General features: G+C 40.2%; 4 protein-coding genes across 7 annotated transcripts; 2 read left to right on the top strand and 2 right to left on the bottom strand.

Annotated features, from left to right (window-relative positions):
- The first annotated feature begins 17,799 nt into the window (after window positions 1–17,799).
- On the top strand, window positions 17,800–42,702 carry DYNC1LI1 (dynein cytoplasmic 1 light intermediate chain 1). Of its 2 annotated transcripts, none has more exons than XM_030445375.1 (13): window positions 17,800–18,303; window positions 18,622–18,695; window positions 29,070–29,186; window positions 30,789–31,019; window positions 34,270–34,439; window positions 35,682–35,775; window positions 36,652–36,787; window positions 37,157–37,268; window positions 38,703–38,762; window positions 38,876–38,920; window positions 39,869–39,989; window positions 40,163–40,321; window positions 41,772–42,702. In XM_030445375.1, the coding sequence occupies exons 1-13, from the start codon at window positions 18,131–18,133 to the stop codon at window positions 41,882–41,884; spliced, it is 1,605 nt and encodes a 534-aa protein (XP_030301235.1). In that variant the 5' UTR covers window positions 17,800–18,130; the 3' UTR covers window positions 41,885–42,702. The 2 variants fall into 2 exon arrangements, with proteins under 2 accessions (XP_030301235.1, XP_030301236.1); XM_030445376.1 differs by lacking the exon at window positions 17,800–18,303 and adding an exon at window positions 18,506–18,541.
- Window positions 42,703–48,408: 5,706 nt separating this feature from the next.
- On the top strand, window positions 48,409–62,382 carry CMTM6 (CKLF like MARVEL transmembrane domain containing 6). Of its 3 annotated transcripts, XR_003987274.1 has the most exons (6): window positions 48,409–48,562; window positions 54,706–54,882; window positions 55,958–56,053; window positions 57,888–58,099; window positions 59,056–59,158; window positions 60,006–62,380. XR_003987274.1 is itself a non-coding variant. In XM_030446154.1 (4 exons), exons 1-4 carry the CDS (start codon window positions 48,440–48,442, stop codon window positions 58,035–58,037), a joined length of 546 nt encoding a protein of 181 aa, XP_030302014.1. In that variant the 5' UTR covers window positions 48,409–48,439; the 3' UTR covers window positions 58,038–59,039. The 3 variants fall into 3 exon arrangements, 1 of the variants encoding a protein (XP_030302014.1); XR_003987273.1 differs by having other exon boundaries at window positions 59,056–62,382; XM_030446154.1 differs by lacking the exons at window positions 59,056–59,158; window positions 60,006–62,380 and having other exon boundaries at window positions 57,888–59,039.
- Window positions 62,383–70,833: 8,451 nt separating this feature from the next.
- CMTM7 (CKLF like MARVEL transmembrane domain containing 7) lies at window positions 70,834–95,961 on the bottom strand. The gene is made up of 5 exons (XM_008504374.2): window positions 95,732–95,961; window positions 76,875–77,048; window positions 73,957–74,055; window positions 72,863–72,944; window positions 70,834–72,510 (listed from the first exon to the last, which is right to left on the bottom strand). The coding sequence occupies exons 1-5, from the start codon at window positions 95,888–95,890 to the stop codon at window positions 72,497–72,499; spliced, it is 528 nt and encodes a 175-aa protein (XP_008502596.2). The 5' UTR covers window positions 95,891–95,961; the 3' UTR covers window positions 70,834–72,496.
- Window positions 95,962–99,559: 3,598 nt separating this feature from the next.
- On the bottom strand, window positions 99,560–137,089 carry CMTM8 (CKLF like MARVEL transmembrane domain containing 8). Its single transcript, XM_030445566.1, has 4 exons — window positions 136,753–137,089; window positions 108,689–108,862; window positions 103,585–103,701; window positions 99,560–100,006 (listed from the first exon to the last, which is right to left on the bottom strand). Exons 1-4 carry the CDS (start codon window positions 136,924–136,926, stop codon window positions 99,923–99,925), a joined length of 549 nt encoding a protein of 182 aa, XP_030301426.1. The 5' UTR covers window positions 136,927–137,089; the 3' UTR covers window positions 99,560–99,922.
- Window positions 137,090–142,248: the final 5,159 nt, after the last annotated feature.

The following is a 142,248-nucleotide window of genomic DNA, read 5'->3' as shown; positions in this document are numbered from 1 at the left end:
AGTACTTAATGATACATGGATAAATACAAAGCTTTTATCTTTTAAAATTTTTTATTAAATTTTAATTTGACATGTTACCTACCACAAATATTGTATACAATTCTGGTTGAATCCAGGACAACAATCCCAATGAGATAATGCTTTCTTTACTTACAAAGATCAATATAGATTTTCTTTTGTTGCAATAGTTCATGTTGGCTCTTCAAGTTTCAGATATATTTGACTGTAGTAGTAAGCTCCAAAAGCTATTTTAGCTTTTTTTCTGTCAGTTCTTTCTACCTAATCTAAGTCAGTTGTAAATGAATGGGGCTTCAAAACGAGGAAAAGATATAAAGAAAATCGTTACATATTCCAAAATGTTAAAAAGATGAAAGCTATTTAAAGAACAAAACGTGTCTCAGGAGCTAGAGAATCTCTGTGGATTGACATATGGTAATCACGTCAGCATATGCCCCAGCTACATATACAGCAGAGATCCTTTTGCTAAATTGTATCCAAAGTTATAGCAAGAAGATGAAGCTTCAACCCAGTTTGGAAAATGTAAAGCCATGGTGATACGTTTATTTTTTAACTCTCTGCAGAAGCAATCTTACACATTATTTGTTCTTTCCTTGCACCTTTCCCTGACCTCTGAGGCCATCCTGAGAGTTCTAATAAATTTATCCATCTCACCCTGTATTAAAAAAGGAAAAATGGGACTGACACTATGATTAACTATAAAACAGGCACTACAGACTTTCTGAAGTTTGGACTTCTTTTGACTTCTATGCAAGAACAAAACCTCAATCTCTTCAAGCTGTAGGGTGAAAAGATTCAAAAGATGCAGTGCATACAAACACATGGAATTAGGAGAGGGGAAACAGTTTCTGTAGCAAGACGAACCTCTTTCAGGGTACGGGGCTTCAAGGTCCAACCAGGTGTTCCAGCAGAAACTCACGAATAGTGCTCTGAGTCTACTGCCCTCAGGGCTGACCAGCCTGGATCAGTGCTGTTGCTCTGAGAGCAACTGACCTCTCTGCTGGCTTGCTCAGGACTGAGCTGAGCCTGTGTCTCAGGCCTCACCTTTTATTGGCCCCCTAATCCTGCTCATGCGCAGTTGGGGCCCTGCCCTAATCAGGCACAGGTGGGCTTGACACAAGCTCATGCCCACTCCCTGGCAATTAGTGGCACCTGGTTGCCTCGTTACACTACAGTTTCAGCTCCCTACTCCAGATCTGATATTTTAATAATGTAACTACCAAGTCATTATATGTATCTACTTCTGGTTTCTAGACCAGAACCCTATCCTAAACCTGAGAAATTTCCCTTTGAAATATCTTGCTGAAGTTAACACTATTTTAGTTACAATCAAAGGGAAATAAGGAAAGTGTTGGGAAATTTCCAGTGCTAGTAAGCTAAAAACTGGCTATGACATATGAGCTAACACAAATTCTCATGTTCCCCAAAGAAGTATTCCTTCCTCCATCCCAAAGTTGAGGACAGCTGTTTGTTCCAGTTCTAGGGCCCATATTGGAGCTAATAAACTATATGATTGACTACACTGGCAAGTAGAAAAGTAGTTTATTATGAGCTGGAAATAGCATCAATGATTAATAACAGTAAGAGTGAATGTTGTGTAGTATTTGATGGGTCCAAAATGTCTTCCATTAGTCAAGTGTAAACAGAAAGTGAGCACTTTGCTTGAGGGTACTGAATGACTGTGAAGTGGGTTTGAGTGAGAAGAGAGACAGAGATGAGGAACTTCTAAGTGTAACACAGTGTTGAGTTACATGGGTAAATTAAGTGGAATTTGTACTTTCTATGCAGAAACACATAGTGAAGAATTTGTATTTCTAGCCAGAAGGTGAGAGGATGGATTCTTCTCTCAAGGTAAATCCAAAATAATTTTGGCCATAAGTGTCTCTAGATTGACACTGCTATACTGAGGATGAGAAATCCACCCACATTTTTGTGTCCCAACCAGGAATGAATGCAGCAGACCAGGGAAGTAATAATTTCATTATTCAGTTTTGTTAAATGGGGCACACAGTAAGAACCTGTGTAAGGATCTAGAAAAAGGAAAGATACTTTTAATATGCGTAGATCCTGGGATTAGACAGTCACCAAATTTCTGCCCAAGCATTGTTGCACAGACAACTATTGAGGGTTCTTATAACCAAACCTGGTGGCAGAGGAGAAGCTGTGTGATGTTAACAGCAGTTTCTACTTCACCTTGTAATGACATTAACACATATTTTACATTCTGCAAGGCAAATACTTCCCTCCTCTCTGCCACTCAGAAACAGTGAAGAGATGAGATCTGACAGATAAAATGCTATAGTGTTGTGACCTCAACAGGGTATAGGATGGTCTCAGTGGATGCAGAAAATTCAGCTGCTCAGAGTATTTTTGCTTTCTCTGTCTGGTGTTTTACCATCTCCATTAGAATCTAAAATACAAAGCTGCTTCCAGACAGCATTGCTTTGTTATTTGCTTGGCTTTCCGAGCCTTGTCAGAGTTAATTGGATTTGTCACGAGGTCAGATGTTTATTTCTTTATTCTGTTGTCCCTTACCTTACAGGAAACATATGCCAGGGGAAACTACAGCACATCTAGCAAACACAAAAAATACGAAGAGATACATGGACGTCCTATCAACATCTTTAAGAAGTGAAATTGAAGAAAACACATGCTTAAAATATGTTTTTATTCTAATTTGCACCAATATTGTCATTAAGTTCCTGATTTATCACAGTGATTAGCGTAGTTACAAATATTTTTATTTAAATATATCCATAGCTCTTTAACCAGTCTAATACCACACTGATTAGTTTGGTCAGGCATAAGCGGGTAATTAATCTCATTGTAGATGAACGCTATTTCGGGGAAGAATGCACATAAATCACAGAACTATACTGTTACACGTCCAATAAAATCCCTTAGTTTAAGTATTAGAAAAACATATTCTGATTATTAAAACCACAGCCTACTGCCAAAATTTTATTACACTCTCATTTGTGTAATAACTTCTAAGTTTTGTATGACAGTCTCAGACTATATAATAGCTCTTGTGCAATTCGTTGTCTAAATCTTTGCTACTGTTAGTAATGTAATAAAGCATGACTTTGGCAGCAGACTCACTAGAAAGACTGCATTTCATAATGAATCCTACCTGACTACAGAAGTTCTGATAGACAAGAGGGCCGTACATCACCTCTGAGAACAGATACACACAGACAGACCCACACAGATACACACACTCTGTGCTCACACGCAGAGCATACATACAAGGAAGTCACAGTAATTCATAGAACAGCTTCTCCTTTGGGCTTGGAACAAGATCAAGTCAATCACATTTTTTGGGTACAAGGAACATACTGAACATTTATTCGTATGTTGGCATGAGCTAAATTTCATGGGCATGACATTAAGAGCAACAGGAGAGGCAGACAGAGACAGATTGAGAAAGCAGCTAAGCATGGGCTTATCTTTAAGTTATTTCTAAATCCTCATGAAGTCAACAGCTATGCAGTGGGACCTATGCCAGTATGCAGCTGAAGATATGATCACCATAGTCTATTTTATATAAACATGCTGTTATTAAGTTGGTAAGGAGAAACGGAGTTGGGCAACTACTTTAATCTGTAAATGTTGTAAAAAACATGTTAGCAGAATTTTTATGTTGACTGGCACAAAAGAAAAATAAAGAAGACAAACTACTTATCCTCTCAGCAAGAAACAATGTATATGATTTATCTCTATTTCATTCTAATTTTATTATTAACATAACTCTAAAGATTTCAATACACATGGAGCTGGAGTAACACAGAGGCAAATCAGTTGTGATTGGTTTGATTTTGGATAGCTCATTGGAAGCATCTACTAAATGCACAATTTCCTTGAAGGTAATTATGAAAACATCTCCAGGAAACAGTTAATAAAATATTTGCTGTATCACAATTGCTTCATTACTTTAATGTTACTTCCAATATGATTTTTAAACTTCAGCAGAATAGATATTTATTTATATGGTATCTATTATCAACGTTCAAGCAATAGTGGAGCACAAAAAGTAGTTCTTTGACAATGCCTACTATTGACAAACTGACTTATTTTTGGAGTAGAGCTCTGTTAGGAAAGGTAAGTTTTCTAACTATCTATTTAAAAGGCAGTGAATTGTTAAAGAACAATCAGTAAAAAGAAGCAAAATTGCTTTATGTGATTTTATTATTTATTAACCTTTATTATTTTTATTATTTTAAAATTTATTATTTTTTATACAAAAGTGTAGTTACTATCTCCAAAATTTCACTAGCATTGCTCTATGCTATTAAAATTGTACTGTTCTCAGTGTTAAAGATAGGGAAAAAAATGTTATTGTCAGCATCCATGTTCATATAAAATAAATCTTATGAGCTTTTATTTATTATCACAGTCTTCCTACAGTACATTATTAATACTAAGGATGTATCAGCTACCACAAACATCTAAATGATTAAAAAATAGCATGTTAGTCCACAAGATGCTGCTGAGGTGTGATCAAATCTAAAATAAGATTAAATCTTTTTAAGAGAAACAAGAAAGTCTGATACAATAAAAAAAACCCAAAACCAACCCAAATCCCAATGCTCTAACCTAATGCTCTGTCAGAAGCCAAATTCCAACCTAAAAAAGAAACATCCCTTTAGACATGCTGTTGCACTTTGTCTAATTTCTACCAGAACCTTGGAAGCAGGAGTGTTACAGAGTGTTAAATGCATACACCCCTCTTTTCAGATACAAGGTCTTCCTTAGTGACAAGAATGGGATGCCCACTTCAAAACAATTTCTTAGAAAACTACTAAAAACTTCCACAAGATAAAAAAGTGTCCAGACCTGAAAAGTTCCTTAGCCTACCACCCTGCTGGGAGGCCATCTGCTCAGTACATCACATCACGGCGATGGGGACCTTTTGGGTGGCACCTGAGAGGGAAGTCCATCTGGTCACCTGCTCTGGAGCCTGCAGCCCTGGAAGTGCTGCCATCCTTGATGCAGAGGCAGCTGCAGCTTTTGGAAGGGCTGGGCAACCTGCCAAGTGGATGGGTAGATGAGCTTGGCAGGGAATCAGCAAGTTCCTGGCAAAAATCTGACAAGCTTGGGTTCCACAAGATTTCTTATTTAAAACCTAAGAATGGTAGTTCACATTCACACCAAAGCAGTAAATGTTTTATATTAGAAAGTGCATCTTTGTAAAAGTCCATTTTCTCCAGCCAAAATACACAATGAGCAAAAATTAACCTGATAGTTTTTCAGGAAGTTCAGATAAAAACACATACAAAGCAATATATGCCTAACTAGAAAAGATAGAAGTTAAATAAGTAGAACCATATAAGCTACCTGGTAATCTACTGCCTGCAGAGTGCAATGTAGTGATTGTAGAAATTCTGAAACTAGTTCTAAGAGACATTGCTGATATATTCACGAGCAATGAAACTGCTTGTGAACCACAGCACTTCCTTAGGTAGGTAAGGGCCATGCATAACCACAAAAATGGTTTAAAATCTTACCACTCTCCCAAATTTTTGTTGACCTCCCTTAGCTACAATTACTAAAAAGTGTAACATGATCTTCTGGTTTAGCTCAGTACAAAGTTGTATTAGCACAAACTTTAATTGGTCTTCAAAAGTATTTTAGACATAATGTAGCAGATATTAATGTTAATGGAATTAATTTACTTATTGTACCCAAGCTAGATCCTTCAGCTTGGATTGTGCAGTTTGCTAACATATTTAGAAAAGCAGGAAAACTTGCAGTCCTTCTGTTGCCAAACAGCATAATTATTAAGTAATAAAGTAACAACTACTTGGCTCTCAGAGTAGCTAAATTCTAAAAAAACTCAGCAGCCTTTCTGTTTAAAATATTATTTGGGGACTGAAGGCTGAATCCATGCTGATGAATCCAGTTTTCCTTCTGCAGTTGTGCCAATGCTTTACACTTTGACCAGGTGACTATCAAAGTTATCACCCAAGTACCTAATTCTTTACAGTCAGGAGTTTATGTTAAGGAATTCTGACAGTTCTCCCTGTGAGTACCTACATCTCTCTGCATTTGGTTTACAACATTCCTCTTCATCATCCCCGAACAAATGCAGGATTCATGCACTCACCTAAGTATTATTTACCCTAAGGCATAACACTTAGGAGCAATGTAGCTTTATGCCACATTATGTTCCTTCACCTCTTAAATTGCTAGAACCAGTTTCATCTGTTATGTATAGTCTAACTTATGATTTTATTGAGGAACTTAAAAAAAACTCTTAAGAAAGGTAGGAATCACTATAGCAAAGAAGGATCCATATCAGGTATTCTGTCCTTTGCCACCAAGAATATACCAGCATGTATGATAACCTTTTGCAACCCTGAAATTCTGCTGTACCACTACAAGACATCAGAGAGAAAATACCTGGCAAAAGACAATGAAAAGTGAAAAGCTTGTTTCAAAGTTTCCATATTCCACAATTTAACCTTTTTAACCAAGAGGAGGGTGAAGGCCAACCCTTCTTCCCTGATTGCCAGCAAGAGTAATAGACCACAGAGGGAGTTGGTACAGATTTTAACATACTGCTGTGTCATCCACTCTCTGGAGCACCAAAAGGAAATATGCATTCCTTGTAAGGTTTCCACTGTTGAGTGAGAAGATGAGTGACTCTCATTACTAGGAAAGGAGCCAAGCAGATATCTGCAGCATACATGCACATACTGTATCAGAATATAACGATAATTCTGTAAATCTGGAAAAGATCCACGTTTTCTGAAGTCAATGGCTGCAGATAGAAAAAGCTGTATCATAAAGGACTGCACTGCAGGAACTGATCAGACCACCTTGTGTTAGTCATGGCCTTTTTCTAGAGAAGGATACCTTTATTTCATGCATTGGTTTAAGCTGAATTTCGATTTCTACCCTATATGTCCTTGGACACTGGCATTTTTCATGGAAAAAAGCAAATTCTGATTCACTATGGGCAGTAAGGGAAAACAGCTGCTAGTTACAAAAGGGGTTTCTAGAGCACTTGGTCAACCTGAATCTTTATAGAAGGTTTAAGTACCTCCAGACTGTATTCCATCTGTCAAAGCAGCAGCAAATACAATATAAAATGTAGAGTAGGTCCAATTTTTAGTGTGTCAGTAGAATCAGCCTGCAGTTATTTTTAACTGCCTTGGAAAGCTTAGCAGGCAGATGCACTTAATCCTTTAAAGGATTTGCAGGTATTCATAGTGTAATAAGTAAGCATAGTGGATTAAGCCAATGGAAGATTGTAGACAAAAACAACCTTTTACATGCTAACATTAAAAAATGAAACAACAGTTTCTGTCATACACTTTTTCCTGACAACCACTCTCAACTCCTAGTATGTGCCAGAATCCCATACTCTGGTGAACAAAAATGTTAATAAGAGCCATTAAACTCAACATGTCTGATAATTAAATGATCAAATAAGAAGAGGATTTCTGTTGTCTTGTTTCCTCATTATCCTATGAATGCTTTGAAAAGCAGAACTACATACTAAAAATTAATAAAAAATGCTTCTACTTACGCAATAAATAAACAATGAAACTAAACCAGTATAAATTTATCTTAGGAAGAAGAAAAAAAGGATTAGTGATTTTTTTATAAGTCAGGTTTTAGATTCCTTGTATTATTTTCTTCTTAAAGAAATATTCATGGGATTCAGAATTTACTGACATAGGCTCATCTGATATCTGGGTCCTTCAATATATTCATAAATGATGTGAAAATGTACGGTATAGTAAGAAAAAGAAAAAACTCAGGAGTCACTAAACTATTAGGCTGAGGAATTCTAAAGCTGGCTATGAAAAGCTTCAGAGGATGGTCCAATACTGAGTGGATGATAAAATGCCCGAGGCTATTTAGTGTCAGGAAGTGTAACACACATCAAGAGAGGAAGAGAAAATACACATATATCATGGGTTGCTAGTCATTATCACCAGGAAAGAAATCTGAAAACATCTGGTATTTGAAGAAACAAAAGAAGTATCTTAAGAATTATTTAAAAATTAACAGAGAACAAACAGAAAAAATCTGCCCTCTATACATTCAGGCCATAGACACATTATGAATACTGTATGCACTTCAGGTCATTCCATTACCAAAAAGATTATGGTAGCATTAGAAGAATATCTGGAGAAGGATATGATAGAGATGTATTAAATAATTTTATGAAAAAGGTGAGCTGGAAACAGTCATTCACTAGTTTTCACAATATAAATACAGGAAGATGTGTACATTTTTTTAGCAATAAACTCATTTTCGTTAGATACTGCAAAGCCCAAACTGTAAAAGGATCCAAAAATTGTGACTTCATGAATTCAGCAGGTCTATTCAGTAGGTCAGCAGCAAGAATTAAACAAAAGAATCTCCTAGCCACTGAAGGCGAGAAGAGCACAATGGAAAAATCACTGTACGCATGGCTGCTTCTGTACAGTTTTTCCATAAGTATTTACTTACTACGACAGGATACTAGGTTGGGTGGACTTTTCATCTGGCTGAATTCAGCAGTTCACAAGTTCTCATTACCAGAATGACTGAAATCATGATGTATTTTGTTTGGCACATTTTTACAAGAGATGTGACTAGGACCTACCTAGTTCCCTCACTGTTATTTTAAAAGAATCAGGATTAAAGAACTTTGCTTCATTAGCTGTAAAGCTACACAATTTTCAAACCCCTGTTATCAGAGAAACCACCCCTTTCATCGCTCTGTTCCGTTAACTGAAACATAGGTAGATAGATAGATACAATAGTTTAAATATCTGTACAAACATAAGAGCAGATTATTACTTCACAAGGTTATAACTAGGACCCTGCTCTTCCCAGATTATTCAGTAGTGGGACTTATTGTTGACTCTGCCTCTTGAGCAGAACTGTGAGACACAAAAACATAGGACCAGAAGGAAACTCCTGAATCACTGCAAATGATCCATGCTTATACTTGCAGCCATATCACTTAATTCCTTTCAGAAACCAAACAAATCCCCTTTTATAGCTACTCAATCAGATGGCAGTCCCAAAGCATCTCTGCCCTGGCAGAAAATTCTTTTTTGATTTTCAGACTCAATGTATTCCTAGCCAGTCAATGACTTATGCTCTTCGACCAACACTGTCCCTCAGTAGCTTTTATCTCTCTGGGAGTACATACCAGGAAAGAAACCGTATCTTCTGTTAATACTCATTATACCTGGCTAATCAAGTCAAGCTCTTTTGCAGCACATTTATCTTACAATACAGTATGCAATGTGAAGAGGTTCAGTCCACTTGGGACACCTTGCTGCCAGTGCAACTGCAGATGCTATACCCACATGCTCCTATTTCCAAGAGCTGTGTACAAGTGTTAGCACATTCTTTCCAGACAGTGTGCCTTGTCACCAAGACAGCCAGTCTTCCTCAACATGTATTTAATGCCAAACAAATTTAGCTGTACTAATTAGCTTCTGAAAATAATTCAGTGGTGGTAAAATCAATTATTTCTATACCATACTTCACTGTGTAGTGCAATTATGCTCCTAGTCTCACACTACACACTTCTAATCCCATGAATCACCATACTCTTTCTTCTCACTGACTTAGTACTGATTTGCTTTTCTGGAATGCAGGATTCCTATTAAACCAACTAATTTTTTCACACTCTATGATAATTGTTGACAAGCAAACTGAAAAGGTTTTCAGAGTCTGTACAGACGTATTTGCTGGAATGCTTAGCCTTGTGACTCCAAAGCTTAGCGATGTCTCTGAGAATGACACCACTTCCTATAATTTTGGAAGAAATGTCTCTTTAATATAGTCATGGCAGATGACTGTTATCATCACCGAGTTCCTAAAAGATGCCTAAGAAGAAATGCAGTTAAAACCGTAAGAAAATAAGATTGACAGAACATTTGGCAATGGTTTTGTATTTATTCTTCCTTTTAAAGAAGTCTATCCTAATTCCTCACACCTTCCAATCTTCCCCCTAAACAATCCAGACTGCTTACCTAGCCTCGACAGCTTTCATTCTCCATGGTTTCTTTGGCTCTGTTCCACACTGCAGATTTTTTTACTGCAAGTCACTTTACTGCACAGAGAACACAGTTCCAGGAAGTCTACCACTTATCTGTCTGAATGCTTCACTGTCATATTAGTTAGCATTCCTTTTCCACTGAGAATGGGAGTGGGAATGAGAGCCATTTCTTAGACAGTGGACTCTAACCTGACACAAGCATGAAGACCAGCACAGAGATAAACATAAATCTTAAAAAAGGATTTGAGGACAGACAAGAGCTCCAAAATACAGGGATGTAGGAAAAGCATTATCACAAGCAAAACCATAAGCACCAGAACCCTAATGGCCCAGAGTGACTTGGTGGACAAGAGGAGGAGAAGAAGAATTCAAGTTTTATATATTATTTAGAAATGGTGAAAGGAAAAGGGCTGTAAAAGACATAGTGAATTAGTAGAAAATACGTACTGAAAAACATTTAAAATGGAGATTTTTTTTCAAAATACATGGTCTTCTGCACAAATTTACATTTATTGAATACAGCCACATATAATAGATATAGTATATATAATAATAGGTGTGTATATATAATAGGCATATATGCATATTTATTCTTATGAAAGCAATGCAAAATATTACTAAAGTTGAATATGCAGACTATACATATTTACTGCAGTATGAAACCACAGAATGTTTACTTTAAATTCTAATGGTTACAACTTGCAGGTTTTAACATGTATTTTTAAAATCTATAACATACCTGCAATCAGCCTGTGTAATTAGAGAGAGATCTGTATTTGCTCAGCAGAGGAAGCAGGGCATGGGCACTTCCTCATTCTCTTTCTGCCATCATGATCGATATCCTACTGGCAGTGTACTTGGCTTCTGTGTTCCTATGTGTATGACATGAATAAATAACAGGAAACAGCCTGCAAAAGGTCTCTGTGCTTGACTATCCTTTCACATCCATTTTGTGTTGCTGCAACACCTCTGGCTTAAGAGAGGTTTCACTTGATTCAGTTTGATTTCACTTGATTCAAGTCAAGGGAAGAATCAGCCCCAGAATGTGCCTCACCACCACTGAATGCCTATAGCTATGCAACAAGCTTTAATGTTCCTGATGTGCATTTTGCACCTCTGTCCAAAGGCAAACCAAAGCAATCAGAGATTTCAGATGCAATCTGAATCTGATGTGAACCAGATACATTTTTCAGTTGAAGAGACACTGTTAATACATCTGCAAAACAAGGAGCACTGCATTAATAAAGATCAATACACATTTCAAAGCCTTCAGAGTATCTAGCTAACATTCTTTTACTGTATTCCTACAGTCAAGGGTCAGCAAGTTTCTATCATAAATCATCATTTTAAAGCCAGATGCTAAATTGGCAGTTTGCAAAGATTTGGAGGAAAAAATTCAACCACACCCAGCAACCCCCAGTGAAAAACAGAAGGATGGACAAATATCAACAAACACTTTTTCTGACCAAAAAAACCAACCAAACAAACAAACAAAAAAATCTAAATTTCTTAAATAATATTTGATGTTAAATAAGAATCTTTTTTTCCTTTATTTTCCTTGGTACTTTTACTTGCCCAGTTACTCTTGTGGTGAATCAGTTTCTTAACATGGCACTTCTCTGAAAGTAAGATTCGATCCTTTTTCTTTACCTTGGAAATACACTAATGAGAAATGTTTTTATCAGCCATGAGGTACAAGATTTATTCGTTTATGATGATTAAACAAATCTACCAAATATTCTGGTTTGTTATATTATTTTATTTCATTATAAAAGCCTGAGTCACATAATTTTAAATATAGATAAAATTAACATTAATTTAAAAGACCAATTAATCTTCAGATACATCCACAGACCTACTCCAACCATGCAGAGATTAAGAATTAAAGAGATCTTTCTTTCATGTCAGTGTAGTTTCACTGAGCAAAGGGCAGGGATAACAACCTGGGAGGGTTGCTGGGACAAGATCAGAGCATCTGTTTTTGTGTGGATTTTTCTGTCCTCCCACATGTTGAAGGGAGAGATGTAAACCAAGTGTGAACAGTGTTTATTTTTAGCCAGTCAGGCAAGGGGCCATCACATGGCCCTGTCCCATTACTCTTTATCTCAAGGACAGCTACAAATGGCTGGTGCCGAGATCTGATTTTCTCCACTCATTACTTGGCAACCCCTGTTTAGAAGAGCGTGTTTACATAAATTACTGCAAGGAAGCCTGAGTACAGGTTTACACTTTTTTTAGCTACTCTGCAGTAGTTGTCTCTGTGAAGACGTGTATTGTGCAGTAAGTGGGAGAGATCCTAATTCATACTGAAGACAGAGCAAACACAAATTTCTTCACAGATACCTAGAAGCAACATGCATGAAGTAGCTACCACACCACAAACACAGATGCTTCCTTGTTTTATGGTAGTCTATCCAAGAAGCCATACCATGACAACCAAAAAAACAGTATACAGCAGGACAGCTAGCTACTTCAGCAGTCACTCAGCTCCTCGAGGTAAAGCACTGACTAAAAGAACAGAATTGAAAATGACACACAAGCAAGTGCTTGCTGCAGTAAACAGAGAAATTATTCATTCTTATAAATTTTTTTCTTGAATAGCATTGCATTTTAAAAAAAAACCAAAACCCAAGGCACTGCTTTGTTAGAGGAAATGATCCTGCTCTGAACAAAGGAACAATCATACCATGATTGGCCCTTTAAGGAGCTCAATGCCTGGAGAGAGACTCTACCTGGCCTCACGATGGAAAGTAAGGGCATTCACCTATCAGCTGATCAGATCCTGCATAGTGATCTACAAATGCATAGCAAGCACAGATTTTAAATTATCAGCTAGACATGTAAAACACATTTCAAATCCCACTGATTCCAAGCAAATTTAAGGGTGGACTTAAACACATGTTTAAAGAGCTCTGCTGCATCTGCTGCAGAATGGTAACAAATGTAAAGAAATAAAACATTATCCCTGTGAAATAAAACAGTTTTTGTCTCCTTTGCAGCAGGCCATAACACTCTGCTTCATAAAACTAGTTAGCCCTGCACATTCTTAAAAATTTGCAGTGCAGTATGTAGAAAATAAATTTAGAAGCAAGTGATACATTGCTGTATGGCCTGCAGAGCTTATATTACCAAACCACAAAAAACTTTATTGGATGAATAACAAGACTTACACTTGGTTAAATTAAAAACAGAAATGTGATATACAAAACTGGTCTTAGTTTATTATTTCTTATGAATCCATCCCACTAATTTTCCCAAGACTTGTTTGTTATTTTAAGTAGTATACATAGAGTTCATATAAACAAGTCTCAGCACACAGATTGAAACACTGTATTGATATTAAGCACTTTCAATTTGTCCTTGTCAGCTATTCAGCTGTCACACAGTATGAACTGCCATATCAACTTGAGCATAGTAAACAAAAATAATCAGTAATTCACTTTCAATATTAAGTTTCAGATGACTAGCTGTTAATACTACAAAAAAAAAAAAAGACACTTTCAAAAATCATTACCATCCTCATCAGTGCTTTTTTGAATATTAATTGGGCAAACTCAGATCTAGACATAATGGCAAATCATATTTGTCTCTCTTTTTAAGGCTTACTTTTGTACTTTTTAAAAAACTACAGCCAAGGGCCACAAGAGATCTTGCTGGAAATTCTATGTATTCTGCTTCTTCATTGCTGCCTTCCCAAAGAGATGTTTTCTGCACGGTGAACTACTACTATGTATTGAGCACTGTGACCTTTATGATTTTGCTTTCAACAAGGTCAAGGCTAAAGGCAAAATCTCTCTAACAAGCCAAAATGGATCTTTTGAATGTAATTGTACCATAACAATTCATTTCCATAGGCTTATGAAAAAAATGCCTTCTAAGTTCACAACCGATTTTATAGTATTTGGCCACTGACAATACATGCAGATAGAGAAGCTGACCCCTTACTTTTTGGGTTTCATATAACACTAACTCAAAAAATTACATGGAGACTGCCATCAAGCAGCCCCATGTCAAAAACAAGCAGAGGGATACAGAACAATCCAAACACATCAGGAACTGAAAAGGCACAGCACATGAAAGAAACAGACTGAAGTTATGGAGACTGCTAACCTGCCATGCACAGAAGGCACCTTTCCCTGTTGGTGCCTCCTTGGTCAGCATGGCAAGACCACCTCTCAGGGTCTACACTCTGGCATCACGGGGTGTCTCACAGAGAGATGTAGATCTTGCCTATATTAGGAAATGATGTTATTTTGCCAATGAAATAGCGTCATAGTTTTTTCTTACATATGCATGTAGCCAAGATATTGGCAAAGTTTTTCCATTTAAAATTGTTGCTACCAACAAACAACTGAAACAGGGATTTACTTGAGAGAGTACAATAGAGTGCTACGAGGATGATTAAGGGATGACTGGAACACGGTGCCTTATGAAAAAAGGCTGAGGGACCCGGGGCTTTTTACTCTGGAGAGGAGAAGACTGAAAGGGAATCTAATAAATGTGTATAAATAGATGAAGGCTGGGCATCAAGAAGAAGGGGAAAACCTCTTTTCACTTGTGCCCTGTGAGAGGACAAGGGGCAATGGATTTAAGATCAAGCACTGGAAGTTCCACCTTAACATGAGGAAGAATTTCTTGAATTGTTACAGCACCCTGTAATGGGCTCCCCAGAGGAGTTGTGGAGTCTCCTTCTCTGGAGGCTTTGAAGACCCATCTGGATGAATTTCTGAGTGACCTTCCATAGTTTTGGCAAGGGGGTTGGACTTGATGATCAGAAGTCCCTTCCAACCCCTGACATTCTGTGATTCTGTGAAACAATGTTCTTTCTCATTATAGTTGATAGACCTGATGATTCACTACCTTCACTTGCCTTGTATAGCCATACCCACCTCTGCAGGTATAACTGCTGGTCGTAAAATACTTATCAAGTATGAACAGTAGTTTTAAGTATGAAAACATACTTGAAACTTGTAACTTTAAACTTACAATTTGATAATCAGGGAAGACATACTTAATGTGTCTGGATAAACAAAGGTTGGGGTATGAGCAAATTAAACTTTTATGCTTGCTGGGCATAATTAACAGCAGCTCCTGTTTAGTTAGCCTTTTGGAAAAGGCTGCATATAACAGTTGTTCCCATACATTCACAAGATAATTTTGTCAGGCAGAAACTTACTACACAGGAGAGGAATGGAAATAATGTCTTATTGATCCTCCCCTGACCTTTTCTATGGTTGCTTTATCCTCCTTACAGGCTTTTCCTAAATTAGCTCCTCCTATTGTGCTGCATAGCTAACTCTATGAATAATTTAATTAAGATACAGTATCAGCATACTGCACAGTTGATGAAGATTTGATTATCTCAACATTTTTGTTTCCATCTTGACTTTTTTTTAATTTAACCTGAGAGTATGATGACCAAGCACTTCCATTTCCACCTTCTCTGCAGCTCCCGAGAGGGAAATAAAATAGAGAGGAGGCAGAATAGGAGGGAGGGATTGCTTCTGGTAAAAGTAGCAAATATACCACAATATTTATCATCAGAGCTGTCAGGTATGGCAATCTGGTATGTAAATCCTCAGAAAATCTTGACTGTACACATCTCTTTCAAAGATACAGCAAAATCCTCCATTACAAGAGGATGAGACAGCGAAAGCCACCTTAAAAAGACTCCAGAGTGAATGGATGTCAGAGGAAGGAGGCGGGGAAAAAGAAAAGAGGTGCTCTTTCACTGTGAATAATCTTTGGTACACATACAATCAACAGATGTATTTTTTTCTCTCCAGCTAGCAATATAAGCCTCTCCCTAAAAGTAGAAGAGCAGGAAAACAGCACTCCTTTCAAAAAAGTCCAAGGGGAATATCCTTTGCATACACCAATTTAACATAGTTCACATGCAAATAATATGACAAAGCATACAGTTTGAAGTAAGGAGCAACACAAAGAAGTTTAACACTCTCATGATTTTCAGTGCCTTTGTAAGGGAGTTGTTAAAAGCTAATTAATTGAATTTTAGAGATTTTTCACTTTTTAATACAGCTTCACAAAAATCAAGGCCACACACCAGGATAAATAGAAACTTACTTGTCAAATTGTGTTAAAACCAATATTACCCCTTTTGATTGAAGTAGATTGCTGAAGTTTGGACTCTTGGAAGTTGTTTCAGTTAGGAAATGTATTACAAAATCTGTTTGGGGGGTTGTTTGCTTTTGGTTTTTTCCTCTCTCAGAACTGCACTTGACCTGCAGCTGATCTGATGAAACCATTTACGGCCAGTGAAAGGGCATTCCAGTTCCAATGCTTTCACAAACTCAGACTCCTTCCTTCTGTTCCTACTCTCTAGTCAGTTTTGTTCCTGAGACTTTGTTCTTGCTCTGCCACTCATAAAACCCTCTTCATAAGCTGATTCAACTCACTAAATTAGGAGAGTTCTTCCACCACTCTAGTAATCAGTTTTCTGCTATTCTATTGCTTTAAATCAGCTGACCCAACAGTGATGAAAACCAGAGATAACAGAAGGGAATTCACAGCATGGCACATGGAGAAGGGGGAAGAGATAGGTGCAGAAACTTGCTCTTTCAACTGTGGGAAGCTAATTTGCTTTGCTGTCTTGGGAGAAGTTAGGGACAGGCAGCAAGTGTTTTCTCTTGGAGGCTTTTCAGCAGCATCCCTGTATTCAGTGGTCACTGTTTACTGGATGACATCTCCACCAAAACTGTGCTGGTTTTCTGCATTCTGTCCACAGCAAAATGCTGACCAATAACTGCATATAAGACTGGTACATATGACTGACCAATAACTTCTGACCATAATACGTTTTGGCAAGTATATGATTACCACTGTTTCATATAACTAAAGAACTCTACTTCAATTTATTTTCATACATGGTGACCTACAAGTTTCAACACACCTCTACTAAAACAACACATGAAAGGGATGTCCACAGTTTGTGTTGCAAAGCAACAGAAAGCCAGGAAAAAGAAACACATGGATTAAAAAAAATTGGGGTTTTTTTTTCAGTTTTAAAATATTATTTAAAAAGGACTCTTTGCGGAGAAAAATAAAAATTAAACACAGCAGCAAGAAAAAATTTCAGTACAAACTGCTGCCATGAGTAAGTTGCTAATACTGCCACTACCTTTCTGTATATCCAGAGGTTCTGGGGACATACACCTTTTGTTTGAAAAAGATATGTAAGGAAACATTTCCTGTGTTCGGCTCTCCTTAAATAGAAGGGAAAAAAAACCCTAATCCATTGTATTTTTAAACATCTTAAAGCTGTTCACATGCTGCCCTAGCAAACATGTTACTTCTAAAAACATGAGGGGAAAAACATGCTTACTTGCTTCTTTCGGGGACTTCTATCAAGCTGTGAAGATGACGGTATTTGACCCATTTTTTAAATATATTTTTTTCCCAACTCTAAAGCGATACTTCCGAGAAGAACAAGCACTGAGCAGGCCTGCCGGAGAACACAGGACCACCAAGTCCCCCCTGCAAACGCCATGTCTCGCCTACCAGCCGCACTTACTTTCCTTGGATGCAAGGTGCTTCCTTCAGGGCTGGGACTGCCTAGAGGGGAGCAAACGGCACTCGGGCAGCAGCGGCAGCAGCAGCTCCAGGCCCCGCACATGGCAGCACCTCTCAGCAGTCACCGCCACAAACCCAGCCGACGGCCGCTTCACCTCACACCACCGGGACAGCCCTGACGGGGCGGAGTCGGGACCCGCGATGCAGTCCCAGCGAAACGCACCTCGCTCGTCCCTCCCCATATCCCCCCTACCACCCGCTGCCTTCTCCCTTCTCCCCTCCCGGGACGACTGACAGAGAACCGGGTGGGGCAGCAGGAGCCCCCGGTTCCCCCCAGACCTCCGCTCCGGGGCGGTGGGCGCCACTCCCCGGGAACTGGGCGGCTGAGGCGGACGCGCTCCCACACGGGACCCCGGCAGGCGCCTCCGCGCGCGCGCCGGACCCGGACCCCGCCTCCCTTCTTCCCCCCCCTCCCAACATCCGGGTTCCTGTCAGCCGCCGCGGCGCCGCCGCCCGCTCCGCGTCTCTGGGGGAGGCGGCGGGGTAAGGGAGGAGGCGGCGGCGAAGATGGCGGCGGCGGTGGGGAGAGCCGGTTCTTTCGGCTCCTCTTCGTCCGGGCTCGGTTCGGCTGCCGGTTTTTCTTCTTCTTCTTCTTCTTCTTCATCTGCTGCTACGGCCACGACCAACAACAACGCGGAGCTGCGGGCAGGCGGTGATGAGGACGATGGGCAGAACCTCTGGTAACCGCCCGCCACACCCCGCAGCCGGGGACCGGGGTGTGCACTGACCGTTACCGCCCTCGCAGCGACCCCTTACCCTGTGGGGGAAGGGGGGGGGGGGGGGAAGGCGAATCCTCCCCGTCCTGGCGCTCCGTTCCTCTCAGTCAGCGGTCTGGGGGCGGAGGGGGGGGGGGGTGGGCTCCTCCCTTTGGCGGTGGCAATTCTTGCCCTGCCCCCTTCTCCCCAGGACTCACAGAAGGTGGCGAGGGTAGGGGGCCGGGAGGGAGCGGAGCCCCCACCCACCCCCCGCCTCTAAGCGTTGTCTTTTCTCCACGCCAGGTCCTGCATCCTCAGTGAGGTGTCCACACGCTCCCGCTCTAAGCTACCTTCTGGGAAGAACGTCCTCCTGCTGGGTGAGGAAAGCATTCTGATCCCTTCCCCTTCCCTGCCGCACTCGGGCTCCCTCCCCAACCCTCTCCTGGGCGCCTGGAGCTTCTCGTGTTTAAAAGGGGGCGGTGGGGGCTTTGATAGTGGCAAGGTGTTGGCTTAACGCTCGTTTCTTCCCTCATATGTTTTCGCTTAATTCTGGATACCTAATATCCAGAGATACTTTAAATAGCCCCCTCATCTTAGGTCCCTCGCCAGAATACCCTTACTGTCCTTCTCCCACCCTAGTTCCTTAGGTGGAGATGGCTTGGAAGGGTGGTTTTTTATTGTCTTGCTCCCCCGATGAATGTTGACTTCGGGTCCTTCAACCTCTTCTGCCCCCTTCGTGCAACGGGTGCTGCTCGCTGGTCCTTATGGTGTGTCATACAAACACAGAAATAGCTTCCGTGGCCCGTACGGTATCAATGACGGCTGCTCTCTGTTGGCCGAAGGGCGGGGTAGGCTCCATGGGCGTGTTGGCTCTCTCCTGCCCACATGCACCAAGCTTGTCAGCAGCAATATCATCAGCAAGTTGTGCAGCAGCAGTGGCATCCTTCACTGCTTGCTGGCTTTCATTGTGTTCTCTTATCTCCACCCCGTGCATTAGCCCAACCTTGCGTTTGGCAAGGATTAGGAGTTACAGGATGGGACTTTGATAGGGTGATAATGAGAGACCCAGCTGTTAATTCGGTGTTGAGGGAGAGGGAAGAAAAATTATGTCAAGCAAAATAAAAAACTTCAATGGGGGAGGGGGAGAAAGGCTCTCAAATGTGTGTGTGTGTGTGTGTGTGTATTTTATTGTTACTAATGGGGATTTTTGACTGAAAGACTATTAAATACCTTTACCTGTAGATAATTTAATAATTTGTAGTGGATGCATTTGTTAACTACCTGTGGCTTCCTTCCTTTGACAACCTCCCTGTCTCCAGAAAGAACTGAGTTAGTGTTTGGCAACATGGTTAAAACCCAGTAAAAATATTCATGTGGACTCATTGCACATTATGATTCCATGTAGTCTTGTGGTTTGTACTCTCTTGTGGTCTTTAAAGTTAGGATTTTTTCTCCGTAATCCCGAAGTAATCACTATGACCCTTTCTTCCTGTTTTGATGATTGAATTGTGACTTAAAACTGATTATGAAGGAAAAAATTGTGTAAAGGTGATGGGGAGGTCTGCTGGACCCGTTACAAGACCTTAATTTTGTTGTTTTTTGTGTTATATATTCAAGTAAGTTATTAAGAGTGGAAGTTCTATTGATATTAAAGAAAAGAGATTTCATAATGGTTGTCAGCTTTTTTTGTGATATTTTGAAACTAAGTTGGATGATTTGTCTTTGTTGAAGTTGGAAAATTCTTCAAGCAGTGATCTTTGTCAAGAGGCTTATGCTCTTGTTTTTCCTCTCTCTTCGTAGACAAGGCAATCCTTAGTACTCACTAATTGTAGACTGTGCTTCCTCAGAATTAGAGAGAGCACCACAGAATGTTTCCAAATGCTTGTTTAGGTTTGAATGTTTAATCTGTTGTATAGAAATTTTCTTCTTGCCTGTTATAGAGCTTATAGAATGACTTTTTTTTCCCTTTTTTGACTGATGCTTTTCTAAAAAGATGTGCAGATTTGTAGAAGACATTCTAGTTCTTTCTTAGGAGTTGTGTTCTCTAGAAGGTCATGGTCCAAGAAAAAAAAAATTGGCATGTATTTGGGAAAAATAGCATCAGATCTGAGAACTGGCCAGTGAGGACCGTGGCCATGTTCTTTGTGAGCAAACCTAATCTATGTATTAGACTTCACTGTTCACTTGCAAGTCATGATGCTGCTCCTGAAGCACACTGGCACAGGAAAGGGAGAGGTCTTCTGTAGTCTGTATGGGACTGGATGCAGCATGTGAAGTTCTGTCTCTTTAGGTTCTTGAGCTGTGTGTTTGCAGTTTCTCTGTTAACTCACATTTCCTCTATTTTTAAGTTTTGTTCCTTTAAATAATTTAGTACTAGGTTTTGTTATTAATACAGATCATTTCTTGCCATGACTATTTTCTTATAATCAGTCTTCAAATACCTTGTAAGCATGAGTTGTTAAGTTGATGAAGGTCTTGATGATTTTCACTAATTTTATGTAGGCAAATATTTTCAGTACAAACAATATGTTGGCCAAAGCTTCCTAGCTGAAACAGGATATATAGTGACAAATGAATGCTTATTTTCAATACAAACTGCATTAAAAAAAAAAAAAAATCCCCTTAGTCTTTAACCCCTGACCGCCAGCCTCCCTGTCCAGGAAAAAAAAACCAAAAACACTCAAACCAGAAAAACACAGCACTTAGTGCTCTTACTTTGCTAGGACAAGTTTTCTAATTTGCCTGAAGCATTTGTATTTTTCAAGCACTGTGTATACTTGTATGCCTAGTTTTCTGGGAACCTGGCTATGTCTGGCATGCTAATTCTGCTATTTCAGTATTTATTTTTAGCTGTGTTAACATCTCATTTTTAAGAACCTGGAAAGCAGTTCAGGACACCACAGAAATAACTAAAGAAAACTGGAGTGCCAGGTGTTAATCTCTAGATAGGGCACATGGTTTTGTGAAGTGAAGGTAAACATACTACTAGTAATTCTCTGCTCAAAATCAGCAAACAAATCGGATTACCTTACAGTTTTACTTCAAATTGTTTCACTTACAGATGCTTTTTCAATTGCTGTTTTTCTGAGAAGACTTTAATTGGCACCACATGGAGTATAAAAGCATTTATCTGTTCTTGTATTAATAAATTTTATAAATGTAAGTTTTCCTGAAAGTTTCTGTATAGTAAGTATGCTCTGATTCCTTGGCAGTTCCATATCTCACTTCGCACGCTCTATCAGCAGAAAACATAAGATGTTTCTGCTTTCTTAAGGAAATTGGGTACTGTCAGTGACATTTCTAGCCACATTTTCCAGATAGCCAGAGGAGTGTGATTTTGTTGTTGCTGGACTTGCTGGATTTGGCTTTTATGTTGTTATGGTGTTTATGTTGTTTATGGTGTTTTTTTGTTCTGAGCTGTATCTTCTGCTCACTTGTGTACTAGAGGTAGCTGATCAGAGAAGATGCTTTTTGTTGAGTGTGATGACAAAACTGATGCTTATAACTGGGAGCTCTCTTGTTCATTTCCTTCTTGATATAATTCTAGCTGAACCAGCAAGTGGAATAGAGGGAGCATCTAAATCCCTCATGCAGGTTATGGATGGAATCCATAGCAGAATGTGTGAAGGCTTGGATTCAAAGGCTCAAACTAACCAATAAGAAATTATATTAATTTAAATTTAATAAATGTATAAATATTAATATTTAAATAAATTACAATAGAATTGTAATATAACTATTATATTTGGTATATTATATAATAACAATAATAATAATATTGGTAAAATAAATTTAACCTATAAACTTCATCAGGCATTCAACCAGGGGTGTTCAAAGTCATTCCAGGATGCACAAGATAACAGCTTGCAAGTGAACCAAATAGCTGCTTTCTGTCTTTGCATTTCATACATGCCTCCTGTCTCTGAAGCACAGTAGATTCTTTGCCTGCAATGCTAATGATGTCAAACCACCCAGTGACACACATACATCTGACTCCAAGTGTTTGTACTGCACACTTATGCTTCTACTGATTCACTAGTGGGGTTTTTTTTTCTCTATGCATTTTTCCTCACTTGATGATAAAGGCTTTGAGTTTAGTGGGCAGTGAGTGTTCAGCTGCCACGTGTCCACATTTTCTCTTTACCCCAGACATCTCACTTTTCAGGGCCAGGCCTGTTTGTTTGAATCTTTGACCTCTGCTCCTGTCCAGTGGCTGTCAGGATGCTTGAGAAGAAGCTCCCACAGTCTACAGCTCATTTACAGGTACACTTTTCTGTGTGTACATGTATTGGGAATGGCTATTAATTTAGAAGATGCTGCATCTTGAAGAGCAGTTTTAGCTTTTTACTTTCTTTTCATGGACCCATGGAATATGGTGACCTGTAAAATTAATTTCTGATATAGCAAGTTGTCATAAGAGTATACATAAAGTCAGAATAAAATCTGCCTACTTTAACTTATCCTCAACACTCTAAAAATTATTTCTCCGCTTTATTTTTTCCTTTTCAGATAGCTGAAGGCTGTGATCACTTTGTCATTGCAGATGATGAAATTCTGCTTGTTTATAATGTCCTTATTGTTCATCTCAAATGTTTGTTAATTCTCTAGTGCTGCAGAAGTTATGTCAGAGAGCTTCTTTTCCTCTACTTCTTGCAAGTTCCTCACCTTTTACAGGTGATGAAAGCCTTCCAAATGTAGCCAAGTTTGATTTCAGTTAGCAAAGTTACACTTCTATGTGTCAGTTGTTTTGATGGGACATTGACTTAGATAAAATTGTAATTACTTGTTTTGCAGCTATATAATTTTAAAAACTAAGTAATACTTCTTTGTAGTATCCTTCCTCTTAGAATACCTTTAAAAAAATCCAGAATTACATGGATGCTGTATAGTAAAGCTGACTTAGAACAGCACAGGAATTTCTTGAATTTCATTTATTTTAATTTGTCTCTACTTCACCAGAGGTACAGCTGGTTGCTGGATCTGTCCATGAAATAGCTTCAAAAGCAAGGAACAGTAAAAGGAAATGGGCTTCTGGGTTTCCCAGGCAGGTTAGTGGCAGGAATACCAATAAAGATTTCCCTTTGGTAATAACATGGGATTATTCAATTTCAGTAGTGAACCTGGGTAAAATACACTAGATGACTGACTGCTATATGAAAGCTTTGACAAGGGTTGCATTGGAGGTGTTTTCTGTTCATATTCAGTATAGAATTCTCTGTGCTATTTAGCTTTTTCTGGCTGTGGGTTTCTCCTAGCATAAGTAACATTGTTACTCCTCTATCCCTTTCCACAGCCAGGGTATTTATTCTTGTGGTGCTGGACTTGATAAAAGGCATCCTGTAACAACTGTTCACAATCTACTTTCTGTTGTATTCTAACACAGAAGTACATTATGGTGCTCCTTAGAAAAAGTGAATTTTTCAGTGTTATACACATGCCAAAATGGATCAAGGGGAAAGACTTATCAGGTGGAGTAGAACTAATTTAGAGGATGGAAAGTTTTTTCTCCAATGAGTAAATCATAATTTAGTGGCAAGTTATTTGTAGACTTAAAATGACCAACTTATTGTGAACTTCCCTGTTGTTTTGAGGGATTTTAGAGAAGGATCTCATCAGCATGACTAATTTTGTTCTTCAGTTTTCTAAAAGCAAACTAAATTTGGGTTACTCTGACTATTTTGGTCTTGTTCTTGAAAAGGCATTCTTCAATTAGTGTAGTATGTGTAAACAAGTCTCTTCCACTAATATGCTGCTGTGGAAAAGGCAGTTAATAGCTTGTGAGAAGGATTTTGTCTTGAAAATTGTACACATGTGCTTTCTTCTAATAGAAAGAAGACTGATAAGTCTCCACTACACTGTATTAGAATTTAGACATTCCACAAGGTTTTGGAACAAGGATTGTTTTGTGATTCTGGAAAGGCATCTTTGCTCTGCTCAATAATGTAGGTTTGGGTTTGATTACTTTGCTTCATCATATTTAAATGGATGGGTTTTTTCCATTAATAAAAATACTCAATATTTTATGTTAGAAATACACTGGAAATAAAAGTTGTAAAGTGTTCTACCCAGAACAGCAGCTAAATCCTGTATTGTAGCAGAACACTAAGTGATACTCCATTTTCTGCTCAATAAACATGTTTTTTTGCCTGAAGTAGTGAGAAGAGCAGAGGCTGGGCAGGGTTTTATATTATGACTTCCTATAGCCTTGAAGGCAAGAAGAAGGATGGCTTCCAACTCCTTGCTGTAGACCTTGGAGTAGCACCTTGGACAGGGAAGCTGTGAAGAGCACAACCCCCAGCTTGAGGAGCTCATCAGAGGAGTGAAGTGTAGCAGTGTGGGGGTAAAAACAAAACAGCTTTTGTTTGGTCGATTATAAGGCTTTCCATTTTGTTAACAAGATGGTGAAATACTGTGTGGAAGCAGATTGATTTGGCTTTGTTTCAGCTGCTTCCTACCCTGACTCTTCTGCAAAATTAAATCTGTTGTGCCTCTTGTGTTCAACTCTGGTGTATAGTGCTGCTGGTGGCATCACTTCTGTTTCCTCACTGTAGTATTGCAGTTTAAGGAGATGGAAAATTTTCATTAGGATTTACTGTGGAGTAGGAGGATCTTTTATGGTATTTGCAAAAGAAGGATGCAAAAGCCTTACATTTGCAACAATCTACTTGATTTTTATTTTACCGTCTAATTATATATCAAGACTTGCGTGGTGGAAATGTCTTGCTTACAGGCGGAGGTCAGTTGTTAACTTTATTATTACAAAAATAGAAATAAAGAAGAAGCTAAAGGGTTTTTTTATTTCAAAATTTTGGAGAGGAGGAGGATGATGACGGCTCTCTTTGAAAATGCATGGGGCTCTGTTTTTAATCTTACTTCAGCAGAACTTTAAACAAGGTACTTGTTTCACAGTATAGATATGCAGTGGTGTTTAAATCTGAGGAATGTGGAATTCCTTTTGCTCTTTTGCCTGAAACTAAACAGCATTACTTTTTCATATACTTTAGAGATACCCAGAGACAACAAGAAAGATAAATATACTTAATTGTTTTAGGGTTTTTAATTTCAAATGCCAAATTGTGTGTATGTGTGCAGGTATTCTTCTTGAGAATGGCTGGGGTTTTTTTAAAGTGTATGTGTTTTTATCTATGTGCCTGGTAGTACATAAAGCTAACTGCATTATTATGCTGTACGTTATCCCTCACATCTGAAATGGCTAATAGACTTTTCTCCTTGCACATTTTTTCCCCCTCTTCTGATGGAGAGAAGTTTCTGTGTATACTAAAGCATTATAATAAAATGTTTGAGCCTTGAGAAGTCCTAAAAGCTAGCATTGCATGCAGTTAGAATTAATTTGCTGATGAGATTTATAATGGCTGTTTGGGAGATTTAGATAAGCACTGGTTTAAGATTGATTTGTATTTTGATATCCTTGCAGAAGAGTAACTACAGAGCAAAAGGATACTGCTGCTCTTTCCCAGTATAACTCAATTTATTCAAAGTGTGTTGAACTTTCAGGTGTTTTACATTCAATTTTTCAAACCTAAAGTCTTCAATTAATAACAATGATAAAAATACATTAGCAGCTAATGCAGTTTTAAAAGGTATATGTAACATATTAAAAATAGAAAGCAGAGGTAGATGAAACCTCACATCTTAGTATGTTTTCTTGGCCAAGGCAGTCATCTTTTCCTAACTTTTTATGATTCTGTGGGCAAAAGGGAGGAATTCTGTATATCATATACAATGGTCCCCTGTTTACTTTCTGACAGCTTTTTCTGTAATAGTGATACTATGTGGCTTAAGTCTGTTGAGAACTCTGTATACCCTGTGGAGTAGGGCACATCTGGCTATGCTGCTATCTTGTATCCTTTCAAGGGAGTCATTCTATTTGTGGACAAGTTTGTTTATGTATTGCTAACTTGTTTTGGACCACTTGTCAGCATTGCCTCTAACCCTTTTCTCCACAGATACTGTTTTCTCTTACATCACCTGCAAACTATACTATTCTCTTCCTTTCCTCGACTAATTAATGCAAATAGTACTGATACCTTCAAACTTCACCAGTGCATCACTCTGGCTTTCCAGTGAACCATGGGGACTGCTCTCTGCATGCAGTAACTTGCATGGTACAGTTATTTATGTCAGTGATCCACCTGCTTGATCTTGTTGTTTTGAAATGGGTGGGTACTGCTAAGGAAAAGGGAGTAGAGAATCTTTTTCACAGAACAGATTAGATTAAAGTAATTCTGTGATGGAAGGTTGAAATGACTACTGTGTGTGCATACTTTACACTTATTTTACATCAAATCAACTTATCCTGTGCTGTACTGATAAAGTTTCTTTCTGTGTAGAGTCTGAAGATAATTACTGGAAAACTTAAGGAGGGAAAACAGAATTTCAGCTCTTATTTTGACGTATTACCTTGACACTGCTGAACTGAAGCTTACTTCAGGCATCTGAAAATATGAGGGATGGGGGGGAAATTACACAACACACAGCTATAAGTAAGGGACTTGTGGAACGTATGTTTCAAGTTTGCCTGTGTTGTTTCACATGAGCTTTTTCAATAAATCAATTTGCATAGATATTGGCATTTGTGTGGTTTACACACAAATAAAATAAACTGTTTTAGCTTAACTTTTGCCACACCTAGAGCTTTTCATAACCACAGACGCTTCTTAGACTTAAGTTGCAGCCACTTTTGTTAAAAACTTGCTGGTGTACTTTGTAGAAGATGCTAAACTCTCCCAGTGCAAAGAAGTTATCTTTATTTCCACTCAGTAGAACAAACTAGTATGGAAGAAAACTTAGCTACAGTTTCTCACCTGTTCAAGAAACCAGGCCTTCAAGTGCAACCCCTATTTAATGGAGCAACAAGTTTTGTTTTGTCTTACCTTTTGAGCCTTCTGCTGGCACAAATTAATGAAGCTGCCTGTTCTAAAAGGTAAAATAACAGAATGAATCATACAGAAATTGTTGGCAAAAGCAACTTCAGCTGCATAACATGTCAGTGCAGCTGTTCTTAATGAAGTCTCCTCAGTTATTTGTAGATGACAAATTTAAGAAGCTTGGACGAGTACTTGGGTGAGAATAAAGGAGGAATGGTAATTTCTCCTTGTGACAATGCTTGTACTCTTCTTCTTGGGCATAGTTTTTATTTAAAAGAATATTCTCACAAGAGGAAAAGGTTAGTGTAAGAACAGAAAATAGCTGTGCTTCCCAGTGTTTATACAAAATTAAGGATAATTGTTCTCTTAGGTGCATGTTGGCTTATTATATTTAAGGAACTAACAAACAAACTCTTACATGTTGAAAAAGTTAAACTGATACAAGTTCATTTTAACCAGATCTTAACCTTCCATTCTGGTCTTATTTCTCCCTCTCTCTCTTGTTTAATTTTTTGGTGGTATTTTTATGTTTGTTTGTTTTAATGGCTTTTAATTTTGTTGATTAAAATCTTCTAGGATACTTAGAATAAACAAGTTTTGCACTTTCTGGTACCTTTTAGACTATTAAAGAAATCTGAAAATAAAGATGAACTCTAAATTAAAGACTTCTTATGGCCATCTTAGGAATGGTTTGTTGAGTAAATTCAAATCCTATCAAATTATGATTTTTTTTTCCTCCTCTTTTCTCTGGTTATGTCTGTAGTCTTTTTAATGTGTCTGTAATATGGTCTGTAAGGTCATGATCAGTTCTTTTTAAAGGGAAAACATAATTTTGTTTAGCATTAAAAGTTACTGTCCTTGATCTCTTTGTTACATAGTTAAAAGCAAGTGTTTATACTTTCCCTGTGTAGGAGAGACTTGGAAATAAAATGTTCTGTTTGACATAAAACTTTTAAGGCACTTTTTAGGAACTTGGTCTTCATTTTATAACCTGTGAGCGAGTTCTAAGAATTTTCTAATGCCCAAGTGTTACGTGCCCATCACACTGCCAAGTCAGAGTGACTAAACACGACTTTGTGTCCAAATTCAGCTTGGTTACTCTTTCAAATTGGAAAAACTGCACATGGAGTTTTCCAGCTTTGAGACATATGGTTAGAAGCAGAAGTTTTTCAGTAGGAGTCTCTTGACAATAGTTGAGGTGTTCACACGGTGCTTAGGCTCACTGGTTACCTGAGCTGTCTTTGGAGGGGAGAGAACAGGAGTGAATATTTCTGGATTGCAGGTTTGTCACTATGAGCCTACCCATATACACATGTATTGTAAGGCAATGGCTTACTGTTTATCACCTTTTTTTAAGGTTTCTTTAGACCTGTAACAGAGAAAAGATTCAAAGAAACCAACCCATAAAAGCTAAGGAAACAGATTTGCCTTACTGAGTGAGCCTGGTGGTGTGTGCTGCTTGATATGGGAGAGTCCTAGGTCATATTCTTATTGTAAGATATGCTTGCTGTGACTTAAATTCTACTTCAGAAATCCTTTGTTACCTCTGGTTGCAACTCTGAGAGTGAAATTGTTTGAGGAGTTTTCCTGCTCCTTAAGGTATCTTTTCAAAGATAAGTGTAAGAGCCTGTTTCAGATAGGATAGTTAGTGGCATAATTGCATTAATCACAAATTAGAAATAAGTTTTGAAGCCAAGGCATTTACTTAGAATAGATGGGTGAGTTGGGCAAAGCCCACTATATTTCCAAACTTAATTGAGCTTGGTCATTCTGTTAGTATACACTTTCCTTCTTGCCCCAAGTGTTTTTTTAGTATGTAACTGTGAACAAAGATTGAGTGGTATCTAATTTCTGTCTCTTTAGGTGAAGATGGAGCAGGTAAAACTAGCTTAATAGGAAAAATTCAAGGAATAGAGGAATACAAAAAAGGAAGAGGAATGGAGTATTTGTATTTAAATGTGCATGATGAAGATCGAGATGGTAAGTTTGTGTTTCTAATAATATCTTAAACCACTTTGAAAGCAGTGGCTCGGTAGTGTGATATTTGGAATGACAATGGAATGTTTTTCATTCTTGATTAATTTGCAGGAGTTCAACTTAGGCCACGAGCAAGTTTCTCAGGGTAATTTCTTTAGTAAATACCATGAATGACCATTTAAGTGGTAGAGAAGGAAAGGAACCTGTCAAAAGAAAAGGCTGAAAAGACCAGGGAAAGCAGTCTTAAAGCTATAACATTCTGGATGGATGGTAGGCAAAAGTGCATTCTTCAGGCCTAGAGGGAAAGATGCCTAGCCTATTATTTTGCATGTCAATTATTGTAGCAAATATTTATCTTTTTTGTCATATAGAGAAACCTTTGTCTTGGTGGTATCAGAATCTGCAAGACTGCAGATCATGTATTGATGGATAAGAAAATATGAACAATGCTGAATAAGATTTTAAAAGTAAACCAACAACAATAAAAAACCCAAGCCACCAACCCAAAAATTTGGAGGAAAGGGAAAATGAAGTAGAAGCTGTATTTCAGCTGGCTTGAGTTGACTTGTAGCTAGAAGGTAAAGATGGTGTTGAATATCCAGACCCCAAATACCTGCATTTATGGAATGGGTAAATGATGGTTGTATACAGGGAACAAGGAAAGGAGTACGACTGTGGAATGTAGAGGTCTGGTGAATTATCTCAAGGCAATACTTAGGGAGTGAAGTTGGAAAAGACATACAGGGAACTCGTGTCCATGCTATAAGAACAAATCCAGCAGAAAACAGAAGAAATTCACCTCCTTTTTTTCTGAAACCACCTGTTTTCCTGACTTCCATTTCTGGCTATTGGTCTCAAAGATGACTTGATCAAGGTTAAGAGGATTGGGAGTTTGGTCTAAATGTCTTCCTCAGAACTTCTGTAACAAGTAATAAAGACTTACTAAGCAGAAAGACAAAAAGCTATATAATTCTGAATCTCTAGCTCTTCATTTACTGTAGAAGTGTTTCTGAACAGAGTATGGGGAAAAAAACAGTGAGATAGTGTATTTGTAGGGTGATTGTCCTGAAGATCTGAATAATAACTTCCTTCTCTTCTAAGCCCAACTAGATTTTAAAACTTGCAGTTCTGCCCCAGTTTTCTGAAGGGCCAAGGTACACGTTCTGTATTATAAGAGTTATATAGACATATCACATTGGAGTTTTGAAGGGGAGATGGCAGTCCCTGAGAGCTAAGCAAACCAAGGGCTGAGAAGGTATGGCTGAATTCACCCAATTCACCCCTTCTAACTTGCATCTTGAATAAAATATTCTCCCTTTCTAAAACAGTGAGCATTAGTTTTGTAAATGTTGAATGTGATCTCCAGATTCTCACATTCATGTAATTTATTTAAGATCTTTAGGTATCAGCCATCAAAAATCAGAATTTGGAAAAGGAGGGATCTCCACAAGCTGCAGTGTGCTGTATTGTTACATAAGTTCAAGTAACTGATAAAACATGTAATCTGCTTTCTTCCTTATATTTTACATATCTAAAGAAGATTTAATTGCCATTACATAGTGGACTGTTTCAAGTAAGTCTCAAAGTGTTTTCCTTCTTTTGTAGATCAAACAAGATGTAATGTATGGATTTTGGATGGTGACCTGTATCACAAAGGTCTTCTTAAATTTGCTATGGAGGCAAGCTCTCTAAAGGACACTCTAATTATGTTGGTAGTAGACATGTCTAGGCCTTGGACTGCACTGGATTCTTTACAAAAATGGGCAAGTGTTGTAAGAGAACATATTGACAAGTTAAAAATTCCTCCTGAAGAAATGAAAGAAATGGAACAAAAGTGTGAGTATTCTGCATATGCATATGAATCCATTTAAATCAACTCTGCTTAATGCTTTATGCACCATTTAATCCCTCCATTGCAGTCTTTTTCATTCTTTGGAAATGTTACTTAAAATTGGGAGTTATCAAGCATGTCAAGCTTCAGATATGACTCAGGTAGCTATATGAACAATACTAGTATTTCTTTCTAACAGCAGTACATTAATTTAAGGGGGAGGGAAGCCTTCAGAATGAGCACAGCTAGGTTAAGTTTACAGTCTTGCTTCTTACAGATTTTTCTAGGTAAAATTGTCCAAGAGAAAAAAATCCTTTTGTTTCAGTTTTTAATTTTATTTATTTTAAAGGCAAATCATTGCATCAGCTTCTTTACTGCTCCTGTAACTAGTCAATCTAGAGAAAATGCAACCTGCTCCCAGAATACCAAAAGTATAAATGATGAAAGGATCCATGACAGCATGGTAATGTCTGGGTCTTTTCTACTTGAAAAGTTTTATTATAATTGACAGTAATGTAGCTTTATCTTTTTTTTTTTGGCATGGATATGATAAAGCAATGTTTTGTCTCTTTAGTTTTACACATGCAGGACAGATTTTGTAGGATTCCTCAAATTAGCTGCCTGAATTCACTGACATCATAGCTCCATGTTACTTTTGTGTAGCTTTCCCATTGTCTTTCCTATTCATCTCTCAGTGAATTACAACAGGGAAGAGCATTTGAGAAAGCTGTGTGTCAGGATCAAATAGCTTGATTAAACTTTGTTTATAAGACTGAAGTTGTGTTCTGGAACTGGTATGTTCTTGACCAACTGGCTGCCAGATGGCTGAATGGCTTTTTCAGCACTGTGTGTTGCAGGCTGTAGCCATGCTGTGATAAAGTAGCCCATAAGGTGACATTACAGATTTCCTGAAATGGCTGGGGGAGGGTGTTGGCTGTTCTGTTTATTCTTTTAAGAGGTATTTTTCTAAGGGAAGTATCACCCTTGGGAATTGTGTCATCCTTGAGAATCCTATTTTCCACAACAGGAACTTGTTTAGGAGGGAGGAGCTGAGCTCTTTTGGGTGTGGCTTTGTTTTCTGGTATTTGGGGGAGCTGTTTGTGTGTATGTATGGATTAAGCATCCCCCTCAGAATCAGTTTCAGGGTAGGATTTTACAAGGTGAAAGTAGTAAGGACTCAATAGCTCTGTTTAAAAATGTGCAAGCTGATAGTTTTGCTTCTTTACTGAGTCAGCAGATCAGTGGAAACCCTACAAAATCTAGAAAAATTAAGTGAGGAAGCAACTCAAGAAAAGCAGCTACTCATTAGAAGTTTTGTCTGCTCTCTTGTTCTTTTATCATTTGGTCTAATTCTTATAGATATTGGTGGTCTGCATGTTGAGCATAATAGAAGCTCTGGATACAATCCAGACATGACTGGAAGCTGTTATTGTTTTGAAACTTGTGTGATGTGGCTTCATGCACTACTGGGCAGGCAGCAGCTCAGTACTGCCAAAAGAAGGAGGGAGGAACCTTGCTTGCCTGACTTTTGGCTACACGATCCTACTTAATTCTTGTGTCAGTGCTCAGTGCGTTAGTGCTCCTGAGAGGCTCCTGCAAGCTGACTTAACTCACTAACAGGACTGAAATCAACTGAGGGTTTGTGTGTGTAGTTTTCTGCAGTTGTGCTGCTGTGTTTGTCTTCAAATTCTGGCGATTTACCTCTGCTCAGAGACAGCCCCTGTGAGGACAAGAACTGGTCGGGGAAGGCCTTAGGGGATGCACAGCAGCTGTTTGTGAAGAGCTGGAGTAAATCTTCCTGTTACTGCACTCAGCTATGTCTAATGAAGCCATGTGCCCTGGTCATTGTAACTGCTTCTCTAAGGAAGACCAGAGATTATATTCCACAGGCTACAGAAGTCCCCCTTGTCTGCAGTCTTTGAGCTATGATGTGCTACAGAAATCCCCGTTTTCTGTTCTTACATAAAGATTAATATGTTATCATCAAACAAGGGGAATTTTAGGAATCCACTGGAGGACTTGTAGCACTGGAATAGTGTGAATTTTATTTTAGCATGCAATTATCCCAAAACAGACAGGATACTGTGTAGGAAAGACTCCCTTGAGTGGCTGGCATACCTTGGTGAGAACTCGATGTTTAAAATATGATCAGTTTGGGAGGCTCTTGGAAGCTCTCAGGAAAGACTGAATTAACAGCATTCCCTGAGTAAGAGCATTAGTCGACTGATTGTTTGACTGAGTTGACTGTAAATAGAGATTATAATCTGTGAGTGTTGTTTTGTTATTGTGAGCTCCCAAGATCTGTAGAAAAATTGAATAATCTTGGCCTTAATACATCATTTTCTCTGGGATGTTGAAATAAGTCTTGCTCTGTTAATTCAACTTATGCTTTTCTAGATGTAAACTCAGAGGCTTCAATCAGTTTAGTGGAGGTGGGGGTGGATTAACATAAATCAGGGCAAATCAGTGAGAATGTACTGGAGTAGTTTGCTGCTGGTGTGCATGAGTCAGCTAAATTGTTCTGCTGCCTGATTTTTTGGCTACATCAGGATGGATTACTCATGGAAAAGTAATCAGTGGTGGGGTTTGGTAGAGTCGTGTTTCTGCTGTGTGAAACAGGATGTGATGTGAAAGGTACAGACACTTTATGCCTAATATTGCATCCCTGATTGTAGGAGTAGTAAATGACCATGTAATTAGAATTTTCGACGTATGCATTAGAACCTGATGAGAGTTACAAATTTCACTTTGTTATTTTCTATTTTCTGGTTATATTCTGACTTAGCCTCATTGCTATATTTTAAAGTAGTATCTGATCTATTGTAGACGCATATCAAATATTCAGTATCTTATTAAATAATTGTAAACCTAGTTAATAACTAGTGACTGTGTTCTATTTGCTTATTACCACTGTAGATTCATTGTACAGAGAGAGCAAGCAATACGTATTAATCAATAATATTTAATAGCAACTGCTTAATGGTTCCACAGTGATAAAAATGGGTTAATCCTGTCCTTATGGACAGTTTCATCTGCTCATGTTCTGGCTGCTGATAAAGCAGATCTCAAACTTACCAGTTCTCTGTTGTACTGCGTAAAGCAAACAAATAGTCAGCACTCCGTGCATGCTCAATTTTTCAGCATAAAGAAGCAGAAATACTAGGTAATTGACAGTGCTAGAGATTAATGGTGGTGGAAATCATTATTGAAATAATAAAGTAGCTGATCTTTTAATCTAACTTTTTTTACTTTCAGTGGTAAGAGACTTCCAGGAATATATAGAACCAGGCGAGGATTTTCCAGCTTCTCCACAGAGAAGAAATACTTCATTACAGGAAGACAAAGATGACAGTGTGATTTTACCCCTGGGTGCAGATACACTAACATGTAACTTAGGCATTCCAGTAGTAGTAGTTTGTACAAAGGTTTGTTTCACGTTTTAGGTTTTTTGCTTATTTTATTTAAGGAACTGTCGATTGTGGATTTGGGGTGGGAAGCACATAGTTCTGAAGTCATTCTGAATACAGTGCATAAGAATTCTTTAAAAGTGTTTAATGCTGAAGGTTGGTTATCTTCTGGAAGACTTCATTGCATGCCATTTTGGGATTAGTTTTTCCTTTAGTTGTACCAGTTTTCAAGGAATTGAGGAATACCTCAGACCTGTTTTTGCTCACAGAAGTGAGCTAGTCAAGTAAGAAACTAGAATTCCTCTTAATCTACCCAGTCCTCCTTACTCTACAAAGAGTGTTCAGGTAGTGTTTTTTAATATTTCTGATCTTTTTCTGAAGATGAATATACTTGGGGGTTCTAGTTAGTAAAGTGCTGCTCTATTAACTTTCCCCAGTTCTTAGGATGTTTCTGGGATCTGTTTTGGTTTCTGTTAGATATGTAACCATACTCTTAGTCTAAAGAAAAGAATAGTGTGCTTCTCATTTGGGGTTTGGTTTTTTTTGTTTGTTGTGTTTTGTGGGGTGTGTTTTGTTTTGAGTGTGTGATTTCTTGGGGGGTTTGGTTTGGTTTTCTTTTTTCCTTTTACCCTGGCTCTTCAGTTCTCATTGGCATTACATATACCACATCCACAGCCTCTGCTAGCCCACAGAGAAAGAGTTTCATTGTTTTGATGCATGTGCTGTTCCTTCACTGGAAGGACAGTCCTCTCATTTCAAAAGCACCTTTTTCTCACCAGCTGCCCGTTACTCTTCTCTCCCTCCTCACCCTCTACCTCTTTTTTTTCTGCTTCCACATTTCTTGCTTTTGCCTCCCTTAGCAAAGGACTAGTTAGTAACTAGATAAAAAACACTGTGTCCTGTAATACCACAATGTTTAAAAACACATTGGGTAGAAAGTGGTGGTGTCACTCAGTGGGTCAGTCTTCAACAGACACTTTAAGTTACAGCAGTGGGGCTGGGGAGGGGAATGAAAGTGTCAATCACTTTAGCTCCCAAGTTAGTAATGACCACAGGACATGCACATCAATTATATATTATTAAAAAACAATAATAATCGTTCAGTTATGCTTCTAAATTACCTTAGCAGGTTTTTGGGTTGCTCTGCATCACCCACCCCACTTTATCCACCTTGCCCAGTTGTGAACTGGATGTGTAGCAGCACTACTATTTCAACAGATAACTGAAAGTTGTATATTAATTTTGTGTTTATTTTGGCAGTGTGATGCCATCAGTGTTCTGGAAAAAGAGCATGACTACAGAGATGAACACTTTGACTTCATTCAGTCACATATCAGACGGTTTTGCTTACAGTGTATCCTTTAACATGTCATAAATATTATGACTCAATTAAATATCTGAATATAAATATAAAATAATAGTAATTGCATCTGTACCGAAGTAGGATGGAACTCCTTCATTCTAGCTGGTAATCTGCTTTGGCTCCCCCTACAGGTAGTGTTGAATTAAATTTTTCCACTGGCTTCTATGTGCTGGTACAAAGACGATGCACATAAGATGTTATTGTGCTATTATTGTTATTGAACTTAAAAAAAAAGTGTATGAAATAGTTTTTAGTATTGTTTAGTCTGCTAGACATGCTGAAATCTAGATTTTGAGGTGCTGGCAGCATGCCATCATATGTGCTGTGGTAAAGGGAAGTTAAAATGCATATTGGAGAGATAGGAGGTGGAAGAATTATTTCAAGAACCTGAGACCTCAGCTGGGGACCAGGACAGCACTTCCTTCAAAGGGCTTCCAAGACCTAATTTTCCAAAATGGAAGATGTTTGGCACTTTTGAAGCTACCAGGGTTCATGCTGTGGTGTCTCTTTTGCAGGATGGCATAAAGACAAGATACAAGGATATGAAATTTTTGTTCACTAAAAGCAGAAGACAGTTTTGAAGGCATCAAAGTGAAACTATTGGTATTTTGGCTTAGAGAGTGAAAAGAGCCTGTACTTTACTGTAAAAGCAATAGCTGAGTTGCCCTGAAACAAATGCAGAAAGAAACATTGAAATTACTAAGTAGCTTATTTTAAAAATTGTGTTTGAAGTTGTTTGATCTATTTGATGTGGTATTCACCTTCTAAATTCTACAAAGGAGATAATGTTTAAAGTAACATGTAAAGGGCCACTTTACTATCTCTCACTAGCTACTAAACTGAGTTTTCTTTAACAAGTTGATTCAGATGGGGCAGCACTTATTTACACTTCAGTAAAGGAGAACAAGAACATTGACTTAGTGTATAAATATATAGTCCAGAAGTTGTATGGATTTCCTTTCAATGTTCCAGCTGTTGTTGTGGAAAAAGATGCAGTATTTATGTAAGTTACCTGCATTATTATGTGTCTGTGACTACAAAATGTACTTTTGCAAGACCCGAAGTGTGATTTGCAGCCTTTTTCATTTATGCTTTTTGAAGTTCCATGTAACATTCTCATGAGTTAGGAGTTTGGTGAGTGCCAGTGGGTTGCAATTACAAATACTTGCTGCCCCAAAGTGAAATTTTAAACCCAGAGTTTGCCTTTCTGTTTCAGTGAACCAAACTAGTTGTACTTGTCAGCGGATAGCTTGCACAGGATAATGGGAGCTATGACAACTTTCTTGGCTTTCAGTTCTGTGCAGTTTAGGATTGTATGCAAGAATAACCTGAAGTAACCATAGAATTTAAAGCCAAATAATTCTTTATCTAGTCCTGCAGGCTGGGATAATGACAAGAAGATAGGAATATTGCACGAGAACTTTCAGACACTAAAAGCAGAAGACAGTTTTGAAGATATCATCACAAAACCACCAGTCAGAAAGGTAAATTGAGATGATTGGGCATTCAGCTTCTTACCTACTATTTATTTGCCTGTCAGTTTTTTGCCTGTTTCTCTTTCTTTGAAACTTTGCTTCCAACTTAATGTGTGATAAACTGTGTGGGGTTTTCCTTATTTTGTTGTTTTATTTTGTTCTTAAAGTTATTCTTTAGTTATCAAAAAACCTTTTAAGGTCAGGTTGGATGAAGCCTTGTGCAACCTGGTCTAATGGGAGGTGTCCCTGCCCATGCAGAGGAGTTGGATCTTGATGATCTTTAAGGTTCCTTCCAACCCTGCCCATTGTATGATTCTATGACTATGTATTTCTGTTCTGTATAGCTCTTCTCCATCTTAAACTATTCTTTTGTTTTGTTTTTTTTTTTACACCATTACACTGTTCAAGACTACAAATATAATTGGTTTAGTTTAATACATATTTGATACTGAAAAGTCTTAAGTGTCATTTTACTGTTGGTCAGGTTGAGCTGGTATATTTTAAAACCACTCCATTTTGCACCAGATTGCTCATAACTTGATAAAGCTTTCTGTTTCTATTGGAGTGCTTAAAATAAGAAAGCTTGAGATGGTGTAAAAATCATGAATGTATGAAAACAGGTTCTGCATATACTGTAAATACTTTCTCTCTCACACTGTTTAACAAAAGCTTTTTACAGAACTACCTGAAAACATGTGTGGGACTGCTAAACAAAATGCCAGCAGCTGTGGGCCCCATGTGTACAGAAGTAACTGAGAGAAATATTTCTAATGCTTTTTCTAAAAAAGTTGAGAAACTGGGACTGATTGTATTTCCAAGTGTGAATTATATTAGCTGAGAAACTTTCTGCAATCTTCAGGGGAAAAAAAAAATCAAGACACATTTAACATTATATTAAATCATAAGTGTCCAAAGAAAATATAACTGACAGGGTTTTTTTGCATGCTTATAAACTTCAGGCTTGAGTTATAAACTTGGTATTTGCCATGCTTGTTTTGGCCAAGATTTGTGGTGAGCTTATTTGGAGGCAGGGAGCGTGCTTGCTATTTCATGCATAGACCTGGGATCTAAGATGTCTCTCAGAAGTCTGAGGCAACACAGGTGCAGAGTCACTTTTGCCATCGTTGTTTATAAAAGAGTACCAAGGCTGGGCCTTGATAAGTTCCCAGAGACATGAGCATGCTGCAGCGTGTGTGCGTCTGTAAACACTTCTGACAGATCCAGAGATCTGGTTTACTTCTAATTAATTTATCTTAAATGGAATAATGAGGTAGCAGTCTTAAATACAGAAAATGGGGTCTGCAGTCAGCACAGTTCTTCATTACAGTGCACGTCACATGTTTATTTCATTGTTGAATGCCTTGGTCATATTCACGGGGAAGTGTAAAAGGAAATATATTTATTTCTTTCAGACACAATCATGCTAATGTTTTTGTATTGCAGTTTGTTCATGAAAAAGAAATTGTAGCAGAAGATGACCAAGTGTTTCTTATGAAGCAACAGGTAATATTTTGTCTCTTGAAACCATTTTCTTTAACATTCTCAATCCAAATTTGGGATTGTATTCTTAGTTACTGTAATATCTAACACCACATGGGTCTGTTTTTTTTTTGCAGTCACAGTTGGCGAAACAACCACCTACTGCTGCAGGAAGGCCAGTGGTTCGTAATAAAAATTTTAAATATCAAATGAAAGTGATTTATTTCACTATATTTAGAGATTTGCTTGTTTTATTTGCACCATCAAATATTCTTTGGTCTTTGTTTTTTTTTTAACTGCATAGTGTTTCAAATCTACATTAGATATCACTCTAAAATTGTGACACTTCTTCACAGCTAGTCATGACAACTGTTACTAAAAGCAAGAGCCAAATGTCCTGGGTTTACTTTTCATAAGTTAGAATGCATTAAACCAGTTAGTTTTGTCCTCTTTCTGTTTCAAGAGTGTGCCAGGGAGCAAACTGTGTTGGCTGAATTGCCTTCCTGAATTCTATTTCTTAAATTTGGAATATAAAGACTCTGGCATAAAGTTAAGATCAAATTAAAACTAGGACAACATCTACCTTTAAAATACAAATAAAATAACTAAAAAGCTTCATCGGGAAGCATGTGGTTTTATAAAGGTAGTTTTACTTTCTAGATGAGCTGCAGCTTTGCAGAAACATGACTTGTTATCTTTGAATGAATAACATGTTTTCCCCAGGACAGCATGTAGTCCTTTCCACGACATTGGTGGTATTTGATGTCATTCCAAGAAATTTGTTGTAGCTTTTTTTGTGATGTAATCAGTACAGTTTTTATTATGGTCAGAGGCATAACTGAGTAACAGGTGGATTTTCAAGTTTCTTACTGATGAGAAATTAAAAGCTTCACTACTGCTTTAGTTGCACTAATTTTAGTATTTGTAAGAATGTTTATGTGTAAAAAAACTTGTACACAATGATCAAAATCTAATCCCATGTCATTTCAGTTGTATGTGATACTACGTTACAGAAAAAAAAATTAGGAACTGTGAGAACAGAATGCTTCATTCCATGTATTTTTACACTGCTTGATTTAAATCTGTAGCAGATTGACTAGTTCTGGTTTGAATTTTTTTTCCATGCATAGGATGCCTCTCCAAGAGTTCCTGGAGGATCTCCTAGGACACCAAATAGATCCGTAACATCAAACGTTGCCAGTGTTACACCTATCCCTACTGGTTCAAAAAAAATTGATCCAAATATGAAAGGTACCTTTTCTTCTGAGGGCACAAATACACTTGGGGAAGTAAAACATCTGCTTTGCCTGCTTTCTCTAATATGCTTATTTAGATTGACTAACACACAAAATCAGTATTTACTCAGAAAATCTTTTTTCATTTTGTGTTGTTGTGGATTTTTTTCCCCCTCTCTTTGTTTGTAGCTGGAGCTACTAGTGAAGGAGTCCTGGCTAACTTCTTCAATAGTCTCCTGAGCAAGAAAACTGGTTCTCCTGGTAGCCCTGGTGGTGTTGGTGGCAGTCCAGGAGGAGGTGGCACTGGAGGTCCTGGCAGCAACTTACCACCATCAGCAAAAAAGTCAGGTATGATAATGATAAAATAATAACTATACTAACAGGAACGATCCACCACACACAATTTAGATTGAGTTTATCAGAAGTATGAATACTAGTATTATTTTTTTATAGCTCTCAGTGGATCAAAGAAAAACTTCTCGTGTTTTAAGCATGAATGGTTAAGAACATGAGTTCTTAATTTTTCCTTTGTTCCTCAAATTCCCTATACATTGCTTATGCTTTAAGCTATTTTTAATATTACTCAGATATATTGGTATTTAATTTTGGATTGCTTTTTTGTTGTGGTTTTGTTTTGTTTTTACAGTACTGAAAGTGTTAATGAACTTTAAATTGTCTTTTGCTAGTGATCTTACTATGATGTGAAGGCTTTACTTTTTACTGGAGTTTGGTGGCACCCTATAAGACTGCTTATGTATTTTCTTTCAGTAGCCTTTTTATGTGATGTGATTAATCATTAGGATTAATCTAAAAAAGTCTAAGTGACTGCTCTAAATCTAGACACAAGACTACTCTGGTGCTTCTTGCTATTCCAGATTATAACGTTTCTATACTTCTGGGAGGCAATTACTGGTATTCTGTATTACTGGGAGGTGTCCCTGCTCGTGCAGGGGGGTTGGATGATCTTTAAGGTCCTTTACAACCCAAACCACTCTGTGATTCTACTTAACATAGCTATACAGACACAGACATCTTCCCTCCCTGCTTCCCCAGAGATTAGTAATGTTAAGCTTAAATGAGAATTCTGGTGTTTCATTGGTACTTGACGTTAGTATTTACTTTTATGTAGTAACAGGAAAAAAAAGAAAAACCCACTTGCCTCCCACTAGCATTTGCTGCAGACTGACCCTGAATTATTTTTTTAAAATGTGTGCACTTCTCTTTTTTAAATGCAGAGCTCAGTTGGTGGAGCAAAGTTTACAAGTACTTCCTAATCTGGTGCAGACCAAGTCAGCAGTGCTAATTTGAACAGTTCATAGAATCATAGAATTGACTGGGTTGGAAGGGACCTCAGAGATCACCAAGTCCAACCCTTGATCCACTACTGCTGCAGTTACCAGACCATGGCACTGAGTGCCACATCCAGTCTCTTTTTAAATATCTCCAGGGATGGAGAATCCACTACTTCCTTGGGCAGCCCATTCCAATGCCTGATCACCCTCTCCGTAAAGAAATTCTTTCTAATATCTAACTTAAACTTCCCCTGGCACAACTTAAGACCATGCCCTCTTGTCTTGTTAATGGAAATATAGAAGAATGTGAATTTCTCTCTACTACTTCCGTTCTATTTCTTTTGGGTTTTGACCTTATGTCTTCACTCTACAAAGTTTTTAAGATTTGTCCAATGTTTTTTCATTTTTTGCTTTTTTGACATCTATTTCTGGAAAATTAAAGTTACTATAGGCTTTCCCAAGACTGTTTCCTGAAGATGGCTAAATGTTACTCATTTCTTTTGTAGGTCAAAAGCCAGTTTTAACAGATGTTCAGGCAGAATTGGACAGAATTTCACGAAAACCTGAAATGGTCTCTCCTACAACACCTACATCTCCAACAGAAGGCGAAGCATCTTGAAGACACCAAATAAAACCAATTGTTCAGTTTTCTGGGATAATTCAAACTTGCCTCTGCCTCTTCCTTCAGTGACTGGAACTAAAGAACTGAAATATCTTTCAGAACACAAACAGTTGATGTCTGTCTTTCTTTCATATGGGTTGCCCAGCTTTACAAAAGGGAGCTGTACAGATGGATAATGGTTATCACATCATGTAGAAATACTGTTCACAGTGCAAGAATAGTAAATTAAGTTTTTTCTGGGTTTTGTTGAAAAATCAGTGTAATTCTGTAAAATTACAGTTATGTCCACTTAAGTGATAGGGGCTGCTTAGTGCAGGAAAACTGATACACACCACAGGCACTTAATTTATGTTGATTTCCCAACCTGTTAGGCAAGTTTTAATACCACTTTAAATAGATGAACCTCTACTGGAGAGAAGTACTGTTATTTGGAACAGAAGATGAATTGCACAAAACTGTAACAAAACCAAACTCCAGTTACACTTGAACATTTGGAGTATGGATAAAGAATATCTGTCTGATCTCCTCAGACATTTATACTTCATTCAGGAACCCATACGAAAATTCATTCCAGATGTAACACAAAATTCGTGGCCAGCTTTTTTTCTCTTTGATTAATTTCAGACACTGAAAAAAAGATGTATAAAGAAAAAGCAGAGGTTAAATGTACAGATTATCAGTATCCAGATTTGTCTATATATATATATGGCTCAGCCTTAATGTTCCCCACTATGTTTTCCACATCAGTTACGGTTTAAAATTGGTCATCAAAACTGTAATCAGTTAATAAAGTATTCTCTGCATTCAAATTTAAAGAACCTTCATTGAAGCCATGGTTTTCTTGCTTGTTTACTGTAAAATCTAAGGATGTGGTGTAAAAAGTCTTAAAACATGCTTCTGCATTTTATCACTCAGTGAGTAATATCGCTGGTAGATATTTAAACTTCCTTAAAACACTGGTTTTGGAAGGAAGTGGATAAGTCTGCAGTGTTTGTTCCTAAGAGTAAAACCATCTTATTTGACTTCAGTGGTTTTTGCTGTATGCCAGTTACACTAAAGATCCTACTGATGACTCCAGTAAATTATCTGAGAAGTGGTTGGCCAAGGTTAGGACTTTACTTAAGCTTTCAGTACACACATGCTGAGCATCACTTTACTGTTCTGTTCAGTTTCTTAAATCAGCAAAGCTTATGTTAATTTCTCTATTTAGAAAACTTCTGAAACACTGAAGAAAAAGCGGGTAAATCCTTTTAATTTTGAGCATGATGGTAGTGTCTCTTCCAGTTCCTGGATTTTGTAGTGGTTCTAGTGAATTACCTCCATGTTTTCAAAATACATAAATTTACTTCAGAACAACATGTATATTGTTGCATGTTGCATCCCTAAAGTTAACAGAGTTGTGAAAATTGACTCAGAATATTGAATTGTGGACTGACAAGTTTCAGAGTTAAGAGTCCATAGATTCTTAACTATGGCTCAATTGCTCAGACTGGAGTCTTTAAGATTTTGCTTATGGCTATCATTCAGTAAAGGTGGCACATGGAGAAGGAATGCATGACCTGCTGCTGACCACATGTATAGAATAAATCATGTCTTGAAGAAAAAACATGATTAAGCTTTAAATTGTGGATGCATGGCATGTATCAGTATCACAACAGTTCTATATAAACCTCCTGAAACAGAACTTTAAATGCTTGTATCACCACCAGTACACTTCATTGTACAGCTGCAAAGCTGTGTGTTGATGGGGTGAAACTTTGGATTTTGGGGCAAAGTCTTAAACTAGTTGGCGCTGTTCAGATTTTTGAAAGAAAACTTTCCTCCCTTCAGGCTTCAGTTTAGTTCATTTGAGCATCTCTCTAAGCACAATACCCTTTCCAAAGCTGGAAAACTAGACATGTAGTGTATTAAGAGCTTTGCACTAGGTGCCCTTTTTGTCTGGGGGCTGGGACAAGGGAAACTCTTACTAACAACCCATTATAACAACAAAGTTGGCAGAACATCACTTTGGCATATTTAAAGCTTCTAAGTGTATTTCTTTCCCAAACCCTGATAACTGTTTTTGGGGTTGTTTTTTAATTTTTATTTGAAAATTATTATTTACAAAAATGCTAAGTAAGAACTTGTATCTCTCTACTGTGCCTTTTCATTCTCTAAGACTAAAGTAGCCTGATTCCCCCCTTAAATTTCAAATTCTTGTAATACTGCTGTCACGATCTCTCTACAGCCTGCTCATGCTGTTTGGGAAAATGTAACTTCAAGACATCTAAAGGAAAACATCTCAAAATATGTTTCTGTGTAACCTGATGGGTTTCACTTCTTGTTCCCTCCTGATGAGACCAAGACTACTGAGCTGAGTGCTTTGTCCTCTTGAGTTGCAATTCCCCTTACTATTACTTTGGTGAGAGTAGATAATGCAAAATAATTTTCTGTGACTGAAGGCCCTTTTCACAAAATGTAGTGCTAGTGAATCCTTCTTCCTGTTCTCCTTCCTTTACTTTCAAGCCACACACTAAAGTTAAATAAGAAATAAATTGGGTAAAACAACAAAGTTAATTTAGCGACGAAACTTCTCCATAATCATTTATTGTGCTTTCATGCCTTAAGGTGTAGGTGTGTTAGGTTTGTGATGACTCCCAATTTATAAAGAATAAGAGCATTAATAAATTTAGTTTTGCTTCTGATAACTCTGTGTGCCTTTAATATTTCGCTTTCATTTGGTACAAAGTTAATCTAGCACACAAGTTGCAGAAAGCAAAGAAGTAATGCAAGATGTACAGGGGATGATTTTTGATTAAAAGAAAACCCAATACTTGTAAAATGCTTTTTAGTATGAATACTGCAAAAACACTACAAAATAAGTAAGCCAAATAAATTCCTTTGGACTTTCAGGTCTAGTTCTGTGTAAAGAAGGAACTGATTAGCCTCAAACTAAACTGTTTGGGGGGAATTTTTCAAATCTCTTCTTCTCTACCACGTTCATATGTCAGTTCTTTGACTATGCTGGTTGTAATAAAGCTGTTCTGCAGATTTTAAGCTTTAAAATTTTGAGTAAATGGCCGGTTTATTTCCAGACAGCTTGTATTTTTCTGCTGAAAATAGCAATCTTGGAAACCTACATATGACAGGTTATATGGGCCTAGGTTATAGCTACTATGCTAACAGATTTCTAGTGGTATATCTGAAGTGCAAGTACCAGCCTGTTGGGCTGCAGTTTCTTTTTGGGGAGCACACTTAATTTGCAGTAGGACACCTGCAGCTGCAGAACTTGTTGCCTGACACATACTTCCTGGTGTCTCTGTTCCATGCAGATGGATGCAGAAAACCACTGACAAGAGTCAGCCTAACCCTGCATTTGGGAACTGTGGAGAGTTGAGGTTTTTTTTCTCGTGTGCCATAAGGGATAGTCAGAAATAGCTGTTAAAATGCTAATTCTTCATCTTCAGCTGTTCAAAAATCACACCTTCTAGCATGTTTGTGTGGTGAGCAGGGTTTGTGAAGTTCAGTTGCAATACTGAGCCCAAAAATGGAGCCTTGAGCTGAAGATGCAATGTGTTCAAGTCTTTTCTGAGTTTTTTTTTTCAGTACTTGGGATATTTCATTTGGTAGCTAGCCATCCTCTATTTATTTCATTTAATGCACAGGCTACAGTTTGTGCATTAAACAAAAAGCTGTTGAGATGTCTGTGAGGGAACACCAGAACCAAGAAGAGGGAGAGTGCTGTGCCTCTTGACTGGCTGATTTCAGTGGAGCTCCCCAAGCTCTGCAGCAGCAATAAACCTCACCACCCTTCAAATGAACCCAAGTCCAGCTCCTTCAGTGGTTTGAGCTCTTAAAGCTTCTTTCCCATCCCTCTACTTCCTCCTCCCTCACTATCCAAGAAGAAAATAAATAAATAAATCCCCACAAGTGCATTTATGAGCATGGGAATAGGAGAATATTCATTAGGAAGGAGTTCAGATCAGTGGATCACTGCTGCAAACTCTGAGCACGAGGCATTCAGGCTGTAACACAGCACAAAGCTGGTCCCTAAGAGCTACCAAGGCATCACTTCATGAAAACAGTGATGCAGCCCTGGCCTGTATCCACCTTGTTCCAGTGGCTAGCATTTACTCAACTGCTTGAAGGAGCTCCAGTCACACTTCTTTGTAAATTACTTCAACATCAGTGGCAACGAGTGGTAAATGTGCCATTCAGCTATGCTGTGTACACTGTAATCTTCCCTAATGAGGTGGCTTTCTCAACTTAATTGGAAGTGCTTTTTGGTCACCATGGTGGGTATCTATGGAGAAGATGTAATGAGGGAGAAAAACAGGTCACTCATCACTAATCTGCTGCCACCCATCTCCCACTCTGCCTCGCTGACTGGTGATGTTACTGTTGCTCAGGATCTAACTCCAGGGCTGCTTCACTGCCTTTAGCTCTGTTCCTGCTATTCCAGCAGAGGCTGGAGGGGGGTGTGTGAAATAAAAGACTTTTCAGAAAACTGCCAGGTGTAGCACATAAACAGAAGGAAATAAATAGATGTGCATCTGGGATGGGATTTCCATTACATCACAGCCAGCTAATTACAGTTATTTGCATTCAACAGGCTTATTATTTATCATAACTGTTGATTTGCATTCTCTCTTTAAAGGAAAGATACTGTACTTGAAAGACAGTTCTGAGGAAAATGGAAAGAATAACAGCAGTTTGTGTGAATAGTAGCATATGTATGTTTTAACATAATGCCTGAAGTATTTTTAAGCTTTCAGGTCCTAGGCTGTTGTCCAGTTTTCATTTCTTCTCTGTCACATAATGACATGGTTCCTGTTGTTTTACTTTCATGCACCTCCTTATAGATAAATAAAGTGGCCTAAATAAGTTGGGCTTTCAATGGCAAGCTAACCTTTATAATTCATGCGTCATTGGTATGTATTTCCAAGAGAAGGCCTGAACAGCAAAAACAACTCTTAAAGACAGCAGTAACTAGAGAAAGGTTGTCATATATTTTACCTATTTTTAGGCTTGTGTTTCTGCAACTCCTTTAAACACAGGTTTTCCTCAGGACAGTTGTCTTCAATACTAAGACCTGTCTTGATAATCTAGCAATGCTGCATTAAGACTGGTAAAGATTCACAAGGGAACAACTACAAAATAGCTTTAGATGCTACTGAACACATTAAAAAGGGAACTGACTCGCTTCTGTCGCAAGTCCTGTATTGCTCAGACCACAGCATAACCTACTCATATACTTTGTGGCTTTGGAGTGAATTCGGCCACTTTTGAGATATTATCAAGGAAGAAAGCAAAACAAAAAGGGAATTTCCTTCAGGAGAGAGATGGCAGCTTCTCTAATGTAATCTTACTTAATTGTACTCGTGGGGAAAAAAAATGCAAGGAAGGCACTGGGGCTTATAAGTGGTAACAGTAAATGTTACTGGCTACACCTACTTGCTTAGTCCTGCAGTCTGGGATGCTGCCAGGAGAGCTGTGTTAGACCCATCCCAACCCCAAGCAGAAGGTAGGGCGCACCCAGGGCGATACCTTACTTATTTTAGGGGAAACACCCATGCCTTGAGAATTATGGGACTTGCCATACTCCTTTGCCTTCCTGCAGCTCAACATCCTTTACGGCACAGACAAGTCTGTACCCTGCCTGGGAATCCCGCAATGCTCCCCTGGATTGTGTTGTCTTACTGGGAAAGGACAATGGAAAGGTCAATACTTATGGCCTCCCAGGAGGCATTCAGTATGGAATATGGCCACGTTGCTTTTGCCTGGCCCATACTGCTCCACCTGTCCAGTTAATGGAGCCCTTGGTGAGGAGGAGGACCTGCCTCATGTGTCTCTCTAGCACACATCCTTCCTCTTCACTGTGTGGCTGACAGAGGCGGCGTTAAGCAAGCAAATCATCATCTTTTCTGTCAGTGGATCACATTTGACTGAGTTCAAGTAAGTGACGTATATGTGAACCTGATTATGAAGGACTGTAGCAGTTCCGTGGACACCACATTAATAATAATGTAACAGTGAATATCACATACCTTTCCTTCCATACAAGGGGCTTGCATCTACTCTTATGTAGGCACCAAAAACTGTAGCTTCTTTTGAAAGTTGATCTGGGCAAAGGTATAGCAGCAGAGTCTCAGAGACAGCAGTGTTTTCTTCCAGTGACAACAAGGAACAAGGGCAAGCAGGCAAGGGCAAGCTTTAGCTTAAGGAAACCCTTCTGATATCGTGATCTAGAGTGACAACAGGGAAGTAAATAACCTCGTACACTTTTCTCAGTAAGCATCTCCCACAAAACTAAGAACAGCCCCGAGCTGAGGCCCCCCTCCCACGACTACAGCCCAGGCCCAGGCTGCCCCCCGTCTCCCCCTGGGCAGCCGGGCCGATGGGGCCCCAAAGCGGGGACTGTGGGTCAATGGCGCTCGCTGCAGGAGGCGCCTTTGATCCGCCGGGGCCGGCCGGGCCCCGCCTTCCCCTTGGACCTCCCTTCCCCTTCTCTCCTGCTGCAGCCCTTTTGCTTTCGCTTTCCCCCAGTAGGCGGCCGGTGTCGGCGGCAGAGCTATGGAGAACGGCACCGTGTACAACCCCACCACCGAGCCGCAGGCCAAGGCATCCCGCCGCCCCTTCGGCTGCACCCTGCGGCACCTGAGAGGATGGCGGCTGCCGTTCAAAGCGCTCCAAGCCGTGAGTCCCTCACACTCTCTCTCTCTTCTCCTCTCCCTCTTCTTCTCCCTTTCCCTTCCTATCTCCCTGTCCTCGGGCTGGAGGGGAGCGGGAGGTTTCCCACCCACCCACCGACCGACTGACCGACCGCTTCCGCATCAGCGGCCGTGCCCCCCGCCGCACCCCCCGAGGCTGGGGACGTGCCAGGCCTGGCGCGGAGCGAGCCCCCGCTGGCAGAATGGCTTCCCGGAGAGAAGCCCAAAGTCTCACCGAGGTGGCCCCTGGCCTGAGGCCGGCGGGGTGAGGGTGAGGAGCGGGCTCCGGCTGTGCCTCTCCCGCCGTGCCAGCCGCTGCCGCCCGCCTGCTTTCCAGGTGTTCCCGCTGGCCAGGAGGCAGAGAAATGAGGGTGTTACGGTGACCTCCGGCTTGAGGGCAACCCCACAGCAGCTCGGAAATTAAACTCTTCACTCTGGCAAAGCGAGGGCTGGAGGCAGCGGTCGTAGCAGGGGTAGGTAGGGAGTTTTACACGGGGACAAGGGGAAACGGTTTAAAACGTGAAGAGGGGAGATTTAGGTTAGACATGAGGAGAAAATTCTTCCCCGTGAGAGTGGTGAGACGCTGACACAGGTTGCTCAGGGAAGCTGTGGCTGCTCCCTGCCTGGAAGTGTTCAAGGCCAGGCTGGATGGGGCCTTGAGCAACCTGGTCTGGTGGGAGATGTCCCTGCCCATGCAGGGGGGTTGGAACTGTATGAGCTTTACTGTCCCCTCCAACCCAAACCATTCTGTGATTCTGTAACGAGGCTTCAGGGGAATTTTTTCTGTGGGCAGGAAGGAGTTCCCCCACACCAGAGAACCTGACTGCAAGCATAGCAGAGACACAGCCGCCTTTGCTGTCACTGAGGAAGCACAGAGGTGTAACTCGGCTGGAAAGCTGGCACAGTGTCTTACAGTGCCCTCGTTTCTGTAGGTTCAGATTATTTTGTGGTGGGGAGGTAACAAGCTTGTTCCTCTCTCATGTTCTAGCTATAGGAGCAGGTGCTGATGTTGTATGCATCATGCGACAGAGGTTTGGTGCTGGGGCCAGCATGAATCAGAGGTGAACTCACAGGAAACTTTGTGTTTTCTTCTGAGGGCTGTGTTGGATGAGAACAGGAGGGTAGAAGCTTTTGCTTGTACCTCTGGATAGGGCAGTGAAACTGGGAAGGGCTTGCTGGCGCATCAGATCTGGAGCTCCCACTTCTGTAGTCCATTTTTTAAGGTTATCACACTTACAGCCCTGGCTGTACTAAAATCAGGGCACTCATTTCTTCCATGACTCATGGGAGGAAACAACAGCAGAAGCGCGCAGTGTTGGTGGTGGCCTGTTCTCTGAGACGTCACCAACACTTGGTGTTGGGCAGATGCTTGCTTTTTGTTACATGTGATGTTATTCCTGAATCCATCCAGTTGTTGGGCACCTGTTTCAGACTCCTGTTTGTTCTGTGCTCGGCTGTGGACTCTTCAGAAATGCACCAGTGTGACTGTGCTGATGGGGATGCCAGGAGCATCATTCTTAAGTGCTGTCAGGGAGGTAGTGAAACTGACAGGGAGAAAGGGCAGCCGAGTGTGAATGTGTGTCAGGGTACTTTTTCTAGCCAGCAAAGTGACTTTTTCGTTAGATGTCTCATGTTCATGGGAATTCCTGGTGATTTCCAGCCCTTTCTTCACCCTTGCATAAAGAGGACATGTTTGGTTTCTAAGCTCTGTCTCATGCACAGTCAAAACCCTCAAACAGAAACATAAGATTCTTGAGTGCTTGAGTAAAGGTAAAGCTGCCAAAATAAATGTTTTCTAAGACTGTACAAGCAACCTGGTGTAGTGGGAGGTGTCCCTGCCCATAGAGGGGGTTTGAAACTAGATGGTCTTTAATGTGCATGCAGATCATTTATATGTCAGTTCACATATAGACTAATACATACACAGATTTACTACTGTACCAAAGTCTTAAACTGTGTATCTGAACAAAAGTGTTATTTTAAAGGCTTTCTAGCTAGGAAAAAGGAAAATTATGATTATCCTAAATAGGATAGACAGCTGCTTGATATTTTCCTAAAGAATTATCAGTTTGTGGCATGTACCTTTCCTTCAGCAAGAGTTACAGTCATTCATCCTCCCAGTTTCCAACATTTTTTCCCCTCTCTTTTTATATCCAAAATGCATGGATCTTGGAGTTCTTGGTAAAAATGCTTTAAGCCAGCCCCTAAAATTCCCAAAGGTGGAAGCCTTAGTATCTGCAGTAAGAAAGACATTCCTGGTTTTGGGAACCATTGATTTTTGGAAATGCCAGTGATGCTAATGATCATTAACATCTATTATCCTTGTGTTACAATTGTGGTTGTTATTGAGACTACAGACTGATAATCACATGGACTGCTAAACAGGGTATGGGCTCAGAAAATCAGCTGTCTTTATTATAGAAGTGATCAAGTATTTTACCAGGTACTGTGAAGTCACTTGCAGAAAACTGTTTTATGGGCCTTAAAAAAATGCTTTTCTTCTTATTAATAAGGGTATACATTGTAATCCTAGTCTATTTTTTAAAGCTCTTTAGGAAAATGAAATAATTAAAATGTGGCTGCCAAAAGGATGCTGGGAAGCATGCTTATTGTATGGGTGTGTATATATAAATATCTATACACACACTTATATACACATGTATGTAATATACAGGTGGAATGTTTTTGTTAGCCCATGACTAGTTCAAATTCTGCACAAAAGTAAATGGCATAGCACATATTGTGCCAAGCTTGAGGTAGAAATGAATTTGTATCTCAAACAGAAATACTTATCATCAACTATTGTTTGACTTTAACAAAAATGCCATAATGGAAAGGAGAATTTTAATTCAGTCTTCAGCATCTGCTCTTTTTCTGAGCCATTCACTTCCTGTAGTAGCCCTGACTGTGGAGAACTAGTATGTGCACCCATCTGAACTAGATTTTGTACTGGTAAAAGTACTGCTCAGCATTTTCACAGGCCTCTTAGGAAGTCCATTGAGCTGCTTCATTTTTGTGGTTTTATTTTGTAGCCTTTAACTTATTAAATCTACTTTAGAGACTTGACAGTCACGTAGAAGTTACTAACAGTAATATCAGTATCAGTGAATAACCCCTTGTTGGCAAGAGAATGTGCTGGTTTTGACTAGGATAGTTAATTTTTTTCCATAGTAACTGCTATGGGGCTATGTTTTGGATTTGTGCTGAAAAGTGATAATAATGCAGAGATGTTTTTGTTACTGCTGAGCAGAGCTCACACAGCACCAAGGTCTTTTCTGCTCCTCACCCCACCCCACCTGTGAGTAGGCTGGGAATGCACAAGTACTTGGGATGGGTCCCAGGTGGGACAGCTGAGCACAGCTGAGCAAAGGGATGTTCCACACCATATGACATCAAGCTCAGCAATGCAAAGCTGGGGATGTAAGGAGGAACTGGGGACCTTCACAGTGACAGTGTTTGTCTTCCCAAGTAACTGTTAGGTGAACTGGCTTTCCTGGAGATGGCTAAACACCTGCCTGATGATGAAAAACAGTGAATGAATTCCTTGTTTTGCTTCACATGTGCATGTGGCTTTTGCTTTAGCTGTTAAACTGTTTTTCCTCTCAACCCAGAAGTTTTCCTCACTTTTAGTCTTCTGATCCTCCACCCTCCCACCTCCCCCCCCAGGGAAGAGTGGGTGAGTGCTTGTGTGGTGCTTATTTGCTGGTTGGGGTTAAACCACAGTAGGGGTAGATAAAGTTTTTTAATTTCTGGTGTGCATACAGACAGCTAGGATTTATATTTTTCTTTTAAAAAATAAAATTTGTCTCCAACAATGCTTATCCCTTTACAGCACATAGGAAAGCAAGTAGTGGAATATTTCTGCAGGAACCACGGAGCCTGATACCTGCCTGTGTCCCTGTGCACCTCTCCACAGCTCATGGAGAGGGCTCCAAAACAATGGAGATTTGGCTGCTTTATGTAAACCTGTAGAGGTCTGAACTCATCCTAGGACTAGTACTGATGGATGAAAGTGGACCTCCAACAGAACAGTTCTTGGGAGGCTGAATGGATTGTGGAATGTCCTGGCTTGTTTAAAGCATCTTGTGTGTTTATACTGTATTTAATAGGGGTATTCTACTAAAATACAGATGGATTACAGGGATGATAATCTGGAAAATGGTAGAAAAAACTCCTTGATATGTTATATAGCTGTAACTACATAAACTGAAGTTAGGAACTAGTCTTTAGTGGTATTTAAAACTTTTTTTTTTTTTTTGTAATAGGACAATAGAGTAATTCTTTTTGTTTCTTATAATGATATCAAGAAGCAAGCTAAGAAACCTAAGATCTCTGTGGTAGCTTATTAATGTGCTTCTGATACACTACTTTAAACATTAAGCCAAAGCTTTTTTAATTATGTGCTTTATTTTGTTATTCAGTTAATTAATTAAAAATTGAATATTGGCTTGGATAAGTCCCACATAGGACTCCACTTGGTAAATCTCATTTATTTGTCACTGACCCCTCTATAGCTACTCATTAATGGGGATTTTTTTCTACTTTGTACACTCAGCAGAGAGGGGCTTTTTCAGTTAAATAATATTATGGTTATTTGGGCTTATAAGTTCTTTTAAGGGTAGGTTTTGGTGCTGATAGAAAGAGCTATGACTATACATGAAAATGTATCTCAGCACTGTGGCTGGCCTTGTGAGGAATGTGAAACTGAAAGTCAAGGGACACAGCTGTAAGCATATCTTTTAAAATGCAAAAAAACCCCAACCCTCAACCTTGAAAACTGGAAATTCAGAGTTCACAGCATTTCTCTGACAACCCTTGCAGTCACTGTTTTAGGTGTGAGGGCTGCGGAGAAGTTTTCCTTGCCAGCCCCTACGTGAGAGAAGGGAAGTATGTGGAGGCCTGATAGTAATACTGCAGTTTCCCAGCTTGAGTTCTTTCCCTTTCTGAGATCCTGTTTACTTTATATGATTGCAGGTTATTCAGAACACGGTGTTTTGAAATGCCCTTCTAAGATCTGGCATAGCAGGGGGAATTTACAGTTCCCACGTGCTGTTCTTGAATTGCTGTTCTTATTTTTACTGTCAGAAAACTGAAACCAAAGAATAAGGTGCAGGTGAAGCATCTGCAGTTGCTAATAACTGGAAAAACAAAAATCCTGAGTTTTAGAATTTGCTTTGTTTTGTTTTTGAAGAGCTGTCAACCTTGTTATTGCTCATACTCTCATGAAAGATAGGCTCATCATCTTCCATCAGTCTCAGCAACCAAGTCTGACTCCTACTAATGGTTTTGTTTCATTGTGGTGAATTCCTTACTACAAGGATCTATAATCCTGCGTCAGCTTTATAGGATGAAGGAAACTAGCAAGAAGTGGCCAGAATGAGAGAGCATTTAAATAAATCCATATTTTTCATGTGCAATAAAGTAGTAGCAGCAGATCTGTGGTTCTTGTACAGGAATTAACTTGTGTTTGTTCCTCAAAACACATTGTAGCAGGAAGGTGAAGCTTCTTTACCTAACCTTCTGCATGGGTAAAATACTCTCCAATGTCGCTTAAACCTAAAGTTTTGGTTCCTAGAGGTACAGCTGAGCTTCTGTCATTACCTGGTCACAAGCATGTGAGTTATTAGCTGCATGTCTGAGGTTTATCAAGGGAAGCAATGTCAGCTCTTAAGTTTTCAGGGGGGGCTGCTGATTGTGTCAATAACATCCAGATTCCCCCCTCCACCAGGAACCCAAATGCATCTCAAATTGTGTAGTTATAAGCAATAGCACTGTTGCTTGTTCTGAGTGGGATGTGTGCTCACCACCCGCTCTGCCCCTGTGTGCTCCCAACTGGCAATTGCACAAAACCACAAATTGGGATTCTTGGCTGTCTAATCAAGAAGCTGGTATCCAGCAGTGTGTGCTCAGCTTACCTGAGTGTAGTTTACTGACCAGCTTTTAACAGCAGGTGTAAACTGTGTCACTATATTTTAACAGCCTGTAAGAAAATAGTGCAGAATTTTACCAGGTTTATTGTAGCCTGAGGATTTTCCTTACAGCTGTGTTTGCTAATGTTCATATCAGAGATATATATTTGCTGAAGATATTAGAGACTCGATCCAACTCAAACATGTTCCTTGTTTGCAGATTTTATCTCTTTTGGCAGTTATTTGTGAGGAGATTGTGGAGAAGTGTATCAAGTGTGGCGGACTTTACTTCTTTGAATTCGTAAGCTGCAGCGCCTTCCTTCTGAGCCTCCTGATCTTCTGTGCATATTGCACTGATGTATATGAAACGTTTGGGGAAGATAAAGTGCAGAGAGTGGTAAGGAAAGTTTATTTTAAAACCAGATAATTTCTTGTAAGTGCTGAAAGGCTATTGTGGAGAAAAAGACTGCAGAATGTATCTCCTTTTCTTCTGCATTTAAAGGGTAGATTGAAGTAGCTTATAGTTAAAAATGAGTCAACTTTGAGAGTGCCTTTTATATTGAAAATTTATATGTTAGAATTTGCTTTGTTTTGTTTTTAAAAAACTGTCACCTTTGTGATTGCCCATACTCTCATGAAAAATAGGGTCATCATCTTTCTATCAGTCTCAGTGACCAAGTTTGATTCCTACTAATGATTTTGTTTTAATGTGGTGAATATCCAAAATTTTCTGCAGGATTTTAGGACTCGGGTGAAAGGCTTTACTGTAGACTAACACTACTCCATAGTCATTGCATGTATGTATGCATATGGCACAGTTTACTGTGTAGTGCAATACTTGTAACTTGCCTCTTTACCCTATGTATTTTCCTCCTGGGTGTAGCCTATCTCATTTTTTATAATAATCCCACTGTTCCAGTTTATTCTTTTATATTTCCGAAGATAAAGCAGTGGCATAGTGTTGCTCTGTAAAGTCACTAAAAATATTATGGTGCCTTGTGAGCATCCCTTTGTCTTCAGGGGAAACAAAAGGCCTTTTTTTATGTGAAGGTACAGATAAGGGAGTAGAGAGATTTGTACATCCCTATTTACAGATAAGGGATGTAGTAAGAGATTTGAATGAGGACATTTACTTACAGGTTTCTGGTTTCCTACATGCCTTCCATAGGGGATAATGCTGGCATGGTTGACCTGAGCCTGAATTGGATTGTGTTTAAAGTTAGGCAGAAGTAATGAAATACTTAAAGAAAACAAAACCAGGAAAGTATGTAATGCAGACTCTTTTAAATAGCTGATAATGTTGAATGTTGTTTGGAATATAGCTGTAAAATACATTTGCTGAAGATCCCATTAGCATCAAAGTTTCAAAGCATAAATTCACTTGCAGACTAACTCAGCTGCTGTTACGATGCTTATTCATTTTCAGGTAGTGTATCTACAATTCTCTAACATTCTTTTTTTCATGCTTGCAGAATTTTTGGGCCATGCTAGCCATAGGTGTCCTTTTTCTGATAGCGTCAATAGTGTTTGCTGCCACCAGTTTGGGGTCTGTGGAAGCAGCTGCATATGTAAGTCTTAAAATTGCATAATTAACTTTGCATTTATTGTGCATGTTAATTTCTCTAAGCTCTAAACCTCATGCAATTTGCAGGGAAAAGACTGAGCAAGGAACAGAATTCAGTGCATTGGGGTGATTCAGGAGCAGTTACTTATTTCTGACCTTCCAGGAACTTACCATAAGAAATCCAAAGAGCAGGCATTCCTTGGGACTTCTGGAAGGCTCTGTTTGCACTTGCAGCTCCCCAGCATTTGTTGCTTGCTCCTGGGCTCCTCAGACTTCACTGCCTTGGCTCCACACTATTCCCTGTTATCTGTCACTGTTTTGATGTTGCCCCCTCTCATAGCTTCCCCATTTCTCTTACACCCTAGCTCTGAAATGCCTGCTTTTTTCCTCAATTGTCCTTTCATAATGCCACCTTCCCACAAAGTCAACAAGAAAACATGTCTTTTGCCCATGTGGAGAATGCTGACTTGTAAAGGCTGCAGTAAGCGCAGCAGTTTCCTCAGTGACAGAAATAGAAGAGCAATAGGGTGTGTGCATCTCTCAGGGAACAGTGAAGAGGCTCAGGGAGAGACACTGAAGAGAATTCAGGATGCTGTGGATGTCATAGTTCCTCATTCATTTGGGTCTTCTTTAGAATAACTTTGGAGTTGTGAATATCTGAGTTTAAAAGATCAAATTCTGATTTTATTCTTGAATGAGACAAAGGGTGGGTGCAAGGAAGATGGAGACAGACTCTTCTCAGTAGTTCCCAGGACAGGGCGAGGGCCACTGGGCACAGGCTGGAACATAGGAAGTTCCATTTAAATTTAAAAAAAAACTTCTTTACTTTGAGGGTGTCAAGGCACAGGCTGCCCATCGAGGCTGTGGAGTCCCTTTCTCTGGAGATATTCAAAACCCACCTGGATGCAGTCCTGGGTAATGTGCCCTGGGTGATCCTGCTTGAGTGGGAGAGTTGGACTGGATGATCTCTAGAGGTCCCTTCCAACTCAGATGATTCTGTGAGTTAGAAAAGAAAGCAAAATAATACTGTTCCAAAGGTAGCATGAGCTATTGGAGATAGCTATTTTGTGTAGTCATTTTCTGTGGTGTTGATATATTCAGACCTAGTGGTTTGAGTAGAAAGTCTTTCAGATTTTTCTTTCTGCTGCTGAAAAAAACCAAAACAAAACAATTTTCACTTAAGACTTAATACTGTTAAACTGGCAAGCCAGCTGTGTAAAACTGAGGTAAAAGTTAGAACAATGCATGTGTTATCTTGTTTGAAAGAAGCTGCTCAAACCAACCTTCTCCTTATTGCTATCTTGCCATGACTAAGAATGAAATGTCCTTAACAAAATGTCATTTAACCCCACCTTTGTTGACCCAGCAAGAACTTGCTTAGGCCCTGCAGATTTTATCTCCCTTCGTCTTTCATGCGTTACTCTTCTTCACTTAGTCTCTTGAGCAGCACCCAACTCTTGGATAAATACTCTGCTATACCACCAGTGCCATGCTTCTTTAATAACTTGTTTTTGCAATAAAATAAATTTACTTTTACTACTAAAGGCTGTTTAGAACATATTGCATGGTCAAAGCTTGATTAAGAGAATGACAATTGTAAAACCTTTTTGCATTAAATGTTCTAGAATTATGATTTCTGATCTGTTTCTAATTTAAATAAAACCACCAATTTAAGGAGGACTGTAATCTTAGTACATAAGTATAAATAACATAGGTAAATAGTCCAGCAAATGTCTCCAAACAGTGTTAGAATACTGTTAATGTCTGTACATTTTACAATATTTTACAATAATAATTTACAATTATTTTACAATAATATATTCCTTTTGTTTCCACAGGTGTTTGGATTTCTTGCAAGTAGTGCATTTTTGGCAGAAATTGCTGTAGAGTATTTTCACATTCAGAAACAGAAGGTTGACAAACGCCCTGAAAATCCTGGCAACCCTCTGAGTGTCACAGAAAATCAGCCACTTAATAAACAAACCTAACCTTCTGAAATTATTTAATTATTTTCTTCAGTGGAGCAAACTTAATGAACTTTCAGTGCACTGTAGGTGACAACTTCTGTCTCTTCTTTCTAATCAATTTTGTACGCAATGCTCATCGCAAATTGTTGTAGATCCTTAGGTCAGGTAATGGCATCTTGAGTATCATGTTTTAAGGTAACTGGTTCAGCTTAATAACTGGGTCCTGCCACCTGTCCAGGTGACAGACACTAAAAAAAAAAAAAAAAAAAAAGTGTCTAATTGGAATAACTTGAGGACAACAGTGTGCTGATTTGATTTTGACAGAGGTGATTAATAACAGTTAATGTGTGGTGCATAAATTCTGACCTATATCCTAAAGATACTATCTGTATAAATGGACCAGATACTTCTGTTACAAGTTATAAATTAGTACAGCAGAATTCATTCTTGTACTTACTGGTCAAACTGTGAAGGAAAAAGGAATAACTGTAGTCTTACAGAAATGTGTACCCCTAACATCAAGGATTTTGTTTTGACTATTCATATGTCTCAGTTCTGTCTGTGGAGATCAGTTTAGAGGAACAGCAAGTGCAGGGGTTTCGTGGAGAGAGTAACATAAAGGTATATTAAGGATACAGTTTTGCACCCCACGATCATCAAAGTTTGGACTTGTATGCCAGAAACTTCTTTCAGATTCTTTTGAAAGCTATAAAAGTTGCAGGAAGAGAGTTGAAAAGCCAGCTGTGAGAGGAAAAAGATGGCCAAATATCTTCACAAAGTGACTGAGAAAGTGTCAATCTGAGCATCAATGGGAAAAATGTTGCAGCACATTGGTATTATCCAGGTGAATATTGCTTGGAAGGTTAATACCATATGCAGCTTGTTTATGCATAGTAAATGGGGAGTTTTGCCAGAATGGTTATGAACCACACCATTTTCTTTGTTTATAAATAAGGCACTAGCTTGAGACTTCTTGCTACTGACTAGGTCAGCTCGTAAACAGCTCAATAAGCACTTGTACCTTTGATTTGTCTTAAAGGCAACAAACAGGTAAGGGACACTACTGATGCAACATGTATCTGACAAGTGACAGACACATCAGACCAGATGTTGATGGCTAAAAGAAATGAAGTGATGAAAAGGTATTTTTCAGATGTCCAAGGTAGAAGCAAGACTGCTAGACCTCACTTAAGAGAAAAGCCTTCAAAAGTAGGGCAAATTGCTGTAGTCCAGGAGATGTTGCAAAATACCAAAGCAAATGGAAAAAAAGCTGATTATGCAAAAGCATTTCTTGTTTTAGCAAGTTGAGTTTTAACACAGTTGACATGTCTTCCAGGCATTAATTCCATTTCATCAATACCCTAGTCTGACAGATTTTACAGTCCTGTAAACTGTTGTGGCAGCATTGAGACCAAGCCCTCCAGAAATTGGCTGAGCAATCTGTATCTGCAGAAGGATGAGGAAGCTGTTGAAAGACAAAGGACTGTAAAAGAAGGTCCAAGTCTTTTTCCAATGCTGCCACTTTCTGATGAAGAGGAGCTTGTGATGTTCTCTCTCTAAGGTCTGAGACTTAAGCCTATCACTACACTTTGCTTGGAGGATGTAAATTTTTGATAGGTAATGGGAAGTATCAAGTTTAATCTGTATATCTTGGTTTCAGAGTCATTCATAAAAGACATACTTTCCTTCCCAGAATTTCCTGCTTTTTGAAGAAGAAATTATCATTGGTCTGGCTTTTTTTCCCCCTTGTATTTGTTAGTGTCCATTTGCACTAAAACCTGATCTCAGTCTAGTTGCAGAGGGCTTGTTATAGCTGTCTCTGAAAATTGGGTAGATTAAAGATGGTTTTTTTACAAGCCATGTTACCGGTGATAGGATATGTGCCATAATGAGAAATACCTCTGTTAGGATTTGCAGTGTCTTACCTTGGGTATTGTGTCCATATCTATGATTAATATTCTTATGTGTTTTTCTTTTTTTATCACCCAGGATACTACTGAATTTATTTTCACATCAAAATGTCTGTAATCTTGAATCTTGATCTATAATTAAAAGCTGTAAATATACTGAAAGAGTAACACTGTGCTGCTGATACTTATTAAGCAATGCAGCACCATTTGTTTTGAGATAATTTCCCCTGCAAATTTTCTTAGCTTGAAAATATTTGAATAGAATGATTGGTTTTGGTTGCTTTTTCTATAGAATTTTCCCCCTCTAAGTGCACTGCTATTGGTGTCCATTCCTGAACTGGAGATTCAGGTCCCAAAAGGGATCTGTAAAGTCATCTCTCTGTCTCGGCCTCCCTAATTATATCTACTACACAGAGGAACTGAAATGCAGAGCAAGTTATTGTTAGGAAAAGGAGTCAGTGGCAGAAGAAACTGGCTCTGACCAAGATCTCCTGAAGTCCCCTGAGCAGACCATAAAGCCTTTTGAAGCAAACGTTGCCAACCTTTGCAGAATGGTTTGATAGATTGCCCTACTACATACCTGCTGGCATCCCTGTCTTGCTTCAGGTTGTTAGAGTGAGGGCGTTCTGGCATGGGTTTTGTTTTCATTTTAGCTGTTCCAGGTAGGTAGTTTATACCCATTCTCTCACCAGCTGACTGATTCATGTACAGATTTGAGTATCAGATTGCATGAAATGAAAACTACTGACCCATACTTCCCATATGTCACAGGAATTTACTAATAGGAAGAGTCCTGTTATTCTTTCTAACATCCCAGATACTGTCTAGCTGGAACTGATCTGTCACATAGCAGTTACATATTAGGAGCATATGAGCCACATAATGGTTATGGGTTCAAGGTAATTGCTAAAGCATTGCTTCTCAACTGGTTCTTGGCTCACAAAGCAGTTTCTGCATGGTGGTGCTATTAATCCTAGGCTTATAAGTAGGAGGTGTTCTTTTTGCTCTGTTTTAAAATAGTTGAAAAGTAGGTTTGCTGGTGTGTGTGCTGTTCTCTGCTTCTGCCAGGTCATTTCCTTAACTGTTTCATCAGCTTCTGAAGATAAAGGGGCAGGCCTGTGTCCCTCCTAGCCCTTCTCCCCTCAGAGACTAGGTGGGTGAGAGACTTTCTTGCTGCAACGGGTGAGCAGGCTGGTATCCTGTAGTCTTAACATGCTCCCTTCTTTGCTTCTGGTGTTGGATGCAGGTTTTGGGTGTCTTGCCTTGTAATTAGACGGATCCCAGGGAATGGTACTGGAGCTGCATCAAACAGCTCTTTGTGCAGGAGCTCAGTATGTGTGGCTGGATGTCTCTTACTCTTCTCATGCTCTGTCAGCAAAGCAGTCTGCTTGTTTCCCAGCCTGTGTCTGATTAAATCAGCCTGCTTTATTTAAACCAGCCATTTAAATTGCTTACATTAAGGTGCCTTATTTTGACTGAAGTGGATTAGGGATTGTTCAGGAAAGTGGTGGGAGCTCTGGTAGAAGTGCTGTTACAAGCAACTGTCTTAAATTTTGTCTTTGTTACTGCAAAGTAACCATCTCTGTACAACCTTAACTGGTAGTAGAACTTGTGGAAAGAAGCAACTGGCCCAGTAAGTTTACCTGAGGGTTGGCATCTCCCCTTTTCACCACAGTGCTTGGCAGTGGTGTTGCGAGCCTGCTCAGACACATAAAAAGCTTTTGTCTTCTCTGTTGAGCCCATCTAAAAAATATTTAAGGGCTCTGGACCCACATTCAGGCTTTGTTTACAGTGCCTTGAGAATTAGAGCAGAGGATTCTTCAGGACATGTGAAGACTTGTTAAGTGGCTGGCCTGTGAGTTTCTGCTCTGAGAATGTGCCTGTGCCTTGTGCAGACAATGAATGTTAATTTTTGTGTTTGATGCTTAGCCCACATTAAAATCACAGTGCTACAGGTGCCCTTTGGGTTCTAAATATGTCAAAGTATTGTGCCTTACTGCTTGCACCTGGTGCTTAAGAAATAGCAGGGAAGGGTTGTGGTGTGTTACAGCTGAGTTCTACCTTTGCACTCTGCAACTTGAAAAAGCAGGGAGTTATCTCACCCGGTTCTCAGGGCTCTGCACAAGGTGTTTTTGCATAAAGGACATCACAGTGATCCCTGTTCAAATTGGTGCAATAAAAATACCAAGCTTTCTGCACTGATGGGAAATACTTAGTGAAATTTTTGAAGGGTTATATAAAATTGTAACGATAAATCAAGATGCTGACAGTGCCTTTAAGATGGAAATTCATCTTTGTTATAGTGTATTGCTGTAAACATAAGCAATTCTCTAGATATTAAATTTTATGCTGTTCAGAACTATTTGTCACTTTTAATACCTTTGAGAGTCTTAAGTAACTTTTAATGATTATTAAGTCAGGAAGATAGCACAGTAGTTTTATATATATAATAAAAATTTTATACAGTTTTGTTGCCCTTGTTGCCTTGAATTTCCATTTAAATAATTTTGAAATGCATAAATATTTTTTACATTTTAAACCTGTGGTCTTTTTTAATGTTATTATGCTTTTTCAGTCTTAAGAACTTTCTAAAATATTTTGTAATTGTTTTTAAAATAAAGTATTAGAAAATAATTTCAGTGTTTCTCGTTTCTGCTGCTATGATTTGGTGTTGCTGTGTAGTTCTCCCAGAGACAACTCTAGGAATTAACATCATCCACTGTTCCTGGTTTGGAGGAAAGAGCTTGCATCGTGTTTGCCTGGTACTGGGGAAGCAGGTCCAACTTGCAAAGCTGGATGTTCTCACTGCAAGTTTCCAGGAGTAATGGTCTGATAAGGTCAGTGTTGCCTCATACCCAAGGGTCCAACCAAAGTCATTTGCAATAGACTTTACACCTGCCGTGTTACCATGATAAACAGATTTCAAGTGCTGCTTTCCTATTCCCTTGATTACTTGGAGCTGAAAAAATAAAGTGGCAGACTTGTTAAAGGAAGCAGCACAAGCTAACAAAAGGTGTTAAGAGCAAATAATTCTTCTGGTGTAGGAGAATGCAGGTGACCAAGTTGCTTGGTTGAGGGGGAGCTGCTGGATCCTTTAATAATATTTGTCTGGTTTTCAGTGACAGGGGTAAGGAGAAGGAAATCTATCTGCAGGGGAGATTTTCTGCTTCTTAATCCCACAGATTGCTGATTACCTGGTGGTGATAACTGCAAACAGGAGGTGAATGGCACTTTCTTCATCAGCAGCACTGAATCTGGAATTCCACAGTATATTTGTCTTTATATTGTAAAATTAAAGGCGACATTGCCTTTGAAGTTGCCAAAGATGAGTGTAGCCATGAAGATTCATAAGGGAAAAAGATCTTGAGTGCTTTTAATTAAATTTGAAAATTAGATGCAAGGAAACATTTGAGGCAAAACGTTATATTAAAAGGGTACGCCAGTGGTGGATTTACAGAGCATGAGAAAATGACCCAGAAGTCCAAAGAAAGATTTCATAATTTGGAGTATGACCACACAGTTTAAGTCCTGTTATTGCTAGAATCGTGACCACTCCCTCCTCAGGAGCATCACCCGAGTTAGTTCGCTCTGAATTCCCGGCATAGGGCAGCAGGGGGAGAGAAGCGGCTGCTGCTGCTCTGCAGCTTTCCTGTCTGAGCGCACAGGCACCACCAGCTCTGTGCTGCTGTCTCCGCATCCCTTGCTGAGCACACGTACGTGTCCTTGCTTTTGGGTGGGCTTTAACTTCCAGCCGGGAACATCACCAGCTTTATCACACAGCCTCCTTTGTGCTCTCGCCCAGGAAACAAACGAACGAGGTTAATTGCATGGCTGGGTTCTGGGTTTGACTTCTCTTTGGATTCAGAATAGCTGCCCCTTGCCTGCTAAAGATAGGCGGGGCGGCGATGGGTTTGAAATTCGGTTTGTACCACAGTGCGGTTGTCTGCACAGAAAGCGGCTGAGAAGCTGCAGGAGAGAAGTTTGCCCACAAGAGGGCAAAGATGATCCTGCGATTGAAATTATTTGGAGGACTTAGCCATCCTCCTACCTGGATTTTCACTGGAGGTGAAGCCTGGCCTGCGCTCTTTTGTCAGTGTGGCTATAAACTGAACTGTGCATTTTAGTGATATTGTTTCCAGTGATTTACTTGAAGGTTTTTTAATAGTCTAATCCGATCAATATTGTCCTAAGAAGCTACTTTACCTAAGCAGCTTAAAAATTTTACTTTTATTCCTATTGTCTTGTAACCTGTCAAGAAATTATTTTGGTTTTAATTACTAATTTTTATTACAAAGTCAAGCTTCAGCTGCATGACTTTACCTGCACTGCAGCTTGGAAGATATTCATAGTCAGTACAACACTGTGGTTTTCAATGAAAGGAGTGTGGATGATGGGTGGGAGAAGAAAGGAGTGGGGAGTACCTGAGCATTTCCTGGATTCTCAGGAAGTTAAATGAGAGAACCTTATTATCAAAAAAAAAAAATGCAAATTATGCACGCTGGAAAAAATTCAGTGGCCACAAACAGCAATCTTGGCCAACATAGTTGTATTGCATGCCAGACAGGGCTTGCAACTCCAGTCCTCTCCAGGCACCCCAGCGAAACTTTCTTTGACCATCCCATGTGTCCTAATCACACATTCAGTTCGTTTCTTGTGACCTATTATCTCTTGGCTGAATATTAGAAGGGGACTGGGAAAATAAAACAGTCTTGGTTGCTTTGAAGTAGGCAAGTCCTGAGGTGTGAGTCAGGGCTTCAGAAGGAGGTGACAGCACAAGCACATTCTTTTGTAGCATGACTGATGTGCAGCCAAAAGAGGACAGCAATAGCAAATATCTAGTCAGGTATCTGTTGCTAGAGGTGCTGCAAGAAAGCATGTGGTATAATGGAGTGCTAAGTCTGATGTGGACTTCAAAACTCTTTTTTCAGCCCTCACTTGGATGTACTGAAAGCCTAATGTTGTAATACAAAAGCATGGTGAGTTTTTTTTTATTACCAAATGCCCTACCCTTGCTTAGAGAGTGCTAGAATGCTGCTCAGAATAATGCAAGTCTACAACTACAGCCCTCGTTTTAAGTACTTCCTTTACACTTTTGCTTCCAAAAACATCAGTGTAGACACTATTCTGGAATGCCTGTTCATGTTGACCTGTAGGTAAGGAAGGAACTGTTATTTAATAGTTCTGCAGTCTCTGCACACCACTGACCAAAGACATGGAGCTGCTACCCTGCTGTGAGCAACAAAGCACACTCAGAAGGGAGGACAGACTCCCATAATTTCTATTTTTATCAATTATCACTCATTTTCACTGCCCTATGCCTGTCTGTTGTTTCAAGGGCTGCAGGTCACTCCTTATTGATACTTCTATTGTTCAAGCCCTGCTTCTCATTCCTGCCCCTCAAACCTAAACTAAACCTCCCTGTCAGTGCAATCTATAGCTACAAGAGCTTTTGCTAAAGCTCTGCCTGCTGGTTTCTCAGAACAGCTGGGATAAAGTGGCTGGGGTTATCTATCTGAGGGGGGTATAATACAACTCTAGAAACAACTGTCTTGTTAACATAAGCCTGTCTGTTTTCTGTCTCATGGTCTTCTTACTCAGAAAGGCCTGTTTTATGAATGAACAAATGATGTCCTTGACTTGATATAGCTTTTTAATTGTAAATGCTTGTTTCTGGCAATTGTGCCTCTCATTTAAGGGTAACAAGAGCATAATTATTCAACTCTCATGCATCACAAACTGCTAAGCATGAGGTATTAATGGAGTGCTTTGCTGCCACCATAGCTTAATAGCTCCAGCTGCAGCATTGTGCTCTTGTTTGGCTGGGGTTCATGAAAAAGGGGGACACAGATCATTAAGTTTTGTGTTAAGAGTGATTTACAGATGTAGAAATAACAGTCGACCATGCTAGATGGACAAAGCACTTCTGATTTAAAAGGAGCTATTATACCAGCAGAGCTGTGGTTTGTTCCTGTGGTGGTACAAAGCCACCAGCACTGATCCTCCTCCCAGTAATCTCAATAACAGAAACTTGTGTTAGCATAACTGCACATGCTGGCAAGGCTGTACTGGGGGAGGGGAGAAATCGTACACTACCATCACAGCTGGCTAGCAGATGTAATGAAAGGAAGTTGCAAATGGATGCTTTTGGCTACCTACCCACTTTGAGGTGATAGACAGCTCCTAACCAGGTCTCTTCCCATCCACCCACCTATTGCACTAGCTTGGTTAAGTGCTGAGATGCAAGTGCTGGAATTAAGAGCTGGGTGGCCACTCAGACTGTTCCTTTTCTTCTGTGCTATCCCCTCTTTTCCCCAGGAGCCTGGCTTGCCACACAGCTACCTGTCTACCAGCTGCCTGTGGGCACACATCTTCAGTGCCAGGCAGGAGGGGCTCAGGAGTTGATGAACATGGAAGTGCCTCTGTGCACCAGGATAGGGATAAAAGGATTCTAGGGTTACTCAGAGTAAACTGGGGGGTTGTATTACTGAGCATTGGCACCAGGACACCTGGTACCTTTCTGTGTTACTTCACAGTGCTGTCTGAATTTGCTGTAACAGTGAGAAGGGCAGGATTGCTGCTCTTTTGCTAATGCTTTAGAGATTCCAGTTTATTCCTATCAAATTGTTGGTTTGTGCACCACTGTTATTCTGGGTCTGTAAGCATCAAAAGAGCAATCTATGAAATCTGCACCACCTTGGGCATTTTGAATTTAACTCAATTCAAGCCAGGGTGCAAGAATTCATTTTAATTGTAGTAATTTTATCTGCGTCCTACTCCTTTCTTCTGCTCTGAAAGGTCTGGGCTTCATGTCTGGCTGCTGCTCTGAAGGATGTGCTCTGCTCAAGAACAGGTCTCACCTGAGAGCTGGCTAGCACTTACCCAGTGACAAAACTGTTTCTGAAAATATTTATCTCGGGTGCCTTTCTGTAAAGCTGTAACTCAGCAATATGCAAAAAACAGGTGCTGCTGGAGGTCATAGCATATTCAGGAAGTGGTATAAAAAAACCCCTTCACCTGAGGAACAGGGACTGTTCTGAGCTGCTCTCTCAGGAAATGTCGGGTCGTGCTGTTACCCTGCTGTGGCCCTCCATCTTCCCCTGCCCACCCCAAAGTCAAGGTTCCTCTCAGCCTTCTTGCTATGAACCCACATTATCATACTGCTCTCTCCCTCCCAGCACATACTAAGCAGCCACAATATCATGCCTTTGGCTACTCAACACTGGCTTGTTAAAGCCAAGCTTTCCTGGCACTACGCCAGAACAACGCCAAAGGTTTCGGTATCTCAGTTCTGCCCCCATGTAAAACTCAAAGCTTGTTCTGGCAGCCACCTCACCCCTGAGGCAGGAAACTCCTGGGCTGCTGCAGCACTGGTTTGTTTTGGGTTTTTTTTCATTTTTTTTTTTCTTTGTCACTTTCAAGCTTCCTACCTGTGAGAAGGGCTGCTTCTGCACATGGCCAGACAGCTTCGATTTCACTGTCAGAGCAGCTCAGACACAAGTTTGGTAGAGGGCTAAAAGCAGACAGATTTTTAGTGTTTTTTTGCCAACTGCTCAAAGGCAAAGGGGCTGGTCTGGGCAGGTGGTGAAAGCTTGTTTGATACTTAATAAATAGACAAGTTATTAATGCAAGCTCCTGGATGGTGGGAACCCACAGTACACTGGTGAGTCCCCAGTAACAACAGCGTGCACTTATCATACTGGCTGTGAGAAACCAGAGTCCTGACCCAGGGGACTGACTGATGGACTCCGGGCTGAGGGACAGGCAGTACTGAAGCAAACTGTGGAGTTGCCACCAGCTGTGGGACATCAGTGACCTCTAGAAGGGACAGGCATAGGAAGGAGCAGCCAACAACCCTTACTGCTTTTCCTGTTTTCCATCTGCTTTTGTGCTGGGAAAAAAAAGTTCATATTTCTCCAAGAGAGGAAGATGAAAAGCACCAGTGCAGCTTTTGACCTGCTTCCATGTAGTGGGGTTAAACAAGCTCTGGGAGCAGGGACTGAAACCAAGTTGCCAGTGGAATGGCCACACAAGTGTGCTGGCCTGGGCATCTGCAGAGGAGCACAAGATGAGCCAAGGGCACAGCATCTGCACCTGAGCTCCAGAATGAAAATCGCAAGGGCCCGAACAGGCGAGGTGCTGAACAACTTTCTGGAGCTCTGTGGTGAGGGCTCTCTCCTTCCACCTGGGTGTAAATCTCTGCAGGTAGAAAGAACAGCACACTGGGCCTCCCACAGGGCCTTTCTCTGGTCCCTGCTTCTTCCCACCTCACACAACAGGCAGCACCTCCTGGATGCCAGCCCAGCGATAGCTCTGGCTTTCCTTGGCTTTGAGGTGACACTCATTTTAAAAGCAGGTCTGTAGGTTTGCTCCTAGCTGGAGGGATGGCCAAGGCCACAGCCTCTCATGCTCAGCAGCAGCACTTTGCTCCACGCTCTCTCTAAGAACAGTAGGGTTCTGAGTAATTTTAAGCTAAACAGGGCACAACATGTGGCAATTTGATGCCATGCTCTGCAGCCTCTGGGTCAGGTTCAGTGCTTCAGCAGAACATGAAAATCCCAGATGCGGGGTACCAACTGTACATAGCAGGCAAGCAGAAAATTTTCAGACTTTTCTATCACTCCAGGCACGTCTCCCCTTTAGCTCCTGATACACCCAGGAACTGTTGATATCTGCCAGCACTTCTATTATTATATAATAGTTCCTCCACTTTAATTCCTCTCCTCATAAGCTTTCTATTAATGTTTGCACGTGCTCTTCCTTGTGCCCTGCTCCTTTGTATGCTAATAAGCTCCTAGTCCTCTTCCCTGGAGCACCACTCAACATCCCTGCCCTACCCCTTCCCTGCCTCCCCACCCACCCTTAGTTAGTGATAATTAAGTTATCCTTCCCCTACTGTCCCACATACTCCACATACTGATTTGCTCCCAAAGCATTTTAGGAGAAAAGAACCCATCACTTCACAGTTCACACAATGCCAAACACAGCGATTTCAAAGCAACAGAAAACTGTGCAAGCCATCAAATAACCTGCAGTATCTTCACCCAGCACTGTGGTCCTCAAGCTTTTCAAAGCCACCTTTCTCCTGTTTTAAAAAAAACCTCTCATTTCTCCTTCTGATCTTCCCAGTTTCTACCCAACAAAAGCACTATTCATACTCTAACTCACCTCAAACCCCAAGAGGTGAAACATCAGGAGTGTTTTTCTGGCAGTATGAAACAGGTTGTACTGCCTATTTTCTTCTTCCAACTTATACATTTTAAGAGGATGCACAGCTTGGGGGTGGGATAGTCAGAAACTAGCACACCTACACACAGGGCAGGGGAACAGTCTTTTCTCCTGTTTTCTACCTCTTATTCCTCCAGTTCCAGGATGTATTCTGACACTCCCTAGAGAGAAAGTTGCTCCTTTAGCAGAGGAAGGGAAAAAAACAAGCAAGGGAAAAATCTGATTCTCAGAGCTGTTACATCATCCAAGTAGTGAGCACAGTTTATTTTTAAAACAGCTGGAATCCCATATTTGACAAAGTTGCAGACAGATGGAGCTTTCAAAACCAGGTTGACACTGAAGGAAACTTGAAATGCTTTTGCTGGCAGAATTACAGTAGTGAGGTGCCAAAGTCCCCGCCAGACAGAGCTGTCATTCAAAGAGCCCCAGCAGAGCTGGTGATACCAGCAAAACCTGTGCTTTTCTTGGTAGACATGTTTCACAAGAAGGATTTGAGGGAACTGAGGAAGCTTTGGCAGCAGAGATATCAGTTTTCCAGCCTGAAACCACTAAGAGCATCTGGTGAATCTACGCACCCAGCACTGTCACAACAGCAAAAGCTGCAGGCATGCTTTAGACCTGTCAACAAGCACAAAACCCAAAAGGGAACTTGTAATTTACTTCTCTTGATCCAGTATAAACAAGTGCACTCACAGCAGAACATATTCTTTGATCACAGGGTATAGTTCAGACATTCTTTGGCTGTCAGGCTGCATGATACTGCCTCTAAAGTTTTGGGTTTTTTTCTCGACACATTGACAAGTGACAGAATGAGATGGGAGGCTGAAAAAAAAAAAAAAAAAAAAAGATAGATGCTAGTATAGTGCCAGGAGAAGTGGTACAACTCCAGGAGAGAGTGGAGACAGACTTTTCTTCAGAGCAAGCTCAGGCTCCAGCCCCAATCCTTCTCCCAAGGTGCTTCTCCCCTTGGCCACCACAGTGCTGAGGGCTCAGCTGCACTCATGCTGTCTGCAGGAGAATATTGGTGTCCAACAGGGTTGCCAAGAAGGGTTAAAGCATGTGGGAAGGTATCTACTGTCCATCTGAAGTAAAAACTCAGGAGATGAGGGAGACACCATCAGAAATAGAGCACTTCTCTTTCCTCTGGGGAAAGAGAAGGGGTTGTATCCTTAAATAACTACTCTGTCAGTCCAAATTAAAGTCAGGGTGATGGTTTCCAAAAACTGTGGTTAAGCCAGTCTTGGCAAAACCAATGATCAAATGAAAAAAGACACACACACACACACACACACACAAATTGTCTGTACCTTTTACTGCAGGTGTTTTTACTCAAGGTGCCCAGAGTGAAATCCCGTGTGCTGTATGTCCTTCAAACTGGTCTTGTGCTGGCAGGGCAAGGAAGCCTGAACAATCACTGACCCAGCTGAGAGAGGATTTCTTGCTGAAAAGGATGTCTGTTCTCTCAAGCCAGAGAGCCTTTGAGGTATGATCAGTTCAGATTGTTAAAAAGACAAAAGTGATCAATTGCTGACAAACATGAAATACGTCATCTGAAGGTATGGGGTAGAAAATCAGGCCAAAGTTGGATGTTATAAATAAATAAAAAATATTCAGTATAAAATTAATAACATTTAATTCTTATTTTTTTTATTTGAATAATGCTCTATATTAACATCAAAGCAATTTATCTTGGAATGAATATACATATCTTAATCCACAAAGAGCAGATTTCTGTGCTTTCAAATTGTTTCCAACTCTATGCTGCTACACATAGGGCACTTATTAAAAAGAAAAGCAAGAAGAATCCATGCACCATAAGAAGGGGGATTTCTAGCTTTGCAGGTTATCCATTTAGCTTTTTATACTTATTTACTCAAAATTTTTGACAGTTTAGCAGTTGGCCAATTTCTTGTCAAAGAATGAAAAAACTAAATCCAAGTAAAGGCACCTTTGTTAGGATGAGAGAAAAAAGTAAGGTAGCAACAAATGGCAAAGTATGATGGCTTGCTATAAGGCACAGAAATAATTTTCTGAGAAGACCATTAAAGTACTTAGCAGTATTAATGAAGAATTTCAGAAGAAGAGAAAAATGCATAGCAGACCAGAAAATGTTTTTTTTTTTCTCCAGAGTGAACTTGGTAAGCTGTATAAATCCTATTTTTTCAGAAACCTGCTGTACACAGTTGTCCTGACAAAAGAGACCAATTTTTAAGTACAAGATCTACTTCACAGCTAGGCATGAAAGAGGACAGCACCAAGGAGGGGGGGCATCCGCTTCCCTTTTTTTCTGCAGAGAACTTCCAGCTCACCAGAGATAGATAACAAAAGGACAGAAAGGCAGAGATGCCAAGAAGGCATTGTCTAAGACTCAAAGTTACCAAGAATTTGATGACAAGACCAGGCTGGACAAAACTGAACTGTTCTGTCTGTCCAGGCTCTGGGCAGTCTCCAAAAGCATGGATCCCAGCAGCAGCAGAGGAAGGCACAAACTGCATGTGAGAGAGAGAGAAAAGCACATTGCTGCCACTCATGATGGGCTTTCCATAAACATTGTTAGACTCCAAAGAGAATAATTTATAAGAAACACACTGAGTATTTCTACAGACCCCACTTTACAAAAGAGTGTTCGTGAAAATGATAGGCAAGACATTAAACATGTATTCTAGGATACGTATTTGCCTGTATTGGGCAGAGGGAAATTTTTAAGAATAATTTTTGATTGTTAATAACCTGTAAAAATTCCTGGAGACAAAACCTGATTTCATTATGTACTGTTGGGATAAGGATTCTGTGCTTTCAGTGATGTATTGGAGTTGCGGTTAATAATCTTTTTTGCTGGCTGAGCTGATAGTCCATGGTTCTCATAGAAAGAGGTATCAAAGACTTAGCCACCTTGTCCAGGCACAAATCAGTTTGTAGCAGTTCCTTTGTTAAACAAATCATACTTGGAAGTTAAGAATCAGGTAGGAATTTGCAGCATTTCCCTTTTGTAAACAGACAGAGGAAACCAGAAGCAATTGTTCCATCCCTCTGAAAGAAGAACCAAATGACTCTCCAAATTAGTTTTAAATGCACTTATTGCAAGAAGCTGGAAATAACCACAGCCCAGCTCATGAGACAGAAGTTGTCTTTCTCCGTAAAGCTCCAAAAAACAGGTTCTCCATTATTACTCTCCATTATAGACTTTGGTTCATGGCATGGTTTCGCATAGGCATTCAAGTAGATCTTTAAAAGCCACCAGTTGTCCAGACTCGTAACAGAATACCCAATGCTCTCTCCTCAGTAGTGGACACTCCTCTTTGGTATCCTGTTTTGTAAGGCAGGTGTCTTGTGGAGGTGAAGGAGTCATACAGATGCATCTTTGGAAAGGAAGACAGTGTCACTTGTGTTGGTGCAAACAAATTGATATACTTGATTAAGGAACACATAGCAAAGCTTCTTTTGGTAGAGGGTGAGGGAAGACAAAGCACTGATACATTCATTACTTGCCAGAAGCAAGTTGTTTTGCTCTAGTAGTTAGTTGTTAACAGCTGTCAGTAGCTGTAATACATCTGTGTTGACAGAAAACGCAGTATTACTGCTTTGTGAGTAGTTTTGAGTAACAAGGAACAGGAGGTTAATACATTCTACCAAGCAGACACTGCCCTGTGGCAGAAAATGTAAGTATTCATTTTGGGAAGCATTCAGGCAGTTACTAAGCATAATACTTACTTGAGGACTGCGTGATGCACGAAACCTTGTAGGATGACCACATGCTTAAAACACAAAGGATGGTAGCTAGGAACCCGAAAGTCTGGATGAGAAAACAAACAAACCATGAATACTTACAGAATATTAGATGACATATACTCTGTGAATGTATAGACACTCTTGTAGATCCAGTTACATATTTTATGGCACTAACAGACCCAAAAAAAGTGATATTTTTTTAAAATGTCTTTCTGCCAATACACTTTTAAAAAAAGGTTTCCACAGTATAATAACAGCTTATGTCATGTCAAAACAGGGACTGAAAGACAGACTGAGAGTCACATACAAGCAGCAGAGTCTCACCTTCTAAATTTCTCACTAAGTTTCTACAACAAATAAAAGACTTCTCCATCACATCTGATTACTGCTCTTTCACCGCCCCAGGTAAATAAGTCTTCCCCTGCCATCTGCCAAATACTACTCATCAGGTAAGTCAGGTAAGTCTTCTAGTCCATTTGCATCATCAGGACTACATTTCTCAAAACAATTCTTTATTCTAGAGGAGCTGTATTTCAGGTCCTGCTGCTGTGAAAAAGCTGTTGCCCACACTCAGAAGTCATCCCTCTCTCTCTAAAGCCTTCCAGCCCTCAGAGGCAGATTGTATCTTCCTGTAAGTCAGCCTGCGACCCCAGTGGGTTTTAGCTCTGGAGAAATTATCTTGAAGAGGTCTCTGTTCAGAAGCAGGAGGCACTAAAAGCCAAACACGGGTGAAATCCTTTAGGTAACTTCTATCTGCTGTGACAGCCATTTGTAAAAACTGATTTATATTAATTCTTCCCCTAAACACAGGAGTTCCTATGAGTTAGCACAAGAACCTTCAGTTTCAGCTCTCTGACAGGACAAATACCTACTTTAGTGGCAGAGTCTCACAACAAAATATTTTTGTTGGCATTGTATTACAGAACATTCACTGACATGAGCTAGGAGGTAGTTCACCCAACCAAGACACAAGCAAGGCAAGTCTGTAATGAAATAAAATTACAAGTAATAGATTTCCAATGCCCTACTTAATATATATTGCAATTAAGTGTCAAGATTAATAAACACAGTCTTACTGCTCCAGCCACAAGTCCAGTCAAATTGTAACTCTTGGATGCTGCTACAATCGATGCAATGAGAAGCAGAATCGTACCAATTAAATAATGAAGAAACTCCTGTAAAGAAAAGCAAAGCCTGCATCAGAAAAAAATCTTATCAGGAAAGCATTTCAATATTCCTCAGAATGCAAACAAGTTGGCCAAAGTTACTGATACCCAGAAAATAACACACCAGTTAAAAAACAACAAAAACAAAAACAAACAAACAAAAAACCACAAAAAACCCAACAACAAATAAAAAACTTAAACCCCCCACCTTCTGAGTTGGTTTTGGACCATACCTGATTTTCTGTTCTAACTGGGAGAGAGGGACAGTCTTCAAGTCTACTAGTGTCACTGGAATAAAATCTACTTATGGGGTCTGGGCACAATCCATTCAATTCAACACCACACATTACTGAGGGTGAAGCACATATCTTTGTTGCATCAAGTATGCAACCTACTTAAAGAGGCAGCTCTGGAGGAATAAAGAAGCCTTAAGGGCATATTTCATTGGCTTATAAAGGATTACAATAAATGGCAGCAAATAATGTAAGTGGAAAACCAATTCCTTCTACATCTGATAGTTTTAGAAATTAAGCAGTGGGTTTATTGCTGGATTTACTAACAATTTACATCAGCCAAGGCTGGAAACATTAGGGAAGCTGCAAGAAGCACAACTGCACAGATGCTCCTATCCAACACTCAGACTCCTAATTCTGTAAGGGTGGCTGCAGCTGTCCTGCAGTAAAACATTTTCTTTCTGAGAGCACTGAGATACAGCATTTAAGCTCTTCTTCAGTCTGATGACAATCAGCCCAGGAGTCAATGTTACTTGCTGTAAGGAGGGGTTATTTGTGGATTTAGATTTTGAATCCTTACAAAGGTCATGGCAACCAATATCCATATTTGCAAGCCAAACATTGGTTGTTCCTTTTTTATGGTCAGGTGAGCAGGAGGGCATCTGCTTACTTTATCTGCAGTGCCACGACCAGCATGAATGAAGCAAATGCTTTTTATAAAGGAGAGGAGAAATTCCATCTCAAACCAAAAAAGCAGGGATATAGACCCAAAAGGAAATTGCTCTAGGAAATCCCAGAAGAGAAATAGTCATCCCACCATACCAGTTTCCCCCTGCTCAGGTGTTTAAAACAGCTGAGAAGGATCTTTGATGTAAAGTTGTCTCTGAGACTGCAATTTACTTTTGTAAATTTACTTTGTAACCTTGTTTTAGATAAGCATCTCAATGCTTGCTTTTGCTGGAATAAATTATTTCCATGGGGAGGCTCCTCTGGCTAGTTCATGATGCAGCAGGTAAATTAGGCAAATAAAGCAGTATACACAGGCCAGTACTTCAGGGGAATCCAAGGGATGGGCAAAAGTGCAAAAGAATCATCATGTGCTAAATTGGGCAGGGCCAGAAGAGTGTTCCTCTGGAGACAGGCTTTCCAGCTTTGAAAACTGTCAGTGCTGAACAACCTCTTGAACCACTGCAGCTTTACTGACTTCAACACACCCCCAACTGCTATGTAGAGATCCTGCCAGGAAACTCAGCCAAACTCCAGCTGTAGTTTCCCAAAGTCTCTTACAAGCCTTCCTATTGTGTCCTATAGATATTTAAACATGTTGTTTTGAACATGAAAAAGAGGTTGGTTGTAAAAGAGCTGCAGTGGTCAAGCATTATATCCTATAAAGATACCTGAAGCTAAGCAGCCACATATGGCAGTGCCTTAAACTCACTAATGACTCTGGAACATTCAGGAATGATCAAACACAAAACAAAATCAAAAGCAGCCTATGCAGAGGACAAAACGGCATAGTGCTGCTACAGCAATGCACACACTAAATGCAGCTTTGCAGTAAACTGTCATTTACTTATTTATTTCAATCCCTTACTTCAGCTCCTGCGTCTGTATTATCTTGAATAATTTCTAGAGGCAGAACATGTGACACACAATAAAAAAATAAAAAGAAGTGCAAGTCTAACCATATTGTTCAGGTAAGAAGAAAAAATTGATTTTTTCTCTCTGGTTATAAGCTGATCGATGGACAAACTGTTATTTCTGATCTGTAAACTACTTGCATAACTTCCATTTAACACCATCCAACCCCTTCTCAGGTTTCAAAATCCCACCCTTTGGTCCTTCCTCTGTGGAGCTAACATGTCACTATGTGTAAGGGAGACATGTTCTAAGATGTTATTAAAATCAGTCTTCCCATACTGGCACACAGGATCCTTCTGTTAGCTGACCCGACCCAATGCTACTGAGGAAGTCCAGGTCTCACATGTTCTGTGCTGCTTGTTGGTTCTCTGCTAGAATCTGAGAGATGGACGTGCAGGGGAAATGCAGGAATGAGGCAGGAACATCCTGCAGGATATCCCAGGAATGGCCGGACTATGGCAATCAGGCTGAGGCACCTATTTCTTGCTATTGTTTAAGTTACCTAAAACCATACCAAAAAGGGACACATTTGACTTAAATAGCACTTGTAGACTTAAATAGTGTTTGTATTTTGGGACAGGATGTAGTACATGAATTCTCATGTGATGATTTTCTACTCTAGCCATCCCTTAGCTGCTCTGAATGACCTAAGTTAGGTAAGGCTTAGTGATCAGTAGCTTCTTTTGAATTGTCTCAGAAGAACATGATTGCCTTCCCAGGAGTAAAGCTGGGTTTATATCTGAGTGGAGGAAGGGCAAGATCAGATCCAAATCAGGTAAAAACAATTACAGCATCTGCTGAATTGCATACTAATAGCAAAAGCAACCAAAGGATTTGTGTACAAGGAAAAAATAAATTATGTGAAGGGCAACCTATCATTGTGTGATAGCACAAGAAAATGGACTAAGTAATGGAGACTTCTACCTAGAAGAGAGGTGAGGAACCCAGACTTACCGCAAGTGGCCAGCTAACACAAGTCAGCTTCCTGTAGATTTTAAATACGTAGATAATGTAGAAGAATAAAATCATAACCAAGTCGCACATGCTGACAATCTGAAAGTAGCTGTATGCACTGTAATCTGTCCATGGAGAATTATTTACACTTATGAATCCGATCAGCAGTGAGATCTGAAAGACAAAAGTCACATCAAAGATTTTTACAATGGTGCTCAGAGGGCTGGGGAGGGGATTTCAAACGCCACAAAATAGCATTTAGAAGTGGAGTGTCTGACATAAATGGGATGGTCCCAGCAAAAACGGAGGACAAAGTAATGAGCATGGTAACAATGTTTTAAAATTTGTTGTTAAAAAGAGCTAAACCAAGCTGTAAGAGTTGGGGGAGAGGCAACTGCTGGAAGGAAAGCAACAGTTTTCAGCCTCGAGAATCCAGCCAGCAGAAGTCTCTATTTATGACATGAGAGGTCTAAATAGAGAAGAGGCACTGAATGCCTGGAGTTGCACCAGCAACGGGAGCATGGACTTTCAAAAGGAAACTACTGAAATATGTATAAAATGAAGGTCCCTGTGAACACATGCACCTTTTTCTTCCACTTAGCAAGCGTTTTCACATGCAAAATTGGAGGACCTGGCTTCACCTGAGCTAACAGTTTGACCCTTCTTTTTCTACCATCTACAGATGAGAAGTATTAGCAGACTCTAAGGTAGCATCATTAAAAATCATAAACATTTGGAGGAACTGATTAATTCACCACACCCTCAATTCAATAGTTATAAAGCTTTAATATCTTAATATTGTCACATAAAACTACAAAGCATTATTGTACAACTTTCAGTTGCAGACCTGCAAAGGACTAAAGCTTTTTAAAATAAATAACAACAACAACAACAAAAATCTGAAATTACTTGTTTATTTTACTAATCTCAATGATTCTACCAGCCTGGCTAGTATAGGTGATAAAAATAAATCTACAGAGGATATACTTGACTGTTTTTGTATTACAGACTTTGTCAATGCATGCTTTCAGTCACTGTAATTTTTGGTTCATTCAAAGCCAGCCAGAAGCAGCAATGATTCAGTGTTTCTCCAAGACATTAAAAAACTGAGGAAGCCAGCACTTCAAGACTGCACACTCATCTTCCAAGCTCCTAACCAACTGCATCCATTATCAGAATAATTTCCTGAAGATTAAAAGGGGAAAACAAGCAAACAGCACCCAAACAACATAGCTTAGCTTCTTCCTGCTGTGGTTTTAATTGAGCTTCATCTAGTCAGTTCTAAGCAGACAGGCAAAGTGCAATCACAGGCTATTGCAATCAACAGCTTTATACACACAAAACAACTTCACAAAACTTGCACCTTGGCCAAACTCCATCCAACCAAGCACATCAATTTTGTGACTGTGAAACACCTCGAAAAGGTGGCTCCATAGAAAAAAATCAGTGCTCTGGGATCCCTTCCCACACAAGTGGGACTTTGTACAAAGTCTACCTATTGTTAGGTCTGCTCCAGCTCTACTGCTTTTACTGCAGTAGTCCAGGTAGTTGATATTAGCATTGTAAGGGATTCTTGGTCCAAGTAAGCACTTCTCCTCCCACCTTGGAAATAAATGTAGTGTAGGAAAGACAGGACTTCAAGGTACAGGGCTATGTCAAGCTCAATGCTTCTCAAGAATGGAGGTTACATATGCCTTTGAAAATCATGGTGTTGCTCAGCCCGTCTCCCTGGTTTGGGAGTGTAATGCCATGGCAGCATCCTGCACTTCCCAGTGCTTCTGTCTGTACCATGCCTGTTCTCTGGGTCTCAAAGCCTTGCCCCTGGGGAATCCTAAATGCACAAAGACTTGCATCTTGTGCATGGCAGAGCTTTCCGAGATGCAGCATTTCCTAGGAGAAAACAAAGCAATCCTCCCCACAATTCAGTATTTTAATATTCCCGGCCCATTTCTTCAATTCTGAGATAATTTTAATGAGCTTTTGTCTGATTTATGTCTACATACACCAGGTCTACATTAAACAATGGCATCACGAGGGGTCATGGCCTTTGTCAACTTCTCCTTCCTACTTTGATTTCAGTCCCTGTCATGCACTCATGCACTTGATTTTCAGTCCCACGTCCTCCACTCATCTGTGCTGAGCCACCTCAGTGTAAGAAGCCAGCAGAAAAGTGAATTACTAAAAAAAGGAAAAAGCTTTCCTCTCTCTCTGCCATCCTCACAAGGTCAGGTGAGCAAAGGAGTGTGAGGGAGAAGCTGTGACTCGAAGGGAAAGGATAGGAAGGACAAAGCAGGCAGGGTGGCAGCAGCCAGTAACCACACTAGCTCAGGCTGCCACAGAAAATCCATCTGGGTTCTTTGAATCTTAATGCTAGTTAAGTGAAGAGTTGTCTGATTTAGCCATGGAGTAACTAACCTAAGCAGCCAGAAGGAGATCAGCAGGCCATTTAGTTGTGCCATGTTTGCCACACTATATTGCCTGCGTGGCTAGCAGGTACTGTCAGGAGTTTAACACATGTAGAAGGAGAATACTAACAAATGTAGGAAATAGAGCCACATAATAGTATTTGCCCTTTAGAAGTGACAAATAACAAAGCTCCTTTACCAAATATTTCAGTTTATAATGATATAGAGAGTGATGACTGATTTTTTTTTTCCCCCCCATATGGAATTCCTGTTTCCAGAGAACTTGAAATTAAGTGATAAAATGATTAATATGTAAACTGACTTTCATACAGTTCAACATATATCTTAGAAGTCAATTTGCAGTGCAGCGAGAGAAACAAATGGCAAAGTACTGAAATTATCAAATGTTACAAGTGGTTTTCTTGCACATTTTCTCAGGGAGCAGGTTAATACATCTTGAAAATAAAAAAAACTAAGGCCCCCCCCAAAAAAAAAATTAGGGCACTGTCATTTCCATTTCAGTGGAGTTTCATAGACTGTGAGAGCAGCAGACATGTAACCCATTAGCAACAAGCCAGTCAGACCAGCAGTACAGGTCAAATGATGGTTGGTCTTGTTAGAAGATTCCAGTTTGCTCAACAGAATATATTCAGGCTTCAGACCTATATTGCAAAAGGGGTGGGGGACACATAGAAGGACACTACTACTTAAGTGCTTTCTGGTTTCTGAAAGGCAAAAAAAAGAACATATGCATCAATGAACTCCAAGGTGGAATTTTTGGATTTAGGGAAACTTCTGTATTTATTTTCACGGAAGCTGATTGGCTTACATTAATCCACTTCTTGATTTTCAATTGGACCAGATATTTTAGTGAGTCAGGAAGCAAATTTAGGGACATCAGTATGTTTCAGGAACTGTCTTCCAGTAAAGCCAACAAGAGCTAAAGGCAGTCAGCAATTCCCAGGAGGCACTCAACACCTTACCAGGCATAACAGGTTATCACAAAACAAAGATGGTAAGAGTCTGCATTCTCTTCTCTATTTTGAGCTGGAGACAAGGCAACCACATCCTCTGCAAGATGCCTGTAGAAAAGGTTGTCTTTTGAATAGCACTGACACAAACTTCCAATCCTAAACTCCATTCTGATTTGTAGAGAGCACAGTTCTACCAGAAAACGAAGCATAATGTGCTCTTTCCTGATATGGTCTTCCTTCAAGAGCCAACCCACGGCCACTAAAAAAAGGATAAAGAAGCCCAGATCTTTCAAGGATCTTAATGGGAGGTGGGACTTGGGAAGGGAGATGTGATATCAAAGAAGTGTTAAGCTGCTGCTGCCTTTAAATGATGAGGGCAAGGCTTCAGATCCTTTTTCTCCTGTGCTATGATACCACTCCCTCAACCAAGCTAGTCACCTCTTACAGGAGACAGTAAGACTGGTCAAGCATGAATTCCCCTTTGTAAATCCATGCTGACTACATTCTTGTCTTTCACGTGTTTGGAAACGCTTTCCAGGAGGGTTTTCTTCATCACCTTTTGAGGGACTGAGGTGAAGCTGACCAACCTGTAGTCCCTGGATATTCCTTCCTGCCCAAAGGGATGACATAAATCTGTTCTGAATAGCATACTTTCCTTCTTTATCTCTCAGGCTCTAAAGGATAGGGAAAAACTGGACAAGAGTAATAAATTTTCTTCCTCTGTGCTATATAAAATGCTACTTAAACTGTTCCCTGGAAATGCCATTTCTTTGTAAAACAGTTGTTTTCTTCCCTATTTCTTCTTGTCCCTGTCAAGGAATGAGTACTCAGTTAAAAAAAAACAAACAAAACCAAAACAAAAAGGAAGATGAGTGTCAAGATTCAAGGAAGTCAATCTTCCACTGCAGGAAAATTCAACACCTGCTTAAAGAAAGGAGAAAAGTCATGCCTTTGTATTACGAAGGGATTATATACAGGAAGAGGATCCAACTTCCAATTACTCCCAAGGCAAATGGACACTGGAGAAAAGGCCTCTGGCATTAGGCCCAGATGCTGTTGTATTACCAATCTCAGATGGTTTGATTTCCACTCCCTACACTTGCTCTTGGTTTGTTGTAGTCCTGTAGGTGCAATTATGTTACAGAGAAAGCTCATCTCCAAATCTTAGCTTCAGAGGGGTGGACTGGATATGCTGCTGGGAACAAGAGCAACCCAGCAAATCAGTTCATGGTGGCCAGGGTCTCCTGTGGCTTCCAGCCCTGTTTGCCCAAGTGCTCCCCACATCTGAGGACTAATAGGCTGGACTTCCCTTTATTCTAAACAGTTGTGCTGGAGCATACCAGTAAAGATGGAAGAATTTGGACAGAGGTTCAATGCAACTTAACAGATAACCACTTGCTCCCAGGAAGGGGCAGGAAGATGAGACTACAGATACAGTTTTCCTCTCTAGTGTCCTGAGGGTAACAAAGCAACCACAACAAAGTGCTGATTTTGCCCTCCCTGCACCCAAGGGCTAGCTGGCACCACTAAGCATTTTCTGATCATGTGGTAGAAGAGCACAGTTTGTCTGACCACAGAACAACATTATAACCTGGGAATCAATCTCTGCAAGTGTTTTGTATCATCTTTTTCTACTGTCCTGCTTTAATGGATGTAATAAATAAAGCTCTGGTTTTATTACCAATACTTAATTATTTTGTAACATTTGGAGAGAACTAAATTTTCTTTGGACACAGCTACCTGCACAAACATAAATCCAGCATGATCTCCAATATTGACAAGAACCTAGGAAAGCCTGAGGTTCGGGGCATTAGAGATGCACTTCCACAGACAAACACTGACACCAGGGAAGAATTTAATGTCACTGCCTCTTGAATTCTGACCCTAGTTTTGTAACCATCTCCCTGTCTGAACTTCAGTAAATCACGTATTTTTGCTGCATCAGCTGCCCCACTCACCAATGAAGGCTAATAAAGACTGCACATTCCCTGTGCTTACGTTTTTCACCTTCAAAACTCTTAAGGCATGTGGAATAAGACAAAATGTTGAGCACCGCTAATAAACCCTGAGGTCAAGATGACCACTTTCTTTTATAATGTGAATGACAACAGATATCCACTAAAACCAACCAACCAATGAACCCACAACACCCTCTGCCTCCCTAAAAAAAATAATAATAAAAAAATAGGTCCAAATCAACAGATCACAGATGCAATAAACAAGCATGAGTGAAAATGTGTGTGAAAATTACTCTAAAACACTGAAGGAGGGAGCCGCAGAACATGTAAAACAGCAGGGAAAGGTTGGTCTTCTGGGAGTGGCTTTCTGGTTGATTTGTTGCCACTAAATCAGATGAATAAAAATGAGAGCCCTAGCTCATTGTGAAATGGGAATTAGTATCCATTTTCTGACTGTCACTTATTTACATAATTATACACTTTGTTATCATGTGTCACAAAAAAAAAAAAAAAAAAAAAAAAAAAAAAAAAAAAAAAAGAAAAGCAGCAGGCACTGGGACACTGCAAATAAATTGTTTCCTAACTGGAAGTGCAGTCTGTAACATGAAGGCTGCTTTTGCTTTACTATTCATCTTCTTTACCATTCCTGACTGCTCTGTACCACACATTATCACTTGTCTGTATCCAGCTGTTCTTTCACAATCCTATAATGACTGCAGGGTAAGGGTTCACCCTTTCCCACTGTGCAGCACCCCGTGCAGTGGGGATGTGCTGTGCGGGGCTGGGCTGGAGCTGGATGCTTCACAGAAAGGAGCTCCTGTGGTGCTTTGTGTTTGTGGTTAGAACAGTGCTGAGCACACATCAGTGTTTTGGCTGCTGCTGAAGGGTGCCTGGACAGCAGCAAGGCCTTCTCTCTTCTCCCTCTCCTCATCCCAAAGCAAGCAAGAGGGCAAGATGTTGGGGAGACAGCCAGCTGACCAGAAGTTTACTCCAGCTCGCATGATGCTGTGTTCAGTGATAAAAGCTCACAAAAATATACAGGGAATATTTGAGGCTATGACATTTGTCTTCCCAAGCAACCACTAGGCATGCTGAGGTTCTGTTTTTCAGCAAGTGGCCAGATACCTGCCTGATGATAGGGAGTATCAAATTAATTCCTCTTTTTGCTTTGCTTGTGTGTGCAGCTTTTGTTATAAAGTTGTCATCACCTCTATCCATAGTTTTCACCTTCCCTCTGTTTTCTCTTTACCCTGCAGGAGAGGGGAGTGAGTGAGAGGCTGGGTGGGTATCTGGCTGCTGGCTGGGATTAACCCCCTGCAGGTGGCCCACTCCTTCCCTGGAACTTCTAGCTGCTGCAGTAGTATAAAGAACAATATTTAACATCTTCATTGCAGAAAAGAACTGAATGTGGGTTTTGCAGATCCCAAGATCATATCCTGAACTGCTGAAATTGCTGTCTTACTGTGTAACTTAACTGTGGACCATAATTTTCTCTTTCTATATAGACATAAGGTGGGAAGTGCCAGGAAAACAGCAGGGAGGAAAGATAACATCAATAAGAAGCAAAATTGCCTCAAGGAAGCCAGTTCTAGAGAAACACTATAACTCTTACCTCAAAGGTTTACCATAATACTGCAACAAAGACATTGTCACATATAATCTACACAGCACTGCATTAGCTTTTAACTCAATTATTTTACCATGCCATGTGCAACCACCTTCTTGCTTTTCTCAGAATATTTTATTTTCTTTCTTGACTATACTCCCCTCTGCTACACTCTCCCATAAGAAGCTGCACTCTTTTTGTGTCAGCATTTCCCTTCCTTTTTTTCTGCCCTGTATTCCCCTTTGCTCTTCCTCCCCAACATTACACTCCGTATTTCTTCTTGATCTCTCTCATTCTCTCCCATCCAAATTTTCCTCTATACATGTGAATGCACCACAGTTCCCTCTTTTAATGCTTCCTACCTATCTTCCCCATTCCTCTGCATCAGGACAGGCATTTCCATTAACTAAAAATTAGCACCAAAAATCAGGGAAAAAAGGAGAGAGGACAGGATACAGCACAGTACTACACCTGCATGAAGGCTGTAGGCAGCAACTCTGGATTACCAGTCTCCATTTCGTAGCTGGCAATTCGTGAAAGAACTTTTCTTTTCCATCATTCTCTGACAACTCAGCACCCTAGAAGAAAGAAATAACTCCTCTTCCCTGGGCCCTCCATCTCCTTGGATGCTGTAAAACAGCACTGAGAGAAGAGATTCTCCGCTGCACTTGCTAGAGCACTGATGAACCTTTGTGCTGCTTTAAGGTCCTTCCTCCTTAGTCTGAGAAGAGGATGACCCTGAGAACTATTCATTAAATTGATAAAAACTCATTGCTTTCTATTCTCTTAAAACTTACACAAGTTCCAGTACAGGTAGAGAAACCATCTGCCTACAGATTTGGAGCAAAGGACAGCACTGACTCATATCCAGTATTATTACAGCCTTTTAAAAAAACAATAAGAGCTAAATATTTTTTTTGCATTTGAACTAAAAAGTCAAAGTTTCCAGCTTGTGACACCAGCTAGGATAGTAAGTGGAATTTTCCATCTCTAAACAAGCCAATCAGCATAGCCATGCCCTGGAGAAATGTCACTGAACAGAGCTGTATATTTCCAAACGTTACACTTCAACACAGTGAAGCAATATCCATATTTTATGAAGTACATATTTCTGGGCAGAATAAAACCATTTTTTAAACAGCTCCCTCCAAAAAAAAAAAAAAGGAACAACAACAACAACAACAAAAAAGAGCAAAACACATGCCAAGTTTACAGTTGTAGCTCATGCAAGACCGGTTCAGCTAATTTAGGCAACAATGTTGACTGCTGCTGTAATCGAGATTTCCTTCTTCCAGGGCAGTGTTGGAAAAGTGAGCTGTAACAGACAAACCTCTGCTAGAAAAAGAAGATAAAAACCCCAGTCCATTTGAAACTTCACTAATGACAGATGACATCAGCTGCCTTCAAGTTCAGGGTTCTGTGAAGCAGGCAGTCTTTGGTTGCACAATAATCTCTCAGCCCCTGTGTCTGGGTAGATTTCCTTCTTGTCTGGCTGCTTTGCTAAAATAAGGAGGCTGCCTGGCCTCTGGTAAGTGACATCTCTTGTGCACCACCATCCACAGTCTATCTATTGAAGATAAAAACAGTGTGAGTGTGAGAAAAGGCAATATTATCTTAATCAGTCCTTCAGCTCAGTGAGAGGACAATTCTAAGTACAAGGAGGTGGTATTCTTTATCTATTAGTAAAAAGTTATCTATCTGCCCAGGCCCCAGTGGGTAGAAAAGGATGTGGAGTAATCACAGAAATAGCATGTGAATTACATTATTAAAGAGCCCTTGTTAAATAGTATTAGTCATGACCATTAAAAGGGCAATGATTTGTAATGAAAAGCTACATTTAAGTCCTGCCACCACTGACCACTGAGTGGATGCAATACTTTGGTCCCACCACTGTCACCTTAACCAGCTCCCTGCCTTGGTCCCCACAGGTGCCTACAGCACTACTGCACCACACTGAAAGACATCACACAATCCTGTACATTATTAATTAAAGCTGAGGACTTTGTCAGTTTTATGGCAAAGAATATACTATATTCTTGTCAGGCGGTGAATTAAAAAACGCACCAAGTTTCTCACCAACAATCTCATGATTCTATTTCTTTTCTCTCAAATCCAATGCTAAGATATTTGTTTCAAAAAACAACCTAAATTTAAAACATTTCAACTGTAAAAAGTTTTTCCAATCTACACAAAAGATGCACACACAACACTCAAAATACTGCAGCAATGTAAATGATATTTGAGTACCATTGCACAAGTGCCATATTCAAGTCACTGAAAATTCCTAAAAGACATAAAACTTATAGCTAAACAGTATTAATGGTATGGATGATTTTTAGTATGTCTGCAAAGAATAGGAACAAAATTTCAAAGTCAGCAAACACCCAAGCAGGGTCTGAGCTCTAGGAGACCCAGTTACATTCTCTCCAACCCTCAGAGAGGCGTTCATGTCTTTCTAGACACCTGGAATGACTGAAGACACAACATACAAGGTGCTTCTGAGGCAAGAAAAAGGAAAGCACCAGGAAAGAAGAGAACTGTAGGCAAACAAAAGTGAGTTTCATAGAACCTAAGAATTAAAAGGTTTGAGCTGTCTTAAGAGAGAATGGAATAAAAGTCATTCTTGACAGCAGAAACCATTCCAACAATGATGTACAGGGACATATATGTCCATTGAGGTACAAAGTCACCTAAGGCATGTAAACATTGCTAGAGAACTTCATCCTTTGAAGTTGTTGGTGCAAAAGCAGCAAAAGAGTTCACCAGATCAGGGTCTGGAGAAGGACCCCTCCTTGGGAGCAGGAGATGGCCAACTTCATCTGCCATATGTCTTTTACATATAACTTTTAGTTGGCTGGGAAAAAAAGTTCCTTGTAGGAGCAAGGCACCTCTGAAACCAGTACTCTAAACATCCTCAGCATATTTTGTTTGTGTTGTTTGTACTGTTTGCCCTTTAAATAGTGAATAAAGTCCCATATTGTCAGTACTATAAAATACAGAAAGAGCTTAATCCTTACTTGTGAGCTTACTTACAAGAGCTCTTAGAGTTTGTAAAGTTCATGGGTGCCTACAAGTGGATTCACCAACCATGCATGGCAATACCACCTATAGAGAAGAAGCCCACATTGGCTGACCAGCCAAGCCTGGCTCAGACTGGCTGGCTGCTTGCAGCCCAGGATACACTGTTTATTATTATTAACAAACACCCACAAACTCTGCACAGCAAGCTGCAAAGCTTTCTCCTTGACTTGGATACCAAATACATATCTCACAGCAGACAGCTACTTAAATAGGAACATATAGCATAAAACCAGTACCTCGTGGCAAGGTTTGTAAAGAACAAAAAGCTTTTATCTTCCTGAAAGTGGTCACTGAGATAAGGAGCACCTTGCAAAGCCCTCACTGAAGTCTCAATGCCCATGCCTCATAAGCCTCAGCCAGCAACCTGTTCCTCACTTGCCCTTACAGATGCTGCTCACAACACAACCCATTCTCATTGTCTGAGAGACGATAATAAATGAGAGACAATAAATGTGAGGCATTTATTGCTTGATTGATTCAAGCCTTCAGTTAACACCTGCCATATCTCTGCCTGCCCCAGAGACCACCACACTGACACCTGGCAGCCTCACAGTCAGCAGTCAGAAAGTTCGTATCTCTCATCCCCAGCAAAGGCTTTGTCAGCCGTGGCAATGGAGCCCTGAGTGAGGTCTCCTCAGATAAGAGAAGGACTTGTTTCCATCACCACAGCCCATGTTAGCTGTGCCAGAACATCGTAATTTTTATCGGGAAGAAAAACAGGAGAGAATTCCCAAAAATGCCTAACATCATGAAATGTTTCCAAAGCAACCAGTATCATCACAGCCTGGCTGCTGGATCAGAACACAAAAGAACAACACTTTCTAAGTGCAAACACTTGATGCTTGGCAAGGTGCCAGAGAAGTGATGGGCGGGCAATGAATAAGGGGAAGGGGGGGCGTGGGGGTGGAAATAAGAAGATAGGAAAATCCCCAGCGGCACTGTGGTAGCTGACAGCTTTCAGTGCCTGCCTGGAGACTGGCAGGCCTCTCAGACAGGCTGGGACAGCACTCCTGCTTCTACTAGGAAGCTTCACTGAAGCAATCTACAACAGGCTCAATTAGCCAGCAGGTGACAAGCATCAAACTGGGGAGAATGTTTTTCCCAAATAGATAAGAGCTCTTGAAATGGCCTTCTCAGGGCAGGGTTACAGACTTGCAGGAAGTATGCTGAGTCTTTCTGTAGGTCTGCTGCTGGTCACCTCAGGTTAATAGCATACTTCTCTCTCAGCAGTCAGTATTTGTTTCTTGAACTCACTATGGTGTTTGCAAAAAAAAAAAAAAAAAAAGAACCAACAAAAAAACAAACCAAAAACATTCTAAGAAAATCCCCTCTAAGTAGCTTCTCAATCTCATCACCATGGCATTTCCATTTTCCTTGAGGGAAGCTGTGAGCAGGAGAGGAAGCCCAAAATGTGACAGCTGCTTCTAGTTGCAAGAAGAGCAACCCAATTTGCTTCAGCTGTGAAAGCTGCAGCCGCCCAGCTTTGACCAGTCGGACACATCTGTACTCATCATTACATTCATCAAATTATGAACATTGCAGCACAGGGAGTTGTTTCAGCTGTGATGCTCCCTTAAGAATCTGAGTTACGCAAAAAAAAAAATATAACCCAAACAAAAAAAAAAGGAAGATCACAGGTGGGCTAAGAGGAAATCCCAGCAATTTTAGAGTTTGGTCTCCACACAAAGTAGCAATTTCTGGCTGCCCTATACTTTATATCTGACCACAAAATAGGAGGACAAGGCCACAGCACACGATGTGACAATAGCACAAAGGAGACAACTCAGCCATGGTACTGAGAAAATACCCCCCAAGGACTCCCCAGGGAGGAGAGCAGAGGAAATGCTCACTCATAGTAAGCAAACACTGTCTGGATTTGCCCAGTAAGGCAGAGCAGGTACCTAGCAGAGCCTCAGGGTCAGGTATACTGCCCTCATGGTGGTATGACAAAGGCTCTGCTAGACCACAATGAGACACAACAAATTGTTCCAGCATCTGCAGCCATGGAACCCAGTGAAGGATGCTTGACAAAATGTTCTTTAAGCATTTATAGGCTATGAGATGATGGAGGTGGCTCTTGGAAAGAATAGAGCCCCTGGTCTCTCTCTCTGTGTGACAGAAGAGGATGTTCAAAGGGACATCACATCCAAAAACAGTGAAGACAGGGAATACACCACCTTTGCATATCTCAGAGGAAAGTCACAGAGCAGTAGGAATCCATGCTTTTCACTACATCTTATCCACATACACCATGTACAATTGATTAAGATTTTAAAATCTGATTTCCTGTAAAACAAGTGCACCAGGAAACCACTGCCAATACTTCACTCTGTTCTTTCAAGCATACAAAACATGTCTCAGGTGATGTGGTTTCTAGGCTTCATTTCCTTTTTTTTGTTCTGTTCAATCACCTCTATACAAAGAGCACAACATGCATTCAGGTTGCTACATGTATTGCAATATAGCCTATTGGATGGGTCAAATGAGCAATGAAAGGTAGCTCCAACTTCATGCTTTTAAGAAGCTTCTTCTAGGACACAAATAAAACATCCACTGACATGTTCAGAACAGAGATTGCCTGGTGTTTAACAATGACTTCAATTGCTTTTTTTTTACAAAATGTACTAGAGTTCATTTTTCAGATTTCTAGAGCAGTTTCAACATCAGAAAAACTACTAATTTCTTTTTTTTGCTGAAAAAGAAATGAAAACAGATGGTAGAAAACCTTCCTCTGCCCAAGAAAAAAAGAAAAAGGACTACATTTTCAGCTTGTGGTCTGAAGCACATGGAACCACTTCAGGCTTATGCAGTTCCTGTTCTCATATGCCAGACACTTGCTCTTGCTGACAGTAGTCTTTGGCTGCACTGTTCTCTAAGAAGCCATAAAGAAAAAAAGAAAACCAAAGGAGAGGTGAAGTAAAGCTACATCAGTTCCCCAGCTTGGTTTAGTGTATAACCTGGAGAACAGCTGCATCACTGCAGCTGAGAATGGCTGCACAGAGGTGAGACAGAAAGGGAAAAATCCTTAAACTGGTGTTGCTTGGGAAGTTTTGTCTCATCAAATAAAACTGTGCCACATGACACACTCCTAAGCACTCCTTGGTTAACAGAGAACACACTGTCTGCTCCCAGCTCTTACGCAAATACCTGGGCAGAAATTGTAAAATGGCCACCCAGAGCAGAAGCATGGAAAAAATACAACTGGCCAAGCCAGCCTCTTTCAGTGATCTCACAGGGGAAATAACAAGACTTCCTAGACTTATTGGTTTTAATTACTAGGCTTGGACATTCCTCACTCAAGTGCTTCTGCTTGCTTTGGAGCCACCTAAGACTTGGATAGGTTTTTTTTCTCTCTTTGTTCAGCATGCCATGCAAGGTTTTTTTACTGCAGCTTCTAGCAGAACAACAAAAATAATCAGCAGCAACAACTCATAGCTCTGACCTTGGCCTGAAGGAAAAACTCTGCTGCTGAAAAAACATCTCCCATTTCTTACTGCGTAGCCAGTGGTCTATCACACAGTTGCAGACTGAAGAAACATGCACATTCTTGGGGCCAGTTTTCCTCAGTTATTATTTTTGAAAATATAAAATACGACTTTATATATAATATGTCATGAAATCACTGATAACTATTACAGCACTATTTGTCGTGTTTTCTATTATCAGCCAGATGAAAACTCAAGCAGAAAACAGAATTGTTTGAATCTAAGCTTTTTAGGTTAGCATCTGGCAACTTTCATCAAGCTTGTTGATTCTGGCCATTATTTTCCTTTGGAAGAGCTATAGACAGAGTTGACAGTAGGGGAAAGTTGAACATAAAGTCTTCACAGTACCCAGAGACAGGCTTACAATTTCAGCATCCCTGCCTATCATCAGTATCCTTCTCTTCCAACTGAGCAGCTTTACAGCCATACAGGCAAAATCACACCTCTCAGACACAATGCTGCAAAGAATTAGATGATTTATCTCAATCACCTCCATAGACAGAAAGATGTTTCAGGCTCGAGATCAAGTTAGAAGATTGAGTAGCTCTCAAATCACTTCAAACCTCATTTGCTTTTGTGAATTTTCCTTTCCTGAGTCAATGCCTTTGATTATGAATTGATGTCTCCCAGTAACAAATGTTGCTTTCTTTTCAAATTTTAATGTCTAAACCTAGCTCTCTCATCAGTGTTTGTCTGATACTACCCAACACATTCAGAAGCTGATCTTGACTCCTGTGACCAAGCCACCAAACACATTCTAGCTTTCAGTGTTAGATGCATTCATATTTTCTTGAATACTTTATTCAACTGAATGTTAGTATAAGAATAACCTAGAGAGGTTTCAGTACACTTCAAAGCTACTCAGAATTACAGGTTGCCTTGTGGCCATTCACATGTCAAGTATGTAACTTCTTTTGTTGAGATACACCGGAAATTCAAATAGATACTCAGCAGCAAAGGTTCAAATATGGCCTTAGCATTTCTAACAGATTAAAATTATGCTAAGTCAACTTTTATTTAGTTTATCCTTTTTTACCTTGAAATTGTTTACCAAGCTTCCTCAGCCTTGAGAGGATAATATTGGAAGTCTTTTATCTGATGAAACTGCTCTTTCAGACTGAGCTGAAGGAATCAGCACCGGTAGCAGCTTAAAGCACCCTGTATGCAGAAGCTGTGTTTACTGTGCCAAAACTGTTGTCCTGTCAGTAGCAACAGCATTATTGTGGGAACAATCACCTTTGGTCTAAACTGTCCCTAAAGTTAGCTTGGCCCAGCCTGAAGGAGGTGAAAGAAAGGCCACTTCTGTACCTCTCAGAGTCCAGAAGCAGGGAAGAGTTTGAGAAACATGAGAAACCTACACAAGCACATGCTGTGCCACGATGGCTTTCTTGCACATGAGTTCTCAACACTTTTGTTCTCTCTTCAGTCTGTCCTGGTCACACTCTTGCAAATCTCTCCATCAGAAACTTTGGAGTGGTGACACAATCACAGCCATTCCCACCAGCCGACTGCCCAAGATGATGGGATGCCTATATAGACTCCACTGACTCCACTGTCAAGCATGGGCTGTGCTGAAAGCAGGACCTAGTCCAGCACAGTGTCTGTGGCATCCTTCAGACTTCAGTTGTAAAAATACAAAAGCCACCTAAGGGTTCCACAAGAAATTCTGCTGAATTGGGCTTGTTTCAGTCTATGAACGCTGCCACTCGAGCCACCTTGGTGACAATATGGATGCAAGTTCTCCACACTGTCTCTAATGGCACAGGATGCCTCAAAGGCTTCCAAGAAGCCACCTCCTGAGAACTTACCAAACTAACACAGGTTCCTAGAGAGTTTCACCATAAAACAACTCACAAGTAGCATGGACACAGGGCAAACATGCTTCAAACAAATCAGCACAGTTACTCCTGTGTACTGAAGACTGCCACATGTGTCAGTCTTGCCAGACTGGCTAAAATTCTGTTATTTTCTCTGCTATGAAGTGTACTGTGCACACTGATACACACCCACTTGCACACTTATTTAGTACACTGCTGCTAAAGAGCCAAGGTGGCCACAGTGATATCCTACATGTATCTTTGGGAATATAAAAAGTCCCAGCAAAACTGGAAATACAAAGAAAAAGTGAAAAAAAAAAATAAAAAGGGGGGGGGGAAGATAAAAGGAAAAGCAGAATCTGTATTAATCACCATTGAGATAAACCAGGTGAAGTCAGTTCAATGTTGAAGATACTTCATAACGTCCTGTTAAAACAAGAGCATCAATTCAGACTGGATTTTGAAAACTGAGCCCCTGCTAACATCAGTAATACTCATCCACAAAAAAACAGCTTTCAAACTGTTTACTGCCACATAAAACGCACAAGTCACAGACCTGTTTCCTACTGTATTTTATTTATAAAATATTTTCAGACCATTCCCTAAATATTAGAATGTCAGGAACACAATGAACAAATTGCATTACCTTTTCAAAGCCATAATCACTCTGCAAGTTTAAAGAAAACCTCTAGAAAAATAAAAGTTAAAAAAAAAAAAAATTGTGTAAGCTTACAGGCCAGAAACACATTTCTTTATTGCTTAACTTCCTAGAAACTGCAGCACCCAGAACTTGCAAAGAAAGTACTGGTAACACGTAGACAGCAGCAACAAATAATGATCAGATTGCTGCACAATCTCTTCATCTTGTCAAAGACTGTAGGGTTTTATTCCTTGTATTATCTTTCTTACAGATCAGCTTTAACATTATCTTCTACTTCATTTCTATAATTTCCATATCTGATTGATATATTCTAATAGAAATTTTTCATACTCATATAGAATTTTGATTTTTTTTTTTAACTTGCTAGCACTGCAAACATACGTTAACATTGCAGGAAAGAATTAAATGCTTCTTTCTTGTTCTCTGTCATCTTCTTGATAGAAGGGATTGAGGAAGAATGAGAAAACAGAAACAGTAACGTTCCCCCTTAGCAAACAAAACCATTGAGAGACACAGTATGGTATTTAGTGTAATATAACCAAAAGACCTTATATTTGTCCTCTGGTTCTCCTTCTTAGTAAGGCCACAGTCTCACCAGCCACAGTAACACTGATACAGGAATATTTATAGATTTAGCATCAAGAATTCTTTTCCAAGAAGGATATTGCACTTCTTACTAGAAGGATTGAATGCTAATACAATTGGCTCCATGGATAGCATGGAAATACCATCCAAGAAGAGATAAAGGAGATTTGTGAATACATTTAGCTCTCTGTATTTTACTTAGTGAAGGATTTAACCCAGAACAAACCTATCTTGGTTATTTCTACACATTGCAGCAGAAACATTTAGTTTTCCTAGGGAATTATTTGAGAAGACACGATTGCGTTGTCATATTAATAGTTCATTCAAAAGTTCATCCAAAGCTCCCTGGATACCTGAGGCAACTTTTACTGATTTTATTTACAAGCAAGTTGGAAAAGCACAAAAATGTAAGATGGCAAAGTTGAAGGAACTCCATTTACATTACTTTAACTTGTATTAAAGTAACTGCAGAAAACCACTAGGTGATGAATTTGATACTGATGAAGTGTTACTTTAGGTAAAGTATGTGAAGTATTACATAAAATTATATAATTTACATACATTACATAAAATATGTAAAGTATGTAAAGTATACACACACAGTTTACATAAAAATATGTAAGGTATGCAAAGTATACACAGACTCTTTACATGTGCACCAAAACTGAAATTTCAGCACAAAGCAGCACGTCTGTGCTAGCTGTAAGGGACAGCAGAGTTGGGTGGAGAGCAGAGAGGCCTAGGTATTTCTAGTCCATAAGAAGAACTACTCTTTGCACAGTGGTGAAAGCAAAAGGATAAATAGACTTTCAGTTGGTCAGCAAAGCACAAGCCCATGGTCTTAGGACTACAGGTTCATTTGTAATGTAGACACATGCTCAAAAGGATGTCATTTGTCTCCTGAGAAGATATTCTAGATCCATGTAGTGGTCTGGGAGCAATCCAAGCCAAGAGAATGCAGCAGAAAACTGTTTGTATTCCTGCTGAGCAGAATTCCTAGTAAGGGGTGACTCTGAGGTCTCAGGAGTGCAGTACAAGCTCTCAGCAGGTGGAGGTAGCCATGCCCAGTCATATCCAATTAAGTCTCTTGCCACTGAGGCTCATTTCTAAAGGCAGCTGATGGTTATTAATGCACTGAAGGAAATTAGGTGCCTTTTGAATAGAAGCTTTAGGATCTGATATTGCTCCACTGTAACCTAGAGCAAAATGACTCCTAATTTCTAATATTAATTTAAGACGCGATGGATGCTAATAACTTACAGAGGATTAAAAAAACAAAACAAAAAAACCCAACAAACAAACAAAAAACCCTACACAAATACATGCAGGAGTATTGGGGGAAGGGATTGAGGAATATCAAAGATTAAGGCAACAACTCCACCATAAACTGCTGTCAAGGTACAGTTTTTTTCCAGGATAAAACTACGTGAGGAGGTATTGCTACATGTTGTCTTTCACACTTTTTCTGAGCCATCCGTCACTATTCATTACTGGAATTAAGCCAGCAAAACTCACTCCATGCACTAAGAATAATTATGTGCCATAGGAATGAGAAAAATTTTATCCATCTGTTAAACCTCTCAGTGTCTGGATGGAGCAAGGTTTTCTGAACTGAGCCAAGTGAAGACACCAGCTCCAACCCCTGCAGCTCTCAGCTGTCATTTTATTTTTAATTTCTGCTTTTCAGCCTCACAGCTCCCTTATTCCTCCCTGGGTCTCTGGGGCACCACCTGAAGGTTTCTGACACCCAGGACATGGATCCAGCTGGACCAGTGGCCTCAGCCGTGGTGTCCACCCTCACAAGGCCACCGCCGCTGCTGGCACTCGGCCCTGCTTTCTCCCAAAAACTTACCCAAGCTGAGGAACGAGTTGTTCTACTGGGGCCTGATCTGCCTTTCCATCACGGTGTTACCATTATTATTAACGGCAGTTAATAATACCACCAGACACCAAATTATTAATTAACACCAGACACCAAAACACCACCATGCCATACTCGGAGCAAGCGGTGCTCACCCACACGAAAAATGACAAGACGAAAAGTGCGCACTGCTGCCTTCCGAAGAGGCAAAGGCGGCTCCTGACAGAACCCAACACTTCGCTTTGCCAGAGGAACCGGGACTTTTTTTCTTCTTTCCCGCGATCTGCGAGAGCTGTGGAGTAAAACCGCAGCGGCCAAAGCGGGCAACCACCCCCAGCACCCCCCGACGACAGACCCCCCCAGACAACACCCAGCAGGGGGGAAGACCCCCAAGGGCCACCGCCCTACCCGGTTCGCCCCTTACCATCTGGGCCACCTTCAGCATGCCGACGCAGGAGCGGAAATAAGCACCGTCCACCAGCTCCCCGTCCGAGCCCGCTGAGGAGGCGGTGGAAGCGGACGGGGGGCCCGCGACCCCTCCGCTGCTCACCCCGGTGCGGATCACTCGGGCTCCGTGCGACATGGCTCCCTCCCGCGCTCCTCTCGCTGAAGCCGGACCCGGGACAGGGGGTAGAGGATGGGACGGGACAGGGCGGGCCGGCGGCGGGGCTGCCAGGGGCCGGGCGGGGCGGCCAGAAGTCGGGCGGGGCCTCTCTCCATCCCTCCCTCCCTCGTTCCCTCGCTCCCCAGCCGGCGGGGCTGCGGGGCTGAGCCCGAGGAGAAGCCCTGGGGAAGGTTTCTCCCTGGCAGGGGAAGCGAGGCCCCGGGACAGGTGGGTGCAGGAGCCCCTCTCTGGAAGGCTCCCACCGGGCACTCCCCCCCGGCTCCCCCTCCCCGTTCCAGGCCGTCAGCCACAGTGAGAGGCCCGTCCCGACCCCCTTTTGCAGCTGGGTGTCGTGGAGATAAGAGGCCGGACCGAATCAGGCAGAGAGGGAGAGGCCTGGCCGTACGTTCCGACCCATATGTCGTGTAATAGCTTTGCTCCATGGAGAAAAGACCACTCGGGGTGTCAGAAAGTTCTGCCGGCGATGTTCCTGGACGAGAGATGCTCTGATGCTTCGCTGGGAAAGCGGTAACAGTCGGGAACAGCCTCTTCCCACCACAACATTTATTCTCACTTGAACCCCCCCCGCCCCACTCACACACCTGTGTCCCCATCCCTCCAGATTCATGATCACATAAAAGATGAAGCATTAAACAGGCAGCGACAGCCAATTTTGTCATCACCGCCAAAATGTCGCAACCCCCTAGTATGAATTAAAGCCACACAGAGGTACTAACAAAACTCAGCAAAGGAAGCTATGTATTTCCTCAAGTTTAAAAATAACAGGGTTTGCTTTCTGGGGTAACAGGGGGCCTCTGAGCTAGGCATATGCCAACTTTTATGCTCAGGAGGGTAGAAGCCCCCATCTTCTGCTGCTTTGTTCTGCTGTTAGCATACACATTCTCTTTATATTTGGGGTTTAATAGCTCCTTCAGTAACTAAAATTGTCTTAAGAGGGACAACAGGAAAAATCAGATGTTCTCCAACACAAATAAAGGGCTAGCATAAGTAATCTACATGAACAATGCAGGGTTTGCCAGTGTAATCAATGGTCTGTACTTGTCTAAGCCAGGTTTGGGTTTATATTAAGACATTTAGTAATTGCAGTAAAAGTTATAACCTGTCCTACCAAACTTTATCGCATTTCCTTAGATAGCAAAGATAAAACATAGACAATTTACACAAGAGTAAAATGTTAGCTGCTGAGAGCTTTCTTTTAAAAACAGCCGGTTTTGTTGTGGACTTTTGTGTGTTATTCTTCCCATTTTCTTTTCCAGCACATTTGGAGACTTCTTGAAAGCTGTGAGGAGGAAGGTTCTAGTAACTTCAGTACTTCCTATAAGTTGTTGGGTTTTTTTCTTTCTTACCCTCTGATTCAGCTTCTTTAGTTCTTAACTTGTTTTGGAAGTCTGTATGTAACTGGGGAACTGCTGACCAGAGTTCAGCCAGAAGAAACAGAAATACCTTTAAATTAATACAAATAGAGTAACAGTCACGTCATGACCAATCTTGTTTTAATTGTTATATGATAAACCCCAGCTGGCTTATTTTTTTTACCAGTACTAGAATATAAAAAGGCTTAAGTCATAGTTTGCAAATCAGTATTTAAAACAAATGTGCCAGAAGCAGCAGGTAACATTTTTGGGTACTTATGGCTTTCTTCTGGCCTAAAATAGGAGGAATGAACTTCAGAAGCAATTCTCAGCGTGCAGTGACTCCCCCAATTTTAAGCAGATATTCAGAACACTTGAAAACCACACAGTTGGTACCTGGGGAAGAGATAAGAAATGAGACAGATGGCAAAGAGCATGGGAAGTAAGAAAGTGATCTTTCTAAAAGCAAAGAGCAAGGTTGGTATGCTATGGTATATGACAAAAAGCAAGGCAAAAAATTCTGCCAAGTACATATTTTTAAAAATTCAGAATTAAGTATTCAACTCACAGACTGGCATTTGGGAAGTCATTCCATGCCTTTTCCCTTGAGGATCAGCATGGAAGACTGAGGGAGGTGGCAGATATTTTGCCAGAACAAGTCCTTATCTGGTAACAGCGTGTTTTTATCCTTCATTACTGTGTTGTTTCCAAAATGTAACTCAGTTTCCATGACAGTTTTTGGTACACTGCATGACATATATTATCCCTCTTACTATGTCTATCTACAAATGTTTTCTGGGTTATGACTTTAGACAACGAAACATTTGTACAAACACAGGCACATTCTTTAGATTTAAGGTAATATATATATCAAAGAAATATATCAAATATAATTTAAGAAAGAATTTCTATTGTCATGAAAGCATTTTTACTGATGAGAAATCACTGACATTTTAGTTCTGGCTATATTTCTATTCACATTTTACCAGTTGACATTTGGATCATTTTTATGCATTTTTTTCCAGCAATTGAAAAGAGCACATGGGATTTAAATGACATATTTTATCTGTGTAGATAAAACATATAGTTGGTAGCCCTTCTTCCTTCTCACAACTGGGTAATTTTAGTGAGCACCAAACAGCCCAATCTTTGCTGTGCAGGCCAGATGCGATCTGCATACAAACGCAGGTTTTTAAGTAATATCTTGGCTTCCATTACACTGAAATCCTATGACTCCAACAGATAATCAAGAACAAAACAATGTGATCAGAAGAGAACTAGCTGGTTGCTGATAAATCTTCTTTGTTGCAGGGCACACCATTTAGTTACAGGGAGACATAAAGTAGTATTTTTTAAGCAGTAAGATTTCTCTACTACCATATATAATTGTCCAGCTAAGTTTGGACTCTCCTCCAGACTTCAAAAGTCTTCTTAATTCAGGAATAAAAGTTTTACTGGTAGTTTTAGGGGAGAAAAACTTTAAATAATATCCCAAAATAATCTCGACCTTACACTATTTACATAATTCCTGGAAAAAATTCCTTAGGGAATTTGTATTTGAAAGTCATTGTAAAAGGTATCTGCTTTGAAAGTCATTAATCTGTCATTCTTCTTCTTAGCTCAAAGGTAATGAGCATTAAATTAAAACTTCATTTATTAGACCAACAGATCACAAATTATGCCAGTAGACTGGGAAGGAGGGAGGAAATCCTTTGTTTCTAGTACTGACATCTAGACAATTAAGTCTATGAATTTAATCTTTATATCATTTAATAGGATTTAGAAGCCTAGATTTTCATTAGGACAGATTAATGGCCTAATCTGAAGAGAAAAGAGAAAAACACAGTTCCCTGAGAAACAAAACATAATACCTTGAGTAGATGTTTTGTGGTATTTTCAGCAGGTTAAACACTGAGCATTAAAGGATTGTTGTCTAGACATATGCATTGGAGCCTGCTGGATTTAAGAAACCTGTTGAGATGATGTATTTCAGGTGCAAGGCTCCTTCAGCAAGCTCCAGACCTACAGCAGCAGGTTCCAAGAGCAATCTCATGATTGTGAGTGAGTAGCTGTTAGAATATGCAAACTGACCGGATCATCAGAATTCTCACATGTACTTTATTCTGAAAAAGAACCTCCTACTCCCACCTTACAAAACATGCACAGTTGGGTCAATTGTTTATTTATTTTTACAGTTTTAGGTTTGTGGGTTTTTTGTTGTTTCTTTTTCCTCCTGGGCAAATGTCACATAATAATCAGACAGTAACAATCTTAGTTTTGATTTGTAGTATTCAGTATCAAAAGTATATACAGGTAACATTAAAAAGTTACATTTACAAAATTGGCACACTGAGTAAGATTTATTAAAGCTTTAGTAACAACACTACACAATATCTAGAAAAAATACCGTGTTATTTTTAAAAGAACCAGTATGACATTTTATTATACAGTACAAAGTTGGTGTTAAATGTCTCTAAAGATGATATGGTGTTATAAATAATCATTTTACTTTCAGCTTAAAATATACTGTCAATTCTAACAAATGTTCAGAAAGACTTCATGCCTCTTTCCAAGCTTTTGTCAAATGAGTACAATCCTCAAGGTATTTTATACTACAGCATTCATTTTAGCAAAATATTTACTGCAAAGTTCGTGATCGCCAAGATATAAAACTAAAATACGTATTTCCAGCATAGCAGGAGGTAACCACGAAGGCAAAGAACTGTAGAGAGAGGGAGAAAAAAATTATTAGGAAAAAATATACATTTGAGAGCACTGCCATTTGTATTAAAAAAAAATAGCCAAGGGATCTGGAAAAAGGAGAAGTATCAGTTTGACTAAAATGCCACTTTTACACCTCCTTGGACTTGTGCGGTTATCACAGTCAATACTGTGTAAGCTTATATTTATATATAGAAATACGGGCCCAGAAGCAGACAAAACATGGCATGTTTTAACCCACACCTCCACATTATTCTGCCTCAGTCTGGATCTTACAGATTGCTGTTTTCAACACCAATTGCTGGTACAGACTGAGGGACAGTCCATGGGGACAGTGTGAGTTCAAGTTACCACTCCTGCGCTGCTGTGTTCCAGGAATCACCTACAGCCCACCTGTACCTCACTGTGCCACTCTCCATCAGAGGATGTTTGGATTCAAATGCAGGCCCAGACATGTTCTCAAACAGCAGTACCAGCTGGGTTACCAATTCCAGAGGTCCTCTACTGATCACAGAAGGAAAAGACCTTTAAGATCATCAAGTCCAACCATTAACCTATCTCTACCAAGTCGAGTGCTTAAACCACGTTCCTAAGCACCACATCTACACATCTTTTAAACACCTCCAGGGATGGTGATTCAACCACCCCCCTGGGCAGCCTACTGCAGTGTTAAATTACTCCTTCAGTGAAGAAGGTGGTTCTAATATCTAATCTAAACCTCCCCTTGTCCCACTTGAGACCATTTCCTCCTGTCCTGTTACCAGGGAGAGGAGACCAACCACCACCTACCTGAATCAGGGTATTCCACAGTGCAAGGAACAGTGACATCAGCTGTGCTGAGATATCACTACTTTGTCAGAAAATGATTACAGAATAAGCCTTCTGTAGCAGGCTAGATTTATTTTATGTTTAAAGATTATGAAATACACTGGATCAGTGGCACTGTTTCTGCAGTCCTTGCAACACACACACACACACAGAAACCCAAGAACAGCTGTGGACTATTTCAGTTGTACTGATAAAGTCCAATTCAGTGCTAGTGTTAAATCCCTGTCAGTCACCACATGCTCTTCAAAATAGCCAGTGTTCAAAATGGTCTTATGATAAGGCCAGAATGTTTTGTGCTGGTAACTGAACCAAATAAAGCTGACACTGCAAATAGGATTAACACTACTTTTCTTGGAGGTGAGCAGGACAAGAGGGAACAGACCTTCCAGTACCTACAAGGGGCCTACATGAAGGCTTGTAGTGATAGGATGAGGGGCAATGTGTTTAAATTAGAGAAGAACAGACTCAGACTGGATGTCAGGAAAAAGCTCTTTACCATGAGGGTAGTAGAAAAATGGAACAGGTTGCCCAGGAAGGTGGTTGAAGCCTTATCCTTGGAAATATTCAAGGTGAGTCCTGAGACTCTGAGCAACCTGATCTCATTGAGGGTGTCCCTGCTTACTGCAGGGGGATTGGACCAGGTGACCTTTAGAGGTCCCTTCCAACCCAAATTATTCTATGATGCTACGAAAAGCAAGTGACAATAAAGGAAATTTAGAAAATTGGATACTAGGAAGGAAAAGTTACAGTAGGAGTAATCTAACATGGCAGTAGAGGTGTTGTGGAATAACTATTCTCAGAAATACTCAAAATTCAAATGTACAAGACCCTGGTAGTCTGATACGAGTTTGCCCTGCTTTAAGGTGAGACAGAGTATGACCAGGTGGCCTCCTTGCTTCCATACCATCATTGACCTGGGTAGGCACTTCAGCTCTGAGGGAAGAACACCACTAAGCATGCATACAGGCAGTAACTCTGAGACCTCCAACATCTTGATGGGTCCTGTCTATACATAAATTTAATCACAGACCCCCATAACTGTAAATTCCTATGTAAAATATTATGTTACATTATTGTATTACTATTACAATACTATATTATTATATTACATTATTATATATTATATTATGTATTATATTATATTACATATATCAATCTTCTTTTTCAATAATTTCATTTCTTATGAAATAAAAGCTTCATCTAAAATCTTTCTAATGGAGAACAGCTACTGGGGATAGAAGATTTGCTGAAGTCTCACAGACATTAATCCATGAAACCTTTAATGGTTCCAGAAAGCAAGAATCTACATTTAATAGTTTATTTAGACAGTGCATTAGAAAAACATAGTAGGAGGTATTAGAAAAGAGTCCAAACACCCCATGAGACACTGAGCATTCATGCATTTACATAAAACCTGAATCAGCATGTAAGATTATCTAACAGCAAGCAAGTTCCTGTCAACAGCAGTGGCTGAGTAACAGATCAATAGTTCAGAACTGCCAAGAGAAGATCTTGACCACCACTGAGGTGAGAAGGTTACCCAACTACCAAGACAAAAACTGAGCAGGTGTTCGTGGCCATGTACATTAAGCTTCAGACAGAAGACGGGATTTTTTAATAGTCCAGAGAGGACAACAGCAGAATTGTAGTGAAATGAGGCAACCAGGTGCCACTAATTGGCAGGTAGTGGGCGTGAGCTTGTGTTAAGACCACCTGTGCCTGATTAGGGCAGGCCCTAACTGTGCATGAGCAGGATTGGGGGCCAATAAAAGGCCTAATCAGGCACAGGTGGGCTTAACACAAGCTCACGCCCACTACCTGGCAATTAGTGGCACCTGGTTGCCTCATTTCACTACACAGAATACCTGTAGTTCAGAATTACTTGACATAATCGAGTTTCCCTACTGTTGCCACAACAGGAAAGAAGTCCTTTTACAACTTCCTTGACTTTAGACAACGTGTCCACCTACTCGGAAAGTGACAAGATTCTTTAAAATTAATTATTTGCACCCACATTAAAATACTGAGAAGTGATAAGATTTCTCAGACATTGCCTACCCAACTTCAAGGAAAGATTATCAAAAGCTCAGTTGGTAACAGGAAGATTGCTGTGGAAACAATGATACAGTGGGCCTTCCCAAAGGTGCTGGGTATTTGTACAAAAATCCACAAAAATCTGAATGCACCCTATCATGCGTGCATTGGTAGCTGAGTTAAGTTGCTTTTGAAGTTGTCCAAGTCCATTGAGGTGACTTGGTGCTCATCCAGACCATTTTGTTTACTCTGATGTGCAGGCTATGACTTAGTAATTTATTTAAATTATAAATTACTACATAATTATAAATAATTATTTATAAATGAAATAATAAATTACTACAGCTAGTAATTAATGGGGACACAGGTAGGGAAAGCAGCATAATCTTGAAAGTATTACAGCCTTTCCTGATGCTACTGTCATCTCCTGGTGGAATTTCTAGTCACCTCAAAAAAATATGACCTAAATACAGCTACCTATAGATTTGTGCATGAGCTTCTACAACTGTCTGCAGCTTTTCAAAATGCAGAATGCATGCATTTAAACTGGCACTTCCAGTGAGCCTTCTTCTTTTGATATAAATTTATTGGACATAAAACTGATTTTAACAAAAAACAAACCAAAGCAAATGCCCTGCCCCAACCCCCCAAAAAAAACCCCCACAACCCAACAAAACGAACAAACAGAAAACCCCCAAAAAAACCCCAACAACTCACTGAAGAAGCTGCCCAGCTGTTGTAATTGTGACTGTCCAGTTCTTTGGTAACTGAAGATGCATCTACAATGGCAGCAATGAGGTACAAAATGAAGGCACTTCCATTAAAACATAGGCCCTGTTGAAAAAACAGACAACATAATTAACATGCACATGCATTTGTTTCAGTTTTCTATTCCTCTCCTCTGAAATGTAATGTACACATGCAATGTACACAAGAATTATAATTCTTAACTATCTTCCAAGTCTTCCAACTTGCTCTCTGTCAAATTAAAATGTAACTGCTTATTCCAAAAAAGACACTGTTTGGTTATGACAATCTAAGTGATGGGCAGTAAGAATATGATACTACATGAAAAAGAACAAGGAAACAAACCAAAACTGCAATATGATTATTTTCTAATCTACACTGTTGGAATCAAAAGACCTGTGGCATATAAAAAAAATATTCTTAAAGCTTCCAAAACTTTGTTATTCCCCACTTTTGAAGGACATAAAGAGGATGTAATTTTTTTCCAGTCATACTCTTCCATTTCCCCTTCAGTAAATTTCCCTTCTGCCTGTTTTGGAGAGGAGAAAGAAACAGATGAAACCAAGGAGGAGAACAGTGTGAAGGGACTACATGGGCCATCAAGATGGCAGCTGCTGCACTTCCTCTTCCAAGAAGCTGAGTTAACTTCTCAGAGTACCTATGTTCATTACTAAGAAAGATGCAAAGCAGATAAATTCATCTCACATGACAAACAAGACCAGTTTGCCTGGGTTTGGCAAGTAACAAAGAACAGGAAAGGGAGGGAAAACAGAACTCTGAGAAGATGAGAGAGATCAAAAGGTATGAGGGTTTTTTTAAAAGTACATAGTTTTAATACTTTGTCCTTTACTCACTACTTGGTCATGGCTATAGGAAGCTTATACTATTTAAAAAAAAACTCAGGGTTCAAAACTTTCAGAAGGGAAGCCATTCCCCAGACAGGTCCTTTCTGAACTGCAGATCCCTCCACAGGGCAGCATGCCGTGCTGTCATTTCTCCACATGACAGTCTCCAGATCCACATGAAAAAACTTAGGAGTTTTCTGAGCATGTTGAAGGACATGCACATTCTCCCATAGTTCCTAAATCCTTGCAACTTCAGGGAAAGCCTGAAGTTTGGGAAAGCCACTTACTCCACCCTTCTGCTAGGAACTGTAGGCAGTGCTTCAGCACGCTGGTGGAGTCCAGGGCTTGGCACTTGAGGTTTGATTCAGAGACTTATTTATAAGATTTATGAGGTTTATCTCACCTATATCAGTTATCTGATAAAAAGCAATTGTCTCTATGTACAGATCTCACCTCTCTTGTTTTATCTGGGTGGTACAGTAATAAAATATAAAACTATCAAATTTAGGCTAAGATGCCAACAACGCCAATCCACAAAAAGGGCCGGAAGGAGGACCCGGGAAACTACAGGCCCGTCAGCCTGACCTCAGTGCCTGGCAGGGTTATGGAGCAGATCATCCTCAGTGCAATCACACAGCATCTGCAGGATGGGCAAGGGATCAGACCCAGCCAGCACGGGTTTAGGAAGGGCAGGTCCTGCCTGACCAACCTGATCTCCTTTTATGATCAGGTGACCCGTCTGGTGGATGAGGGGAAGGCGGTGGATGTGGTCTACCTGGATTTCAGCAAAGCCTTTGACACCGTCCCCCATAGCATTCTCCTGAAAAAGCTGTCAGCCCACAGCTTGGACAGGAGCACCCTGTGCTGGGTTAGGAACTGGCTGGAGGGCTGGGCCGAGAGAGTGGTGGTGAACGGGGCTGCATCCAGTTGGCGGCCGGTCACTAGTGGTGTCCCCCAGGGATCAGTGTTGGGCCCAGTTCTGTTCAATATCTTTATCGATGACCTAGACGAAGGGATTGAGTCCATCATCAGCAAATTCGCAGATGACACCAAGCTGGGAGGAAGTGTGGACCAACTCGAAGGCAGGAGGGCTCTGCAGAGGGACCTGGACAGACTAGAGAGCTGGGCCGATTCCAACGGGATGAGGTTCAACAAGGCCAAGTGCCGGGTCCTGCACTTTGGCCACAACAACCCCATGCAGCGCTACAGGCTGGGCACAGAGTGGCTGGAGAGCAGCCAGGCAGAAAGGGACCTGGGAGTCTGCATTGACAAGAAACTGAACATGAGCCAGCAGTGTGCCCAGGTGGCCAAGAAGGCCAATGGCATCCTGGCCTGTATCAAAAACAGCGTCACCAGCAGGTCTAGGGAGGTGATTCTTCCCCTGTACTCAGCGCTGGTTAGGCCACACCTCGAGTACTGTGTCCAGTTCTGGGCCCCTCAGTTTAAGAAGGATGTAGAGGTCCTGGAGCAGGTCCAAAGGAGGGCATCCAGGCCGGTGAAGGGACTCGAGCACAGGCCCTATGAGGAGAGGCTGAGAGAGCTGGGGCTGTTCAGCCTGAAGAAGAGGAGGCTCAGGGGAGACCTCATTGCTGTCTACAACTACCTGAAAGGAGGCTGTAGCGAGGTGGGAACTGGACTCTTTTCACAGACGACCTTCAACAAGACAAGAGGACACAGTCTTAAGTTGTGCCAGGGGAGGTTTAGGTTAGATATTAGAAAGAATTTCTTCACGGAGAGGGTGATTAGGCTATGGAATGGACTGCCCGGGGAGGTGGTAGATTCTCCGTCCCTGGAGACATTTAAAAAAAGACTGGATGTGGCACTCAGTGCCATGGTCTAGCAACTGCTCCGGTGGGTCAAGGGTTGGACTAGATGATCTCTGAGGTCCCTTCCAACCCGGCTAATTCTATGATTCTATGATTCTATGACAGGTTCAAGTGAGGCACTTCTATGAGGCACTGATTTTTGAACTCCAGATTTGATTGCCAAGAGATTTTGTTGTTGTAATTTTCAGATTTCCCATTCCAAAAAGACTCAATTACCCTGGAAAGCTACAAACCCCTGTGATATCTTGTCACGTAGGAAAGAAAAAAAGCACATAATTTTTGAGAAGTGCTGCTCTGGGAAATAACACTGTTGGGGAAGACAGAATGCAGTGCAAGCTGATTGGGCCTTTACTGCCAATATATTACTCAAACCAAATGGTTCATGCTAAATTACCATCTGCTTCTTAAATTCAAATTTACCAGATTTTAAAAGCTTCCATTGATTGCTTTAGCAAAGAACTTGCAATGTTAAGGAGAGTCAGTGCTTCATGTTTCAAGCATGTCCTTTGGGTTAATTTGCAGTAAAAGCAACCTCATCTTTAGCTATTTGGTAATGTGCTTAACCTGTAAAGAGTGGATTTATGACAGAGATGTCATAAATTTTGGATGCTGCATACAATAGGCACAATTTGAGCTGTTGCCTGTGGGCTATCCTGGTATCTAACAGAGACTGAAATTCAGGATACTTCAGAGAACAGGAGGAAGGTAGGCATAAACTCACTCAAAAAGGTGTGTGTCATGCTTTCTTGAATGAAGACATAAACAACATCTCCCTGCAAAGACAGCCAGCATTCCTCTTGTTGAGCCAGGAGTGGCAGAGGCTCAATACAAAGGCTGTTCCCAACAGCTCTTTTAATATCTTAGGGGAAAACAAGCTGGAATGCAAGCATCTTTTTTCCTATTTTGCATTAATTTTCTCTTCATATTACCCCTTACTATAAAAAGAGACTACCCTTTGGACCTAGGTTAATTGATCTTATCTATAGTATGTTTGGAACTTAGAGCAAGACATGCACTCAATATGATGCAGAAGCAAATCAGATTTTCCAGATTGTCTATTACACAGATCAGGGGCAACTCATTTACATGCAGCTGTTGTCTCTTAATAATGTTATACAGATGAAAGAAGGTTAATGACTAAAGCTGTGTCCAAATGGGTACAAAAATGCCTTCCATTTAAATGTACTTTACTTACACCTCATGCAAAGGAGGAAAAAAACAAACCCAACAACATCAACACCCCCCCCACACACCTTTAAATGTTCCCAGACACACTGCAGCTGTAATTGAAATAATCCAACATTTCTATAGCAGTGTGATAACCTTAATGGTAATTGCTTGTCATGAGACTTGAAAACAGTGAAACTATCTGAACATATTCCTGGTTCTTATTAGTAATTGCTATAGTTGGCTATTTATTACAGCAGCAAATGGGAAGACAAAAATAGAGTATTCAATTTTAGTCACATACACAATATAGCTGATAACAAGATGTTTGCAACACAGAAATCAAATATATTTTATCATAAACAGAACAGAATCCTAGTCAATAATATTTAGCTAGCATAAATAAATAATGATAATAAAAAAAGTATCTCACTGTACCAGACAAATGCAAAGCTAAAATTTATAGTTCTTGGATGGGTCACAAATAGCCAGCTGGCTGAGATGTCAATGACTTTTAGGATCTATTACCCTGAAAACCAACCTGTTTTGAAAATTACACAGCCAAGATTGTTAAAACCACAAAAACTGGATCTGAATTTTAAGTGACTGTGAAATTCTTCTGTAATTACATTAGGTGTTTATCTGATTTACATTAGGCCTTGAGCTATAAGAGAAGGATTACACGGTAGTTTACAAATATATAATTTTCAACACCATTTTCACAGTGGGCACATTTTCACATACATGGATTATCAGACCACTGCCACCTCTGAATGATCTTTGGTTTTACTTTAGCAGGGAAGAACTCATATTTTAAGAGGCGGAGTCCCACTTCCAGCTCAGGGTGTTGATTCAAGTAAGGATTTCTGCTGTTTAAGCCATATGGCCAGGTCTGTTAGCTCAAAGGCAGCAACAGACTCATTTTTCATGGGATGTAATCACTACAGCGACAAAGAGAGGCCACTGTGCATAAGTATCAGTCACACACATTATTAAAAATCAAGTCACTGTATCAATAGCTGAACAAAATTGTGAAACATCATAGGAAAAAAGTGTTTTAAAGGTGTCTGGGTAGTACAAAGGTTAAACAGTGCAGGTATGTGGTCACACAGAAACTACGAAAAAATCTGCAAAAAGCAGAAGTGCAATTGGTTTACTACACCCACAGAATGCATCAATATTTTATCCTCTTTGTTACCCAGCAAACCTGAAACGGCAAAGAATGGGAGTATTTACCACTGTGGTCCATGGCACCTGGGGGATCCTGGTGTAGGTCATTGTCATGTAGATGATCAGAAAGAAGATGGTGAGAACCCAGTAAAACACAGCTACAAACATCACCCAGCCAAAGGCTGGATAGAGGAAGTATTCTGTTCCAGCAATCAGCGTCCACACCAGCAGTCCCAACACCTGCAAAAGTGATGGAGAAGAAAGAAATCTGTTACATAGTCTTAGACCTCATACATTTGTTCTAGTTTAAGGAATAGCACCACTGCTGTCCACACAACCACTTGATGAGCTGAGCTGGGTTGCTGGGTTTTGCTGTGGCAGTGTGTCATAAAGGGAAAGGCAGAACAAGGTGTCTCAGTGTTGATTTAACTCAACCTTTAAGTATCATGAAGCCATACTTGCAGTGGTTATACAGCTAGCTCTCAAAAGGATTGGTTAATATAGCCTACTAGCTTAGCTACACAAAGGTCAGTGCTACTATTTTGCAGTCACTGAAGTAATTTTAGAAACAGAAATCTGCGAAGGACCACTGGGATCTTCATGTCCCATCTGCCACAGCCACAGGTAACTGAGTAGCAGTTCAAAATGGTCCACATCTGCTCCGTGGACTGCAAAGCATCAGAGACACAAAACAACTCCTAGGATCTCATTATAAAAGTTAGTAGTAAAATACCGACAACCATCACCAATGGTAACATGGTGCAGGTCAGGTTGGGAATGTCATTATATTCCACAGTTCTGAAAACATGTCCCAAGTGACCTGACCCTACGTCAGGAGCTCACACTCAAGCCAAGACCCCATCCAAACCAATCTGGGGGAAAAAACTCTCCCTCCTGTGATCCTGCAGCTGGGTATCTGGTCACATCTGAGACACTTAGAAATGCATGAGCCAGAGATTTTAATATACTCCAGTTTTCTCTAGTGTTAAGTGGCCTCCAATGGACAAAGAGGGATGAGGAGTAAACAAAATGGAAGTCACGTTATGTGCTGCAGGAAGAAAAGCTGTGTGTTTTGCAAATTGTTCAGCAATTAGAAAAACATTAATTTTGAAAAAAGGGGATATTTTATACCTAAAAAACCCCCAACCAAACAAAGAAACCAAACCCCAATACACACTTTACTGGAGTCAGACTTGGGAACTAAAATTCTTTTATGTGAAACAAAGGTCATCTCTTTCTGCTATCTGCACTATGGTGAAACTGCCCAGCACTGAAAAATGGAAGAAAATAAAAAAATAAAGCAAATACTTTTCTATGGCAGGATTGAACATGTAAACATGTAATAATAAATCTCTAAATCTTACTGACATGTCAAAACAATATTTGTTAAACCAAGGTTTATTGTAATAGGTCCTGTTAGTTTTCAGCCACCACCCGGTATCTGTTTATTTTGTCTTCAATTCATCTTCCAAATTGCCACTCAAACTTAACTGAGCCCTCAATTTGCTGTCTTATGTGTTCTCAGTATATTTCTGCATATTATTTGTACCTTCACTCACATCTGCACCATGCATACATAAAAATGTCTGTTCCATTGTTTCGATTTTTCTTTTTTTGTCTTATAAGAGCAAAGGCATATAATGGCCTTTTTAAAAGCACTGCCCCACCGTTTTCATCAATTGAGCAATTTCTCCCTAACAACAGGAATTTTGCTCGGACTGGGATAAAAATTCCTACTTCCCTCAGCACACCAGGGGAGGGCAGCATTGCCTCATAAGAGCAGTTCAAATTGTATTAACTGGGTAGTTAAAAATATACACTGTTCTTTAAAGCAAAGAGCAAAGTTACCGGCTCAGCAATGCTTCCCATGGTTTATTTTAATTCCAGTTCCAACAACATTCTACTGATAGTAGCAATCCAGTTAATAGTGCCTAATAGTGCCTCAAATTGCACAACCTACCCATGATTAGATTAAAATTCAACTCAATTTTAGTGTAACAACTGCTTTAAGGTTAAACAATCTTGATACTGTTTCAATAACAAAATCCCATTTTCCTAGGATACAAAGTTGGTTTTTATTGTGCCCATCCACTTTAATCCAAATTTAAATTCATCATCTGGAAATTATGCCAATAAATAATTGGTCTCGTGCTTGATAAATAATTATTAAAGACAGATTTATCCTAGGTCTGAATATTTAGTAAAATACCAAGGACAGAAACTTCAAAGATGAAACAAAGAAAACAAATAAATTAAACATCACAGAACACTGTAACCTCCTGACAACAGAGTTGTTTTTTAAAAAGCTTTTAAAAATAGAGGTAGACTTTTTCTTAAAAAGAACAAGACTACCAAAAATGCTTAAAAGATTGATCGTGACACCTCAGCATATATAGTGGGTTATTTCTGGAAAGAGTAAAAGCAGCTGTACATCTCACAACTATTTAAAAAAAATGCTTTTAATGCATGTTTTTAGCTAGCCCCTGCCAATGGCAGCACAAATTACCTAAGCAATTGAGATGCACCACGGATGTTACAGATTTATATTCTTAACCAGTTCTGGGTTCACACGCATTGTAACTTTGACGGGTTGCACATTAGAGTGCATCTGACATTTTCAGTGAGATCCAGATACTCTCGCTGAATATTACTCGAGCTGACAAGCTGAAATAATATTTCATATTTCTTGATTGGACCTGAAAAGGTCAGATCAGCTCATGGTCAACAATTCACTCTGTGTGTAGTTAAATGATATGGCAAATGGTTTTAGTGCCTATGTAAACATACGCAATAAATTGATTTAAAGTTCACAGGGGCTGTCAGCATCTACAAAATACCTAAGGAGTCAAAGGAACACAGACAACTAGACAAGTCTTTCATGATTAGCTTGTCTTCTCAGCATGTTAAATACTGAGATAACTTCTGCAGTGTTAGAAGCCCATCTAGTAATATTCTGACTATCCCTTACGCTACATGCTTGCTGTTCAACAGATCAGTACAAACTGGATGACACTTGTGCATCTGCTGGAGCCGAGAATTCCACTTCTCCTGCTGATTTGATAACAAACCTCACCTCTGGGAATAACTGAGCCATATTCAAATGCAATCCCAGTCAGCACCTGGTGTACAAAATCTGGCAAGTGAGTGATAGGTATGTGATTCCACACAGCAAAGATCAGCACCTCCAACACCCAGGGAGTGCCCACAGTCATTCAGTGTGCACAGACAGTACCCAGCCACCCTCACTGCTTCAGATCACCTCTGAGACAAGGGAGAAAGCTTCACACAGTATCTGGGAAAGGCCTCTACCTCACTGTAACCAGGTATGCCAGAGCACACCAGTAACAGCTAAGTATTTAATTTTAATTTATGAGAATAGCTAAATTATGTTTAAGTTTTAAAGTCAGAATATGCTTATTTAGAATTATAGGAACATACTACAATCCTGTCAAAAATTACTCTGAGAAAGGGAGGAAAATCATCAAGAACACCAAAGAAAATAATCCATGTGGTAGTCGATGAGAGGGGATGCTGGGCCAACAAGGGGCTCAAACTGGACCAGATGGGTCCAATTTTTCAAGTCAAAGGGGAGATAGGGATTTCACTATTCAGAACACGATAAAAGCAAGCAGTTTTCCCTTGTCTACTGCAGTCTCTGATACCACCTCAGACATGTCTTTTGTGATCATCTGGCCACTGCCTGATCAGGTACCTCCATTACTAGAATGCATTAATATGTCAAGAATGCATTAATGCATACTTCAGCAGTTGGCAAATACCATAAAAAGGAAATAACTTTTGCTGCAAAGTCCAATATTATTGACTGTGCAAGTTTAAAATTAGATGCTTAATTGCATATTCAAACCCTTAAATAAGTGCCATAATTTTTCTGTGGTACCAAGAATTTTAAAAGTATTTGACTTATTTAGTCACTTTAAAAAATAAAGCCTTTGTTGCCTAGGAGATGAGACCTATCTTGTCTCATGTTGCTAGTGCAAATCAGCAGGTATGAAAGCAGGTGCAAGCCTGAATCCATGTACCCACGTCTGCCTTTTCAAGCAGCTAAAAAACTGCAGAACAGAATTGATACTTGCAAACTGTATTTAAAAAGCCTGTGATCTGGTAACTCCTCTCCAGTGTATCTAACGCTACAAATTCTGCAGCATTGATCTTGACCTGTTAACTCAGCAACACAGTTAAAAATGTTTATGCATCCCTTTCAAAGGAAAAAGAATTCTTGTTGTGGCAGAACTGACAGAGGGAAAAACCCAAGGGTCATCTACTTTCATGAAATAAAAACCAAAAAAAAAAACCTATTTGGCATGTTTGCCTAAAGCTTTTCCTAGTCTTTATCCTAGACAAGCTTCCTAGGACCATTTCAGTTCTCTGTATGCATAATTACTGTAGGATTTATACAGAATTGCCAGTGTCACAGATGGAAATGGCAGTAGAAGGAGAACAGAAGAGTTGTTCATTTGCAGGAACAGTTCCATCTTGTATTCAGGCTACCTAAACACGGACAGGATTCAGAACAGACCAAGTAGAAAGCAAGAAATCTTGCCTCTTATTCCCAAGAATGGAAATTTACAACTAGAAGAGAGAGAGACCATTCTAAATTATTGCATGTCATTATTTCACTACTAAATCGCAAGTTAGGAGCCACTTCTGCCTCCATCCTTTCCTTCCCTTGGCTACTCTGCAGGCAAAAAGAAAAACCAAACCAAATCAAACAAAAAAAACCCCAAAAAACCCCAAACCAAACCAAACCAACCAAACAAACAAAAAACACCCCAAAAAAGCAAATCAAACCACCAAAACCCAGGGAGTCTTCTGTGGGCAGAGAGAGCATAATCACTTCTCATGCCTTGATGCCTTGTCCCCAGTGTCTTATCTCACCCTTTCATGGGGGAAGACAAAGTTGGAGATGCTTTTCAGCAGGTAGTAAAGAGGGTAAAAGCAAGAAATCCTAAGGGCAATCAGACCAGCAGTTCACCACTAGAGTAGCTGCCTTTATTCAACGTAGATTTGTCAGCCATCCCTTGGGTGTTTGTAAGAATGTGGTAAGATTGACAAACATTTTTACAAACCTTTATGACATGGATCACAACCCAAAATGCAGGATCTTATACTGTTAATCAAAATATTGGTGGGGGGTGGGTGGGAAGGCTTATTTTAAGAGAGAAAAAAGAGTTCAGTCGTAAGAATAGGTAGATTTAGTTGCCTCATATTTGAAAGACACAGAATTCATTTTTTTTCTTCATGACATGGTTAAATTGACTAAATGTTTTGCACTGCACTTAAATAATGTTTTTTCAAATGGAGGTTTTGTGCTCTCATATGCCACCTATGAAGCCATATACATTTCACCTTTTGCCACTAGAGAGCGTACAATCATTGCTTTTGTTTTGGTGCTTTTTTTTTTTTTGGGGGGGGGGGGTTTGCTGGGTTTTGTTTTTTAAAAAAAGCTTTATCAGGGAGCAAGATTCAGATGGCCAGCAGAAACATCGAAGGGACTATTTGTACACAGTGCCAAACCCCTGCAGATTGAAAGGGAACACCTTTCAAGAACAGAAACCTTTCATAAGGGTTATCCAAAGCTACCGTGTGTGCACAAACAACTTTGATAGGTTCACTTCCATACCAGCTACACAACATCAAATGTAGGTTTACCCACAAAAATTAAGCCTATTTATTAATAATACTTAAAAATACAAAAAAACAAAACCAACCACAAACCCAAAATAAAACCCAAAACAAACCCCACCCCAATCAAACAAAATGAAAATAAAAAACCTTGAAGTTCTTCCCTACTATTTAGAAAACTGTATTTTAATGTCCATGGAGGAAAAATGTCTAAGAAAAAATACAGTGAAAGCCTACAAGTACTGTAAAAAACAACAAACATCAATCCAGACTAAAGTATAAAAATCTTGTTTGTGCTGCAGTAAGAGAACAGGTGATAAAGATTTTAAAACCTAGGTGGAGAAAAATGGAAGGATAAAAATGTAAATGTTATTTCTATTACACTGAGTAAAGATTTAGAGACAAGGAAACTCAAAACCTTCTTTCAGCTACATTTTTAAGAGATAAAAAATCCTTGTTTAAATGTCTTTGAAACCACAAGGACCACGCACACACACACTGTAAGAATCAATACACTGCCTTAGCCTACTACTTCTTTTTCCCAGCCTCCACCACTTTTTTTAACACCAAACATTACAGTGAGTTGACATCAGCCAACCACTACTGTCCCCCTCCTCATTACCCACAGCTCTGTACACCACTTTTCCTCCATAAGAATTTTGTGTTATCAGCAGTTGGGAGAATTTATTTTGGTAAGAGCTGCTTGGTGGAGGAATTCTTTGAGACTCACCCAGGCTGCCTTCTGGCAAGACAGACCCGCAGATGAGAACATGGGCTCTACTAAATAGCAAAAAAGCTATCAAATACTTTGAGTTCTGCATGTTTTTGCAGGTTGTACACCAAATAAGAGACTAATGCCTTTGCTGAGATGTAGTGAAATGAGGCATCCAGGTGCCACTAATTGCCAGGGAGTGAGCATGAGCTTACCTTTTATTGACCCCCTGGTCCTGCTCATGGGCAGTGGGGGCCCACCCTAATCAGGCACAGGTGGGCTTGGCACAAGCTCATGCCACTCCCTGGCAATTAGTGGCACCTGGTTGCCTCATTTCACTACACTGAGACTTTTCAGGGCTTTGCCTTCCTAACAAAATTCAGAAATCTAGAGGGCTCACAGAAACATGCCAGTAGTAATAATGGACATGTCAGTAAAGTATTTTATCATTAATACAGTGCAAGTATTCATGTCAAACTGAGTAGCAGAGGCAGATCTCAAGCCTCTCCTACCTTTAAAAACATTTTGATTTGTAATAAAACTGTGCAAAAAAATAGTCTCTTCTACTTTCATACCATGTCTGAAAACTGCCCGAGTACCTTTTAGATTTTTTTCAAGCAACCAGTTTCAGCATTAAATCTTCCCACAACTTCAAACTTTCTGCCATGCTTTTGGCTCTGTGGTGGTGCCACTAAACACCTCTCACTACAGACCAAATGGGAGGGCTTGAAATAATGGCAACACTAACCATCCCTGCAGAAAACTCCCTGCACTTCTTCACTCTTCAGGACAGATTTCTTAAGAGAGAAAACTACTGGAAGCAGCTGGTGCCAATATATGCTCCAGAAGCATGTCCTTACTAAGCCTGAACTCCTGTACTCAAGGAGTAGTCCAAATACTATTACAAACCCCACAGAAAAGCCTCCTGACCCAAGCTGGAAATGGGTCAAGGCCCACGGGCAGACATTTCATTCAACAGGGTACACGCCTGTTCCGAAGTCAGAATTCAGAACAAACCCTTCAGCAGCTGATAGACCTCCTGTGCCTTTCCTTCAGCTCCATGGAGCAGGAAAGTCCTCCCACACCTGTCCCAGTTCCTCAGGAAAGAATCCAAGAGCATATTTCCTTCCAAAATTGAAAAAAAACAAACAAGGGGGCGGGGGGGGATCAGGTCTCCCTGCACCTGAGCCAGCAAAGAAGGGCCAAGTTCTGATGTTCAACCTGTGACCCTCATTATCTGGGTTCAGCCATGCAATGAGGATGTACTGAACCAGCCGTAGCATGATTGAATAAGGGCATTGGCTTGCACTTAACAAAAGGATTTACAAAGCCAGCTTGCAGGGGTGCCCAAGAAACCCTAAAGTCTCAGTGGAAGAGCAGAGAGAGGGAGGCTGTCGGCTGCTGGCACGCAAGCGGGAAACTTGATTTCTGATCAGTGATCAGCATGAGTGCTGCAGCGCTGCCCAGGCATAAAGACCTGAGCAAAATGCTGTTGCATACTCCAGTTTCATGCTACCTTAATGAATCTACTGCCCACTAAAATGAATAAATCACAAAGGTCTCCTGGCCTCCACCATGTACTGCACTAACTGCTCTGCAACTCACGCGTGACGACTCCGCCGCGATGCGCTCGCTGCTCCAGCTCGCTGAAGCTGACAGCTGAGAAAAATAACCCCAAGGATGGCAAGGAGCAAGCTGTCCATCCCAGCAGTGTACTACAAACATTGCTTCACCTGAGAAATACGCATGGAATGTGTGAGAGAAGACCTAAGGCAAGTAACACAGAGCAAATGGAGGTAGCTGACATTAAAAAAAGCAAGATAACGTTTTCAGGAAAGAACAGACCATCCCACCTCCCATCAAAATTGTGAAATCATAACAAAAGAGTATATTTCTTATTTTCTCTGGAAGTTTTTGTCTGAAAAAATAACTTAGGTAGGGTAGTGGATACTCAGGAGGTAAGTAAGAAATAAGACTGTTCTTGGATTGTTTATTTTGTTCTATGTGATCAAAAAAAGTCACAATGGGAGATTATAAGTCGTTAGAAAATTAATAAAGGACATTTGGTGCTTTATGAATTGATGATGCACCCACACATCTGTTCATTCCTTTCTCCCATTTGTAAAATGGGATTATGAATGGATTCCAGTGGAGTCCAATTTTCTATTGAAGACTGAAGGAAGACACGACAGAAGTCTGCAGAATGGTGAGTGGCATAAAGAACAGAACAAGGACTGGATTAGGACTCAAAACAAGAAGCATCCAGCTAAATTATGAGGCAAAAAGTTGAAAAGTTGAAGTCTTAGTAGAAAAAAAACCCAAAATAAAACATTAAGAAGAAAAAACAATACATAATTAAATCACAGAATTCACTGCCATCAGAAATATCATACACAATCATGGAACACACACAATCAGGTCAGCCCCTGTCTTTATATATTGCCTACATATACAATAGTCAGGATGCAACCTTCAGCTCTGGAAATTCCTAAATGTGCAATTTGCTAGAGGCTAGAAAACTACAGCAGAGAAGGACCTTGCCATTATGTGCTCCTTCTTACAGTCCTCCCTAAATTGTCAGTATTAGTCATTATCAGAGACTGCATATTAGATTAAACAAACCACTGACTAGATACTTTACAACCACCAACACTAACTCCTGGTTACAATTTGCCTTCCTTCGTGCAGAACGCCCTGGCAAGCAAGCAGTGGAGGCTGCAAAAGTGTTAATAGAATGGGATGACTACATGCCACATCGATATACCATTTGTTTCTAAAGCAGAATTACGAGGAATAATCTCAAGCAAGGCTGAAGAAACTGGCTTGATATGTATCATCATAAAAATCTATCTTCTCAGCAGAGCAGTGGTTGATCATTAACAGGTCATTAAAATGTGTACAAAGCATAAAGATCAGTCCTTGTCCCAGGGCGCTTTCCACATTAAATGCTTTCAGGTTTTTCAGGGCTGCATTAAAGAGCACACTACTGTTGACCGATGCCTGTAAATCCTGACTTCAAACTTGTGTTTTGCCTGAGGATCTGCACACACTGAGACATTTATAGAGGTTACTGTGCACTACGCACATACTGACTTGCTAACAAAGTGCTACCCATCATTTTATCTACAGAGCCCCAGCAGAAGATACAGCCTTATCTTTGTTCACGATGTTCTATTACCTCACTAAAGCACCTTCATCATCCCAGATCAGTCAGGAGAAAGACTCACAACCAGCCTCAGAGCTACTGCAGCTGACCAGGAGCGCACTGGCTACTGCTATCGGTGGCTCCATCAGGGACACAGTTTAATGTAAAAATAACGAGGGGTGGTGGTGCAAAACACCACAGAAGACAAACAGCCTGTACTTAAAAGCACTTACCTCTCAGGAAGGGCACCCAGTGAAACAGTTGGAAGGCAATGACCTCCAAAGAACTTATTCTCCAAACATGACCTTAACACAAGGAGACTGCCTAACTTCTTATCTAGCAATCTGGAGGGATGTGAATAAAAGAAACACTACTGCTCCCTTTTCCTTTCACTTCAGCAAGGTTTGCCTGCGGCAGGAGTTATTCCCACCGCCACCTCACAGTACCCAAGAAGAAACAACTTGCTATTGAGCAGCAATGCTGTTGATGCCAAATTCACTGTCTCCACAGTTTCCTGAGAGACTTGGGAGAGGTGGTACAGCTATGGGAAACACCACAGTATCATAAAGCTGGGAATCACAGGAATACCTACTATGCTTTGCTCTTCAGCAGCAGAGAAAGGAAAATATGAAGTTGATAGTATATTAGACCAAAACCCACAAAATAATCTGCTTTTTCAGTTACTTTCTCAGGGAATTTTCACTTGACACTACCTTTGAGTATGAATTTTCAAACAGACAAAAGCAGAGACAGACACACCACCGTGTGGTGGCACTACATGTTTGTTTCCTAGTGGTAGCTTTTATCCAGCCTGTAGATACAGGTCTTTTTAAAAAAAAAACAAACAAACATAAAAACCAAACCAAAAAAAACCACAAAACAAAACCAAATGCAAAACCCAACACAAACAAACAAACAAAAAACTTGAAGATTTGGTACAAACACCTTCAATTTTAAAAATAGCACACAAATTCTATAGTCTGATGATTTTTTCTTTTTAAAACACTCATTATAAATCATCAAGATAGGAAAAACCACAAGGTTACATAGTTCTTCATTTAACATTCAAGCATATTTTAAGAGTTCTAAGTAAATGCTGTAGCTGACTTCTTTGATAAGCAACATTCACAAATCAGTCCTTTAAACAATTCTGTCCCTGTACAGGGACTACAGAAGCAAGAATACATCCCATAACCCACATGAGTCATAACAATAATTTATTGAGTCCTATTACCAAATTCCTGCAATGCCATATTTCATTGATTTCAATTTTTAAAGATCTTCATGCTACAAAATTACATGCAGATTTGAGAGCTCATATTGGAAGGGAACATCAGCTGCTTGGTGGAAGAACTTAAAAGGGCTCGCAATTTAAATTCAGTAAAAGGAAAAAAGACAGGAAAACATACTGACAGGCTCTTATTTTGAATTCTTATTTTGATGTCTGAAGCTGACATTTGGACAAAGGAAGACATTTCCTCTCCTCACATTTAAGAAGAATTTCTAGGCATGATGAATGTCATGCACCCCTTCTCAAGCCAGAACGGGTCTCAGGAGTGCAGCTGCACTTTAACTTCAGGACTGAGTCTGGACCCTCCTGGTTCAGGGGGTTTGGGGAGTGTTTCTTGGGTGGGGCAGGTGACAAGATTTATCCTACCTTTTGTTTGAGCAGATGTAGTCACTGGTTCACAAATATATGGGAGTTTTTCTAACAAGGCTTTCAAGTCAAGCAGTCAAGACATTTCTGAAGGTAAAGACCGTGGTATAGCACTTGTGCTTTGATAAGGAGTTCTTCATAAATCACACATGCAAACTCTTTAATGTGCTGCCTGTTTAACCTTTTTTATAGCGACTGAATACACATCTGTCTTTGATATTTATGGAAGTGCATTGTGAGGAAATCATTCCTCTTGCACAGAAAAATTAGGAAAAAAGACTATCTGCTTCGGTAATCTCTAACTCAGTAATCTCCAGTAATCTGTTTTGACTTTTTATTTTATTATTTAAAGTGGGAAAGCTCAAAAGTGGATTCAGAGCTCAAAAGATATGGATCATATGTTTCTGACTCAATGTGTCTTCCCCAGTCTGGCATTTATTACTATTTTTATTGCTACAACTACCGTTGTTTCTTAATGGAATATGATGGTACTAAGGGGTTGCTTTTCTAATGATTTCGTATCAGTGAAAACAGCTTTGAGTTACCTATGTCTTCTTCCACCCTCATCTTGTCTCATCAATCAACTTAAATTTTTCTTTTTAAAGAAGTCATAAAGCACTCCAGCTTCCTTTCTCCCATCTTCCCTGAAGGGACATAGTTTCTGAAGGTGGAAAACTACCAGCTTCTCAATAAATGGCAAATGATTTGTTCAAGGTGCATTTAACATTTTAACACTGAAAGCTACTTGTAATATTTTAACATTTCCATATACACATAAAATACACACAACCTCAAAGAAAGTGATTCTGCCATCATTTGTACATTAATAAGGTGAACTATTTCTAAAAGATTGTTCCCAACAAAGGTTTCTTCTGAATTATGATTGATTATTTATGCAGTCCACTTTGTTTAACTGGTGTCTAAGTTCTTGAAGAGAACAATACTGTATACAGCTGCTTTATTCATAATGTCACTGGCTCTTTGTTGCTATTTTTACGACTCTATCTTCCTGTTGGGCCATGTAAATAGAGATGCCTATAATTAGCGGACACACAGCATTGTTTCACAAATCTTAGCTCTTACATTAAAATAGGAAGCTTCTTGGTTCTTTGGGAATAACTTTTAATTTGCCCTGTTGTTAGGATACACAGTTGTAAAGCCAGTTACGGTGCAATGGAAAAATCAAAGACAGTATCTACTAAAAAAGGCTGCTGCTGCATTCTACCTGCATTGAAACATTAGGAAAACATTAACTGCTCATTCAGAAAAAGAAAATTATTTTCATTTTAATAATTAAGATATCTTTCTATTTGCAGCTTAACATCACAGAACTTGTTGGTGTTCAGAATACAGAATATTTGTTCACCACTAGACATTATCCTCTAGTCACCAAAAGTTTTAAATTCCCTTCACCTGACAAACAGAAGACATGAGAAAATAAGTCTGTACCAAGATCTGTTGCTGTTTTCCTATTGAGAGGTTTATTCTACCTCTTGACTATTTCTACATTGATTCTTAAATATTAAGGTCCAAGCCCAAGAGCTATTAACTAAGTTCTTAGGTGACGATTAAGGATTTAAAAAAGACTGATCCACATGTTATAGAAGTGCCTCATAAAAAAAAAAAATCTTTGTCTGGTAAATTCACTTTCTTTTCTGAATACACTTTACATTAACAACATAGAACAGCATGCTTATAAATATTTAACACCTGCATATGTTTTTGTGGAGGCACTTGTGTTCACAGATTTCACAGACAGAAAGGAGTTTTGGCCATGTGGGCAGTGGTATAAAGATTTCAACCTACACCATGCTTTGTGGAAAGAGATGACATATTGGCATAGATTTTGCAATGAATAGATTCATCTTGCCTCTAAATAAGCTGCCATAATGCTTAGTGCTCTCACTGTTAATAAACCTCAGCCCCACTTCCCATCAGAATTTCTCTGTTCCAGGCATGTCCTTCTCCGAAATCTTTATCTGTCACTGATACAAAGATAATTTTGTACTAAGAACCATATTTTAAATTGTTCACAGGATACAAACCAACAAGAGACAATCACAAATGCTAAAGTTGCTTCTGACAAGTTAAGTTCTTGGGTTTTTTTCTCCTCTTTTCTTTCTTTTTTCTTCTCATGGTAGCAGTAGAAAGAGTTTACTTTGAACTAATCAGGAACAGCGACAATCCAGAAATAAGATTTTAACAGAGACCTATTTAAGAGTCACTACCACTGTCCCACATCTCCAGAGAAGCTCAGGGCGCAAAATCAACCTTAAAATTAAGAATTATATGCAAATACATTTTGCATTCCCCATTAATGCAGAAAGAAGAAAATAACTTGGACAAGTGTGTAAACAGACAACGTGGATCAGTCATGCCTTTAGGTAAGTCTTTGTTTACATGCTCCGTAACTTTCTTTCAAAGTCCTGAAGAAAAAAAGCCCACAAGCCTGAAGGACTTCCAACAGCCTGTCTGCTCTACATAATAAATACTCAAGTGGTACATGCAGCATAAGAGAAAAAAGTAAAAAGCTCCGTGGGATACCTGACACTCGAAATTCAAACTACTAATGTCATAAATTAAGTATATACGCCTGTGTGTCAGGCAGGGTATAATGTTCTCCAACTGCTTCAATGGACCTTGTGCAAACAAAGAACAGAACAACTGGCTACAAATAGCAGTTTTCTCGTGGTAGGAAAAAATATCTCAAATCAAGAAGAAATATTTCAAGGCCTGAAACGTTTGCTTACGCAGATTTAAATAAGCAAGCAGAAACCATTTCAAGTCCCTCAGGTACCTGCTCTGTTTTTCTGCCAGAGGTTGCTGCCTTGCAAGGGTGACTGCATACAAAGCTGCTCCTGATTTACCACACTCTGCTGACTGCCCGGATGATCCGAGGTAAACAAATCATTGCTTTGGGTTAGCACCAGATGCAGAACTGCAGACACAGAGGCAGAGACCTTTTCAGCTGTGTGCTTCTAAGAGCTACCAGACCTTCTGTATTTACCTTCAGAAATCGTCCTGGTTTGGGCTGACAGAAATACATAAACACGGGAAAGGCAAGAAGCAAGAAGGAACAAGTTCTTCGTAACTGTGGCTCTTGCTGCATGCACCTCACTGTCTCCACAATCCAATTATATTTGGGGTTTTCAAGCATACTCAATTCTCTTTCTCCAAATCTGACTTTACAATGCTGTTCACCAATGTCAGAACTGTTGCGAACTACAGGGATTACTATGGATCAGTGGATCCCTGAAAGGGAAGTGTTTAGAACAACTGCACCTCACAATGCAAAGGTATTCCCCATACGTCCTCCTTCAAGCTTCTCTGTAGGCATTGGACTTTCTTCTAGGAGACAAGCATGCTGCTAGCCTGAAAACTGGTACAGTCCAAAAACATATCTAGCCAAGTCCGCCAACAGTCCCAGTACAGGCTAGAATTTGGTCCTAAAACTCAGGCAAATCTCTTCAACAGTAGATAAAATATTGGTCTAAAATATAAGCACTGCTTGCTCTCCCTCCCACCCATTACAGAAGCTGAGTCAGCAGATCAGGACACCAGCTCTGTCTCAGGGCAGGTTCTCAGGCACAGGCACAGAGTAAATTGTGAGAAGACAAGGCTACCACAGCATCAATCAGCCACTGGCAGATGAGCAAGGCAGATGTCTGGAGGGCAGTCACCTTAGCAGCCTGCAGTACCAAATTTGCAACTGCTTACCAGTCAAGCACTTCTTGCAGCACTCAGGCTGTGGTTTGGGGTGACAGGAACCGTGACTGGATCAGCTGCTGGTTCAGTGGAGGCAGCCACGACCTGACCTGACTGGTCAGGCAGCTGGCAGCAACAATACCCAAAAATGCAGCAGCAGACTTTGTGGAAGGCTACCTGCATCTGACCTGCAATTTATCACAGCACAGACTGATGCAGCATACACAGCAAGGTTATAAGGAGGAGAGTTCTAGGTAAGGTAACAGAAGCCAAGGAGCTGAGGGTTGCAGGCTGAGGGCATAGGGCATGCTCTGCCCTGCCAGGAGGCTCCCTTGCCACCCAAGTGGTTCTTCTAAAAACCCAAGCCTTTTCCTGTAGTTCTGTTTATATTACACCATCTCCAATATATACAACCTATTAAATTATATTTACTTAGCTAACTTCCACACCTTTTCCCTTTCTCTTTCCTCAGATTTGGATCACAGCTTTCTTCTGCCCAGTATTTTCTTCCCTAGAATGACAATAGAGCAGATACAATAAAGAGGTGTTACAAGTCTTTGTTCAAACTCTCTTTGTTCAGTATTGCAGCTATTTACCTCCTGCTCAGAAGTTCCTGTTTTCCCACTGAGAGGGGGAAGGGAAGGCTGTGCTGAAGGTGGCTTTTTGTTTAAAAAGTCTGCGTGCAGATATTTAGCACAATTTCCCTTCAAAACATGTTATTACTAGTTTCAAATTAAAGAAGGAAATTTCTTTAGAGAACTCAAAAAATCTTACTAAGAAAGTAGTATTTTGCAGGTACCCCTTTCTCCATGTACCAACTCCTCCCATGTGAAAATGCTGAGATCCACTCACACCAAAACCTCTGCTTGCTATCGCGAACCATGCACAAACACAGAGGCATGTAGTGTCACTTCCTACTGCAAACATTACAGGTGATAGCAAGTAAAACCAAGAAAGCAGAAAGGAATTAGGCCACTGGAAGATATTGCTAGCTGGGAGCTTTGCTAGTTCACACCAAGGGGAAAAAAAGGAGGAACACAACATGCATAGTGATTTGCCTTTGACACGTGAGTAAGCATATGTCATTTACTAATGCAGTGATAAGGCAGGAAAGCCATGGGAGACATTCATTTGTTGGACTGAAGAAACATGTTTGGATTGACATTTGTGATGTTGAGATGTTTTGACATCTAAGAGTATCATAAGATTACAGGGAAGTGGATGTAACAAAATGACTAATGCCTCATTAGGAAACAAGATACCTACTTGTACTGTGGGGTAGGTGACCATTTATTTATAGGTAGGTCATTTTAATGTAAATTACCCATTTGGGTTATAAAAGGACATGTCTGAGGAATGGATCTGAAGAGCCTCCTCTTCTATCATCCCTCAGCTATGCTGCTCGAGGCAAAGAAACTGCATGTATGAAATAGGTAAACAAAATGGTAGCACACTGGGGGCAACCTTGGTAGTAAGCAGGTTAACTGAGACTTTAAATTTCCTGAGGTCAGTTTTAGCACAGTAGGTCAACACAAAAAAACAAAAAACAAAACCAAAACCAAACAAAAAGGTAAGAAGTGTTAATGAGGATCCTTCTAATCTCAGTATAATTTGAGAGGAAGTGTTTCACACAGGTGTATCAGAGAGGAAAGGTCCTGAAAGAGGTGATCTCCTACTAGTCTAAGCCACAGAGCTGGCAGATGAAACAAATGGGGAAAGCTTCTGATCATACACTTTTCTTCAGCAGCAAGAGGAAGGAACAGAGCCGCCCCTTTACCAAATGCTAACAAGTAGATAGGAAATTACCATCGGAAAGGAGCTGCTGATCTTAAAGAGCCTGACAAACACTGTAAGGGCTGATTAGAGTATACAGCCTTTGCAGTAGGTAGGCTTTCATGTTCTTATTTCATGTGCCGGGATGTTGGGATGACTGAAGTCAACGGGGAATTTGCAGAAGGTTTTAATAGCATCAAAAACTGACTCATTACATTAGATCTTAGTCTGGTTTCATTCCCACTGGCTCATTTGGACTCTATTTGCACCCCTTCTCAGGGGCATTTTCTTGTTTGTGTACATTGTCTAAGTAATTTTACAGAAAGAGCAAGCACCACAAGTCAAAATTATGTGTTCTTTTAAAATGCACTTCACCACCACATTTTTTAACCTAAATTGAAGCAGCATTTTGAAATACAGCTCTGTTTTTAACATGAAAATTACTTCAGATGTAGGTTGGTTTGAATTTTTTCCAGTCTAGCATTCCACTGTTCAGCTCAATAAGAAAGTGTAAATTAGATGTAACCAAGCTTACAGAATTCCATTCTATTTATTGCTATGCACTCTGTTTAATTTTAACTTGAGTAAGTAAAACACTTTCTAAGAGACCCCATCTCACCTTAGAAACATTATCTTGACTTGCTTACTTTAGGCAAACATTTCTTATATAGTCCTCTGTTATTACATCAACAGGGTGTCAAGTTCTTTGGATGACTGTCTGGTCATGTGTCATGATTGCCGAAGTCTAGAAAGAAATCATGAGTTTGAACAAAGTATTTAAAAACCTTATTCTCCTGGCTAAGATTCTTACCCTTTTTGCTGAGAATATAAGAAGGAAAAAATCTTTGACTATACTGAATGGAATAATGAAGTTGTAATTAGTAACACAAAGAATTGTGCATTATTCGACTCTTGGCAAGTCTCATAATTCAATTACACTTCTATAGATCCATGTAATATATTCATAATTGGTTTTATTCATCTTCAGATGGAGGTCATAATGCAAACAAAAAGCACACCTCTTCAAATAGGTCATTACTTTCCTCTTGCACACTGCCTTTTAAATTTAAGTGTCATTACTGCAAGAATATACTCAAAACAATAAACTAAGGATTGTGGGTTTCCCGAACAAAAGACAGCAGTTTTCCAATGACAAATACCTTTCTGCTCAGTAGGAATTTTATATGGCATCCAAATTCTGACAGTAGCCAGAATCCTGTGCATTTGGAGAAGAAAACGAGAATGCCAATACTATATTAGTTTGTACTTGCTATGTAATACCACAGGAAAGGAGAAATATTTTTTATCTTGGAGGTCAACCAGCAAGCCACAATAGTAAATAACTGTAGTAACTGTACTGCACAGTTCAGTGAGCATGGTTTATGCACATGGTGAGGCTTTGAAATATAACTCGGAAATCCCAGCAGAGATCCTGCTTTTCCATGTATCCTGATTTTCTCATATTGAATAGCTTTTCAGCCTTTTTGTAATAGCTTTCATTGAGGTCATGAGAAGATAGTGGTAGGTCTGACTGAAAACAAGTCCATCCAACATGCTCTGTGGCTCAGAAAAAATGCATTTGGTTATTTACACTTGCCAAAATGCAAGAACCAAATATGTCACAATAAGCACCAATAACCTTCTACATTACTGTATCGCTCTAAGTGTCACTATTGTATCACTATACAATTCGAATATTCTTCTAAAATACTGCACTATTTTTCATGGTTTCATATACCTACATCTTTATGAAGCAACAAAAGATGGATGGCTCATACTGATCTGGGCCTGCTCTTTCAGTTGCCTTACATCTCCTTCTCCTAAGACCCCATTTTGCCAAGTTCTGATTCTTCTATGTTGATTACTTGTGTCAAGCCTGAAGAAGAGCAGTTTGGATGAAGATGATGCAAAGACCTTGAACAAATTGCCTTGAGCTGTTGGGTATGGAAGGCTTGAAGGCACAGAAAAACCCCCAAACAACCCTGCAACTAAAAAAGTTGGAAATACAAGACTTGAGACAAAGAGGTAGAAGAATACGCAAGAGAGAGACATCAAAAACATGCTGAAATACTTTTTGCTAAGTATGCAACAATAAAGTTCTTCACACACCTTCATTATATCTTTAGTTAAGGATACATTATGGCAGAGCCTGTAATTACATGACCACAGACTTTCCCCTTTTCCACACCACCACCTGGCATGCAGCATCAGAAGGGAGAGTCTTCTTCAGAACTAACACTTTCCACTATTTTGCTTTCTCCTTGTTCACTTGCGTGACCTGCAGACTTGTTGCTGAAGTGCAACTCTGGGCTTTATATCCACATGGGCTCTTTAAAAATACTTTGTTATCTGAATTACCTCACAGGTCATTGGTAAACTATTAAACACATCTCTGTGAGATAAAGTATAATGGTACCTACCGCAACTTTACAGACAGTGCACTAAAATTAAGGTTAAAAAGTACCTTCTAAAATTCACTGGAAAGCTTCTTTTGCCCGCAGCACTTCGCACAGCACTGCATTCTGCCTTTCCACAACACAGCTTCTACTGACTTCAGCTACAGCCCAAATAATCATTTCTTTTGCATTTCAGATGCAAGGTGGGCGATGCAGAAAACAAGGACAAAAGTGAGCACAGCAAAATGCCAGGCTGGCTTGCTTCATCTGGCATCCCACAGGAACGCTGTAGCGCAAGCAGAAGGTAAAAATCAGGCTTTCCAAGGAAACAATTAGCCAGGAGACCACCCCTTCTCTTTGAATTATACCTTTCCTTATCCTATCCCTTAACCTCTGACACACCCTCTGTATGCACTGGCAGTCCCAGGAACTCTTGGAAAAACTGCGTAATGCCAGTGACAGACATTTCTTGATAAACATAATATGATCACACAGGTTTTGGCTGGATTCCAGCATCTGCATACAATTCAATACCAAACCAACACTGCCAGGGTGAATACCAGTTCTGGCACTTCTTAATGTCCAAGGTGTTCAGCTATAACAATATTTTTAATGGCTTTGTATGTGCCTATGCATACACAAACTCCTTGAAACAGCACACAATGTTACTGCAGGGTATATCATGCTTTAGAAATGAAACCAAATCAATGCAGATGCTGTCATTTTTGGGTGTTGTGAGGTTGCTTTTCCCCTCTATCATGTATCACAGTTTATGTTTTTCAGTCCACAGCCATAGCAGCTGGCATCCAAGCATGGATTGATCCTCCCCTCACCTGCTCCTTGTCAGAGTCTGCCCTACAGTAGCTGTTTCCAGTTGGAGACAAGGCTGATTTTATCAGCTGGAGTGTCACTTTAAAGATACATTGCAGAAGTTTCCTTTTTGCTGGAGGCTTTAGCTTTTTTGCCTGTCCCCCGGTGCTTAACTCCTGCCTGCACTGCTCTGTGTGTTTCCATTTTTAAATTTCACCTACAGTTTTTGGTACTCCTCTCAAAACTGTGCTGCCACATTCAGCTATGTATGGCCTGCAGCTGCAGCCCTGGGAACAGTATTACTGTTGAAAGAAGATAATGGATGCCAAAAATATATATTAAAGGTACTCTTTCATTTAATCACAACACACACACATAAATGAAAACAAAACAAAAGGGAGGGGAGGGGATGGGGGATGGACCCTGTTAGTGGCTGTACAGCTTCCAGACTACATAGATGGAGGCTGTGCCAAACAGTATCACCTTTAATATATTTAAATTGAGGCCTGGACATAGCATTTAAAGCTATGATACAAACCAGTCTTGTTTTCAGGTACAAAATGAGGTTTCTTGTCAGCTTTCCTTTCAAGTTATGCACATCAGACCATCAGCTAAACACAAGCAGCAATTACTCAAGTAGGACCAGAGAAGCTGCTTTCCCAACATGTCCTCTTTCCTGTCCTGTCTAGCATTTTTCAATATATTTATTCTTTGTAATAAGATACAATATATCACAAGACTGACAACACCTTGCACATCATTGCCACGCTTACTTAGTTCATCCCAGTTCTACAAAATCTGATTTTAGCACATCTCGCATTGGACCAGAAGCATTGTGGGTGCCCAGGGCAAGCTGCTAGAACAGCATCCCTCTAATGATGCCAATTTATTGAAGTATTCTTTGTTTTGATTTGAAGATTTTAATCTCCAGCAAACTTGTAGTTGCATCAGCATCACCTGCACACCCATAACTTGCAAAAAACCAAAGAGTGTAAACATACAATATTGTGCTCTAACTTGGCAAAAACCCAGTTATCTAGCAAAGCCTGGATTTGGTATTAATGAATGTGGAACCAAGGCCCCAGACTCTTTTAGTTCATCACCAAAAGCTTAACACTAAGCCTTTCTTGAGTCAGACTCATCTGCACTGAAAGTAAGGGCCTGATTCCTTCCTTACTCAGTCTTTCCTTACCAGTCTTACACCTGAGCCACTGCTTTCAGAGGAGAATCAGTGCCAGCAGCTCCCATGGGAACTGGCTCAGGCCACACGAGCAGAACTACCTTGATGGACACTAAAATCTATTTGCTATTTGACCCTAGAAAATAAGGCTTGGTCACCTCTGCAAAGACACAGTTTCCACTGCCTTCCTGGAATGGAAACAGAAGCAAGTGCAGAAAACCAGTGTTACAGGATGTATTTCATCCAAAAGAAAAAAAGAGGCTGAAAAAATACAAACATATATATTTTTTTTTTTAACTTTTTTTTTTTTTTTTTTTTTAAAGCAGGACTGAAACCGACTATATGGCACTATTATTCCCAGGAGAGAACAGGGAAGAACAATGCACTGAATAAGAAGGCACTCGCCAAACAAGGGCAGCACATTATAATTCCTGCTACATTTCTCATTTACAAGGGCTCAGAGCCCCTGAGAGAATTTCTCTGTGGGCCTGATAAGCCCATTTTTAAGAAGAATCCTTGAGCCACCACTGCTCTAACCCTGCTAGGTGTTGCTGAGCAGTCAGGGCAGAACACAGGACAAAAAAGACACATCCACAGACTACACAGGGATGCAGGAATTCTCCAAGCAACCCAGGGCAAGGAGTGAAACACATCTGCTTTTGCTATAGAATCAGCACTTTGTTAATGGATCAAATAAGTAGTTGGGAACTTGGGGGCCATTTATGATTTTGAAAGAGTCCTGTGTGACTCATAGTCAATTAACTGTTTGGCCTTCATCCTTTCTCTGCCTGCATTCTTACTGGATTGCCAGGAAATATACCTCTTCATCATATATGGCATGGAAAACTTTTTAGATAGGCATGCACAACTTTAAGCTCTTCTAATATGAGGTTTTAATAATGTGTAACAAATCACCTCAAGAAGAAGACAGGAATCCCAGAGCAGAAAGAGGAAAAAAAAAAAAGATTATTACATGAAGAGAGAAAACAAAGCAAAAAGAAAACCAACAATCACAAAGAAAAGGGACACAGACAAGTCCAGAGTTTTTATTCATTTTAAGACAAAATGCAGTATCTCCATCATTTGTTGTATCTGACAACATCACTGACTTCACAAGCAGTTCAGTTTCCAACAGTACAGTTATCCAAAGATGAGGCACTTCTGAGGAAAAAATTATATATATAAGGTCTTCCATAGCTTCAATACTTTTTATTGGACCAGCAGGCATAGCTGCAAAAAGGCAGTTTTCAGGGATGCAGTCCTAATCTCTTTCCAACTATACCATTAAACTCTGTAATCACAACACGATGGTTTGAGCCTCAGCAGTCATCCTCACGAGTCCCACACCCAGCCACAGCATCGTGCTAAAGCTAAGCAAGAGCCTAAGAAGCTGCAACTATTCCATTAGGACTACCAGGTGGGCTGCATATTTCACCAACACAAGGACATAGGGTTCCGAAGGCCAAAAAAATTATTTAAAATTACCTTTGGGTTGCATAAGATTTTTTCTTAGTACAAAGGAAAAAAATTGTTTCCTATTGCTTGGGAGGGGTGAGGGAGAAGGATCTATATTATATTCACCATCCACCCAAGAACAAAGTTTATGTTTAAGTATGTCTTCAAAGCATTCTTCTCATTAAGAGATGACATTTCATACATATTTGACGTTAACCTTGAGGTCTTGAGAATATTTAGCATTTTTCACCTTTTTAAAATGTCTGTGTTCAGCCTGAGTGGCATTTTCACCCTCTTACCATGTCAGTCTTAACACTGCTTTTTATCTGCACTTGGAGCACATTCCAGACAGCTCTTTCCAAGGCTTCTGTTTTCTCGTGTCCTCCAAGAAGCTCTCTCTTCACAAGGAAACACCCTGATCTTGCCCAGGAAAACAAAGACCTTTAAGGAAGAAGAACTTTAAACAATGATACGATCCTGGAGGAAGATGGAAATAATATAGATGCATGTATCCACTACACTAAGGGTTAGCAATGGAACAACTGCACCTAAAAAAAAGGGAGAACAGAAACCTGACTTTGTATTGCCAGTTTTCTTATTCATGGCCAGGAAGATACTGGATGAAGTGGTTGTCTAGTACAGGATACCTTTTTTTTTCCATTCAGTAATTCAAAGGGAACTGGTTTAAGACACCTTCTCTAGGTAAAACACTTGTTCAATCCATCAAAAGTTGTCTCAGTGTTCTAAGCCACGCGCAGGATGTGCAGGAAGAGCATGGGATCTTTACACAAAAGTCTCTGAACTGCAGTCAGAGAGGCCAGAAGACTAATAGAAAAAGCTAAGTGCAAGGAGAGCTTAAAAAAAATTAATTTTCAGTTTTTAGCTTCTTCACACTAGATGGTCTGTACTACTTCTGCTTTTCTTAATATTTATATGACTTTATTCCTAATGTACTTCAAAACTGGAATATCTGTAGAAGATTGTGATACAGCTCTTAGGAAGAAAAAAAAAGGGGGGGGAAAAGCATATTTAACAAATATTTGGACATGTACAGTTGTTCTGGGTTTGGTAACCTCAGTATTTTAAATAATGTGAACTTTCAACATCTATTCAATATTTTGAGGGTCTCCACTTTACTAGAATAAACAAATTCAACAAGAATTTCTTTTCTCAACTAAGCCTTCAAAGGTCTTACATTTGAAGAATAATGAAATAGTGATCAAAATTACCAGAAATGTCATTTTGAACCATAATTTTATGTGGTACAAATAATGTAAATAACCACTTATCAGGCTTCTTTTTCAAGTACATATCTTACTTCCAGCATTTTACTCGAAGAAGAATCTGCATAGAATAGCATAAAGAAATTTAACTGTAATTACAATTTACTAAAATTTGCACCACCACAAGCTTTGGCTTGCAGCAGCAACATAACAACCTTCCAAGGTATGCAATATGTATTTTTGTTGTTGAGAACAAATAGTCAATACAAGCCTTAAAATTAGCAGGGCAAGTTTCATGGGAGACTAGCAACATTCTGGTGTGAAGCAACAGTCTGAAGGAATCAATGTCTTTCTGCTAGAGAGTAAATATTTTTATAACTACATCCATAGCAACCACAAAACTCTCCACTTTTGCAAAGTGATCCATAATGCTTGACTTCAGAAAATGATTTAAAGCTCTGAGAAGGTATCACTAGCTACCATTTATCTTGTCCATAAAATTCCCAGGAAGACAAATATATAGTCTTTCTTGGCAATCATTGTACAGAAAAGAAACACTTGAAAGACATCTCATGAAATTGCTATACTTGCTTCTTTTGAAAATACAAATCTTCCTTGAAGATAGTGGATTACAGTGTAGGACTAAGTAACAAGCAGGTTATTTTTTTTATTGCAGTGTCAGCTCAGGTGATCCACATGTGAATTAAAGACTTTATGTAAAGACACCTCATACACTGTTTTTTCACCAATAGATCTCAGTGCCTTACAAAGATATGTATTCATATTCCACAAATGGAGAAGTCATTCATTGAAGTTAGAGTAGTTACTGGACATCTAAGGCCAGTGAATCCAGTTCTCCTGAGCCAGAAGCCCCTGTCCTATTCAGCAAGCACCATGACTTCTGTATATAAGTAATTTGGATAAGATTCCACACATCAAAGCTGTGCTTTATGCCAGTTGCCAAAAAACCTCTCTCAGAAATCCAGTGGCATTTTCTAGTTTGCTCTTTGCTCGGGAATAAACTGACCCTGGTTCTTTCCAAATAAGTAGGCAGGAAACCTTGCACACCCTCTGGTCATGCAGGCAGACGTAGAAGGCAATGGAAATCTGTCAGCACCAGGTAATTCAGCCTACACGTCATGCTGCAGCTCTGTGTTCATTCATACTAGACGTGTACAGTGCTCGGCCAAATGGCATTACAAAATTAAGCTGAACCAGGTGTGTGGGTCCATGACTCCATTACTGCTGAACACGCACAGTGAACCCCATCCCACGTTTACACTGGCTGTAAAGCAGCTATGAAAAGGACAGAGAATAGCTGATCCATCATAAGACCTGTCTTTATAAAGCTAACTCATTTTAAACAAATTGGAAGCAGCAGACTGAGTTAATAGCACACCAGTGCTTTGCAGAGAATCATTAAGTAAGAGCCACTAAACTGAATTTACTGTGCCACTCAACTACAGCCTCAGTGTAGAAGCAGGCTGCTATGAAAGAAAACCCAAGAAAATCCACACAGCAGTTAATTCATCTTTACAGCACCCAAACTAGGGTGGCAAGAGCAAAACCTGATCACAATCCTTCAGTTAAGAAGACCGCAAGATTTCACTGACATGTTAACTTTGTGATTTCCCACTCTCTTTGGTTGAAGAATAACACAGATTTCCTCTTTGCCTGTTTCAGAGCCAGGAGACACAGACTGCACTCCTCTTGCTGCATGCACATCCCTGACTGACAGAAGCAATAATCAGATATTTATGCAGCCCCAGAGTGCAAACTCACAGAACATTTAGCGCTGCTGTTTAACACCTCTAGCTTAGCTTTCCAGTGGTATCCCAAGAAACACGGGGTCTGGCAGATGAGTAGCTGCAGTGAAAACAGATACTACTGAAAACAGTCCTCTTCCCTGTCCATCTCCCAGATGTCTCCAGAGCAGGGAGCAGCAAAGGTATGCTCTTATCACTGCTGCTGCACTTCAGAGCTTGGTGCTTAGACAGAAAATTATCTGTCCCGGCTTCTGACTCCTGAAATACAGACACACATTCGAGTTTGTCTCATTTACAGGTTTGCAAAAGGATTGTGCTGAGAGCCAGGGGATCAGTACTGCAGGTCAGGAACATCATAAAGAGCTAATCTGTGCAGACAAGCCACAACTTTCATATACAAAGGATGACTGGAACATGCAGTAACTGACTGATGTTGGGTACACAACTCCCATTTTTGCTAAATATGAACAGCCAATTTTGAAATAGAGATCTTGTGTAAAGCTAGTCATGCTGTCCTAAAGCACATTCTTCCTCAGAAGACAAAACAAAACAAGCCAAACATACAGAACTGCTGAAAAAGGTTTGACCTAAACCCAATGCCAAACAAATACACACATACATATGAAGTCACTTATTTGATCTTAATAGCTGGTTTTATTTCAATTAATTCCACATAAAGGTATTCACTAATACGTTCTTCTTTCCCTTTAATTTTACAGAAGAGCTACGCTATTTGCTTTAAAATAAGTGGGGTTAAGAAGCAGAAATAAATTGCTTTATTGCTTTCAACTTGGTACTAAAAATGTCCTCCATTCTCTCAAATACATCATCACAAATCAGTATAAGTTCACCTGCATCACAGACTTCTGTCAGCTCCTTTCAGTTGGCCAGGAACTGTACATCTTGGCATTGTTGATCAATAAAAATACATATGTGGAAGCCTGTAGTGCAGAAACAACTCTATAATAGCCTGCAAAGTCAGGATACACTGAGGTTTTCTCTCTAGTGCTGGTAAACATGTTCTCAAGTACTTACAAAACTTAAACCAAAGCTGGGTCTAAATGTCAATAGTAACGAACTCAAGCATCTCCAATGGTGGCTAAAGAATATATTTATAATTATTGCAGGTGTCAGGCACAGCTGGTAGGAAACAAAATCCCCCTAAAAACCATCATCACTCTGTTCAGAAAGGTAGGCTACAGAAATCACCACCTGTCAACACAAACTAGAAAGCACACTTCCAACAAGGAGTAAGCAAGAACTTGTCTATGCCCCATGGCCATTTAGCTCCCCATAAGTGCAGCTGATGCATATTCACTTCTAGGTTGAATATACAACATTCCAGCAGGGCTTGAGAAAAGCCTTGGGCACTTCTCTAACAATCTGCAGTGGGATGACTCTTCAGATAAAGCATACAAAAGGTTCATAATTCTGCTGTAATTAATAACTGAGAGTTTCTTTCAAAAAGTAAGATTTTATTCACAGATCAACTGCATCCTCTGTATTTAACAACTGAAACAAGCCTACAATCACCTGCCTACTAAAGTAACCCCAACCATGCCAGCACAGCAGCTGGCATCTCGATACTCATCCTCTCAGCTTCTGCCACAGGCCCTCCAACACATGTCAGCCTGAAGCCTCACTTGGCTATTTCAACTTTGAAGTCAACAAAGCCAACAGTCATTCCACTGCTCTGGTGGAAGCACCACCTCTTCTAGCCTTGAAAATGAAATTAATCCTTCAGGCATCATCAAAGCAAAAAGACACAGGGAACTTAAAAAAAAATAAAATACTTGAGGCAAGCAGCTTTTTAAGTTCCATAGCTATTAATACTGGAGAAGAGCAGACCTGAAAGAAAGGCATTATTTTAAAATGGATTTTAACTCACGAGATGCTGAGTACCTATTGCTTAACACACCAAGAGCAGACAGGCCTGCAGAGGGATGGATCCCAGCGCCGTGCTGCTCACTGCCTGCTACTGAGAGAAGCGGCTGAACCCAACTCTATCCGTATGTTTCCTTACACTTCATAAAATCACTACCAAAACCAAAAGGTGCTAGTTGACATCCTGCTCTGCCCAAATATATCTAAGAACATATGGAATTTATTTTATTTTTTTAAATTGATTTACAAAATGAGCATAAGTTTCATAATTAACTCCCAGAACACGGTTTGATCTGCGAGCGACATGGTACGAGGTGTATACATCCAATGCAGTTAAAGAAAAGCCACTAAAAAAATCAGTTCCCAGTCTGACAAAACTTCTTTTTTTTTCCCGCTACGAGAGGCGATGATACCACAAACCCTGCGGAAGACTTAAAAAAAAAAAAAAAAAAAAAAAGACTCCATGTACCCTGTGTTACTTTGCATTTGTCAATAGTTTCGAGGCAGTGGCGCTGAGCTCACGCCCCGTAAAACCGCCCGTGTTTCCATGCCCTCCCTTCCCTCCACTTCACCTGTCGGTTCCGACCCACTGAAGCTGCGACAGGTGACGGATGAACCGAGGGGACAGCCCAACGTCCAAAACACAGCGGGAACTCCCCACAGCGCCGACCCGAAAACTTGCCGAACCCCCTGCGCCGTCCCGACGCTCCCCCCAAGACCCTCCGCGCACTCCCCGGCCCGGATCCTCCTCCATCTCCCACCGCCGCCCGCGGTCACTCACGATCTCGGTCACCATGAGGAGCCCGGGCAAGGTCCGCAGGAACTCCTTGTCGTAGGCGAGGGTGCTGGAGCTGGCCGACAGGTTGGCGGTGAAGGAGCTGCTGGTGGTGGTGACCGTGTGGGAGCGAGGGCGCGGCGGCAGCTCCTGAGGCGGCGGCACCGGCGGCGGCTCCATCGTCAGCACCCGCGGGGCTGCCCCGGTACCTCCCGGCCCGCCCGGAGCCGGGCGAGGGGCAGGAGGCGGGGGGGCGGCTGCCGCCTGACGGGTGGCGGGAAAGGCGCCACTGCCCTCCGCTTTGTGTGGCCCCGGAGCCGCGGGCAGCCCCTCGCCCCAGCGCAGGGAAGGAGGGAGGGAGGGTGCTCGGCGCCCTGCCCCAGGCGGAGAGGCGGGTCCGGTGGGGTACCCGCCCGCCTAAGGAGGCTGCCCAGCCCTCCTACGGCTGCCCCCGGGGCGGGAGAGGGGCAGGCGCCTGACGGGGAGGGTTCTGGGAGGGAGAGCGGTAAGGACGAGGTGCGGGACCCCAGCCTGGGATTTGGGGGGTGAGGGGGATCCCCAGCGCTAGGGAAGGGCCACGCGGGGCTCCTGTGAAACCACCTCCTGACCTCCAGGACTTTTATATGTGCAGAGGCCGTGAAGATGATGGGAGAGAAGGCTGGAGCACCTGAAGACGGGCTGAGAGAGTTGGGGTTGTTCAGCCTGGAGAAGGCTCCAGGGAGATCTTACAGCAGCTTTCCAGTACCTGGAGGGTCTACAGGAAAGCTGGAGAGGGACTTTTTATAAGTATATGGAGTGATAGAATGAGGAGAGCTTTAAAATGGGAGAGGGTGGATTTAGGCATTTCAGGCATTGGAATGGGCTGCTCAGGGAGGTGGTGGATTCTCCATCCCTGGAGGTTTTTTAAGAAGAGACTGAATGTGGCACTCAGTGCCATGGTCTGGCAACCACACAGTGGTAGTGGATCAAGGGTTGGACTTGATGATCTCAAAGGTCCTTTTTGACCCGTATGATTCTGTGATTCTAGATTAAACATTATTAAGAAATTTTTCACTGTGAGTTTGGTGAGACAGTGGAAGAGGTTGCCCAGCGAAGTTGTGGATGCTCTTTGCATAGTGTCAAGGCCAGGCTGGATGGGACTTTGAGCAACCTGTACGAGTGGAAATTGTCCCTGTCCACTCAGGGGGTTGCAACTAGCTTATCTTTAAGGTCCCTTCCAACCCAACCCATTCTATGCTTCTATGACCACATCTGCCCTGTGGTGAAGGTGAGGAGCCAAGCTGAGACAGCTCTTCTCTGGAAAAACACCTTGCAGGAAAACAGGCCATAGCCTCACAGCCAGTCCCAGCTTCCAGCCATCAATTCTCCTTCTAGACTATTGCCCCTTGCACCACGGGCAGCAAACCTTGAGAGGTGATGTGCTGGCGCTGCAGGTTGTCATCCCCTCTGACTGCCGTCTCTCATCAGTGGCATTTTGTTGGGAAAGGAACCACTACTACGTCTGGCAGGCAGAGAACCAGAGGAAATACCAGAGGCCTCTCAGAGCTGGAAATGGGGATTTAGCCGAGATCTGCCAAACAACCAAGAGTCTCTGTGATGCAAAAGACTTTCTAAAAGCTGTGAACAAGACTGGAAATTGAAAGTTTGAGGTCATTATTGGCCTACTACCTGACAGTTTTGAGCTGTTATCAAACCTGTATTTTTTAGTACTTTTCCAGTCACAAGTAACGCCGTAAAAAAAAAAAAAGTTTCCTGGTCGTTTAAGAACTTCTAAAGTGATCTTCCATTCCACAAAAAGTATGGTATTTCAACATCAAGCAAGCCGGTTGTAGCTTTTTTTTTAAGCATTCAGGAATTCTCATTAAGCAAAGCATTTGCACGCGACAGCTCCATAAAAATGAAGTGTTTTCCATATGTTTGGTAGCTATTGTCCTCACATTGTTTACTGCTGCTCTCCTAGTGGCTAACAAAGGATGGATTTTGCGGTATTACCTTTCAGTGAGGGATTGAGTCAGCTGGGAAGGGGGGAGGAGAACCACAGTTTCTATGAGAAATACCGGGAAACATTAATTACCCAAAAGAACTTAATTTTTGTGCATGATTGTGCCTCAGCTCACAGTGTGTCACAGCACAGGGTCTATGGGCTTTTGGAATGTCTGCCTTTGTTCCTTCTCTGTGAAGCTTCTAGGTACTAATAGTCACTGATGACTTTTTTAAGATGACAGAAGAAATGTGCCAGAGTTTTGCAAACATGAACTGCAGGTTGTCAGAATGAGATGCCAGCCACTTAGCACAATATGATATACAGATCATAAAAGTTTTTTTGAGGAAAACAAAAAATACCATTAGCAAACCACACACTCAACCCATTTGACACAATGTCTCTGTCACAAATGAGGAATTTTACACTTTTTAGGAAAACTGTAATAATCTTTGGAGTTGCCAGCATTTCTATATTGATTGCATTCCTATTTTATCCCTTCCTCACAGCTGTGCACTGCTCTGCTCAGAGACCCGCTTCAACTGGCTTGAAAATAAAAAGCGCTTTATCTGGTTGTTCAGCACTGCCAAGCTTCCTTCCAACGCCGGAGCTGCTTTGAGATTCCCCTCTTGCTGTTTGTGAGGATCCACTCTAACAGCATTGATTTTTTTCTTCTGAAAGACTCTTGTTTTCAGTTTCCCACCTATGAGATCAGGAAGTAAATGTGAGTAAATTGAGAGCTAAAATTCATGCCAACAATTTGAGTTGTTCACATCACTTTCCCTTTGAGGGATGATATATTTCACACTAGATGTATATTCTCCTCATGTTTCCAGGATGTTTTTCAGTAGTCTCAGTTTTGGTTCATATTGCTAAATCTGTATTTATTTTGTTCTCTTAGCTTCTGGAGGTCAGTGTTGTTACTCTTGCAGCCATCCCAGACAGTGCAATAAATTTCATTGCTTTTGGTCTGCACATCTGTCATTGGAACATCCCAGGCCCAGTGAGAAAAAAATGAATAAAATAAAACACAGATAGGAAAACATTTGTTTTCTGTTTCATCTATAGTAAATATATTAATATAGCATAAATTTTCAATGTCTGTTGTAGAGGTCCAGTATTATGATTAATTCAGCAAAAACTGAGCAGCTCCATTTCTGGGCAACTTCTCTGAATTCTGGCTGCTGCTCTGACTTTCTTAACACATTTTTTCCCAGGGAAACATACTCAAAGAATGAGCTCTGTTAAAAAAAAAAAAAAAAAAAAAAAAAAGGGGGGTGACAGGCAAACGTTCCAGAAGTTTTCTGTATCACTGATATTCCAGGAAGCAAATTGCGAATTTTATTCTTTAACTTGAAAATATAATACTTTACATTTTAAATGAAATGTTAACTAGTAGTCTTTAGTTTTCTATTTTCCATCCTTGCACTCAAGGCTTGAACTGGAAAGCCTGCAGGGAGCATCTGAGCTTAGCTAGATTTTTTTTAGTGTAGATAACATCAGAAGCAAAATAATTGAATGCTGCTGCTTGAACAATCAACCTTTTATTAGAGAACTACCAAGAGAGAAGAAGGTGGCTCATTTTCTGTATTTTAAATTAACCTTTCAAGGGAAGGATTGGTAAATCTTTTAAACACCACTCAAGATTGTAACCTCTGTCAGCTATTATAATGAAGTAAACTGTGATTAGAAATAAACATCTAATTTGGTGAAGCCTTTCAACATAAATGCTTTAGTACAAGCAAAACAGCTTATACAAATATTATCAGGTTTCTAAGTAAAGGGCTTATTCCTGAATGTCTCAGTATCTAATTAATGGAGTCTTCCATTTAAGCTGGTTAGATTCTCAAATCCTGACGTATCAACATTTTTGAGATTACTGATGGAGCTTTCTAAAACTACCTTCTTTGGCAACAATCTAACTGGAAGTGTTAATTAAAGTAGACTCACTGCTGAGGCCTGAGGAGTGGATCTGACTGGAATTTCCTGCACTGTTTTTTTGTGTGTTTGAAATAAGGTTTCCCCTCTCCCCTCCCAAATCACAGAACTTTCAAATGTCAAAGTTCTTTTTAGTTAAGTAAAACAAATAAACATGTAAAAGCAAAGGTGATTGAAATTTTTCACTGGTCATTGGCAGATTTCAGTCAACAACAAAAACTGTTTTTAAACCATCTAGGACTGATCTAGGAAAGCTAAGGGAACTTACTCTGAAGGGGGCAAGAAAGGAGTAGTACTTTCTGTGGAACCCAGGTTATACATAAGAAACATGGATTCATGTCAGATGTCTAGGACAAATATTCTCACCCCTGACATCTCACTGTCCTAATCTGAGGCCAAGATATTTTTAGTTAGCTTTAAATCAAGAAATATTTGGAGTTATTTCCTAGTAGCTCTTTGGAACCAATAAAGTGTAGGCTTTGAGCTACAAATGTATTTAAGTAAATAATTAATAATATGTATTACTATTTGGTGGCTTGTAACCATGCAGAAGAACTGATTTATACTAACCTAAACCAGAAATACCTGAATTGTACTCTGGCTATTATTCTGCAAATATGTAGAGGATCTGTGTTTTTATGTGGGATTACTGAACATGGGTTTTGTTTGGTTTTGCAGCTGGGTGACCCCAAATAAACAAACATAAAATCAATACCAATTGAAACTGTAGTCTGAGTAATGACAGTGTATAAGTTTCAGTCATGAGATACATGTTACTGTCCTAATGCTGGAAAATGCAAAATTCAGCTGCTCATGAGCAGTACTCCTTTTCTTATAAATACTTCTTTATTTACATGGAGTTTATTGGAATTACACGAACAAAGGCCTGAGCAGAGACACAGAGACATTTTACCAGCCAAAAAGCCGCCTCAGAACACATGCATTGCCATACAGAGAATTAACTCCATGCTGTGAAAAAATATACACTGACTTTAAGATATTTTTTAAAAAATTTATGGGTTGTTTTCAGTTTTGAAATCCATTATCATGACACTAAGTAAACTGGTGGTATAGGCTGCATTAAGAAATCACAAAGTACGCAAGCCATATATTTTCTGTGCTTTAGCCTTTCACCAGCTGTTTTATCTGTTCTGGGAATCTAAAAATCCCTCCCAGCCCTAAAATCCAACTGTGTCTTTGATACTGTGATGAGGAAAAATTGCTTCCTTCCTCCAGAGCTTATTTGTACTTAGAACACAGTCCCTGCATGCTGTAAACATAACCCTAACTGCAGGGCAGGGAGCAAAATATCTCAAATTAAGAATTCGTAGTGAGAAGTGTGAAGTATACCTACAAACCCTCTCTGAAAAGGGAGCTCTGGTTTTCACACTTCGGGGTCAGGGACCTCAAATCTGTAATGCACCTGCAAGAGTAAGCCCATATTGTATTTCACAGGCTGCTTCTCAGCTGCTCTCAGCTTCCTCCTACAGCCAGCCTGCAAGCAGAGCTCCAAACACAGCTGGTGGCCATTCCTTCTTACACCTGCAAATCATGACCCACCTTAATACTCCAGTGTCCAGTGG

This window comes from Calypte anna, chromosome 2, assembly GCF_003957555.1.
Source record: "Calypte anna isolate BGI_N300 chromosome 2, bCalAnn1_v1.p, whole genome shotgun sequence".
NCBI classification, from domain to species: Eukaryota; Metazoa; Chordata; class Aves; order Apodiformes; family Trochilidae; genus Calypte; species Calypte anna.
The sequence above is the reverse complement of the archived record's forward strand: the minus strand, read 5'-3'. Positions and strand labels throughout refer to the sequence as shown.

Coding starts and splice junctions, on each gene's coding strand:
- DYNC1LI1 (XM_030445375.1), top strand. CDS start 18,131: ATGGCGGCGGCGGTGGGGAGAGCCGGTTCTTTCGGCTCCTCTTCGTCC. Junction 34,440..35,681: donor TAGTAGTAGTTTGTACAAAG/GTTTGTTTCACG, acceptor TTATTTTGGCAG/TGTGATGCCATCAGTGTTCT. Junction 39,990..40,162: donor AATTGATCCAAATATGAAAG/GTACCTTTTCTT, acceptor CTTTGTTTGTAG/CTGGAGCTACTAGTGAAGGA.
- CMTM6 (XM_030446154.1), top strand. CDS start 48,440: ATGGAGAACGGCACCGTGTACAACCCCACCACCGAGCCGCAGGCCAAG. Junction 54,883..55,957: donor AAGATAAAGTGCAGAGAGTG/GTAAGGAAAGTT, acceptor TCATGCTTGCAG/AATTTTTGGGCCATGCTAGC. Junction 56,054..57,887: donor CTGTGGAAGCAGCTGCATAT/GTAAGTCTTAAA, acceptor TTGTTTCCACAG/GTGTTTGGATTTCTTGCAAG.
- CMTM7 (XM_008504374.2), bottom strand. CDS start 95,890: ATGTCGCACGGAGCCCGAGTGATCCGCACCGGGGTGAGCAGCGGAGGG. Junction 77,049..95,731: donor TGCTGAAGGTGGCCCAGATG/GTAAGGGGCGAA, acceptor TTTGTCTTTCAG/ATCTCACTGCTGATCGGATT. Junction 74,056..76,874: donor GTGTTAGCTGGCCACTTGCG/GTAAGTCTGGGT, acceptor TTTTCTTTACAG/GAGTTTCTTCATTATTTAAT.
- CMTM8 (XM_030445566.1), bottom strand. CDS start 136,926: ATGGAGCCGCCGCCGGTGCCGCCGCCTCAGGAGCTGCCGCCGCGCCCT. Junction 108,863..136,752: donor TCCTCATGGTGACCGAGATC/GTGAGTGACCGC, acceptor TCACTTTTGCAG/GTGTTGGGACTGCTGGTGTG. Junction 103,702..108,688: donor AGGTGCCATGGACCACAGTG/GTAAATACTCCC, acceptor TTTTTTCAACAG/GGCCTATGTTTTAATGGAAG.